Here is a 121,896-nt window from a genome sequence, read left to right as displayed (position 1 = left end):
AGGTCTCCTTGGAGGTCTTGGAGAAGGACGAAGAGGAGGAGGAGGAAGGAGAGGAGGCGGTGGCTTTGGATGCCTTGGACTTGGAAGATTTGGAGGGTTTGGAGGAAAGCTTGGCCGCAGCATTGATGACATCCAGGCTCAGGGCGATCTGCTTGCTGCAGAGCTAGAAGGTAAATGAGACCAGTAGGGTAAAGATCAATATTCATACATCTCTATTTATTACCATTATCAGCGTTTAAGACACCACAGGACGCTTTTAGGGTAGATGACATAATAGCAGAGGATTTTGCCACATCAGGACGAGCTTTTAACAACAGTCCTTCACAGTCGGGCCTGGGCTAATAATATCTATAATAATATCTATATGAACGTCAACATCCACTAAATAAGTTACATCAATTTCCCAAAGAGAGTATAAAGAGAGTATAAAGTATACCTAAGGCACACTTACACACATGAAGCCCCGGAGGGCGTTGACCAATTTGTACTCGGATCTACAGCGCTTGCACATCTTTGGCTTGGCGGGGGCTGGTGCAATCACTGCAAAATAAACACCAGTACTCTGGGTAAGAAAACTATTTAATGTGCCAAATCACAGTACACTATGGGGGGGCTTGGTCAGTAGTAAATTACCTTTGACTTCAATAGGATATTCTATTAGTATGGACAATTTCTTGTTTGGAGTGGTAAAACAACAGGCTACACAGTAGTAATATCTGAATGATGAATGCAGTACCAACCTATTTCTCTTAGCTATTACAGGAAAGCTGTGTGTTCCTGGAGACTACTAACCTCTGAGGGGTGCACTAGGAGAGGGAGCAGTGCTCAGACCACTGGTAGCAGGGGACCTGGTAGTGCTAGGAGCTGGTTGCAGGGTCGGATGCTGCTGTGTTCTGGGTGAGATGGTGAGGGGTGCAGTGCTCATAGCATAGCTTCCTGCTGCACCTGAAGAACTGGCTGACACAATCCCTACACACACACAACAAAGCGGGATTAGTGTTCCAAGACAATGATTCATAACAAATGACAAATCAGAAGGTGGGTTTTTTTTAACAATAAAGTTTACGCTATTAGATTAGACTTCAATTCATACTGACAATAATTGGTTTGCTAAGACTGCAATTTAATTTACAATCCCTGTATTCAACTTGTGGTGAGACTGATGGCCCACAAGGACTAGAGCCTTCCTTACCTGTGACAGATGGAGTGGTGGCGGGGGAAGATGAGAGGGTGACTCCGCCAGAGGCCACAGTGCTGATGGTCTGGACTCCATTGGTGGTGCGGATGGTGAGGGTGACGGGGATCCGCACTGTGGTGAAGCCGCTGGCGGATGGCCTACCCCTGGGCTGAGACAGGACCTGCTGGGGTGCTAGCTGCAGCTGGGTTCCCTGGCCTGCAGGAAAAGCAGTAGTGAGCCGCTCACAATAGGCAGGTTTCCATTGACACAGGTTTTTTTCGACAAAAGCAATGTCGCAAAAAAAAAAAACTTTGCGATGGAAGCTATAGGAGAAATGTTCTAAAGATCGGCAACATTTTTATCTGTTCGACAGGGGTGGATTTTTATTTTGTCAAACTGTCTTTATTGCGACAAATGAGTAAACTATTTTTCCTGAATAAATTATTATTGGCAAATCATTTTGACGGCATGCGGGGCATGTGATGTCATGTCATCACGTAGGCCTCTCCACATTTAATTTGAAATGCCTACTGCTTGCAGGACAAGGATTGTCCTGACTTTCAAGAATACCTGAAATTGCTATGCTTTGCTTTTCTGGTTGGCTGGATTCAAGTTTCACCTTGTTGGCATATGACAATTATTAGAATATGGCAAATAATAGTCAATTCTTGCATTCTATCAATGCTAGCTTTTGCGGGCTACCCGAGACATGAAACAGATATGTGGGAGGGCATGCAGGCTGTTGCCAATTTATTAATGTGCAACCACCTCGTTTTTGCGAGGTGTGACGTCATTACATCCGGCTGTTTTTATTGACACAAGACAGTTATTTGGAAACGCACAGTAGCAGGCAATTGTTGCATCTATTTTCTATGCAAACTTTCTAAATGTTGACAACTTCAACAACAAAAAAAAGAATCACTGGAATAATAATTATTATTATAATAATGGAAACATAGCTATTGGCCATTTGCATTTTACAAAACACTTCCCACTGGATAAAATAACTTTCCGTTCTTTTATTACCCAAAGTTTGCATGACACAATTACAGAACACAAACACTCCCCGTCACATTTCTCTTGATCCCACTAAAGGTGGTTACTTCTAGGTTTCAGGTGGGCAATGAAATACTTAGTTAGCTATCAGGACATTGATAAGATAACAAGAATAGACATTACTAATGTTAGCTACGTACCACCAGGCAGCACGGTGATGGGCTGGCCATTCAGGATATAGCCTACCGGTTTAGCACTTATGGTCTGTGTCGCCCCTTGAATGTTCTGCACCACAAAAAGAAAGATCATAGCAATGACTTAAACTCATTATTCCTATAGAAAAAAACAAGTCCATGAAGCGCTGCCTGGTCCACTGTTGTCAACCTAAACGTTCGCTGCTCAGCAGTAATCTAATGAGAACAATCACGACAGGGTTCAGATAGAAATCTGATGTAGAACAAACATGCCTCTCTGACATTCAGAATAAGGAATCATGTCTGCTCTATTCAGGATATACCCCACTGATTTGGCGCTTATGGTCTGTGTGGCCCCTTGAATGTTCTGCACCACAAAAAAGACAAAGAACATAGCAATCGGTACGTTTACATGCACACTAATAATTTAATATTAAACAGATTATGGAAGTAGGTTGAATATGGCATTAGTCATGTTAACACCTTACCCTGCTCATCTTAAATCGGCTTACGTCAAAGTAAGCATACGCTGATTAAAACACCAGGTTTTCTGAGCAATCTTTTGAATTATTAGGACATGTAAACGCCTTAATCAGCGTTATAGCTTTGTATTTGATTTGCGCATATGCTTGCACGAGCTTACTTCTTTTACACGAGTGAAGTTAGTTTGGAAAAACTGAAAGTATTTATCTTAGAAATACACTGATGTACAAAACATTAGGAACATGATAAACTGACCAGATGTATCCAGGTGAAAGCTATGATCCCTTATTGATGTCACCTGTTAAATTCACTTCAGTCAGTGTAGATGAAGGGGCGAAGACAGTTAAAGGATTTTTAGCCGTGAAAAAATTAAGAAATGGATTGTTAATCATTCAGAGGGTGAATGGGCATGACAAAAGATGTAAGCGCCTTTGAACAGGGTATGGTACTAGTGCCAGGCACACCGCTTTAAGTGTGCCAAGAACTTCAACGCTACTGGGTTTTTCATGCTCAACAGTTTCCCGTGTGTATCAACAATGGTCCAATACCCAAAGGACATCCAGCATCCCTGTGAAACAATTGGCACCTTGTAGAGTCCAAGCCCCGACGAATTGAGGCTGTTCTGAAGGCAAAAGGGGTGCAACTCAATATTAGGAAGGTGTTCCTAATGTTTTGTACAGTCAGTGTAGTTTTCACATACAAACTTTATAATTTATGTCTGAATTCAGAATCAAATAGGCTTCACAAAAATAACATTGTCGCTGTGGTAGAAGGTGTATTTTGATTGGCAATTTCCTGCATTTATCAGTCCCATCAGCTAGCCTGATTTCAGATGTGTCCATGTAAACAGGATTTTAGGGAAATCGTTCTTCTTGCAAAGCATGTAAACATTTAAATCAAACTATATTAATCTGACTATTCACAATCATTATTGTACTCAACTGTACTCACTGAAGCTCATTCTTCCTATAGAAAAACACAAGTCCATGAAGTGCTGAATGGTCCACTGTTGTCAACCTGAAACGCACTGCTGCTCAGCAGCAATCTGCTAAGAACAATCACCCCATCGCTAGTTCTTATAGAAATATATGATGTAGAACAAACATGCTTCTCTGACATTCAGAATAAGGAATCATGTCTGCATACCTGTGTGGTGAATATGATGTTCTTCCCAGTGGTGCTGCTGGTGCTAGGCAGCATAGTGGTTGGCATCTGCAGCACCTGAGGCATGGAGGTCTGAAGAGGCTGCAGCACTTGAGTCAGGACCATTGGTTTGGGTAGTAACGGTGCTGCAGAGATGGGCCAAAGTCAATATACTCCCTATGAGGCTTAAACAGGTTGGTTACGTGTGTCCATTGAACCATGTTTTATGCTACTGTGACTACACGTCACACGTCAGTAAGACAAAAAAGAAGTGAAGTCAAAACTGTTGCCAAGAGTATACGTGTAACTGCCAAAATAATGGGAACATTTGAGTAAATGAGGGATACAAAGTATACTGATAAAAAATATAAATGCAACATGTCAAAGATTTTACTGAGTTACAGTTCATATAAGGAAATCAGTTAATTGAAATAAATTCATTAGGCCCTAATCTATGGATTTCACATGACTTGGCAAGGGTGCAGCCATGGCCCAGCCAATCAGAATGAGTTTTCCCCACAAAAGGGCTTTATTACAGACAGAAATACTCCTCAGCACCCCCTCAGACGATCCCGCAGGTGAAGAAGCCGGATGTGGAGGTCCTGGGCTGGCGTGGTTCCACGTGGTCTGCGGTTTTGAGACTGGTTGGACGTACAGGCAAATTCTCTAAAACGACGGAGGCGGCTTATGGTATTTAACATTTATTTAACTAGGCAAGTCAGTTAAGAATGAATTCTTATTTACAATGACGGCCTAGAGAAATGAACATTCAGATCTCTGGCAACAGCTCTGGTGAACATTCCTGCAGTCAGCATGCCAATTGCAAAACTTGAGACATCTGTGGTATTGTGTTGTGACAAAACTGCACATTTTAGAGTGGCCTTTTATTGTCCCCAGCACAAGGTGCACCTGTGTAATGATCATGCTGTTAAATCAGCTTCTTGATATGCCACACCTGTCAGGTGGATGGATTATCTTGGCAAAGGAGAAATGCTCACTAACAGGGATGTAAACAAATGTGCACAAAATTCGAGAGAAATACGCTTTTTGTGTGTATGGAACATTTCTGGGATATTTTACTTCAGCTCATGAAACAACACTTTACAATTTTTATTTTGTTCAGTATATATTGATGGCAGGTGCTTCCACACAGGTGTGGTTCGTGAGCTAATTAAGCAATTAACATCCCACCATGCTTAGGGTCATGCATAAAAGGCAGGCCATTATTTAGGCCATGCCCCCATAGGATGACAATCATTTTATATTTTAGTCATTTAGCAGACGCTCTTATCCAGAGTGACTTACAGTTAGTGAGTTACATGTTTGTTTTTTTTCCCCCACTGTAATTTTTGTATTTTGTTTTTTTAAATGCTGGCCCCCCGTGGGAATCGAACCCACAACCCTGGTGTTGCAAACGCCATGCTCTACCAACTGAGCTACATCCCTGCCAGCCATTCCCTCCCCTACCCCGGACGACGCTGGGCCAATTGTGCGCCGCCCCGTGGGTCTCCTGGTCGCGGCCGGCTACGACAGACCCTGGATTCGAACCAGGATCTCTAGTGGCACAGCTAGCACTGCGATGCAGTGCCTTAGACCACTGCGCCACTCGGGAGATTAATGGACCCATCCACAGGGCACTGAATGGTTTGATGAGCATGAAAACGATGTAAACCATATGCCATGGCCGTCTCAGTCACCAGATCTCAACCCAGTTGAACACTTATGGGAGATTCTGGAGCGGCGCCCGAGACAGTATTTTCCACCACCATCACCAAATGATGGAATTTCTTGTGGAAGAATAGGGTCGCATCCCTCCAATAGAGTTCCAGACACTTGTAGAATCTATGCCAAGGTGCATTGAAGCCATTCTGGCTTGTGGTGGCCCAACACCCTATTAAGACAATGTTGTTTTCCTATTTGGCAGTTACCTGTATATCCCTATATATTTTTTAAACACCATGCCAGAGCACTCACCAAGGGCAGGCATGGGTTTGGTTGTGATGCTACTGCTGTCGCCGAGGTGCATCACTGAAGTGTCATCGGGAGGTACTGGGAAGGCAATTTAAAGAACCATGAACTGACGACGATAGAATATGGCAATGATACTGATAATAATACAGATTCACCATTCACATGTCTATTTTGAAACTGTTGCTATTGAGAATTCAGTCCCAAAACATACAGAATGACATGACCCAAGGAAGCAGGTTACATCGAGTCTGCACACAGCACACTCACCTTTACTGGGTCCCTTGCTTGTTTCTTCCATATCCTCATCTGGTTGCTGTTGCCACGGTGTCAGATCCTCCTCCACACACTCCATGTGGAGCTCTGAGTCTGTCGCGTTGATCTCAGAGTCTGTCATGTTGACGTCTGAGTCCGCCATGCTCATAACTGTAGATTAGTTGATATAATATGGACATATCTATGATCACGTTTTAAAATATTGGCACATGACCTGGACATGACAGTGGCAATCATGCAAAGTCAGAAAGTAGAGCATCAGCTCTTGCTCCTTGTGTATCTTATTCACTGCATATGTGTTGTCCAGTTTTAAAGGGAAAGCTGGTGTGGTTGTAGTTAAGGAGGAAGAGAAAATGAATTATTTTTATTGTCTTTACCAAATTTGGTGCATTAAAGATGCACTATGCAGAAATCACTCAGCCATTTCCTGGTTGCTAAAATTCTAATAGTTTTCTTTAATTTCAGTTTGTGACAAAACAAGTAAGTATAGTGTAGAGAATCATTGTACCATCTAAACTGCTGTGAAATATATTTTACAGAACCGAAAATATTGTATTTTAGCTGGTGTATTAAACTGAAAGTAAATGATGTCAGACACGAAACTTTACGGAAACATAGAAATAACACATAGAACAGATCTACCGCTTCTTAGACTTGCTTTCAACAAGAATGACAGATCTATAACAACATTTCTATGTGAATTTGGTCTGGTCGCCCAAAAAGGTGTGATGAGAAAATGCTGCTCATGAACGCTGGTCCAAGATCAGCTTCCTATCTTCTAATCTTCATTTTCCCTACAACAACCAGTGCAAACTAACTTGTCCTGGATCAGTAGTGACGTTCGATAGTGCAGTGCGCGTGTGCATGGATTCCTGCAGCCCACTCTGCAACATGACTCCATGCAAACAGCAAGGCGTGAGCCTGAGCTAGCACCACTGCTAGCTAACTTGCTAGCAAGCAAGCTAACTGAGTTCAACAACTGGCAACATCTAAATCTATTCACGAAGCATGCCAATGACTTACCTTGTTCACTCTTTTGCCGAAGTTAAATAAAAAGTAAGAAGTACAACAAACCGTGGAGAAGTGAAGTGAAAAACAAAGATCTGTAGAATGGTGACTGCTACCGTTTTTCCCTTTTCGGCTCGCGTAGGAAGGCGCAAGAAAATCGCACGTCATTTCCAGTTTTGATGTAGACTCTCTGATTGGCTACGATCTTAAAACAGGGGCGGGGTGCCCATCTCCATCATGAAAAGCACACGATTACAACTTTTATAATGTTGCCATCTTCCAAAAATCTACTTTGTTCAAATTGGATTTGCAACTCCTAATACAAGCGCAGATATATTTTTATAAATTGGTGGATGTTGTATGACTATCTCCACATCATGCATATTGAAATGCGATGCGTTTCTCCATAGTCATAGTACAAGTTGTCAGGCATTTTGTTAATGTTGCAGCCATGCATGTGTATGTCATAAACCAATATAAAATGCTTACCACTTTCGCTTTCAAATAGTCGTTTTATCTGTAGCTCTATTTACCTAACTGCGATTGCCAGAATAAATAGTAGTATGCTAATATACCATCTAGCTAACATTCATTTTGTCAATCTGCAATTTCTACATGTTTTGAAGAAGTATCTGTAAACGAGTAAGTTACTTGAACGAACATGTAAACACCGACACTGCTCTCAAACGCCAACCCGCTATATAAGGCCCACCGCCTAAATAGATAGCTAGCTGATATTTCTACATTTCTTTCTTAATTTGTGTGTATTGTTAGGTATTTCACTGTTGGAGCTAGAAACACAAGCATTTCGCTGCACCTGCGACAACATCTGCAAAATCTATATAACGTACGCAACCAATAACATTTGATTTGAGTGGAACCATTACACAAAAAGTAGCTAGCTTGTGCGTGGGAGCATAGGTGTTGGCTAGCTAGCTACTAGCTAACTGTCTATCATCCGACTGGCGATCGTTGCCCCTCCCGTTTCCGATCTGAATCTCTTGCTAGTTAGCTAACGTTAGGTAGCTGGTGTTAGCTAATTTAGCTAGCTAATAATCTGAATGTAGCCTCGCGCACCAGTCCAGCAACCGGAGGAGGCCAGGGTCGAGTGACAACTGGAGGTATTAGCAGTGGCTAACAACTAACGAAGCTAACAAACTGAACTGGCTGGGTAACTAACGTTAGCCAGTAGCTAGCTGAGCCAACTAATATGTTTCTGCCAGTGAACATGAACCGTAGTTAGCGATATGGCCAACAGCCTAAAACAAATATAACTTTACCAGCCTAGGCAAAGCGAAAGCTAGCTAGTAGCTAGGTACTGGTAAGCAGTCCTTCGCTATAGCCGGCAGCGCGGTATACGTACAGGAGCGCCCCCTCTGGTAGATGACAGGTTGAGCTCAGCTAGCTAAATTACAAAATTCACGGGACCATAAACATCAACCACAGGGATTCAATCAAACAATGCATGCGCATATTTTTTTCTATGTTGCATTTGATTCTTTCCAAATTCACTAGCTACTAACTCAATATTGATATGAGTGTAGCCTGCAGTGGTGACTCGTCATTCAGGGCATTAATACGTGTCACATATCAGTTTGCAAACAATGTAAAATAAATACATTATTGAGTTAATAAAGCCGCATACAAACATGGGCTCTTTTTTTGCTTTCTTGAGTAAGGCAGTTCCAAAATGCAGGTGTTTCAGCCTAGCTCAGTATTTTCTGTGGTGGTGGGGCAGCCAGCGGAAAATACGGAGCGCAGGGGTTGGTGATGTTCTCTAGTTGTGCTGTGATTGGCTCAGTGTTCTGCCACTCATGGGGATACTACGTTACCGCAAAATCTACGGGGAGAGCTCGAAAATTCAAGCCCCTTGGGTGCTGCCTTAGAGTTACATTAGAAGTGCCCATCCAAGAAGGCTCCAGGTCGTTGGCCACAGATAAAAGGACGTCAAATCACGTTATATCTACAGTAGCTTTGATTGGACTGATCATGTCAACATCATACTTTCAAAATCTTAGCTAGCAAGCTAGCAGTCATCATCATGAATCAAGTCGACAATCTACTGGCAAATCCTTTTCAATCCTTGTCATATGAAGAGAAATTATGAAGAGAAAGTATAGCTAAAATGTATCGGTGCTCATCGGCCATTGGACATAAACATTACAAAACAAGTTGGAAATCGCTAATTCAACAATGAGTGGTTTGGAAGGAATCAGTGGCTAACTGCAAGCATTGCAAAGTAATCACTAGCCTGCTATTCAGTGGAGTGCATGTGTGGTCCAAGTCTGGGTTTAAGGGTCTCTTTTCCAAGCTTAAAAGGATAAACGTTCAACATTGGCCATGCTGTCAATCCAGCATGATTTCTGCCGCTTTCAAAACAACTGGAAACTCGGAACTAGGTAATCTGACTTCAGTGAGTTCAAGACAACTGGGAACTCTGAAAAAAACGAGCTCTGACTGGGAAAATACGTTTTGAACGGTCATCCAACTCAGAATTCCAAGTCGGGAACTCAGGCCTCTTTCTAGAGCTCTGACCTGAAGATCACCAACGTCATGATTCAACCTTGTTTTTTTTCAGAGTTCCCAGTTCTCTTGAAAGCACCATAAATCCAGAGAATGCCAGACTTTGATTACAAAGTTTGATGACAAAATTTGCCCACGATGGACCGCCGCAACCCTTTCCTGTTCAAGTGAGCACAGCACAACAAGGTGAGTCCAAAAATGTATTGTATGCTGCTACATTAATTATATAATATGCCAGGGAGATATGTATACAGCAGCTAAGAAAGTAATACTAAGTGTATGTGTTGTGTAGTAAGCGGTTAGTAGCCCATGTGCCTCACCCTAATAATTTGGTCCTTTTTTCTTTTCCCTTCATGTAGCCTACAGCCTGTTTTAGAGAAATGTCATCATCGAATATTGTAAGAGCTTTCATTGTCTGCTTATATCAAATCAAATTTTATTTGTCACATGCGCCGAATACAACAAGTGTAGACCTTACAGTGAAATGCTTACTTACAAGCCCTTAACCAACAATGCAGTTTTAAGAAAGAATACCCCCCAAAAAATAAGAAATAAAAGTAACAAATAATTAAAGAGCAGCAGTAAAATAACAATAGTAAAATAACAATAGCGAGGCTATATACATGGGATACTGGCACAGAGTCAATGTGCGGGAGCACCGGTTAGTCGAGGTAATTGGGGGGGAGGGGCACTGCAAATAGTCTGGGTAGCCATTTGATTAGATGTTCAGGAGTCTTATGGCTTGTGGGTAGAAACTGTTTAGAAGCCTCTTGGACCTAGACTTGGTGATCCGGTACCGCTTGCCGTGTGGTAGCAGAGAGAACAGTCTATGAATAGAGTGGCTGGAGTCTTTGACAGTTTTTAGGGCCTTCCTCTGACACCGCCTGCTATAGAGGTCCTGGATGGCAGAAAGCTTGGGCCCAGTGATGTACTGGGCCGTACGCACTACCCTCTGTAGTGCCTTGCGGTCGGAGGCCGAGCAGTTGCCATACCAGGCAGTGATGCAACCAGTCAGGATGCTCTCGATGGTGCAGCTGTAAAACCTTTTGAGGATCTGAGGACCCATGCCAAATCTTTTCAGTCTCTTGAGGGGTAATAGGTTTTGTCGTGCCCTCTTCATGACTGTCTTGGTGTGCTTGCACCATGTTAGTTTGTTGGTGATGTGGACACCAAGGAACATGAAGCTCTCAACCTGCTCCACTACAGCCCCGTCAATGAGAATAGGGGCGTGATCTGTCCTCTTCTTTTTCCTGTAGACCACAATCATCTCCGTATATGCCCCTTTATTTATCCTACGGTTCTGACTTGGTGTACAGGGAGAAAACTGTAAGAACGGCCTATGCTCTGAATTCTGTCGCTGTACATTTTAAAAGTGCTGAACAAATAGTTGTATTGACTACGTCCGTCCTAGCTCGCTCATTAATGTCTTAATCTAAATTACGGATTGCCTCTTATCCGCTCGTCGTCCCCTTATGCCATAGTTTGTACATCTCAATTGTCAGTAGAAACCACATTTGTTTAAGCAAGTCAGCCATATCAGCTATGTTTTTTTGAAAGGCAATAAATGAGGCTGACTGAACTGTTTCGCTGCCAGGCAAGGCTCCGCTGATAGCCAGGTGTAACAGTGGTAAGGTGTTGGGACTGCTGTTGGGACTCTGCTGTTGGGACAGTTTTATGTAGGCCCTAACAGTTTCTGGTCACCGTTATAGTCCAATTAATGTATTGTTTAGTGTAGTGTTGTGTAGTGGCTTTGCTGGCATGCATCTAAAACATTTTTTTCAAGTTTGCCCCACCAAGATTTACATGCTAATATCGCCACTGGTAACCTGCCAATCAAAGTGTTTGACAACGTCAACAATATGATTACTAGAGTTTTTGTAATAGTGAAATAACTTACATAATTATGAATAATTAGCCAATGCAAAATCTAGCTATAGCTTTTTGTCCTATTTGCCTTGACTATCGCTCTTTTAAAATGGTGGCTTTTACAATAGGCCAGTAGGTGGCACTCTAGGTCCTACCCATACCTCAGTGGGTCATACCCATAGACTTGGTCCTACCATGTGTCATCATAACAATAGTTGAAGTAGTAGTACACTCAAATACAGGGAGAGCACGCCACTACTGCTACCAATGTCGAAATTGAGGTGGAAGCAGCTGGACCAGGGCTTGGACAATCTCACTGGACCAGAGCTAGACAAGCTCTGTCATTAAGTTGTTCTCTTGACAAATACACAGAGTATACAAAACATTAAGAACACCTGCTCTTTTCATGAAATAGACTGACCAGGTGAATCCAGGTGAAAGCTATGATCCCTTATTGCTGTTCCTTGTTAAATCCAATTCAATCAGTGTAGATGAAGGGGAGGAGACAGTTGGGCATCTCTGGCGCTGCTCACTCTTGGATCGCGTCCTACCTGACAGGTCGCTCCTACCAGGTGGCGTGGGGAGAATCTGTCTCCGCACCACGTGCTCTCACCACTGGTGTCCCCCAGGGCTCAGTTCTAGGCCATCTCCTATTCTCTCTATACACCAAGTCACTTGGCTCTGTCATATCCTCACGTGGTCTATCCTATCATTGCTACACAGACGACACACAATTAATTTTCTCCTTTCCCCCTTCTGATAACCAGGTGGCGAATCGCATCTCTGCATGTCTGGCAGACATATCAGTGTGGATGTCGGATCACCACCTCAAGCTGAACCTCGGCAAGACGGAGCTGCTCTTCCTCCCGGGGAAGGACTGCCCGCTCCATGATCTCGCCATCACGGTTGACAACTCCATTGTGTCCTCCTCCCAGAGTGCAAAGAACCTTGGCGTGACCCTGGACAACACCCTGTCGTTCTCCGCTAACATCAAAGCGGTGACCCGATCCTTCAGGTTCATGCTCTACAACATTTGCAGAGTACGACCCTACCTTACACAGAAAGCGGCACAGGTCCTTATCCAGGCACTTGTCATCTCCCGTCTGGATTACTGCAACTCGCTGTTGGCTGGGCTCCCTGCCTGTGCCATTAAACCCCTACAACTTATCCAGAACGCTGCAGCCCGTCTGGTGTTCAACCTTCCCAAGTTCTCTCATGTCACCCCGCTCCTCCGCACACTCCACTGGCTTCCAGTTGAAGCTCGCATCTACTACAAAACCATGGTGCTTGCCCACGGAGCTGTGAGGGGAATGGCACCTCCTTACCTTCAGGCTCTGATCCTACACCCAAACAAGGGCACTACGTTCATCCACCTCTGGCCTGCTAGCCCCCCTACCTCTACGGAAACACAGTTCCCGCTCAGCCCAGTCAAAGCTATTCGCTGCTCTGGCACCCCAATGGTGGAACAAGCTCCCCCACGACGCCAGGACAGCGGAGTCACTGACCACCCTCCGGAGACACTTGAAACCCTACCTCTTTAAAGAATACCTGGAATAGTATAACAGTAATCCTTCTACCCCCCCTCAAAGTGCCTTTGAATAGGATATGGTAGTAGGTGCCAGGCGCACCGGTTTGTGTCAAGAACTGCAACGCTGCTGGGTTTTTCACGCTCAACAGTTTCCTGTGTGTATCAAGAATGGTCCACCACTCAAAGGACATCCAGCCAACTTGACACAACTGTAGGAGGCATTGGAGTCAACATGGGCCAGCATCCCTGTGGAACGCTTTCGACACCTTGTAGAGTCCATGCCCAGGCGAATTGAGGCTGTTCTGAGGGCAAAAGGGGGGTGGGGGAGTGCAACTCAATATTAGGAATGTGTTCCTAATGTTTGGTGTAGTCAGTGTATAAAGACACCACACAATCCCACTGCAATGAATTTTCAAGGAGGAGAACCATAGTAGTGCCAGACTAGTGGTGCACCATTGACTGTTTATTAAGGGAGTAGTTCTGGTTTAATCTGGCTATAAGACTTTAAACCTCCTATGTAAGATACTTAGACCTATTCATAGCCACTCGATCTGTATCACTACTCGTGCTGTAACAACATTCAAAGCAACACAGTTCAAGAAGAAGAGCCAGACTCGCTAAGCTCAGGATTTACAAGGCTAAGTTGTCTGGTCTGGGGTAGTCAAACTGTTCTGGCAACAAGAGCTGATAAGATGTGGAAAGAGTTGACGAAAAACCAGCTAGTCAAGTACGGCGCTGTGACCACAGTGACAACCATATGTAAGTCACAGCTCTACTGCTTTGCAAGTTATCTTGATGTATTGTGTGTGGGTCTCAGACCTCGTTTCAATTACTTTTACAGTTTTCTATAATGGTAATATTGTTCTAACATTTCTACATGGGAATATATGCTAGGGGAATAGTAGCCTAATTTCAACAAAGGTTAACACTACTAAACCACCAACAGAGTATATTGTATTTCAAAACTGACTGCATGAAGTATGTTGTGCCATGTTGTGACATACAGGATGTAAAAGTCTTCAGATTGTACATGTTTCTTGACTTACATGAAAATCAACAGAATCACTGAAGCATGACTGACCGTGGTATGTGGTAATGCTTGATTGTAGTGTCTATTTAAGGTTTGTGATTTGTAACGTGTTCACTCCCTGTAGCTCCAAGATCCTGATGTATACTGTTATGTGTGTAAAGGCTTTACAATTGCACATACAGCATATGCTACCTTTTCAATGAAGTATGTTAACAATTCCTACTTCCAAAACAAAGGATATTTTACGCAGACTTGAAAAATGTTAAGCCAGGATTAAATCTTGTTTGGTTGAGAGATTTTAATTGTGGTAGATTAGGGCTTGTGAAATTCCTCCCATATGGAACCAGTCCAGTGTCTTTTGAACTGTTGTCTTAACAGCACTTCTCTATTGGACTGTAACTGTGTGTCGACCCCATACTTTTTTTTGCCCTCAGTTGCTCTATCTTTCCCTGTCCATGGATTGATCACATTGGTGCTCCAAAATAAGGATGTTTACTCTTCCACATGTTCCACATATAGTCCCAGGATTAAAAGTGACGAGTAGCAAAAGCATTGTGGGCCAATGTGACCAATGACCATGCTTTCTATTCCCATGAGAGAGGTGGCCGTCCTGTCAGTTCTTACACAATCAACAGGTAGGGTGCCTCTAGTGGAAGGTACATAGGTCAACATAAAAAGAAGTAAGAGTGATATTTTGGCTCAGTGGCGTTTGTCTCCAAACCAGGCTATGTTTTACTGCGAAAGTGGATCGCTGGTGGGGTATGCCGCAGCCATGCCAAACTGCATGGAAGGACTGTGGTGATCACTGGTGCCAACACTGGCATCGGCAAGGAGACGGCCTGGGATATGGCCATGAGAGGTACAGTAGGCATGTGGCACTTCTCTATTGGACTGTACTGTAACTGTTTTGTGATTTACATTACCTTTCATGGGATGTCCCTTTTGGACACGAACAAGTTCCAATGCAATCTGAGAAAAATTGGGATTTAAGGGCAACTGTGGGGGCTTTTCAATGGAAGTCCTGAGTATAGGAGGCTTAGCGATGGGGTGTGATAGATTGTTGATGTTGTTTAGCTGATGATAGGGCTGATCCTATATATTCTATTCGAGGGGAATGTGATGAGGGTGTTCTCAGACTGACGGTATTCTGTGTTCTCAGGAGCTCGGGTGATCATGGCTTGCCGAGACCTCACCAGGGGAGAAGCAGCTGCAGCAGAGATCCGCAGTTCCACAGGAAATACTAACGTGGTGGTGCAACAACTAGACCTGGCCTCCCTCGGGTCAGTACGTCAGTTTGCTCGGGAATTCATTGCCACAGAGACCCGTCTGGACATACTTATCAACAACGCAGGTGAGACTGATGCTTTTACCCAACATGCTTTGAGAGCCTGAAATGTGTTGATGTTGTCATTGAAGATCCTCCTTAATCTGGATATGCTTTGAACTATAGCATGTTTTTGGTTGGCAAAGTTGTGGGCTTGATCTTTTTAAAATCCTCTCCCTCTACTCCTCACAGGTATAATGCTGTGTCCCAAAAGCCTCACAGTGGACGGTTTTGAGAGTCAATTTGCCGTCAATCACCTAGGTCACTTCCTATTGACCAATCTGCTCCTGGACATGCTGAAAGCCTCAACCCCCAGCCGCGTCATCAATGTGTCTAGCATCGCTCATCAAGGCGGTAAGCCCATCCTGACCAGATATTATTATTATTATAATCAATTGAGTTATAGCTTTATCTGGCTCTACCTCGTCTTCTTTCAGGGAAAATCCACTTTGAAGACCTTAATTTTGATAAGAAGGGGTACAACTCAGTAATCGCCTATAAGCAGAGCAAACTGGCCAACCTCCTCTTCTCCAGGGAGCTGGCACGAAGGACCAAAGGTGACGGGTTGCCTTATTATAGCTCTATTACTCTATTACTACTCATATACATGTAGTTAGAAATTAGACAAATTCAAATGAATGAACCTAGTTATGTGTAGGAAATTAAGTAATGTAACTAGGGGATTTTTACATTTCCACTGCATATCCTGTTCAATGGCTAAATGTACTGTAATGGTAATGGACCCCAGCTCTTTAAATGGAAATACATTACCAATGGGCCATACCTTTGTTCGGGGTCAGAAAATAGATGCTTCAACACACAGGTCTACATTTATTGGTTAACAATCAAGTTGGATTTTACCATAGTTATGGATGGATTTTACCTTTTGAGGCCTTTGTCACAGAGTATTCATCAAGTATCATGGAGTTAACCATAAAGATAATCTGACCTTTGCAATTACAGTATTTCAGGATTCTTGACCTATTAATGATGTTGTGTCGTCCCCCCCCCCCCCCCCCACTCCCCCTCCCCATCAGTAGCAGTCTTAGTATGCACAACAAAAATTATACAAACAAATAATGTTGCTTCAAAATCAGGTTATAACTGGTGTACAGTACAGCGCTCCCTGCCACACGATGTCTCTGAATGTCCACATTCTAAGGTTAGTGGCCCCATCCCTACACTCACGCCATCAGGTACTGGAGTGACGTCGTATTCCCTGCACCCTGGGGTTATCCGGACAGAGCTGTGGCGCCACTCGCAGTCAAAGTACCCCACGCTGAGTGCCATGCTGTCAGCCCCCGCCTGGCTCCTGATGAAGAACCCCAAGGAGGGGGCCCAGACCACCATCTACTGCGCCGTCACTGAGGGGCTGGAGGAGAAGAGTGGCTGCTACTTCAGGTACCACTTTGAGTTTAGCATCCCTGTATGTAGAGTGAATTAACCTGAATCAGTCTCTCTGTGTGTGTGTGTGTGTATTTGTGTGTTAATTGGAGGGGGATGATTTACATTTACAGTGGGAGTGTATTTTGTGTGTGCATGGAATGGTTAAGTATCCCATCAAGAGCATGTTTGTACGATGTGGTGTTTATTCTGAGTGTAGACAAAATAAATAGCTAGGTGTTTAAGTGAGCTTTAAGTTAACATGTGCTTGTTTCTCAGTGACTGTCAGGAGAAGGAGCCAGCTCCTGAGGGGAGAGATGATCTTGCAGCACTGAGACTATGGGGCGTTAGCGCCGGGCTAGTAGGACTCAATAAGAACAACTGAGCAACTCGCCTTGCTACATGGTGACACTCCCAACCCCACCTGCCAGAGCCCCCCGGATACTGCCATATTTATTTTAACGTTGGCTCTTAACTTTCATATCAGAAGGGTTATTGTGAGATATCCTGTATTCTATATATATATATATATATATATATATATATATATATATTGTGGGAAAATACACATTTTCTATATTGTGGGAAAAGACAAATGCATCAATGCTAGTATGATGTTTTATTATAATACAGTATGTTTGATCACTTTTTTTCTGTATTGCATTGTAGTTTATTATTGTTACAATGGTCTTCATGCTGTTGAATAGACTGACGAATGTAATAAAGTTCTGTTTTTTCATGTCTTCATAATTTTTTAAAAACTTTTGTTGTTTTGCTTAAGATGTCTTTGCTTGAGTAAGTGTAGTTTTATGAGTAGTAATTTTACACCCTAGTTATTTTATGCTTAGCTAAGCTACCTTTAAAAATGGTTACTTATAGGCCCTTTTCACGTGACGTCAGACAACTTCCGTTCTGCCGCGATGCAGGTTATGTTTACATCCGGTGTCGCTTAGGAACGCTTAGCTAGTAGCACATCATTATGGCGTTCACCCAGTCCCTTTCACATCTGCCACCAATACGACTTAACGACGTAGAACGACTTGCTGACAAGTGGTCCCTTACTTCAAGATCGAAGCTTGATAAAGGCTACAAGTTCTTCGTTGAAGGTTACCTGTTTGATTATGAAGGTACGTGTTTATCTTTATTTAGCTTAAATTAGCCCTATGCTAGCGAAGGTTATGAGCTGACGAGTTTCTGTTTTGCAGCCTCTTTTTAATATTACTGCTGTTTGTATCGACCGTAAGATAAGAGTCAGTAATGTATTAATGGCTAATGCTGCGCCCTTTCTCCCAATCACTGTATTGAAACAGTCTCAAGTGTAGTTAACGGTGAGGTGACAGTGAGAGGGCGATGTTACAGGTCCATGAAGAAAAATGAGGAGGCTCATCGGCTTCAGGTTTCTCAGATAAACAGTTCTCTAACATTATGATAAGATAGGTTAAGATAGATAAGTTTTCTTTTTGTTGTGTTTTGCTGCGGTTGCAGATTTAATAAGAATGATTCCACAAAGTTCCACTGTGGATCAGTTTGTTTCTCAGTCTGAGCTCTGATTTTGTATCATTAAACTTAATACACAATAATACATGGTTACTCTTATTTGTAATACTAACCAGGAGAAGGACGGCAGGCATAGTCGTGATCGTTTGTCACTGCAGGCAAAGCACCCTCTGTGCTGTCAGGCATCTCATGATCAGAATCATCCAGGACAGCAACACCAAGACGCTTTCTTGCTCGCTGGTAAACTGACTCCCGAGCTTGTGAGCCGCCTCCTATATGTGTGAAATTAACCATATGCTTGTCATGATACATTTTGGTAATCACTTTTCAGTCCCTAAAATGACAAAATGTAGCAGCTATATTGCATCAGGATTAAATTATTAAACATTTTGTACAAGTAATATATTATTGGATTACAGTAGTATTACGTTTAACGCTGTCTACCTATCCTTACCCCAATCATTCCAGTGGAATCTAGACGGCACTGATCCCTGTTTAATACGGATCCGTCCACTGGCCGATGTGTATCTATCCTCAGGGGGAAAGTGCTGACTGCAAACAAAGGTGCTCCCACGAAGAATCTTAAAACTTGGTCCCTCATCTCTCCTGATCGCCCTCACCCAACGGGCACGTATTTCTCCATCAACAGGGAAATCGTGAAAACTCAGATACGGGAATTTCTGTTTGTTGTTTGAACAAAATGGTACACTGCAATAGCATCTTCTCGAAGATTGTGCCATGCTTCGGTGTTGGATGGGATACTGTTGCGATACAGACACCGGGAGAAAAGAAACAGCTAAATTAACATTCAGCTTTGACCAGGAATCAATATTTATCTAGCTATCATGCACAACAGTATTTGAATAGGTGAGTTACTATACATTCATGAATAAACTAACTGCCTAACAAAGGGTTAGATAGCTAGCTAAGTAAACTTGTTACATTACAGCCAGGCAGCAATGTAACGCTACCTTTTAACGTTATCGGTATCTGGTACTAAGTTGTTGTTAGCTAACGTTAGCCCACTTTTAAGTAACTAAGGCAGTGAACAATTATGAATTAACAATAACGTTAGCAAGTTACAAACCATTGCATATACGTAAACATTATTACTCTTAACTTTACTAATTTAACTTAAACGTACCTTTTGGAATTTCTTCAAGTAGCTAGCTTGCTAGTTAGTGGTCAACAGTTGTATTTTCGTTGAGAAGTCTCAGGTTACGGGCGAACGGAAGTGAAGTTAACCTGCTACGCGGAAAGGCGGAAGTTAGATGACGTCATCGTGAAAAGGGCCTATTTTAAAGACTGTAATAAATTATATGCCTATTTGTACATCTCAATATTTAGCAATGTTTTCAGAAGTTGCTAAATACCAAGATATCTCTTTCATTTGAATGGTTTGCCCTTACCAAAAACGCGTCCTCGTCGTGAAACAATTAGCGGTGCATTGTGGGATATAACAAACACATGCTGACTTCGGATCAGTGAAATGCATGCTCAGTTAATGCCTTTGCCTGTGCTTTTGTTCTACAAACTGGTCCTGGATCAGTTACACTCTTCAGTAGACCAATTCTTCACCCGGAAATGTATCTCGAGGTTCATTTCGAAGCAGACAGCTGTAGCTGTAACCAACCTCAGCTGAAAATTTGTCAACAATAGTTTAATTTGACCAAACGAATTGAAGCGTTACCTAGTGTAAGAGACCTTTACCGAATATAATTCGGCCTTTGGGTATTTTTCAAGCTGCCATCATTAGCATTTTAGAACATTGTCAAAATGAATGTGACACTTGCTGTCAAGCAGTATATCTCCAAAATGATAGAAAACAGCGGACCAGGAATGAAGGTTCTGCTCATGGATAAAGAGACGGTAAGTAATGTAGCTAGAATGGTTACAATGTAGTGGTTCTAACGATGTACAGTGGTTACAATGTATCAGGTTACTTTAGTTGATATGCATTTTCTATCAGAGACAGACACATTGAAGGAAAATAACCTTGAATTATTCAACAATTCCTGAGAAATGTTAATAATATAGATAGGAGAACCAAGTTTTTGATAATGTCATACTGTCAGCAGCTACTTCCATTGGAAGATGCATAGGAAAAACAGAGGTGGATACAAAAATGTGGATAGGCCTGCATAATCTGGACTCAAGACCATATTCAGGACTGTAACCTTTCAGCTGTCACAAACAGTCACTGAAGGAAAATAATGAATCTCATTCATCTCTCAGCAAAATCTCTGGCTCATGTAGAAGGGAATTTACTGCATCACATGCCTATTTTTTTCTGTTTGTCTCATCAGACCAGCATCGTCAGTATGGTCTACACTCAATCTGAGATCCTACAGAAGGAGGTCTACCTGTTCGAAAGAATCGACTCACAGAATCGAGAGAACATGAAGCACCTCAAAGCCATCTGCTTCCTCAGGCCAACCAAGGTGCCCCAGTCACTGTATACACATTGTAGTCAGCCTTTGCTCTGCAAGTATGAAAAAAATGTATGCACTCACTAACTGTAAGTCGCTCTGGATAAAATCGTCTGCTAAATTACTCAAATGTAAAATTAAAGGTCCAATGCATCTGTTTTTATCTCCATATCAAATAATATCTGGGTAACAATTAAGTAACTTACTGTGATTGTTTTCAATGAAAATGGAAAAAAAATAATTTAAAAAAATAGCTTCTTACCATATTCTCAAGCAGGGCAATTTATCAAGCATGAATTTTGCTTGGACTGTCTCAGTGGTCTGAGTGGGGAGGGGAAAACTGAAAATGAGCTGTTATTGGCAGAGAGGTTTGGAACTTTCTTATTGGTCTATTAACTAATTTACTGTATGATGATGTCACCATGGAAGGCCAAAACTCCATCCCACCAAAACAGACGGGTGGTCTTTTCAAACAGCTCTTACACTAAATGGGATCAACATCTTTTTCACAATTTCACAGTATTATTCCAACCTCATAGTGTGGAAACACAGGAAAATCATGTTTTTGACTGCACTGGGACTTTAAGACTTTGTATTCTACACACTCTGTATCTACTGGATTGTGTCCATCCACAACTGTATGAATGCATATTTCAACTGCTTCATTGTACCTATACCGAATGTACACTGTGCATATTGCATTGCATCCATACACTATGCACTATTTGGAGGCAAAGGACTTTAGTCGTGCTCAGTTTTGGATTTGTATGACACCCCTGACTTTCTCTCTGCCCTCTTTATAGGAGAATGTGGAAAATCTGATACAGGAGCTCCGGCGACCCAAGTACAGTGTCTACTTCATCTGTAAGGACTTCTGCACTCTTGTTCAAATCATATGGTTCACTGTTCTGATTCTTGTGCATGTTTTTAGATAGATCAAATACAGATAACAAGGACTAAGATGTTATGTCCCTGGATTGTTTATATGGTTTAGACCTATAGACTCAAAATTGATTGCCCATGCATCAACAGTGAATTTTGACAACTCAGCAATTTCATGGTGACGGCAGTTGCCCATACAGAAAAAGTATATATTGACACATATTTTAACTACATGTATGTAAATTACAGATATCTAAATATTTAAATATTATATTATATTATAAACCACAATTGAGTTGTGTTATAACAGGGGGTGGCAAACACTTTTTCACACAGGGCCATGTAGCTTTGGATTTTGTTTTCCCTTAATAATAACAACCTTCATTTCAAAACTGCATTTTGTGTTTACTTGTGTTATCTGTGACTAATATTTACATTTGTTTGATGATCTGAAACATTTAAGTGTGACAAACATGCAAACAAATAACAAATCAGAAATCAGGAAGGGGGCAAACACTTTTTCACACCACTGTACATTAGAGTGTCTAGTTTGAGAAACAGACGCCTCACAGGTCCTCAACTGGCAGCTTCATTAAATATTACCCGCAAAACACCAGTCTAAACATCAACAGTGAAGCGGCGACTCCAGGATGCTGACCTTTTAGGCAGAGTTGCAAAGAAAAAGCCAAATCTCAGACTGGCCAATAAAAAGAACAGATTAAGATGGGCAGCCTGAAAAATGGCTTTTTCTGTATGGGTGACATCCTCCTCATAATCCTTTCTAGACTTCAGCAACGTCATCAGTAAGAGTGAGATAAAAGCCCTGGCCGAGGCAGATGAACAGGAGGTGGTCGCAGAAGTGCAGGTAAGTTAACACTAAGGGCAGTACTATAGGACAGGATCCATCAGTTAGGTACCCGACATTTCTTTAGTTTTCTTTTGTACTATTCTGGGCTTTTCTTTTTATTGTTTTTTGGTAGAATTATGATCTATAGGTTTTTCCTACTAGTCCTAAATCAAAATGTATCATTTATATTTCTAGTTATAACTACTTTACAGTACATGTGGTATTGTAATAGACAGGTAATAGTATACATGAGTATGTGATATCCTTTGACATTTAAACTGGAAACTAATAACTCAATTTCTCTCTCATATGACTGCAGGAGTTCTATGGAGACTTCATTGCTGTGAACCCACACCTTTTCTCCCTAAACCTCAGTGGTGTGGCAAAGGTAAGACATGCAAATATGCCATGACGCTTTGGATATGTGACAATTTATAAAGTGGTTCATTATTCATCTGCATTGATTTTAGATTAACGTTTTATATTTGTCTCTGCATATGTCATACTCCCTCTGTATTTTGGATCTATTTATAGAGTGCATTCATATCTCATACTGTGTGTGTGTGTGGTGTGTGTATTGCAGGGTCGTAGCTGGGAGCCGACTCTCTTGCCACGTACCACCCAGGGTCTGACCTCGGTGCTGCTGGCCCTGAAGAAATGTCCCATGATCCGCTACCAGCTGTCCTCAGACATGGCCAAGCGACTGGGAGAGAGCGTGAAGGTATTAATATCACATGCACACCTATCACACGCACACACACGCGCAATCTCACTACCCATCTCCTCCCCCAGCAAATCATCACCAAGGAGTATGAGCTGTTTGACTTCAGGAAGACAGAGGTGCCTCCTCTCCTGCTCATCTTGGACCGCAGCGATGACGCCATCACCCCACTACTCAACCAGGTCAGAACTAAGAGTCAGGGTGATGACGCCATTATCCCACTACTCAACCAGGTCAGAACTAAGAGTCAGGGTGATGACGCCATCATCCCACTACTCAACCAGGTCAGAACTAAGAGTCAGGGTGATGACACCATCACCCCACTACTCAACCAGGTCAGAACTAAGAGTCAGGGTGATGCTCCAAAACTAAGTGAAACTAAGTGTTATCTGAATTTATTTTTGGGAACTATTAGTCAGAAAATGGGGTGGTGCACAATTGGCCCAGCTACGTCCAGGGTAGGGGAGGGAATGGCCGGCAGGGATGTAGCTCAGTTGGTAGTGCATGGCGTTTGTAACGCCAGGGTTGTGGGTTCGATTCCCACGGGGGCCAGTATGAAAAAAATAAAATACAAATAATGTATGCACTCACTAACTGTAAGTCGCTCTGGATAAGAGCGTCTGCTAAATGACTAAAATCTAAAAAACATTTCTAAGATAATCTACCTAGATAATATATGTTTGGTATACATGTTTTCTAGCCTGGGACCAGACTGAGCATTTTATCAGTCGGGAACCCAGGCTACATTTCTACAAAAAGATAGGCAATGACCAGGTCATTATAGTCATACTACATACAGTGGCTTGCGAAATAATTCACTCCCTTTGGCATTTTTCCTATTTTGTTGCCGTATAACCTGGAATTAAAATGGAGTTTTGTATCATTTGATTTACACAACATGCCTACCACTTTGAAGATGCAAAATATTATTTTCTGGTGAAACAAACAAGAAATAAGACAAAAGAACTGAAAACTTGAGTGTGCATAACTATTCACCCCCCCCGAAAGTCAATACTTTGGAGAGCCACTTTTTGCAGCAATTACAGCTGCAAGTCTCATGGGGTATGTCTATATAAACTTGGCACATCTAGCCACTGGGATTTTTGCCCATTCTTCAAGGCAAAACTGCTCCAGCTCCTTCAAGTTGGATGGGTTCCGCTGGTGTACAGCAATCCTTAAGTCATACCACAGATTCTCAATTGAATTGAGGTCTGGGCTTTGACTAGGCCATTCCAAGACATTTAAATGTTTCCCCTTAAACCACTCGAGTGATGCTTTAGCAGTATGCTTAGGGTCATTGTCCTGCTGGAAGGTGAACCACCGTCCCAGTCTCAAATCTCTGGAAGACTGAAACAGGTTTCCCTCAAGAATTTCCCTGTATTTAGCGCCATCCATCATGCCTTCAATTCTGACCAGTTTCCCAGTCCCTGCCGATGAAAAACATCCCACAGCATGATGCTGCCACCACCATGCTTCACTGTGGGGATGGTGTTCTCGGGGTGATGAGAGGTGTTGGGTTTGCGCCAGACATAGCGTTTTCCTTGATGGCCAAAAAGCTCAATTTTAGTCTCATCTGACCAGAGTACCTTCTTCCATATGTTTGGGGAGTCTCCCACATGCCTTTTGGCGAACACCAAACTTGTTTGCTTATTTTTTTCTTTTAGCAATGGCTTTTTTCTGGCCACTCTTCCGTAAAGCCCAGCTCTGTGGAGTGCACGGCTTAAAGTGGTCCTTTGGACAGATACTCCAATCTCCGCTGTGGAGCTTTGCAGATCCTTCAGGGTTATCTTTGGTCTCTTTGTTGGCTCTCTGATTAATGCCCTCCTTGCCTGGTCCGTGAGTTTTGGTGGGTGGCCCTCTCTTGGCAGGTTTGTTGTGGTGCCATATTCATTCAATTTTTTAATAATAGATTTATTGGTGCTCTGTGGAATGTTCAAAGTTTCTGATATTTTTTTATAACCCAACCCTGATCTGTACTTCTTCCACAGCTTTGGCCCTGACCTGTTTGGAGAGCTCCTTGGTCTTCATGGTGCCGCTTGCTTGGTGGTGCCCCTTGCTTAGTGGTGTTGCAAACTCTGGGGCCTTTCAGAACAGGTGTATATATATACTTAGATCATGTGACAGATCATGTGACACTTAGATTGCACACAGGTGGACTTTATTTAACTAATTGTGTGACTTTTGAAGGTAATTGGTTGCACCAGATCTTATTTAGGGGCTTCATAGCAAAGGGGGTGAATACATATGCACGCACCAGTTTTCCGTTATTTATTTTTTAGTATTTTTTGAAACAAGTTATTTTTTTCATTTCACTTCACCAATTTGGACTATTTTTTGTATGTTCATTACATGAAATCCAAATAAAAATCAATTTAAATTACAGGTTGTAATGCAACAAAATAGGAAAACCGCCAAGGGGGATGAATACAAGGCACATACAGTATATTCACATCATTCTGATGTGTACTGCAGCCTCTGATCACTTGGGGGCAGCAGAGTCTTATACTTACATTTACCAAGCCTGCAACTTGCACTGTAAACTAGGTCATGTACTCAAGGCCCTTTGTGTCACAGGTACATTTGACATTTTAGTCATTTAGCAGACGCTCTTATCCAGAACGACTTACAGGAGCAATTAGGGTTAAGTGCCTTGCTCAAGGGCACATCGACAGATTTTTCACCTAGTCGGCTCGGGGATTAGAACCAGCGACCTTTCGGTTACTGGCACAACGCTCTTAACCACTAAGCTACCTGCCGCCCTAATGCACCAATCTTTAGCGCACATTAGACAAGCTAATGAATTGGTAAAAACCACATACACTCTTCATCGCTGAATGAAATTAGAGATGACCTTACCTTTATTTTGTAGGTTTAATTGTTTTGGTTTAATTGTTTGTTGCCGTGCTCCCTCTAGTGGACGTACCAGGCCATGGTGCACGAGCTGCTTGGCCTCAACAACAACCGCATTGACCTGTCCCGAGTCCCAGGGATCAGCAAGGACCTGAAGGAGGTGGTGCTGTCTGCAGAGAACGATGAGTTCTATGCCAATGTGAGTCCCAGTCTCTAGGCCTGGTTCCAATTCTGCACAAAAGTGCCCTTTGGCTTTGAAACGGTCCAATTGGGCCGGCTGGCATGTAGCCTAGAGAAGGGTTCCCCAAATGGCGACCCACGGGCCAAATTTTTTTTCTTAATGTTGGACATAAAAAACACTAGTATTTTAGCGGAAAGTGATTTTAATTTTGGAAATCTGTTCCAAAGTATTCCCATGCATAATAGAGAGATATGTGATCGTATACAACTGTAAGCAAGGCTTGAAATTATTATGTTTTAGTCAAATGTTATATCTATTTGGGCTTCTTGTGGTCAATTTGCAGTACACACATTTTTTTGAAATTATGTTCCGGCCCCCTGACCATCCACTCAAGAAAAACTCGGTTTGCGGCTTAATCGAGCTGATGATCCCTGGCCTAGAGGTTAGGACGGCTGGCCAGCAACCCTCTGTAAGAAGACTCTGAAGGAAAAAATCTGATGGAGTGTGTAGCGGCCGGTCAATGAGGGAAGGTTAAAGAATTCCAACAAGGCCAGACGTTGGCTGACAACTTCCAATTCACTCTCACATTCTCTTATTCAGAATCTATACCTGAACTTTGGAGAGATCGGCACAAACATCAAGAACCTGATGGAGGACTTTCAGAAGAAGAAGCCCAAGGAGCAACAGAAGCTGGAGTCCATCTCTGATATGAAGGTGAGAGCTGGGCACTGTTGTCCCACAGGAACTCAATTTCCCAGCATGTCCTGTAGGAGTTGCTCATTTAGGACCACTAACACATCTCAGCCTCATTGGTTAATAACCACTCGCAATTAGAGAAATGATCTCTTAATTCCAATAATGATACAAACTATAAATAATTGCTGCAAGTTTAAGACACTCTTTCTGTTTTCTTTTTTCTGTTTTTCTCTGCAGGCGTTTGTGGACAACTACCCCCAGTTCAAAAAGATGTCGGGCACAGTGTCGAAGCACGTGACTGTGGTGGGCGAGCTGTCTCGCCTGGTGAGCGAGAGGCACCTGATGGAGGTGTCAGAGGTGGAGCAGGAGCTGGCCTGCCAGAATGACCACTCAAGTGCATCACAGGTAAGACTCTGCTCTGGGGTTAAAGGGATACTTCAGGATTTTGGCAATGAGGTCCTTTATTTACTTCCCCAGAGTTATTTCTCTGTGTCCAGTATGAAGGAAGTTAGAGTTAGGTTTGCCAACCAATGCTAACTAGCGTTAGCGCAATGACTGGAAGTCTATGGGTATCTGCTAGCATGCAGAGACATAAAAATGGCATCCACAAGTTCATCTGACTCTGGTGAAGTGGATAAAGGGCCTCATTGACAAAATCCTGAAGTATCCCTTTAAGGCCAATTTTCACAATTCATACAGTAAAATTCAATTTGATTCAGGTATTGACCTTAATCACCATTTAGGAATTGTGGATTCGCCTTTTATTTCAAATTACAGTGCATTTGGAAAGTATTCAGAACCCTTGACTTTTTCCACATTTTGTTGCGTTACAGCCTTATTCTAAAATTGATTAAATCGTTTTTCCCCTCATCAATCTACACACAATACCCCATAATGACAAAGCAAAAACTGGTTTTTAGAAATGTTTGCAAATGTATTAAAAATAAAACACTGACATGACATTTCCATAAGTATTGAGACCCTTTACTCAGTACTTTGTTGAAGCACCTTTGGCAGCGATTACAGCCTCGAGTCTTCTTGGGTATGATGCTACAAGCTTGGCACACCTGTTTTTGGGGAGTTTCTCACATTCTTCTTTGTAGATCCTCTCAAGCTCTTTCAGGTTGGATGGGGAGCGTCGCTGCTCAGCTATTTTCAGGTCTATCCAGAGATGTTTGATCAGGTTCAAGTTCGGGCTCTGGCTGCGCCACTCAAGGACATTCAGAGACTTGTCCCAAAGTCACTCCTGCGTTGTCTTGGCTGTGTGCTTAGGGTTGTTGTTCTGTTGAAAGGTGAACCTTCGCCTCAGTCTGAGGTCCGTTCATCTTTCCCTCGATCCTGACTAGTTTCCCTGCCGCTGAAAAACATCTCCACAGCATGATGCTGCCACCACCATGCTTCACCGTAGAGATGGTGCCAGGATTCCTCCAGACGTGACGCTTGACATTCAGGCCAAAGAGTTCAATCTTGGTTTCATCAGACCAGGGAATCTTGTTTCTCATGGTCTGAGAGTCCTTTAGGTGCCTTTTGGCAAACTCCAAGCGGGCTGTCATGTGCCTTTTACTGAGGAGTGGCTTCCATCTGGCCACTCTACCATAAAGGCCTGATTGGTGGAGTGCTGCAGAGATGGTTGTCCTTCTGGATGGTTCTCCCATCTCCACTGAGGAACTCGTGAGCTCTATCAGAGTGACCATTGGGTTCTTGGTCACCTCCCTGACCAAGGCCCTTCTCCCCCGATTGCTCAGTTTGGCCGGGCGGCCAGCTCTATGAAGAGTCTTGGTGGTTCCAAACTTCTTCCATTTAAGAACGATGGAGGCCACTGTGTTCTTCGGGACCTTCAATGCCGCAGAAATGTTTTGGTACCCTTCCCCAAATCTGTGCCTCAACACAATCCTGTCTCGGAGCTCTACGGACAATTCCTTCGACCTCATGGCTTGGTTTTTGCTCTGACATGCACTGTCAACTATGGGACATTATATAGACAGGTGTGTGCCTTTCCAAATAATGTCCAATCAATTGAATTTACCACAGGTGGACTCCAATCAAGTTGTAGAAATATCTCAAGGATGATCAATGGAAACAGGATGCACCTGAGCTCAATTTTGAGTCTCATAGCAAAGGGTCTGACTACTTATGTAAATAAGGTATTTCTGTTTTTAATTTTTTATATATTTGCAAACATTTCTGAAAACCTGTTTTCGCTTTGTCATTATGGGGTATTGTGTGTAGATTGATGAGGGGGAAAAATCATTTAATCCATTTTAGCTGTAACGTAACAAAATGTGGAAAATGTGAAGGGGTCTGGAGACTTTCCGAATGCACTGTATTTTATTTTTCAATTTACCGGTAGGAAACACATTTCTATTATTACCAATAGAATTTCCTGAATTACCAATAGAATTTCCTGAATTGGCTGTTGAAATTAATCAACACTCCAACCCAGCTCTGTAGTGACTTGGTGCCTGAGACTGACTAGAATCACACTACTAGATACTGTATGTAGATGAAACACAAGTCAAATATGAACCAGGCAGAGGCTAGACATTGACCAGACACAGGCCTGAAATAGACATGACATGTGGTAGTCAGGTAGACAAAGAGCAGGCACAAGACAGAACTGCCCAATATGTACAGTGAGGGAAAAAAGTATTTGATCCCCTGCTGATTTTGTACGTTTGTCCACTGACAAAGAAATGATCAGTCTATAATTTTAATGGTAGGTTTATTTTAACAGTGAGAGACAGAATAACAACAAAAACATCCAGAAAAACGCATGTCAAAAATTTTATAAATTGGTTTGCATTTTAATGAGGGAAATAAGTATTTGACCCCCTCTCAATCAGAAAGATTTCTGGGTCCCAGGTGTCTTTTATACAGGTAACGAGCTGAAATTAGGAGCACACTCTTAAAGGGCGTGCTCCTAATCTCAGCTTGTTACCTGTATAAAAGACACCTGTCCACAGAAGCAATCAATCAATCAGATTCCAAACTCTCCACCATGGCCAAGACCAAAGAGCTCTCCAAGGATGTCAGGGACAAGATTGTAGACCTACACAAGGCTGGAATGGGCTTCAAGACCATCGCCAAGCAGCTTGGTGAGAAGGTGACAACAGTTGGTGCGATTATTCGCAAACGGAAGAAACACAAAATAACTGTCAATCTCCCTCGGCCTGGGGCTCCATGCAAGATCTCACCTCGTGGAGTTGCAATGATCATGAGAACAGTGAGGAATCAGCCCAGAACTACACGGGAGGATCTTGTCAATGATCTCAAGGCAGCTGGGACCATAGTCACCAAGAAAACAATTGGTAACACACTACGCCGTGAAGGACTGAAATCCTGCAGCGCCCGCAAGGTCCCCCTGCTCAAGAAAGCACATATACAGGGCCGTCTGAAGTTTGCCAATGAACATCTGAATTATTCAGAGGAGAACTGGGTGAAAGTGTTGTGGACAGATGAGACCAAAATCGAGCTCTTTGGTATCAACTCAACTCGCCGTGTTTGGAGAAGGAGGAATGCTGCCTATGACCCCAAGAACACCATCCCCACCGTCAAACATGGAGGTGGAAACATTATGCTTTGGGGGTGTTTTTCTGCTAAGGGGACAGGACAACTTCACCGCATCAAAGGGACGATGGACGGGGCCATGTACCGTCAAATCTTGGGTGAGAACCTCCTTCCCTCAGCCAGGGCATTGAAAATGGGTCGTGGATGGGTATTCTAGCATGACAATGACCCAAAACACACGGCCAAGGCAACAAAGGAGTGGCTCAAGAAGAAGCACATTAAGTTCCTGGAGTGGCCTAGCCAGTCTCCAGACCTTAATCCCATAGAAAATCTGTGGAGGGAGCTGAAGGTTCGAGTTGCCAAACGTCAGGCTCGAAACCTTAATGACTTGGAGAAGATCTGCAAAAAGGAGTGGAACAAAATCCCTCCTGAGATGTGTGCAAACCTGGTGGCCAACTACAAGAAACTTCTGACCTCTGTGATTGCCAACAAGGGTTTTGCCACCAAGTACTAAGTCATGTTTTGCAGAGGGGTCAAATACTTATTTCCCTCATTAAAATGCAAATCAATTTATAACATTTTTGACATGCGTTTTTCTGGATTTTGTTGTTGTTATTCTGTCTCTCACTGTTCAAATAAACCTACCATTAAAATTATAGACTGATCATGTCTTTGTCAGTGGGCAAACGTACAAATACTTTTTTCCCTCACTGTAAATGTAGTATCACTGTCAACAATGCTTTATTATACCATAACATCAATAGTTCACATAAAAGCATAAAAGAATACACACATTTTCTCTGTACTTTGTGTTGGTTGAGGAAGAATACAGCCCACTGCTGTATTGTATATTGACTTGGCCACTTATAATAATAGTGACTTTCAGAATTCACTAAAACACTGCACATAGAAATAATAGTGAAGTAGCATTGAAAAAGAAATAATTTAAGTCTGTATTAAAGGCTATGTAAAATGTACTCCCTGTTTTTCCGCAGAACGTGCGTCGGCTGCTGCAGAACCCGCGGGTGAGCGAGCTGGACGCGGTGCGCCTGGTGATGCTGTACGCACTGCGCTACGAGAGACACAGCAGCAGCATCCTGCCGGGCCTCATGGAGGAGCTCAACAGGAAGGGCGTGTCAGAGAGGCATCGCAGGGTAAGGGAACATTCTATACTTTACCACTACCTGGCCCTTGGCAATATGAGGACTGTACCACTACCTGGCCCTTGGCAATATGAGGACTGTACCACTACCTGGCCCTTGGCAATATGAGGACTGTACCACCACCTGGCCCTTGGCAATATGAGGACTGTATACTACCTGGCCTTTGGCAATATGAGGACTGTACCACTACCTGGCCCATGGCAATATGAGGACTGTACCACTACCTGGCCTTTGGCAATATGAGGACTGTATACTGTTGTTGTACTTATATTATGTGGAGGATGTTATTATTTTGGGATTTGTCAATGCCTCTGTGAGGATAAATAAATATACGTTCAACTCAACAATGTACATACAGTATGCTTGATGTATCTGTCTCACCAATCTAGACCAGGTTTGAAGAATCAACGTATGCCTTTATCCTGTTTAACCGGCATATTTTACCTCAGATGGTAACGTCCATGGTGGAGTATGGAGGGAAGAGGGTGAGAGGAAGTGACCTCATCAACCCCCAAGATGCAGTCGCCATCACCAAACAGTTCTTCAAGGGGCTGAAGGTACACCATTCTCTCCACAATTTAGACAGATACTCGCTGGAGTGTCCATCTCAACCAGATTCTAATAAAACACCTTTGTTTTGTGTGCATGCGTGTCTCCAGGGAGTTGAGAATGTGTACACGCAGCATGCACCGTTACTGCAGGAGACCTTGGACCAGCTGATCAAGGGGCGGCTGAAGGACAGTCAGTTCCCCTACTTAGGACCCAGCTCCCTTAGAGATAGGTAGGGTGATGCACACACACACTTAAAGACACAACCTCAGACCCTACACCTGTATAGCCAAACACACACACTACTACACAATGTTACTGATACGTAAAAACACATATTCTGTGTGTATGAGTACACATAGGCCTACAGTTCATCACCATTATTGGATTACCCTAACCAGATGCTAGCCTATCAGTGATAACCATGTATTTCCTCTTCAGGCCGCAGGATATCATAGTCTTCGTCATCGGAGGGGCCACCTATGAGGAGGCGCTAGCAATCTACAACCTGAACCGCAGCATGCCTGGGGTTCGGATCGTACTGGGCGGCACCACCATCCACAACACCAAGAGGTCAGAATCATCAACCGCTCCTCGTGACCTATTCGCCTCAGTCAAATTACATCCAGACATAGCCATTAGACATCCATTATTTGATACCAGGTCAACACATATGATAAAAATGGCTTAACCCCCTAGAGTCAATGTTCCCGCCCGTGGAAATCTAATTAGCATAAACCCCTGTCAAAATCCGTATTTTTAAGATAGAGATATCTGTGTTTTGCATGGGCTGCGTCTCAATCCACTGCATCCGCCAATGGCGACCTTCCACATCTGCGGTGGAAGGTGGCCAAGCTACAGCTGTGTTTGTCAGACCATGAGACATCCCGAAAATCGGTCTTCTCACGAATACGTCTGTAGCGTCCGAACAGTTTGGCCTAACTAATATGACCACTCTATGGACAGATGAGACTCTCCCGAACATGATGGTGTTCTCCGTTTTCCTCTACGACCCCACAAGCGTCACGGGACTCGTCTGAAGTCGGTACAGCCAATCTGTTAACGTCTGTCTGTAGCATCCGAACAGTTTGGGCTACACACGAATATGACCCCTCTATGGAAAGGTGAAACTTTCATAAACAAGACTCATCTGATGGTAGCCCAGTACCAGTAAAACATTTTTATGGACGTATAAACTGAGTGTACAGAACATTAGGAACACCTTCCTAATATTGAGTTGCACCCCCTTTTGCCCTCAGAACAGCCTCAATTCGTCGGGGCATGGACTCTACAAGGTGTCAATTGTTCCACAGGGATGCTGGCCCATGTTGACTCTGCCAGTGCTTCCCACAGATGTGTCAAGTTGGCTGGATGTCCTTTGGGTGGTGGACCATTCTTGACACACACGGGAATCTGTCGAAAATGAAAAACCCAGTAGCGTTGCAGTTCTTGACACAAACCGGTGCGCCTGAAACCTAATGCCATACCCTGTTCAAAGGCACTTTAATCTTTTGTCTTGCCCATTCACCCTCTGAATGGCACACATACACAATCCATGTCTCTTAAAAATCCTTCTTTAACCTGTTTCCTCCCCTTCATCTACACTGATTGAAGTGGATTTAATAAGTGACATCAATAAGGGATCATAGCTTTCGCCTGGCTTCACCTGGTCAGTCTATCCTATTTGTAAGTCGCTCTGGATAAGAGCGTCTGCTAAATGACGTAAATGTAAATGTAAATATCATGGAAAGAGCAGGTGTTCATAATGTTTTTTACACTCAGTGTATATGGAAGTAGTTTAGTGCCAATTATTTTGTTAAATATGGGTAAAAAATATTTATAATAATTTCCTGATCTTTCTTATATGTCTCAGATATAGGACAGACAATTTAAAATAAACGTCCTTTTGATAAAACATTTTACTATATTTGTTCCGATGTATAAATCTGTTATTCAATGCGTTTCTATGGGCTAATAGCAGTAAGGCCAAAGTCAATGTTTCATCATATATATATATATATATATATATATATATATATATATATATATATATACCTAAAGGGGTCCTAAAATTCAAAATCAAATAGCTAAATTATCCTTGGTATGACCATCTTAAAACAATTCCATATTTTAGTTTAGTAGAATTGAGTCCGGATCTTTTAAGACTGAGGCCAAGATACAGTGTAGAGAGACAGTGACAGGACTAAGACCAGTTTACAGCAAATGTGATCTCCGCAAACATCAGGGAAATTGCCATTAAAGGTCAATTGTTGAGCGCAGGCTATTCATCTGTGTTTGATTAAATTCTAACCTTACTCTAGGTTGGGGAAACAACCGTGGCAAATTGTCAAGTGTTGTTTTGCAATCGGCTTAGACGGCCACAGGTGTTTGGAATCTTTGACTTGGTGGTCCTTATTTGTTTTTTGTTCAGCTTATCGCGCACACGCTCACTCACCAAAGCTCTCTCCCATTCTTTCCCATGCTTGCTATGATAAGGCCATTTCCGAGAGACAAATGTGAATGACATCATCGTTCATTAGTGGTCATTCTGTCAGTTTCATGCACATGTTAATATGACCGAGCTTCTCCAGGACATTTAGGCCTGGACACAGCCTACTGAAGCTCACAACATATCCATTTGTCTGGCATTACCAATGTTGCAACTGAGGACAGATGATTTTTACGCACTTCAGCACTCGGCAGTCCCGTTCTGTGAGCTTGTGTTGCCTACGACTTCGCGGCTGAGCCGTTGTTGCTCATAGACGTTTCCACTTCAAAATAACAGCATTTACAGTTGACCGGGGCAGCTCTAGCAGGGCAGAAATTTGACGAACTGACTTGTTGGAAAGGGGGCATCCTATGACAGTGCCACGTTTAAAGTCACTGAGCTCTTCAGTAAGGCCATTCTACTACCAATGTTTGTCTATGGAGATTGCATGGCTGTGTGCTCGATTTTATACACCTGTCAGCAACGGGTGTGGCTGAAATAGCCGAATCCACTAATTTGAAGGGGTGTCCACATACCTTTGTATGTACAGTGTAGGTTATAAGTAGGCCTTTTATAAAATAAATATTATTAGCCTATTGCTGTCATTTATTGGGTACTGTAGGCACTAGCCTTTCTTCGTAATTGCTGCAATATAGCCTGTTCAAAACTTTTTGTGAAGGTTTAAAACAGTTCATAAGTGTTTTGTTTCATTCTGTTGAGCCATTTTCTTTGGCCAAATTAAGTTCCAACTGTAATGTTGTGTTTGCCGTGATATAATATCCTGCTCATGCTTGACTTTTGATATTACCCTAATAAAGTTTAGAAACTTTTGTGAAGGTTTGGTGTGGTATGGCTATTAGCCTATTATACTGCAGGCCTATGATGTGAAGTCAGCGCTCCAACTGACTGACAGTTGAACTTGAGTTGAGGAAGAATGTTTTAGGCCTACCAGAGTTACTCCTATAATCTAACAATATAATGCTTATCTTTATTTAAAAATATTCTGATATAGCCTTTCTTGGTAATTAGGCCTGTGCATGCAAATAGGCCTGTGCATGCAATGCCCTGTTGCATTTCATTCTAAAATCTCTGACAGCTGAACTGTGAGGTGGACAATTATTGTTTTGGGAAAGTAAAATCCAAGAAAACAATAAGCTATAAAGTTTTGCATATGCTGTTTTTAATGACATGTAAATGTCGCTCATTTGGCCAATATCCCTGATTTATTGATAGCACTGGCTGCATGGGTGAACACACTAATGCAGGGATCATCAACTCGATTAAGACAAGGGCCAATTTTCTTGAGCGGATGGTCGGGAGGCCAGAACATAATTACAAATCATTTGTAGACTGCAAATTGACTGTTTTTACAGTCTATTATGTCCAACAATGAAAAAAAAAATATATATATATACAGTACCAGTCAAAAGTTTGGACACACCTACTCATTCAAGGGTTTTTCATCACCAGTGATGGCCGATGGGCTCGTGCCAATATCTCATGATAAGCTATTTTGAAAAACAGTGCTGTTCGCTCAAAAGTTGAGAGAAATTGTTTTAGCTTCTACAGACAGATTACTCTTCTATTTTCAGCAGTAGGCATTTGCTTTCCAAACGGTAGGCCTACGCTTTTCTCGCGCTTTACACTGGGCCCCGTGTAGCTCAGTTGGTAGAGCATGGCGTTTGCAACGCCAGGGTTGTGGGTTCGATTCCCACGGGGGGCCAGTATGAAAAAATAAAAACTAATTAATTCTAAATAAAAAGCTGAAATGTCTTGAGTCAATAAAGATTTAACCCCTTTGTTATGGCAAGCATAAAAAAGTTCAGGACAAAAAATTTGTTTAACAAGTCACATAAGTTGCATGGACTGATTTTTTTTTTTTGACTACCTCATCTCTATACCCCACACATACACTTATCTGCAAGGTCCCTCAGTCAGCAGTGAATTTCAAACACAGATTCAACCACAAAGACCAGGGAGGTTTTCCATTGGCTCGCAAAGAAGGGCACCTATTGGAAGATGGGTAAACATTTAAAAAAGCAGACATTGAATATCCCTTTGAGCATGTTGAAGTTACTAATTACACTTTGGATGGTGTATCAATATACCCAGTCACTACAAAGATACAGGTGTCCTTCCTAACTCAGTTGCCGGAGAGGCAGGAAACCACTCAGGGATTTCACCATGAAGCCAATGGTGACTTTAAAAAAGTTACAGAGTTTAATGGCTGTGATAGGAGAAAACTGAGGATGGATCAACAACATTTTAGTTACTCCACAATACTAACCTAATTGACGGAGTGAAAAGAAGGAAGCCTGTACAGAATAAAAAATATTCCAAAACATGCATCCTGTTTGCAACAAGGCACTAAAGTAAAACTGCAAAAAATGTGGCAAAGCAATTCACTTTTTGTCCTGAATACAAAGTTTTATATTTGGGGCAAATTCAATACAACACATTACTGAGTACCGCTCTCCATATTTTCAAGCATAGTGTTGGCTGCATCATGTTATGGGTATGCTTGTAATCGTCAAGGACCGGGGAATTTTTCAAGATAAAAAAACTAAACAGAATGGAGCTAATCACAGGCAAAATCCTAGAGTAAAACCTGGTTCAGTCTGCTTTCCACCAGACACTGGGAGATTAATTCACCTTTCAGCAGGACAATAACCTAAAACACAAGACCAAATCTACACTGGAGATGCATACCAAGACGACATTGATTGTCCCTGAGTGGCCGAGTTACAGTTTTGACTTAAATCATCTTGAAAGTCTATGGCAAGACCTGAAAATGGTTGTCTAGCAATGATCAACAACCAACTTGACAGAGCTTGAAGAATTTTGAAAAGAATAATGGGCAAATGTTTCACAATCCAGGTGTGGAAAGCTCTTAGAGACTTACCCAGAAAGACTCACATCTGTAATTGCTGCCAAAGGTGCTTCTACAAAGTATTGACTCAGGGGTGTGAATACTTATGTAAATGTAATATCTCTGTATTTCATTTTCAATACATTTGGAACATTAAGCTAGCCAAGACCAACAACACAAACAATCAGACTATACAGCTCCAAGTAGTGAGTGGAGTTACAAATGGACTATAACCTACTAAATAAGTTAAATGTCTTACCTGTGATTAAATGTTTTCCACACACATAGCTACGTGTAGCCTACTTAGACAACAGGTCCCCACATTTCTCACGCCGAATAGCCTGAAGCCACTGTGCGCTTCTCTCAGGCTCTATTTCCCTACGTGGGAGCTGGTGATGGGAAGTTCGGCTCTTTTCTGAGAGCCGGCTCTTTTGACTCGGCTCCCAAAGAAGAGCCGGCTCTTTCGACTCCCGAACGGCTCTTTATTTAGGATCTTTTGTAGCCTATATTTTACCTTAACTTTGAAAAAAAATCATGGTTTATGTGTTGAAAACCCTTTTGCTTTCAGTGTTTTTATGAGAGACCTTATAATGCCTAATTCTGTGCATTTATTCTGTGACAAAACCACTCTTACATTTGTTTATTTCAATTAAACTTTTTTATTGCACAAATTAACAATAAACTTCAAACAAATCCACAGAACAGAATCAAAACCAGAACCAAACTCCAGCAAACAGCATTAGTCCTCAGGGCAGGTTGGCATTCAGGAAGATCAGATGCCTCAGCTTGGATGGGCTGATACGATTTCGCCTCTCCGTGAGTATCTGCCCTGTTTTGGAGAAGATTCTCTCAGAAAAACTCCACAACAGCCTTCACCTTATCCACGGTTGTTTTGATCACCTTCAGAGCATCTCTAACCACCAGGTTTAGTGTATGCGCCAGACATGGGTGATGGGTCCACTTCAAAACTTTTATGGCTTTGGTGATGTTTGCAGCATTATCACTCACACAGCACACCACTTTGTCCTCTACTTGCCACTCTTTTGCCACTCTTAGTAGCTCCACTGCCAAGTTTTCTGCAGTGTGTCTGTCGGTGAACTCGAAGCAGTCCAGAAGGCAAGATGTCATCTTGTAATCTTCAATAAAGTGGCAAGTGACAGACATGAAAGAGCAGGTTGTTCTGGAGGTCCAGCAGTCAGTTGTCAGGCAAACTGATGGAGCTTTTGTCACCCTTTCTTGCCATAATGCACGTTCTGTGTCATATAGTTTTGGGATCATTGTTTGGGAAAGTGTTTTTCTACTGGGTAGAGTGTATGTGGGATTTAGGGCTTTGACAAAGTTTTTCATTCCTTTGTCCTCCACAATGGAAAAGGGTTGAAAATCAGAAGCTACCATTTTAGCCAACTCATCATCAATACTGTGCTGTTTGGCTGGGGTCATCAGTTTAGGTAAAAACTGACTTATTTTGCTTTGAGTTGCAGTAGGAGAGGTTATACTTGCACGCATGGGGATGGCAGTAGACGTTACAGCAGCTGTTGTTCTGGTATGAGACACACCAGGATCAGTAGATGGTGAGCTGGCTTGCCCTCTCTCCTCTAACTGCACTGTAGGATGGACAGTTCTTGTATGTCTATGCAGGTTTGTGGTGGAACCTGCTCTTATAGTGACCTTCGTTTTGCAGTGAAGGCACTCTGCTTTCTTGTTCCCAATATCTTTAAACTGCAGCCAGATGCTGCTTCGCTTTCTAGTGTCACTCATAGTTAAACGACACGACAATGCAAGACGCACACACGCTCCTCAGTCCGCTCTGTCTCTCTCTTCACTTGCAGTGGAGTCAAGTGGTGTGTCTGCCCCGCCCCCTCTCTGTTTACACATCCTTAATTCTCACGTGAATGCCGCATGCTGGTCGCCATGCTGGCCAATCATAACAGACCTCTGTGAAAGTGAAACCTAAGCAGCGAATGGGCAAAAAACTGGGAGCCGGCTCTCACTCGATGCGAGCCGGCTCTTCTGATTCACTACAAAGAGCCGGCTCTCAGAGCCGATGCTTGTGCGCATGACCCATCACTAGTGGGAGCATTGCGAACCGTAGGTCGGGATTTCTGAGCTGGTTACATGTACATTGAACAACACAGCAGCTTTTTTTAAAACATATTTTGTTATTTCTGTTTAACAAAAAATCGACAACGAGGTTGGAAAATAATGTTTGCTTTCCCTAATTTGTGGGCGTGGTCGAGGGGAATTCCTTCTTATGATGTGAATATCGACTCTCAGTGTTCTGTTCTGTACATACAGTGTAGGCCACATTTGTATTACATTTTTCTGAAATGACTTCACTAATGTTAGTGAAGTCGACTAAAGAGTAATTCAGCTTGCATACCTTCCTCTTTTGAACCTTAGTTGTTCTTTGTGTTGATTTGTGTTGTGTGAAGATGAAAAAGCAATTCTTGCTTGACTCCCTCTCTCTCCCTCTCTGTCTCTCTCTGTCTATTTCTCTCTTTCTGTCTGTTTGCTGAATGAAGATTCTCTCTCTCAGCCTCTCCCCCTCTCCCTTCACCTCTCCTGCAACATGATCTCTCTCTTTCCCTCTATCTCTCTTTCTTTCTTTATCTCTCTGTCTGACTGACTGTGTTGGCTGAATAAATAATTGTTTCTTTCTATCTATCTATCTTTCTCTCTCTCAGGCTGAGCTGAATAGAACATTGTGTGATTACATAACACAGGAGATGGTGCTCAGGAGATGCGTCAGCGCTCTTTTTGTGATGCCCCTTCTGACACTCCTGTGTGGGATCACCCCTCTTCTCTTTAATCACGGGGTCTGGACACACACACACCCACACACACACACACAGATGTCAAACCATACATTTCTCTCCCGGTTATATGACAACTTAGTGCTCCTCGTCAATGTTTTATGAAATTACAACCTGAGCAGGCTGAGATTGACCAGGTCTTACATGAGAAGTGATTTAGCCAAGAGAGACCAACGGTCCCTGTTTGCAGTGCTGTTACATCACCCGGGTTGCTAAGCAGCACCTACAGTGCACAAAGTATTCAGACCCCTGGACTTTTTCCACATTTTGTTACGTTACAGCCTTATTCTAAAATTGATTAAATAAACAAAAATCTTCATCAATCTACACACAATACCCCATAATGACAAAGTTAAAACAGGTTTTCAGAAATGTTTGCAAATATATAAAAAATTAAAAACAGAAATACCTTATTTACATAAGTATTCAGACCCTTTGCTATGAGATTCGAAATTGAGCTCAGGTGCATCCTGTTTCCATTGATCATCCTTGAGATGTTTCTACAACTTGATTGGAGTCCACCTGTGGTAAATTCAATTGTTTGGACATGATTTGGAAAGGCACACACCTGTCTATATAAAGTCCCACAGTTGACAGTGCATGTTAGAGCAAAAACCAAGGCTTGAGGTCGAAGGAATTGTCCATGGAGCTCTGAGACAGGATTGTGTCGAGGCACAGATCTGGGGAAGGGTACCAAAAAATGTCTGCAGCATTGAATGTCCCCAAGAACAGTGGCCTCCATCATTCTTAAATGGAAGACGTTTGGAACCACCAAGACTCTTCCTAGAGCTGGCCACCCGGCCAAACTGAGCAATCGGCGGAGAAGGGCCTTGGTCAGCGAGGTTACCAAGAACCTGATGGTCACTCTGACAGAGCTCCAGAGTTCCTTTGTGGAGATGGGAGAACCTTCCAGAAGGACAACCATCTCTGCAGCACTCCACCAATCAGGCCTTTATGGTAGAGTGGCCAGACGGAAGCCACTCCTCAGTAAAAGGCACATGACAGCCCACTTGGAGTTTGCCAAAAGGCACCTAAAGACTCTCAGACCATGAGAAACAAGATTCTCTGATCTGATGAAACCAAGATTGAACTCTTTGGCTTGAATGCCAAGCGTCACGTTTGGAGGAAACCTGGCATGTTTGGAGGAAACCTACGGTGAAGCATGGTTGTGGCAGCATCATGCTGTGGGGATGTTTTTCAGCGGCAGGGACTGGGAGACTAGTCATGATCGAGAGAAAGATGAACGGAGCAAAGTATAGAGAGTTCCTTGATGAAAACCTGCTCCAGAGCGCTCAGGACCTCAGACTGGGGCGAAGGTTCACCTCCAACAGGACAACGACCCTAAGCACACAGCCAAGACAACACAGGAGTGACTTCGGGACAAGTCTCTGAATGTCCTTGAGTGGCCCAGCCAGAGCCCAGACTTGAACCCGATCACTGCCAAAGGTGCTTCAACAAAGTACTGAGTAAAGGGTCAGAATACTTATGTAAATGTGATATTTCAGTCGTTTTTTTTTGTTGTGCAAAAATGTCTAAAAACCTGTTTTTGCTTTATCATTATGGGGTATTTTGTGTAGATTGCTGAGGGGAAAAATCAATTTAATCCATTTTAGAATAAGGCTGTAACGTTACAAAATGTGAAAAAGGTCAAGGGTTCTGAATACTTTCCGAATGCGCTGTATGTGCTGAGTGATGATGCTCCTTGGCCACGTCTTTGACATTTATAGTGGAGCGCTTGCTGATGCAACTCAGATGAAGTGTCTCTCGCACTGGGTTCTGTAACACCATCTTACACTTTCTACCTCTGGGAATTGAACTTGCAACCGTCTTCTCTGGTCCTGAGGCGTTTCATGTTGTACTGCAGCACTCACTGTTGTGCTGTTAAAGGTAATGGGTGCACCTGTGTTGTGAGGTTTATTTTTAAGCATGCCGTTGCTGTCCCATGCTAGTGAAATGCTGATTCTCGCTATATGTGAGTTGTTTACATTTTAGTGTCTTGATGTTGTGTCTGTCACAAGCAGGCTTGTTTATATAAGCTGATGTTGACATGCTCATTTTTCAGTTCTATGGTGCTAGCTGTATTTTCATTGTTAAGTTTTCCAAGATTCAAAATTCTGCCAGTTTATAGTTTAGCTCTTAGGGCAGATTCTAGGTATCCTAGATAGATGCCATCTAGATGCCATCTCCTGCCGATGTGACATTGAGTAAGGCACTTAACCCATAGGTTGAAGAGGGGGTCAGGGCAAGGTGTTGCCCTCCTGCCTGGCTGACCCTGGCTTCCAACTCTTCTGGGTGTTTGTCTGTTGCTTGGGAGGTTGGGTTAAAGCGAAAAAAGCTTGATCTGAAAATAACTATGCACATTGAAGTACTTTTCTTCTTCTAACATCTACTTGCACATGATTTAGCCACACAAAGACACAGTAAACCCCCTTGGGGGATTTGTCCAGGCCACCCTGTACTGCTGTGTGCTGCCTCAGTGGGCCAAAAGCTGGAGATATATGCCTACCAATGATGTACCACTACCATTGTCACCGCAGGGGTTGGTATCTCCCTTTGAAACCAGGATTGGTATTGAACTCTAATATGGCTGATTGAATGAGACCCTATCAGGGCAGCTTTGTTTCGCAAAGCAATTTATGACCTGAGGGTTGTAGGTTCAATACCATGTTGCTCTCTTGTGCCTTTTGAACTTTAACCTCAGGATTATTATAATACATTTTTTTTTTGTGTAGTTGGGTGGATAGTAGGCTATCTGACCTAGGACCTAGACCATGTGTTTAATCACTCATTGATATAGGCTAGTCACCCAGAGCAGGCTGCGTGAATGGAAACCCTCTAAAAACAGATGAGCATGAACATCGGCAAATGTCACACTGGTATCGCTGATATATCACTACAATACTTTGTAATTACTGCTCTATCAAAAGTCAAAATGACGTTCTTTCCTTGGCAGAGGACTGTAAGAGAGACAAGACGGCTGCTCTTTAGAACCTTGCCTTTCAGAGTGAAAGGAAGCCTAAATGTCTCTCATGTCGTTTGCAATGACACCTTGAAATGTCTTTGCTTGATCAACTAACAGAAATAGGTATTTTGACATTTCTCTAGTGGGTCTCTTTTATTTTTCTATGTCTCAGCCCTATCCTTGCTTTATAGACCGGAACCCTAGTGACATACACTGACACAATTATTGTGTAGGGGTGTGTGTATATCATAGAGCTGGGACTGAGGTAATCGTGTCTGTCACGTGGGCTTCTGTTTTCAGATGAAAATGTATTTTGTGAGTCACAGAGATGTTGATGTACCGGTAGTACTGCTCATGCTTCTCTCAGCTCGTGAGGAACTAACGGAATGATATGATGTCCCTTTTCTGCCCTCTCTCACAGCTTCCTGGAGGAAGTGACATTGACGGCGGGTGCAGGCCAGGCCGAGAGGGTGCAGAGGGCGGGTGGTCATCCCAACAGACGCTGAATGTTTGTTGTCACACACACACACCACAGACTCTCACTATACCTTGTGTCCGTTCCTTATTGGTATCAGTAGCACATGCTTTAATTCATGGATGCGTCCCTAAAAACATTCCGGTGCTCTCAGCTGTCACCACCACACAGCTGGACTCTTTATCGACCCCTTAAAAACTTGTTGTAACTGGGTCAATTGACTCCATACAAATGAATATGTAACCCAATTAGACAGCCAGGTTACCTAACCCTGGGCACCAAAGCAATCTGTTCCCCACTTAACTAGGTTACCCAGTGATTGATTTGTGACTGAACGGAGCACAACACTCTCAATGTTAGTGTCCAACATTTGAACCTATTGCAACGTCACATTTCCCCTTAAATTGAATTAAGTGGAAAACTCCAGTCTGCTCTTATATTAGACCCTTATTTAATTCCTGAAAACAGAGGTGGCACAAAGACTTTTGAGTCTTGTTTATCTTAAAAGTTAATATATGGTCCCAAAAATGCAAAACATTTCTCTCTAAGATTACATTATGTACAGTGTATGTTTTTCTTCCTTGCCTATGTACATTTCCCATTGCTATATACATGTCGTCCAAACCTACTGAATTTGAAATGACTGTGAATATTGTAAGGAAAATACCAATAAAGAGTGAAATGTTTTGTGTCCCTCGTTTATCTTTGGGATTGTATACATGTCCTGTTATGGGGTAATCGATTTTCTTTCCCATCACCCATTTCTTGTGGCAGTTGATTGTGGCACTGTTTTGATTTCATTCATGCGTAGTGTTATTGTGCACAACTTTCCCCCTTAGATCAATAATGATAACATAATCCTGTTCTCCCATCCAATTCCATTATGCTAAGTCACACTCTGAATATCTTTGACAAATGCCCCTCTGTTGTACTTTTCATTTGTACGGTATTTCCTGCACCATGTTTCCGCTATAACATGAAAGTACAGTTTGTAAACTTTATCTACTGTTGGCTGTGTTTGGTCTTTGATTGTGGGCTAGTGTGATTGCTCTGGTTCAACTCTGTGATTTCATGTTTGGTTAAGGAATTGAATGCAGAGGATATACATCCAAGGTGGAGTCTTTGGGTTTCCCCCCTCACACAACAAACAACCAAACAACCCAAATGTTTGGCAGCCCATGTTTGGCAGTTGATTCTTTGCCAAGTGCCTACCCCACTGCCAGCTACATGTGCCACAGATATTCAGCCTGCCTCCCTATAAAACCTCTCCATACCCCCCATCGCCACCCCCAAATCAGATCCTCTAATCATCCACAACAACAACCAGCATTGCTTGGGTTATGTTCATAAGGAATACAACAGAAAGTGTTTTCAACGGGGAACGGAAATTAGCGTTTCTTATTGTACTCTCCCGCTTTAAATTAATTTTCTTCATTTTGCTGCCTAATGAGCAAGACCCTGTTCACCATAACAAAGCAGTAACTCCACAGTCCGGGTGCATCCCCTGGAGATTCTGGCTGTGTGTTCTGAGAGATCTAGGGATCAGGAAAAGGCTCAGAGTTTGTGCTCTGAGCAGCTTAATGCAGAAGCTGAAAATAGTTAAGAAATAGATGACATAACTACAAGCCTACTGTCTGGGGTGCATGTAACAATAAGTTAAACATCTCCAACATGAGATAAAACTTTGTGGTCTTCTAGAAAGAGAATATAAAGAATAGATTATATTTATATTGTGGTCCCCAAATACTCACCTTCCCCTCTGTAATATGATTCAAATTGAAATATTGTTTTTATGGATAAATCTAGTAGGCCTAATCATTACAAGAATGTATAGGTTCTATTGAAAATCAATAATGGCATATAAAATCGTTCTCATAATGATATCAATTGTGGATTTTTGTTTATAGGCCCCTATATGGGCAGGTTATGGATTTTGAGTTGGCTTCCTCTCAACTGAACCTTGCTCTTCTATTTTCCAAACATAAGAGCAATTTGACATCAGCCGTCTTGGTGACATCACGCCGACAGAGCAATAAATGGAGCTGTCGAGCGCTAAAATAACGGGAATACCCTTTCAGCCCGCTTGTTCGAGATCAGTGTAGCCTACCTACAGAGGTGGAGGGACGATGCCACCGTCTCGTAATAACGGACAGTGCACGAACTGACCGCATCATCGGAATTAAGAATATAAACTGTTATTACGACAGGTTGGGCAGTAGAAGAGGGGAAAAAAGAAAGGGAAAGACAGTTTATGCAATAAAAAATATATATTAATAGAAAGAAAGGAAAATACTTGAAACTGGAGGAACTCCCTGGCTCACATCCACAAAAGTGATTGTCATCATGAAGAAGAGCAATTTAGCCAAACGGGTAAGATATTGCTTTTTTCTTCAAGTATTGGGTGCACGTTTTTTGACATGCCTCTTTGCATTAGGCTATACATTTTCATGGATATAACTGGCAATATGCCCAGAATCGGGCATTATGCGCGCTTTGACACCACAGCACACATTCTCGGCTATATCACACACATTGTCTATATCACAAGATTTGATAGCCTACAGTTCCTAAACAACGGTCGTTTGGCACCTCCTTACGCGTTACACATTCAATCATGTGTAGCTATCAGTGTGCTTGTGTGCCATTACACGAATTTCCTCAACATACGTCATCGATCTTCCAGTGAAGAGTACAATGTGTTTTCTTTTCACTAGTGTGCCAGATGCCGGTTGCGCTGTATCGGTTGGTAGCTTTCAGATATTTTATTTGCCACACCCTGGATGGTATAAGACCTGCAATTAAATTTTACGCACGGAAGAGCGCACCGTTATCATTTTTGGGAAAAGACGCTAGGAGACTCATAGTTGCCATGTCTTACTGAGGCTGAGATTGAAAAGGCATTTGCCTTTGAAAGAGCTCTTGTTATCTCAGTACTCTCAAGAACATCTTATTATGTAAGCTAAACTAGGTTTTAACGGATTTATTCCACTTTGAACATGCAGGGTCCTCAAGATGTCAACCAGCTGTCATCGCAGTCAGACAAAGTCGGCTGGATCCGCAAGTTCTGTGGCAAAGGGATTTTTAGGGAAATATGGAAAAACCGTTTCGTGATACTGAGAGGAGACCATCTGTACATCTCCGAAAAAGAGGTATGGACTTCTCTTTTACCTCCAATAGCATGTGTAGACTATAATTGTGTCTATGCCTACAGTGGGCGCACACACCTGTACTTTAAATTGTTAAACTGCCTGTGTGTGTGTGTGTGTGTTTGTGTGTGTGTGTGTGTGTGTGTGCGCGCGTGCGTGTACAGGACTGTGCTTGTGTGTGGGTACATATGAACATTTTATTTAGTTTGCCTGTACTGCCTTAGACAGTTCAGGTTTCCTTTGTTGCAGGCTCAGCTTGCCTCAGTAGAGATGCTTTTGTGTGTGTGTTTCTGCGTATGTGTCTGTCTGTCAATGTGCCACACAGTTGAAAGCCAATGAACTACAAATACCACATAGCCTGTTTAAGATGCACCATTAAGATGACAGCTTTGACAGCAAACATGGATTTAACTTTTTAGCCGTGGAAGGACATCTTGGGTTTCAGAGTTCTGAGGAACTTGTTTTGAGAAAATAGCCTTGCATGTAACCTACACACCTGGGCTTTCAGCTCTTGGTCTGTTGTTTCCAACAACAAATTTAACCAAGGGTCCTTTAGTTTTGAATAGCCAGATGTTAGAAGTCAGGAAAATCGAGGATAGGGTCGCCATGGAAAGGGAAAAAATCTAACTGAATTTCCTTGGCTGTTGAAAATAAATATGCTAAATTGTCAAATCTATTCACCATGCAAGCACAAAATAATGATGTGCTGAATTCGGATTACTTTCACTGGCTCAAACGTGCCCAACTTTTGAGGTCAACAAAATACCCACTGGGCACAGACGGTTCAACATCTATTCCACATCGGTTGAACATAATGTCATTTAAATGTTGTGGAAACAACGTTGATTCAACTAGGCAAATTTAGAATACTTTCCATTACAATAAAACAACAGGTGTTGGCCATGGCGTAGAAAGATAACTATTTTGTTTGGCTGAAAGTAGGCTTATGTCCAAGTGCTTTTATCACATGAAAGGTTCCAGTGGACAGCCTCATTATCAGTACAAGTTTCGAGATCAAATAAACTAGATGTTAAACCTTAAGCTGTAGCGAATTCACACCCTTCATCTACTGTATTCTGTCAAAAGGCACTGAACCATCACCATGGACAGGGCATAGAACGGGCATGGACAGAATCATACCCCCCATTTCTGCATTCTCTTTTTTTTGGGGGGGGGGGGGGGGGCTGTTTGAGATTCTGTTTGATATCGCTGTTTCAATACTCCTCCCACAAGCAGTAACCATGGAGATAAACGCTACTGACAGCTGAGGGGGCACAGATCTTTCTGAAAGCTGAATAATGCCCTTCAAATGATTCCTAGAAAGGATTCCCAGAACAGCGAATGAAAGTTCCACATTAGGGGCTGCATATCTCTATTGCTCTAATGAAAGTGTGAGTGGGACTCAGGGCTCCAGCAGCACGCAATGCCAGTTTCCCCGATAATTTTAGAACCAGAGTTTAAAGTATTTTTTATTCTGTGCCCTGCTCCCTTACAGCCTGCTTGATGAGCAACAAACATGTGTCAGAAACTCAAAAGACCATGGCTAACGCAGCTCCGCCTCTCGCTGTGCCTGAGGATCCCCAAGCACCCAATGCCTCCACCCCTCAACCCTACCTAATACACATACACACACACACGCTCAGCTGAGGTTCAGTTGCTTTGTAATGCCATTACCATCCTCACCTGTGGAACAGAACGCATCAATTCAGCGTAGTTAACGTTAGTTCTCTTTCTTTCTCTCTTTATCGTGTCTCTCACACATGCTCTGTAATTTGTTGGATGTTATAGTTATGTTATGTAATGCAATTGTTATGTTATGTAATGCGATTTTTGTTAAGGGGCCATTTTTATATGTATATTGGTAAGTGGCGTGCTAGCTATTTGTCAGGTGAAGGTAACTGCACCCCCAGTGAGAACTATTTGACCTGCGGGTACTTGTGCGTGTTATGTGCTCTGCTTCAACTTCTTAACCACTTGATTAATGGTGGTGCATTATTCAAATGGCACTTTGAAAAGACAAGCACGCTGTTCATGAAGTAGGCCAGAAGGCTAAGATGAACACTGAGGCTTTTGTATCTTCGACACTCAGCGTGACTACAGCCGAACGGCCTCTTGAAGCCCGGGATAATCTTTTCATTTTCCTGTAGAGTCCCGTATTTGAGTTTGATGTAATGGCTTATAGACGTTGAGTGCTATCATGTCGTTAGCGAGTTAGATGTGTTAAACACTTGCGTTAATACATGACCAACATTGCGGTTTAATTTTATCTGCAATTGATTGAATTGTGGCATGAGTGTGCAAGCTGGCATTGACAGTATCCAATTGTCTGCTGACTCATAAGATTAGCTACATAAACTCGGGGAAGGACAGTAAGCAGGTATACTGTTATATTACCTCTAAGCAGTTCGATGTGTGAGAGATTATCATATGAGGATTTGCAACCATGCAACTGGGACTCTGAGAAGTTAACTACTGGTGACATTACTCTGTACTACCCCAGATTATTCAAATTTACTTCATACTTTGACCACAAATAAGAGCGCAAATATGTATCTATCTGTTCTCCTGTCTTATCTGTTTGATGTTTTTATTGTGAAGGAGAAAAGGGTGGTGATATTTTAGAGGGAAATTCAGAGAGAGAACTTCTGCGGCTGGAGGGCATATAGTCTGGAGGTCGGCAGCGCTACCACGAGACCCCGGCGCAGAACATAAATATAATTTGAAGACTATTGAATTTCATTGCCTCGCGGTTACTTAGCAGTGTCAGGGGAAATGACTCAGGGAACAGCTACAGTATTTTTATGTTGAAAATGTCAAGATATCATTAAAGGTTTCATCATCTCAAAGAGCCCGGTAACTGCGGTGTATTTTTTGTAAAATGCGGACTCAGCTACTGCTCACAATGAAAATCTGTGGAAAACCAGGATTTTGAATTATTTTGATCATCGTCAGCTCAAGTTTACCATAATAGGCTACAGAGCCATTGGCCAGACAGTCATGATGCTACAAGAACATGCCGTACACAACACAGGAACTGCATAGATGTGTGTGTTACAGTGAGGTCTGTTCGTCCATAGAAGGCCATGTGTGAAAAGTGTACAGTATGTTGTCATAGTTGAGAATGAGATGCGTGTCCGTGTGCTGAGAGTGGATGTTATGGAGGTGTGTGTTCCTGTGCAGAGGAGTGTGTCCTGTCTCTGCTCCGATGATATCAACCATGTATATTGCTCTGCTCTCATCGTACAGCTGTGCTATTGGCTGCAGGTTACACACATTTACCTTACATTTTAGTCATTTAGCAGACGCTCTTATCCAGAGCGACTTACAGTTAGTGAATACATATTTTTTTTATACTGGCCCCCCGTGGGAATCGAACCCACAACCCTGGCATTGCAAACACCATGCTCTATCAACTGAGCTACATCCCTGCCGGCCATTCCCTCCCCTGGGCCAATTGTGCGCCGGCCATGAGTCTCCCGGTCGCAGCCGGCGGAGACAGAGCCTGGATTCGAACCAGGATCTCTAGTGGCACAGTTAGCTCTGCGATGCAGTGCCTTAGACCACTGCGCCACTCAGGAGTACAATCATACACACATCATACAACTTTTATATGAGCACTCTCTGTTCTCTTCTCTAGTCTTGTGATGATAGGAGGCTTTACACATGCAGACAGAGATGCTCCTGTAGAATGCTCCACGTGCTTCTACTCAAGCACTCAATCAATGATCTATGTGAATAATTGATGGGATTTCCACCTATGTTTATATATATAGAGAGAGAGGTCTTTATGGTTTTCAATGGTGATGTGCACGGCATATGAAATAGAACACTCAAACAAAACAGGATTTAGAGCAAGAGAGTGAAGCTTGTATTCATCAGATACTGTATGACCAAGGCCAGGTGGTACTTGAGGTAATATTTTAGGCCATCCATTAAAGAAATGTGGTGACGCAGTTGGACATGTGTTTTGTAGTTGGTCAAGATCTTTGTGATTGATGTAGCTTACAGATACTGTTGCAATGTGATTGGCATAACATCTGTGACCAAGTTTTGTGTTTGATAGAGAAACCCTGTGACTGGAGGAGCTTAGCATAAAATTGGACTAACACACCTCTAAAATTGGTCAAGGACCACACAAGTGTTCTTACTGGTCCAATCGATCAATGTGATCAGTGGAGAACTGGGTTGTTAGTGAAACCCGTAAGTAATTTGGAAATAGTGCAAGATGACTGGTCAAGCATATCACATGGTCAATGTAACAAAGCTATATGATTGGTGCAGGGAGGCCATGGTGGTTTAGATTTCCAAACGAGTTATTTCAGGAAAGCCTACTGGTCAGTTCTGGGGAATATTATATTTATAGTATTATATTATAAATAAACCAGCCTCTTTAAACTCCCCAGCTTTAAACTACATCACATTTTCCGCAGTGATTGAAAATATGCTTTTAATCCACTTCCCCTCTTAATTCCAACCTGGTTTATATAAACATAAAACCCTCTAGGACTTGATTACAGGGTATTAACAGCATGTCAACCAGATTTTGGAGTGTGACCAATCGGACATTGCCTTTCCATTCGCTCTAGGTTTTTCCCTCCCACAGTACTGTTTGATGGGCTGCCACCGGCTAGTATAGACTTTCTCGATCTTTGCGTTTCAGGGCTGTATGTTACTGGGTTATTCTTAGTGGTGGGTATTTTACCCCCACTACCACCCCCAACTCTGCTTTTCCATATACGTAGCAGGAGGGGATTGAAATATTGATGGGATGGTGGGAGTTCCAGAATGGATCCTCAGGGCTTCTTTTGCCCCATATTATAGTTGTGAGCCTCCCTCTCACACACACACACACACACGATGCAGACATGCACGCACACACATACAGCTCATGTTTATCTTTTACATTTTAAATGCAATTTGGGTGGTTAATGAAGATGTAGCAGCATGCGGTGGGACACAGTTTGGATCTGTGTTTTGTCAGGAAGAAATTGGACTACACTTTGATGTATGTATTGGCCCCATTTAGTGTATCGCCAAGCATAATAAAGTTCCTCAATGAAATTAAAAGACAAATGGTCAAATTTAGCACACAAATAATAAAGCCCTAAGAAGGGCATTTCAGGCTGCAAGTGGGTTAATGGTGGTTGATACTAGGCTGCGACACATTATTTAATTATACCGTATGTGGTTGTTTTTTTGATCACAGAAACTCTCTGAGTTGCTCCGTGTCTCTTTCTAACGTTGGAAGATTCCTCTGATGCACGGCTCTGTTGCTGTGGAAAAGCTCTATGCATCAAGATGAAAGTGGAACACCCCTCCACTTTCCCAACACACACTCACATCCAACCACACACACCATTGCTGTGTGTACCAATGGCGTTCAACCTTGTCTCTCTGCGTCTCCTTAGGTTCTCACAATAGACCTACACATAGGCTTGTATTCATGTCAATAACCAACTCCCAACACCTCCAAACACACACACACACCATGACCCCCAATGACCCCGTTGGTGTGTGGAAGCTAATGAGGCCCTCTGGGAGGTCCCACCACTCTTGAGGTTGTATGGCCTGTCAGGCTGAATGGAGGGGTCGATGTCTCTGCCCCAGTGCTGTTGATTAGAATTGATCTGCGTTTAAATTAGATACTTTGCTGCGGGGCCACGAGACCAATAATAGGAGGCAGGGGAGTAGCACAGGAACAATGGCGGCATTGGGAAGCTGGTTTTTGAAAATAAACACATCTTTCGATGCTCTGGGTAAAAGTATGATCATAACATGGTAACATTCTGATGTCAGGCCTGTAATGGATTTTTTTTTATAGACATTTGGACTTATCCTAAAAAGACCTTCATTACACCTACAGAATAGCTTCTGTATGGGCATTTAAGGCCTGATATACCAGATAATTTCATTTGAAACCTCATTAACATCCTAAAATAATGGATGATATGAATGCACCGTGGTTGTTGAAAGCTGCAGTATAACAGAGAGTGGTAATTAGTATTTTCCCTTGGGTTAAACTCAAGATGTCCTGCTGTAATGCACAGTAGGTTGCTCTCTCTCTCTGTGTGTGTGTGTGTGTGTGTGTATATGTGTGTGTGTGTGTGTGTGTGTGTGTGTGTGTATATGTGTGTGTGTGCATGTGTGTTTTTGTGGTAGACAGGTGGTTTAAGGTTAAAAACAAATTGACATTTGCCAGTGCCATCTTGCACATCTGTATAGACCTGAGTTGTAACTACTTACTGTTTTCTCTGTGTGTTTCTAGGTGAAGGATGAGAGGAAAGTCCAGGAGTTATTTGACCTGGCTGACTACGAACGCTCTGAGGAGCTGCGCAAGGCTAAGAGCCGCAGTAAGAAGAACCACAGCAGGTTCACCCTGCTCCGCTGCAAGCAGCCTGGGAATACGGTGAGTCCTTCTGCCCAGGGAGAGTGAAGGAGTCAGGCAAGGAGGCTCAGCAGGGCCTGGGGTGTGTAGGCTTCAGTGGAAAGCCCTTACTGCAGGTGTTGATTTTAGCTGAAAATGCACTGAGAAGTTTTCTTTTACTGAAAACTGAAACTTGAGGCAAGCCTATCATCAGACATAGTTTGTGGTTTTCTGTAAAGAGAGAGTATGAAACATTCAGTACAAGTTCAAATCAAATCAATCAAATTGTATTTGTCACGTTTCGTATACAACAGGTGTAAATAACAGTGAAATACTTACTTACGAGTCCTTTTCCAACAATGCAGTGGCTACGGTACTAAGTTTTTGTATCCCAATAGAGAGAAATAGTAATGCTTCTTTTCTAGGCACTAATTCACCATGCTTCATTTGACAAAGCCTATGAGAAAATCCTATGTTCAAGAATGTCCTTTTTCCCTTTATTCAGATTACAACCTCTCACTTTCAGTTATTTGAAAAGGAAATAATCTCCCAAATATCACTATTTCTAAAACAAGCCATAGAAAGTTGGTTGCAATTTCAATTTCATCCACCAGAAACAACAGAACAAATAATACAACAAATATTGTGGTTAAACTCAAATATACTAATTGATAAAAAAAAACATTATTTTTTGAAAAAATGTTTAATAAAGATATAATCTTCGTAAATGATATCATAGGTAGGACTGGTGGAGTTATGTCGCACATGCAGCTAACAACAATTACAACCAACTAATTGCAGCGTTACCGCAAAAATGGAAGAGGAATGTGGAAGGGGGGAAAAGTAAGGAACTTGTCTGTCGGCCCTGCATTAAAGACCATAATTGGTTAAAGAAAATTGTGATAAATAAAAAAGTATACCAGTTTCATTTAAGGACCAAAAAATTGACAGCCGTCCCATATAGATTACAAAATAGTTGGGAAGAGATTTTTGACGTACCAATTCCATGGCACATGATTTATGAACTGATGCGCAAAACGACGCCGGATTCTAAACTTAATTTAAATTATTATACAAAATTCTTGCAACCAATAGAATGTTATTTATATGGGGGATACAACCTTCCCATCTCTGCAGATTTTGCTGCGAAGAGACAGAATCATTAGATCATTTGTTTTGGTAATGTCCATATGTAGCTTGTTTTTGGTCACAGGTCCAGGAATGGCTGAAGAATTGCAATATTTACCTGGAGCTAACCCTGCAGATAGCACTACTGGGTGATCTGAAAAGTCATAGTCAATTGATAAATAATATAATAATACTTTTAACAAAAATGTTTATTTTCAATCTGTAGAAACAATGAGAATAGAAAGGTTCAGAACTTTGAAAAATAGTTGGAAAAAAAAAAAAGCACGGTTGAAAAATATATGGCAAATAGAATTCCAATATGGATGAGAGATAGATGGGAGGGGTTGAATGGAGCTGAAGGTTGGGACTAATAACAAATAATTACAACAACATAACTAATGTAAAACATACTGTGTCCGTAAAACGTATATAGGTTATAGGTTAAGAACTTTTGTGAAAGAGCACAGTTTGAAAGATATGGCAACTAAAAATCAAACCGGATGGACATCAGAAATAGATGGGAGAGGTTGGGTAGAGGAAGGACAGGAGTAAAAACAAACAAAATAATTGTCCATAAAATGTACAGTGGGGAAAAAAAGTATTTAGTCAGCCACCAATTGTGCAAGTTCTCCCACTTAAAAAGATGAGAGAGGCCTGTAATTTTCATCATAGGTACACGTCAACTATGACAGACAAAATGAGAAAAATAAATCCAGAAAATCACATTGTAGGATTTTTTATGAATTTATTTGCAAATTATGGTGGAAAATAAGTATTTGGTCAATAACAAAAGTTTCTCAATACTTTGTTATATACCCTTTGTTGGCAATGACACAGGTCAAACGTTTTCTGTAAGTCTTCACAAGGTTTTCACACACTGTTGCTGGTATTTTGGCCCATTCCTCCATGCAGATCTCCTCTAGAGCAGTGATGTTTTGGGGCTGTCGCTGGGCAACACGGACTTTCAACTCCCTCCAAAGATTTTCTATGGGGTTGAGATCTGGAGACTGGCTAGGCCACTCCAGGACCTTGAAATGCTTCTTACGAAGCCACTCCTTCGTTGCCCGGGCGGTGTGTTTGGGATCATTGTCATGCTGAAAGACCCAGCCATGTTTCATCTTCAATGCCCTTGCTGATGGAAGGAGGTTTTCACTCAAAATCTCATGATACATGGCCCCATTCATTCTTTCCTTTACACGGATCAGTCGTCCTGGTCCCTTTACAGAAAAACAGCCCCAAAGCATGATGTTTCCACCCCCATGCTTCACAGTAGGTATGGTGTTCTTTGGATGCAACTCAGCATTCTTTGTCCTCCAAGTTTTTACCAAAAAGTTCTATTTTGGTTTCATCTGACCATATGACATTCTCCCAATCCTCTTCTGGATCATCCAAATGCACTCTAGAAAACTTCAGACGGGCCTGGACATGTACTGGCTTAAGCAGGGGGACACGTCTGGCACTGCATGATTTGAGTCCCTGGCGGCGTAGTGTGTTACTGATGGTAGGCTTTGTTACTTTGGTCCCAGCTCTCTGCAGGTCATTCACTAGGTCCCCCCGTGTGGTTCTGGGATTTTTGCTCACCGTTCTTGTGATCATTTTGACCCCACGGGGTGAGATCTTGCGTGGAGCCCCAGATCGAGGGAGATTATCAGTGGTCTTGTATGTCTTCCATTTCCTAATAATTGCTCCCACAGTTGATTTCTTCAAACCAAGCTGCTTACCTATTGCAGATTCAGTCTTCCCAGCCTGGTGCAGGTCTACAATTTTGTTTCTGGTGTCCTTTGACAGCTCTTTGGTCTTGGCCATAGTGGAGTTTGGAGTGTGACTGTTTGAGGTTGTGGACAGGTGTCTTTTATACTGATAACAAGTTCAAACAGGTGCCATTAATACAGGTAACGAGTGGAGGACAGAGGAGCCTCTTAAAGAAGAAGTTACAGGTCTGTGAGAGCCAGAAATCTTGCTTGTTTGTAGGTGACCAAATACTTATTTTCCACCATAATTTGCAAATCAATTCATTAAAAATCCTACAATGTGATTGTCTGGATTTTATTTTCTCAATTTGTCTGTCATAGTTGACGTGTACCTATGATGAAAATTACAGGCCTCTCTCATCTTTTTAAGTGGGAGAACTTGCACAATTGATGGCTGACTAAATACTTTTTTTCCCCACTGTATATAGGATGTATAAGCTGGAAGTAGAGTCCTAAGCGATGTTGTTCACTAGTTTACTCCAATTAGGGTAGGGGTGGTAGGGTTAAAAAGTAATAAAGGAAACCTTTGACTGGTAGTGTATATATTTGCAAATAAATATATGGGGGATTGGAAGTGATGCAGACAATTACATTGATGGAAGCAACAATCTATCTGCAATATTAAAGGTGATCTACCCCCTAAAAATACAAATAAAATAAAAGCCAATGGGAAAATCAATGGTCGAAAATAAGGTATGTGGTAAACACAGGCTTAGGAGATCTTGAAGCATTTATGTAATAAAAAAAAGCACATTAAGGCTTCATAATTCATAAAGGTCATGTTAACTGACTGATATTATCTCATAAAACAAAACGTATAAGATCTCCTAAGCCTGTGTTAACCTCAGACCTTGTTTTCTGCTGTGCCCACTTCGCTTCCTATGTAGCTGCTGTGCTGAGTGATTCGCTGCCGGTCCCCATCTTTGATCGCCTTTGTCTGGTCAATAGTGTAGCCTACAAACTTCATGTTGTACACAAAACTGTTTGAACTATTGCATTCCATGCCTCAGTAAGCATAAGCGGGATTTCATGTTATTTTTTCAGGAGGGGAGTAGGCTACATGCAGCTATTTATATGTTTTACACAAAATACATTATCAACATGTGCAAACTTTGTTGTAGGTATTGCATACATAAGCACGACACAAACAGAAACCTTAAGAAAGAGGTTTCAGGAGGGGCGGGCGGGGGCAGGGCATTGGCGAAAACTCTGTATTCGTAGCCACAGCCTAAAGATAAAGACACAAAAATTAAAAATAGTGGCACGAGGAATAATTTGACAGTGAATAACAATAAAGAGTAAAAATAACATGGCTATATACAGGGAGTACCAGTACCGAGTCGATGTGCAGGGGTACGAGGTAATTGAGGTAGCTATTGGTAGGGGTAAAGTGACTAGGCAACAGGATAGATAATAGACAGTAGCAGTAGCGTACACTCGGTGGGCAGTTTATTAGGTACATCACCCAGTTCACAAAAATGGTTAGCTCCTACAGACAGTGCGTCACGTGCGCCGGTTCCACTATCTCAGAACTGGCTGGCCTCCTGGGCTTTTTATGCACGACAGTGTCTAGGGTTTACCGAGAATGGTGCGACAAACAAAAAACATCCAGTCAGTGGCAGTCCTGTGGGCGAAAACAGCTCATTGATGAGAGGTTGATGGAGAATGGCAAGAATCGTGCAAGCTAACAGGCTGGCCACAAACAGGCAAATAATGGTGCAGTACAACAGTGGGGTGCAGAACGGCATCTCGGAACGCACAACTCGTCTGTCCTTGTCACGGATGGGCTATTGCCGCAGACGACCACACCGGGTTCCACTCCTATCAGCTAAAAACAAGAAGAATCGGCTCCAGTGGGCACACGATTCTACCAGCTTTCATAGTCTCATGTCAGAATTAGACGTTCATCCATGTTTCTCAAACGTCAAATTTCGAAGTTGTTCCAAACGTCAAATTTCAAAGTGTTTAAGGTTAAGTTTAGGCATTAACTCCAAATTTGTACGGTTAGGGTTAAGTTCAGGCATTAACTCCAAATTCTTAAGGTTTGGCATTAACTCCAGATGGTTAAGGTTTGGGATAGGCTTAAAACAAGAATATCAAAAGCAACTTTCTATCGCTGGATTTGGGCTTGCAACCTTTGGAATCAGAGGTACGCCCATCTACCATCCTCATCCACAGCACCCTAGCAAAACCGAAACCTACTCGAAGGTAACAACGCTCACTGTTGCCCCTAGTGGCCAGTTTCCACGTAGTCTCCTGACATCCTCAGACATGAACAGACGTCGAATACTGACTTGTATCACAGGTGACCTGGCTGCGCGATCACCAACAATGGACGATTGAGGAGTGGAAAAACATCACCTGGTCCGACGAATCCCGGTTCCTGTTGCGTCATGCTGATGGCAGAGTCAGGATTTGGTGTAAGCTGCATCAGTCCATAGCCCCATCCTGCCTAGTGTCAATAGTACAGGCTGGTGGCGGTGGTGTAATGGTGTGGGGAATGTTTTCCTGGCACACGTTAGGTCCCTTGATACCAATTGAGCAACGTTTCCATGCTCCGAAGAATTCAGGCTGTTCTGAAGGCAAAGGGGGATCTGTCTGACCCGGTACTAGATGGGTGTACCTAATAAACTGGCCACTGAGTGTATGTGGTAAGTGTGTGTGTGTGTGGCGTCAGTATGCATGTGTGCGCATGTTATGTGTGTGTGTGTGTATGTGTGTGTTGGGGTATCAGTGTAAGTATGTCTGAGTGTGTGGGTAGAGTACAGTGTGTGTGCATAGAGTCAGTGCAAGAGAGTTAGTGCAAAAAATCTGTCTAGCTGATGGAATATATTCATTTTACTCCTTGGAAGATTATATGGTTGTGTTGCCACATTGGATCGGACATTAACACACCCCCACCACAGACCGGGATTGGTGGATTTTTCCAGAAATACATAATCCACAGAATCCCATTACCTCTGAAGAGGCAATCTCTATAACGCCCAAATCCTACAGAGATTTCACTCAACAGTTGTCACTTCTGACTAGGGCTGTTGCGGTGACCGTATTACCGCCACACCGGCTGTCATGAGTCATGAAGGCAGTCAAATTCCACCTGACCATTTAGTCACGGTAATTATGCTTCTCCAAGCTTTGATGATACTGATGGTCATTAGTAGCCTACCAAACTTGCTAACTGCCTGGTACTCAGCACTCTATTGTCCCTTTAATCACTCTAACATCAATGCAAATGTATTCGAAAATGAGAGCTCATGAGCTCATTTCTATAGGCGATGCAATTGCGCGAGAAAACAGAGTGATGGCCTCTACTAAAAATAAGAGGATCCCATCAGCTTTCTATAGATTAGGCCTACTATATTTATTTCTCAACTTTCCTAATATTAAGCACATTGTTTATCTTTACAACAGGAGTATAGCCTACCTGGCTGGCATGAAAATGAACCACAGGAAAGCGTCCTCCATTCGCTATTTAAGTGCATAGATTATGTGTTTTTTCCCGCTGCCCCTGTTTCGAGACAGGTGCATGATAGTGGTCCATTCTAAATCAAAACAAATTTCACACAGATATTATTTAGTATATGTAAAGACAAGATTTAATCAAGAAAAGTCTGATGGGTGACAATATTAGCCTATCACTTGTGAATGATGCCCAGCATAAGAAACTGCCTTTTTTTTGCTACTTTTTCTAATCATAGTCGCACACCTCATGTAGCCTAGCCCATAGGCCTATATGTTTTGATAAGGTTTGTATCACATCTAAAGTGGCCAAATAACTTCTTAAAATTAAGCACATTCATCCGCTTTACAAGGGGTTTAGAGCCTAACTGGCATACATAAGCAGCGCGTGAGTTTAAAGTTTGGGGAAGATAATTTTCACCATAAAAATGCACCTTTATAATAAAAGCATTACTGCCATGTGCGCATTGCTGCTCTTATAATGTGAAGAAATAGCCTAATAGTTTATCAACATTTTAAGCTAAACGTTCTGATCTGTTGCGTCAGCCACATTTTTTTTATGCTAGTGGTTGTATTAATTTGGGATCTATTGCACCCCACAACTGTCCCAGACTATGTTTGGAATATTTATTTCTCGCACAAAATAGAATAGGTCAACTTTTGTACTATGGGGGATAGTAGATTGACATAGGCTAGGGCTTTTGCTGTTTGTTAGGCCTACTCATCTTGTTGGCTGACAAAAAGTAAATGTGGACAGTTCTTCCAATATCTTCAATATGCACCTCGGAATTGGATAAGGACGCGCACAGTTGCGTCCCGATGTGTCTGTCTTCACTTGTAGCCTGTGAGCAAGACCCGATCACTGTGATGGAGAGCCATGTGTGTGAGAGGCGCTTCGGAATGCCACACACTCAGGGAGAAGGGCACAACACAGCACTCCGGGCCACAAAAGGCATGGCTTTTTTTAGGGTGCATTACAGCCACAAAGGGGATGTCGCCGTGAAATTCAAGGCATTATCAAGTGCTTGTCAAATTGTGAGTGAGAGACTATTGAAGTGTGTACAGCCTGCACAAAAAACAAAGCAGAGCTTATGCCTTTCAAGCGACTTTTTTCAAATCATCGTTAGTCTCATCATGCAGCCTTACAATGTATTAAAAAATCAAAACATATAGCCCAAAGTTTGTAGAACAACTACAGTTACATTAATAACTCTAAATTAAGCATATAGGAGTACCTATTTCTTTAACCGCTCAACACAGAATAGCCGCACTCCCTCAAATCGTTTGGAGAAAATATTGATATTTTATTCAGCTTTGTTCAATTGTATTCTTCATACTATAAAATAATATAAAATAGTGCCACGGAATTCCAAGCAAATCTTGTCTGCTAAATGAACTAGTGTAGCCCACAGCCATTTGGCACAGCCACATCAGGACGTAACATAAGGACAACTCAGAGTATACTATTATTTTCTTTTGAAATAGACTTCATATCATGCTTCTTTAGACCTGTCTAAGATACATCATGGATTTATTGTGAAGGTGTAGGCTATATTACATGGATTTATTAGACTTTTTAAAATGTAGATGTTCCAAAGGTCTGCATCAGTGGCTTGTAGGCTATGTGTGGAAGCCAGGAGATGCTGAATGTTTTTATGTTAATTAACGGTCAATTACCGTGAGACCGACAGTTATTTGCTTGACAATCACTGGCTGATGAAATTTCGTGACCATCACAGCCTTACTTCTGACCCACTGCAGTTCTTGTACGGCACCTGCTGGTGGTTCATTTTGCATCATTATTCACTGTCTTAGTGTGATATCCTAGGGGGAAGTGTGTGTTTGAGAGAAGATTGCATGTAATTGGAGGGCAGGTGCTCAATTTACCTGTTTCTGTCGAGCTTTGCAGAGATTTTTCCTCCTGTTTACAGCTTAGACCCTGCTCTAGATAAGAACCATCTTTAACATAATTCTTTGTTAATGCATTTAATGAGGCACAATCCCCTTTTCTTGGCGATTTAGGCAAAGCCGCCCCATTAAGCTTTCTGTCCTCCTCTCCATCTCTCACACATTGGCTACATTCCGACTCTCCCTCCAGCCAATGCTTACACCAATTTATTCCTTTAAATCCATGATGGGAGTGTGGAAGTGCACACTTAAGAAGAAGGGGTGGAGTAGCCTAAACTTTCTCCATCTTCTTTCAACCAATCAATTGATTCTTTCCTTTTTTTCTTCAGGTGCCCAATCTTGTGTTTTTGGCCGTTAGCCCCGAGGAGAAGGAATCGTGGGTCAATGCCCTCAATACAGCCATCATCAAAGCCAAGAACCGCATTTTTGATGAGGTAGGTCAGTCACTCTTCTCCTCTCTTTCCCTGTCCCTATTTCGCTAGCTCTCATTTCTCCCCAGCTTTCAAGAGCTTTTCTTATTTCTCTCTCTCGTTAGCGTGTCTCTCGTGCAACATTTATGATTTAAAATGAAACCACCACAACTCAAAACGCCTCCACAGCCAGCCCTAAAAGGTTTCCAGACAAATTTAACCTTGCAGTTACTAAGCACACTGTAAAATTGGTGAATTTGGACAAAAGCAGAGTCTACATCTTTCAATACGGGAAACACGTAAGTTGTATCTCCCCAGGCGTGGATGAGAGATTGAAGTGTTTCCTCTTTGACTCATCCATCTCTGTCGGGAGTCCTCGTTAATGCTCCGTCCCTGCCGACGCCCACCTGTTTTCCCAGTGGCTCTCGATCAAACAGTGGCTCACTCCCCATCACACACTATGGGGTGAAAATCCATCTTCCATAGCTAGAGATTATCAAGAAGTGAGAATGAACTCTGAAGCATGTCTGCTGCCCCGATTGTGAGAATCCTCTGTGTCAAGCAAATGGTGTGAAGTACTCTAATGTACTCGAATGTATATCATGTTCTGTACATTACATCTACAACCTCATACTCTCCCTCCACAAATATACATTTCTGTTATGCCGATTGTCAAAAAATCACTCTGTCTCTTTCTGATTGTCTCCATAGGTCACAATTGAAGAGGACAGTGTCCTGGTGCACCCTACACGTCATCGTGCCAAGATTCCCCATGCACGGCGCTTGCCCACCCGGGGACATCTCATGGCTGTGGTGGGTGTTGCTACCTTGGCTAACATTGATAATTCAGTTCCAAGTCAATATTATATTTTTGGAAGGCAAACAAGGAATTGTACTGTTTGTATTGTAAGGATTATCCTGGTCTGTTGCGTTGAATGCTAAACTCTCTTGTGCTCTCCCTAGGCATGCACCTCCTCAGACGGAATGTTGACACTTGACCTTGTCCACGAGGAAGATGACTCCACCCCAGAAGATGTGGAAGAAGGCTTCTGGGAAAATAACTTCAGGGTTGACCTAGACAAACGGACCACAGGTCGTCAGCGTTCTGGCACAGACGTCTCCAAACTCCGTGTCACCACAAAGGACCAAAGGGTACCCAAGACGGGCAGCCTGCCTCGTGGGAGTGAGCTCTCCTGGGACCGGACGCACCATCTTGAGGCTCAGTCCCGCACTCCTCCACCAGGGAAGAGGTTCAGTGCCCAGGGTAGGAGCCGCTGCGCCTCCATGGACGAGGTCCTTTCCTCACGGCCAGTCAGGGGTGTCCTTCACCCTCGCCCCACAGATGAACCTGTCCAGCCTGTCGGACCACTGCAGAGTCTTATCGCCCAGAAAATGCAGAGGGCTCAGGAACTGCTGGAAGAAATGCGATTGGAGGAACTGCAACGTGCAAAGGGCTTAGACTCGCCCTATCTAAAGGGCATTGACTCACCCCGCTTGCATCATCTAAGAGGCTCTGAGTCTCCTCACTCCAGGGCCTCAGGTTCACCTTGCAGTAAGAGTAGTGACTCCCCTCGTTTCAGGGGGAAAGACTCACTTCGTACGAAGGGCAAGAAGTCCCGCTCAAAAGGTACAGACTCACCCCATTCAAAGAGGGCTGACTCTCCTAATTTGAGGAGTAATGACTCTCCGCGACTTAGGGTTACTGACTTGCCCTTTAGGAAGGTTTCTGATTCTTCCAGTTTCAAGGAAACAGACTCGCCAAGTCTGAAGGGTTCTGACTCCCCACGTCTCAAGAAAATTGGCTCACCCTTTTCAAAAAGTTTTGACTCATCAAGTCTGAAGGGTTCTGACTCACCTCGTATCAAGGATACTATTCTGAGGGGTAAGGACTCGCCAAATATAATTGGTAAGAATTCTCCAAGTCTGAAGAGTATCGGCTCACCTCTGAAAAGTGCTGACTCGCCTCGTCTGAAGGGTAATGACTCGCTCCATAGTAAGAGTGCATACTCACTTCTCAGCGACTGTGATTTGGAGAGTAGACGGGCGGAGGCGGAGCGACTTCTGCAGGAGGCCGTCTCCTCCTGGCGTCAGGCTAAGGAGGTGCTGGAGGAGGTGAAGGAGCTGCAGACGCAGTCACTAAACCGCCGCTCCGAAAAGAAGACAATAGACAGGACCCCAACACCGCCACAGGACTATAGGCTGGAGGACCCATTCCTCTTGTCGCCACCACAGCTGAAAAGCACGCTGGCTTGTCTCCAAACAAAGATAAAATGAAAGAGCACTAGGGGCATGGAGTAAATACATATTTTTGTCACGTTTTTGTTGTCATTACATGCCAGTGTTGAAGCACAAAGCTTTTTGGCTTTATTGCTCCCTTTGCACTTTCCTATCTTAATCCTTGTTTATATACAGTGCATTCAGACCCCTTCACTTTTTCCACATTTTGTTACGTTACAGCCTTATTCTAAAATGGATTAAATACATTTTCCCCCTCATCAATCTACACATAATACCCCATAATGATAATTTTTGCAAATGTATTACAAATAAAAACAGAAATACCTTATTTACATAAGTATTCAGACACTTTACTATGAAACTCGAAATTGAGCTCAGGTGCATCCTGTTTCCATTGATCATCCTTGTTTCTACAACTTGATTGGAGTCCACCTGTGGTAAATTCAATTGATTGGACATGATTTGAAAAGGCACACACCTGTCTATATAAGGTCCCACAGTTGACAGTGCATGTCAGAGCAAAAACCAAGCCATGAGGTCGAAGGAATTGTCCGAGGATTGTGTTGAGGCACAGATCTGGGGAAGGGTACCAAAACATTTCTGCAGCATTGAAGGTCCCCAAGAACACAGTGGCCACCATCATTCTTAAATAGAAGAAGTTTGGAACCACCAAGACTCTTCCTAGAGCTGGCTGCCCGGCCATACTGAGCAATCGGGGGAGAAGGGCCTTGGTCAGGGAGGTGACCAAGAACCCAATGGTCACTCTGACAGAGCTCCAGAGTTCCTCTGTGGAGATGGGAGAACCTTCCAGAAGAACAACCATCTCTCCAGCACTCCACCAATCAGGCCTTTATGGTAGAGTGGCCAGACGGAAGCCACTCCTCAGTAAAAGGCACATGACAGCCCGTTTTACCAGTTTACCAAAAGGCACCTGAAGGACTCTCAGACCATGAGAAACACAATTCTCTGGTCTGATGAAACCAAGATTGAACTCTTTGGCCTGAATGCCAAGCATCACGCCTGGAGGAAACAAGGCACCGCTCATCACCTGTCCAATACCATCCATACGGTGAAGCATGGTGGTGGCAGCATCATGCTGTGGGGATGTTTTTTAGCGGCAGGGACTGGGAGAGTAGTCAGGATCGAGGTAAAGATGAACGGAGCAAAGTACAGAGAGATCCTTGATGAAAACCTGCTCCAGAGCACTTAGGACCTCAGACTGGGGCGAAGGTTCACATTCCAACAGGACAACGACCCTAAGCACACAGCCAAGACAATGCAGGAGTGGCTTCGGGACAAGTCTCTGAATGTCCTTGAGTGGCCCAGCCAGAACCCGGACTTGAACCCGATCAAACATCTCTGGAGAGACCTGAAAATAGCTGTGCAGCGACCCTCCCCATCCAACCTGACAGAGCTTGAGAGGATCTGCAGAGAAGAATGGGAGAAACTCCCCAAATACAGGTGTGCCAAGCTTGTAGTGTCATACCCAAGAAGACTCGAGGCTGTAATCGCCGCCAAAGGTGCTTCAACAAAGTACTGAATAAAGGGTCTGAATACTAAATGTGATATTTCCATATTTTTTGCATGTTTTTTTTTTTGCAAAAAAATCTAAAAACCTGTTTTTTCTTTGTCATTATGGCGTATTGTGATGAGGAAAAGAACAATTGAATCAATTTTAGAATAAGGTTGTAACGTAACAAAATGTGGAAAAAGTTAAAGGGTCTGAATACTTTCTGAATGCACTGTACTGTATACTAGTCAAATCAGGCTGAGCAAGTAATTACATAATTATTTTATTAACACTGCCGTTTGCTTTCTGATTTGAATAGGTTGGATGGACCTTAAACCCATAATATATTTTCTGTGCACTCATTTCTGTTCCCTTTGTCAATGGCTCTGTGGTCCACTGTGAATGGAGGGATGGGCTTCTGGGCTGTAGGAGAAGACCATGCCTCAGTCCTGGTTCGTGGATGAGTGGGTGACTCAGACTGAGAGGCATAAACAGGGCTAGAGCGGAGTTGCCGTGCCTCGGTGACACTGACACCCCCAGGGAAAGTCATGCTGCTCGTGTAGTTACATTTATTATCCGCCAGAGGTGGATTAGGTTTCATTAGAAAATGCTTTGTACTGTAAACATAAACATGAAATACTTTTTTCTAATGGACGAATGGAATGAGAATGTGTTTGCGTGGAAACAGTGTCTAAGGAGCATTATTTCTGTGTGAAATTCATTTGTGGAGAAGCTGCCTGAGATTGCTCTCTTTCGGTTAGCTTCAGTTATTGACAACTTGCAGTCAAGTCCAATGACCTTCAAACATCAAGAATTTCCCCAGTCTCTTGGTGTCAGAAACCTAGTATTGTAGTTGTTGGTCTTCTCAGAGAACGACTACAAAGGCAATATTTATCTTACTGTGAGCATGTCAGATAATGAGCTATTTCCTCACCCCCTCTCTGTCCTAAACTGAGCAATAGTATTCCAGGGACAGACTCAAGATGTCTGTTTACATTATGCAATCAAACTGATTGTCACCAATTGGATTCCCGACACTTATAGCTGAAACTCACAGACCACAAGGCCACTTTGATTGCAAGGATATTAAGTAACTAACTACTTCACTCTATTAAATTTACTTTTATTATTCGGATCATGGAACATGGTCTCCTGCTTGTACTCAGAATGCCTCTATTGTTTTGGTTAATTGAGGTTCTATGATCTACAAATGCCTCCATGTGAGTGATTCAGTGGCAGCGAGCAAGAGGGAGTACTCATTATCTCTGATCAGCTTCTGAGGAGAAATGCTATTATGGGATTATAATTGCAGGCGTCATGTTGAGTCTCTGTAGTGTTCGTTGCAATTCGAATCAGGTGGACAGATGATTTCAACAGTTCTTCCGTCTCTCTTCCAAAAGGTGCACAGGGTAATCTCACAACAAGAGGATCAATTATTTCATGCGAGAGATGATGAAAATTTATGAAATGTTTTCAGAGCACAAAGATGCTAAACTTGGAGATTTTAAGATGGGTTGGTCGCACTGCACTATTTCATACCAAAACAGGGTGGAAATCAATGTTCTCAGTATCATGTCCTGGTTTAGTCACGTGGTTAGTATTTTCCGCCATGTCATTGGCTGATTGCCAAAACATGATTCATAGGTCAGTGAGCTGAAATTAAAATGTACAGTGCATCACTCCATTACACCTGGCTCACCTCACATACGGTTAAAATAACTCATGTATGATTGCGGTTTATCGGTTTATTTGATTACGGGTATGTGTGTGTCCCTTCAGCAGCAATTATATGCCTTTGGTGCACATGACAACATGCAATATAGTAGGCCTAATGTTGATAACGAAAGAGATATCAAGTCACTCTGGATAAGAGAGTCTGCTAAATGACTTAAATGTTAAATATCCACCACCGCTTTGTAATCTGAGCTCAGGTCATAGACCAGCGTATAGCAACTCTGCCAGAAAGAAGTGAAAAGTGGTTAACATGTCTCAAGCAATCTGCATAAATAGATTTTATTAACAGCAATTGTGATATGACTAATGTATGCATAAGTGAAATAAATAATTTACACTGAATTCCCTTTGATCTTTCATCACTTTTAACTCCAGATTTGAGTCCCTTAGGGGCAGAATTGTTTAAAAAAAATCATATTACCCAATAGGACTGAATTAAGAATTCAAATTTACTTATACATGATTACGAATGTGAAGCACGGCTCCATCTTTACTGCTGTGCATTCGCAAAGGGGGTTCAATTCCTTTTCTACCCCATCTATTTTGTATTAGAGGAGTGTTACTGTATGTTCTTGCCAGTAGCCCTGTTTAAGCAGAGGGATTAACAGTTTAAAGGTTGTATGGTTGAGCACATGTGACTGTGTGGAAGATTCCTATCACCTGATTCCTCTGTTGGGGGGGGGGGGGGGGGGCTGTTTTCATTGGTTTCTTTTATAGGAGAGTACTTCATAATAATAGCTAAATATGACCCGAATGGATGATGACAGCTAGAGTACAGTAAGATTAACATAACAACATCAGACAGGTAGTTACTGTACACTACTGGAGCCAACAAGAGGGTGAATACTGAAGGACAACATCAGGTCCCAGCATGTATAAAATAACCCAACAACAACATTGGTATGCAGAAGAGAGAAACTTAATTTTCCGAAGGAGGAGAACTTGTTCGTTTGGAGTAGGGAGGTTACAACTTGCTCCTTGTCATGGCTCAGCGAGGGACGTTAGCAACAGCACTAAAAATACATCCTGCTTATTACAACCACAACATGACAAACCAACGGCACGTTCAGAAGCTGTACAGGAGGAACCAAAGCTCTGAAGCTAATGTGTCGTTCCTTTGCAGATGAACACACAGCGCACATGGTTGCTTATAAAAATAACACGACAACGAAAGGCTTTTAGGGACACGAGGGACTGAATATTTCTGAGGCAGTAACTTGGGACTGCGGCGATAGGATAGCATGCTATCCTTGGTGTTATAAACCCCCGTGATGTGGCTCAGCTGTGGGTCTGCTCAGCAGGCCGGTCCACTCACTTCAGAATGGCTCAAATCAAATCAAATCAAATATTATTGGTCACATACACGTGTTTAGCAGATATTATTGCAGCGAAATGCTTGTGTTTCTAGCTCTGACAGTGCAGTAATATCTAGCAAGTAATATCTAACAATTTCACAGCTTATACCCAATACACACAAATGTAAGTAAAGCAATGGAATTAAACATATATAAATATATGGACGAGCAATGTCAGAGCGGCATAGACTAAGATACAGTAGAATAGTATAGAAAACAGAATATACATATGAGATGAGTAATGCAAGATATGTAAACATTATTAAAGTGACTATTGTTCCATTTATTAAAGTGGCCAGTGATTTCTAATCTATGTATATAGGCAGCATCCTCTAATGTGCTAGTGAAGGCTATTTAACAGTCTGATGGCCTTGAGATAGAAGCTGTTTTTCAGTCTCTCTGTCCCAGCTTTGATGCACCTGTACTGACCTCGCCTTCTGGATGATAGCGGGGTGAACAGGCAGTGGCTCGGGTGGTTGTTGTCCTTGATGATCTTTTTGGCCTTCGGGTGCTGTAGGTGTCCTGGAGAGCTGGTAGTTTACCCCCGGTGATGCGTTGGGCAGACCACACCACCCTCTGGAGAGCCCTGCGGTTGCGGGCGGTGCAGTTGCCGTACCAGGTGGTCATACAGCCCGACAGGATGCTCTCAATTATGCACCTGTAAAGGTTTGTGAGGGTTTTAGGTGCAAAGCTACATTTCTTCAGCCTCCTGAGATTGAAGAGGCGCTGTTGCGCCTTGTTTTGTTTTGTTTGTTTTAGTCACTTAGCAGAAGCTCTTATCCAGAGCGATTTACATGAGCAATTAGGGTTAAGTGCCTTGCTCAAGGGCACATCGACAGATTTTTCACCTAGTCGGCTCGGGGATTAGAACCAGCGACCTTTCGGTTACTGGCACAACGCTCTTAATCACTAAGCTACCTGCCGCCCCGGCCTTCTTCACCACACTGTCTGTGTGGGTGGACCATTTCAGTTTGTCAGTGATATGTACGCCAAGGAACTTGAAGCTTTCCACCTTCTCCACTGCGGTCCCGTCGATGTGGATAGGGAGGTGCTCCCTCTGCTGTTTCCTGAAGTCCACGATCATCTCACCTCCTCCCTGTCTCATCATTGTTGGTAATCAAGTGCAGTGTATTATCCTCAAAGTGGGCGAAGAAGGTGTTTAGCTTCTCCGGAAGCAAGACGTCAGTGGTTTGCGCTTTCAGTTTTGCGCGAATGCTGCCATCTATTCACGGTTTCTGGTTAGGGTAGGTTTTAATAGTCACAGTGGGTACAACATCTCCTATACACTTCCTGATAAACTCAGTAACCGTATCAGTATATACGTCGATATTATTCTCTGAAGCTACCCGGAACATATCCCAGTCTGTGTGATCAAAACAATCTTGAAGCGTGGATTCCGATTGGTCAGACCAGTGTTGAATAGTCCTTAGCACGGGTACTTCCTGTTTGAGTTTCTGCCTATAGGAAGGGAGGAGCAAAATGGAGTCGTGGTTAGATTTGCCGAAAGGAGGGCGGGGGAGGGCCTTGTAGGCATGGGCGGTGTCCCGGACCTGTCCGGCCCTGTGGAACCACTCGTCGACAGCTTGCGCATCGGTCTGGCTGGGTGTCCAAGGGGCCAGGGCCGGCTGGTACCCCAGGACGCACTGGAAGGGAGTGAGCCCCATGTAGGAGTGAATGAGGGAGTTCTGGACATATTCTGCCCAGGGAAGAAACCTCGCCCACTCACCCTGCCGGTCCTGACAGTGGCAATGAAGAAACCTCCCCAGCTCCTGGTTCATGTGCTCCACCTGCCCATTCGACTGAGGCCTATACCCGGAAGTGAGGCTGGCCGTAGCCTCGATCTTCTCCAGGAAAGCCTTCCACACTCGGGAAGTGAATTGGGGGCCACGGTCCAAGATGATGTCCTCCGGAAGTCCATAATGCCGGAAGACCTGTTGGAACAGGACCTCAGCGACCTGGAGAGCAGAAGGAAGACCAGTTAGTGGCAAAAAACGGCATGATTTGGAGAACCGATCTACGACCACCATGACTGTGGTGAAGCCATCAGAACGTGGGAGGTCGGTGACAAAGTCTATGGACAAGTCTGACCAAGGTCGCTGAGGCACTGGGAGAGGAACTAGTTTGCCTGCCGGGGCGTTCCGAGGTGTCTTCGTTTGGGCACATACGGAACAGGAGTTGACATAGCCGGAGACATCAGAAGCCAAGGTGGGCCACCAGTATTTTTGGGCTTAAGAATGCAGGGTGCGCATAATACCAGAGTGCCCTGCCGTAAGGGTAGTGTGCGCCCAGATCAGCAGGCGGTCACGGACACTGGTGGGTACATACACGCGCCCTGGAGGGGCGTTGGCAGGCACTGGGTCCTCCTGAGCCGACAGGTGGATGTCTTCATCCACATCCCAAACGACAGGTGCAACGATGAGAGACGAGGGCAGGATAGGACCCCCCAGATCCTTCCTTTCTCCGGTATGGTGCATCCTGGTGAGTGTATCGGCCTTCACATTCTGGGATCCTGGTCGGTAGGACAGAATTTATTGGAAGCGAGTGAGAAATTGGGCCCACCTGGCTTGACAAGAGTTAATCCGTTTCGCTGCCCTCCAGCCAGTGTCTCCATTCCTCCAGAGCGAGGACCACCGCCAACAGCTCCCTGTCTCCAACTCCATAGTTCCTCTCAGCGGGGGTAAGCTTTTTAGAGAAAAAGGCACAGGGATACATTTTCTCTGGCTTACCGTGCGGCTGGGAGAGGACCGCACCCACACCCTCCTCCGATGCGTCCACCTCCAGGATGAAAGGACGAGATGGATCTGGGTGTTTTAGGATGGGTGCTGTGGTGAACCTCTTCTTCAGCCTCTTGAAGGCAGCGTCAGCCTCAGGGTTCCAGGCCAGCTTCTGAGGCCCACCCTTAAGGAGAGAGGTGAGTGTGGCGGCTATGGAGCTGAAGGACCTGATGAAACGCAGGTAGAAATTAGCGAAGCCCAGAAAGCTCTGTAGGCCCTTGATGGTGGTGGGAACTGGCCATGACCTGACGGCGTCCGACTTCACTCCTTCCATGAACACCCCCTGAGGACTGATCCGGTATCCCAGGAAGAAGATTGCCTGTTGGTGGAATTTGCATTTCTCCCCCTTCACCAACAGGCTGTGTTCCTGGAGGTGGAGTAGGACAGCTCGGACGTCCCTGACGTGCTCCTCGAACGTAGCCGAGTAGATGAGGATATCGTCGATATACACCACCACCTGTCTACTCAGCATGTCCCGGAACACGTCATTGACGAAGGACTGGGACACAGAAGGTGCGTTGGCGAGGCTGTAGGGCATAACGCAGTATTCATAGTGGCCTGAGGTAGTGCTGAATGCAGTCTTCCACTCGTCTCCTTCCCGGATTCGGATCAGGTTGTAGGCACTCCTCAGGTCCAACTTGGTAAAGTACCGGGCCCCTCGTAGCTGCTCGATGGCCGACGGAACCAGAGGGAGGGGGTACCGGTACTTGGTGGTGACTGCGTTCAGCCCCCTGTAGTCAATGCATGGTCTCAGTCCTCCGTCCTTTTTGACCACGAAGAAGAAGCTGGCGGAGGCAGGAGAGGTAGAGAGTCTGATGAACCCCTGTTTCAGGGTCTCCGCCACATACTTCTCCATGGCCTCAGTCTCTGCCATGGAAAGGGGGTAAATGTGACTCTTCGGGGGGTGTTGTCCCTCCAGCAGGTCAATGGCGCAGTCCCAGGGCCTGTGAGGAAGGAGAGACGAAGCCTTTACTGAAGAGAGGACATCGGAGAGATCTGCATACTCACGTGGAATGTTGGGCTGGAGGGCGGACTCCGGACTCTCCACTGACGTGGAACAACAAACCACCGGCAGGCAGGTCTTCCGGCATGAGGTAGACCAGGCTGTGATTCTCTTGGTGCTCCAATTGATGGTGGGGTTGCGTAGTCTGAGCCAGGGCAATCCCAAGACGATCCGGTGAAGGGGTGACGTGACGATGTGGAATGATAGCTCCATTCAGAGACCAGCTCCCTATCTATAAGGTTCCCCGCTGATCCGGAATCTATCATAGCAGTAAAATGGAAGGGAAGGAATAACCAGATACCTTTATGGGAACTAAAAACAATGGTTTTGTGATAGGAGCTGACGTAACACTCATGGAGCGGCGACGGGAGTCATACCGCCTAGATAGGGAGCCGCCAGGAGATCTGTGGTCCGTGGTGGTGTAGGGGGTGCTGCCCACCTCCATGGGTGAGGACTCGGAAGCAGGGCGGCTTCCATAGCTCAGATGGGATGAGCATAGAGACTCCGGGAGGTGTTGGGAACACCGTCTCTCTCTCAACATGTCGTCAAGACAGATGGACGTGGTGATGAGGGTATCAAGGTCCATCTCGTCGTCCCAACATGCGAGTTCCGTCTTGATGTCCTCCCGTAAGCCTTTCCTGAAGGCCGTGCGAAGAGCACGCTCATTCCAGCCGGAAGATTCCGCCACTGTGCAAAAGCTCCGAGCGTACTCGTTGTAGATGGAGGAGATGCTCACCCCCGTCCTTTCCCTCCGTGGGATGATCAAACACCGCCCTGAACCGAGCGAGGAAGGTGGGGTAGGGTAGTGCCACTGCCTCCTCTCCTTCCCAGACTGCCATGGCCCAATCCAGCGCCTTTCCTTTAAGTAGCAAAATCACCAGCGCTATCCTGGCTTGGTCAGATGGATATGCCCCAGGCTGACGCGCCAGATAAAGTGAAACCTGTAGCAGGAAGCCGCTACATTTAGTAGTTTTACCGTCATAGCACTCCGGTAGGGCGAGGGTTCCCGCAGAAGTGGGTGATAGCCCGGGAACAGGTGGATTGGGGGCACTCGCCGCTCCCTGAGGTGGAACCGGAGCGTTGGGCAGATTATGCAGAGTTTGGAGCACTTCCTGCATGGCGGCGTTCAACTGGGCAAGCTGCTGCTGGTCAAGGCACTGGGAAACTCCTGCTGCATCCATTTTCGTTTGGTGTGTGATTCTGTGACAAGTACTGAGTATAAGAAGAGGCAGGACGCAGACGCAGGAATTAACAAGGTCAAGGTTTACTTAAACAACAACAAAGAGAAATAACAAAGATAGAGTACACGGCACGAAGCTAAACAATCACACACAACATCATACAGAACAGTCCAGGGCTAAATAGGGGTGGTGATGAGATGATGAGGTGCAGGTGCGCTGGAGGTGATTAGGGTGCGTTGGGTTTCCATTCCGGTGTTGCTGAGGTGGTGCGCTCAGACCGGTGGCTCAGTAGACTGGCGAATCAGAGCGCCGAAGGGGAGCAACGGGAGGAGACGTGACAGCATCCTGGAAGTTGGAGTAGCAGTGGTCGAGTGTACAGCCTTATTTTGAATATTTCTTAATGTGTCACATTATGGTGATTTGCAATGTGATATCCAATCTGTCGGAAGCCAATTTACAGGAAGATATCCAGCACTCAAAACTTGCATTTAGAGTAGGGACGAATGCCTGTCAGAGTAGGGAAGACTAAACTGGAAAAACTATAAATCCAACCACTTATAGTGCCTTCAGAAAGTATTCACACCCGTGACTTTTTTCACAATTTGTTGTGTTACAAAATGGGATTAAAATGGATTTAATTGTTTTTAAAAATGTCAATGATCTGCAGAAAATACTCTGTAATGTCAAAGTGGAAGAAAGATTATTGATATTTTTCATTATTAATGGAAAATAAAACAGGACTATATCTTGATTAGATAAGTAGTCAACCCCCTGAGTCAATACATTTTAGAATCACCTTTGTCAATTACCGCTGTGAGTCTTTCTGGGTAATTCTCTTAGAGCTTTGCAAACCTGGATTGTACAATATTTGCCCATTATTATTTTTAAAAGATTGTCAAGCTCTGTCAAGTTGGTTGTTGATCATTACTAGACAGCCATTCTCAAGCATACCCATAACATGATGCAGGCAACACCATTATATGAAGAGCGGTACTCAATGTCTGCTTTTTTTTTACCCATCTACCAATAGGTGCCCTTCTTGACGAACCATAGGAAAACCTCCCTGTCTTTGTGGTTGAATCTGTGCTTGAAATTCACTGCTCGACTTAGGACCTTACATATATTTGTATGTGTGTGGGTACAAAGATGGGGTAGTCATTTAAAAATCATGATAAACACTATTATTGCACACAGAGTGAGTCCATGCAACTTATTATGTGACTGGTTAAGCATATTTTTAGTCCTGAAGTTATTTAGGCTTGCCATAACAAAAGGCTTATTGACTCAAGACATTTCAGCTTTTCATTTTATTATTAATTTGTAAACATTTCTAAAAACACAATTTCACTTTGACATTATGGGATATTGTGTTTAGATCAGTGACACACAATATCCCATAATGACAAAGTGAAAACAGGTTTTTAGAAAATTTAGCAAATGTATTAAAAATAAAAAACAGAAATACTGTATTTACATATGTATTCAGACCCTTTGCTGTGAGACTTGAAATTGAGCTCAGGTGCATCCTGTTTCCATTGATCATCCTTGAGATGTTTCTACAACTTGATTGGAGTCCACCTGTGGTAAATTCAATTGATTGGACATGATTTGGAAAGGCACACACCTGTCTATATAAAGTCCCACAGTTCACAGTGCATGTCAGAGCAAACGACCCTAAGCACACAGCCAAGACAACGCAGGAGTGACTTTGGGACAAATCTCTGAATGTCCTTGAGTGGCCCAGCCAGAACCCGGACTTGAACCCGATCTAACATCTCTGGAGAGACCTGAAAATAGCTGTGCAGCGATGCTCCCCATCCAACCTGACAGAGCTTGAGAGGATCTGCAGAGATGAATGGGAGGTACTCCCCAAATACAGGTGTGCCAAGCTTGTAGCGTCATACCCAAGAAGACTCGAGGCTGTAATCGCTGCCAAAGGTGTGTCACGGTTTCGGCCGAGGCTGCTCCTCCTCCTTGCTCGGGCAAGCTTCGGCGGTCGTCGTCCCTGGAGTACTAGCTGCCACCGTTGTATGTTATCGTTGTTCGTTTGGTTTTGTCTTTATTGTACACCTGTTTTCCATTTGGGTTAATTATGTCCCCTATAAGTTTCTCGTTTTGTTAGTCGTGTATTGTGTGTTATTGTTCCGCCTGTCACTGGTGCGGCTCGTTTTTCGTGCCTTTGTGTTTTCCAGTCATCGCACTGTATTTGTTTTCGTGCGTATTGGATGATTATGTTTTGCGCATTGTTGCGCATCGTCCGCCTCCTGCTTGATCGAGGCCAGTATCTGTTTATTTGTTTGTATTCAGTAAAGTCGGTTGGACTTAGCTTCTGTGTCCTGCGTGTGACTCCTCCACCACATCCACATCAGCCAGTTCTCCTGACAGAATAACACACCATTATGGAGTCAGCAGGAGCAGCATCAGCTCCCGAATCGTTGGAGGAGCGCGTCCGCGGGCAGGACGATCGGATCCTTCAACTCGGGACCGCCCTGCAGGACGTTATTAACACTCTGCACCGATGGGAGACCAGAGGGGTACCCACGCCTCCGCCTACCCTACCATCACCATCGGTCAGTCCTCCCATCGGTGTTCTGGAACCCAGTGGCATTCGGCTCTCGCTCCCGAGGGCTTATGATGGCACCGCTGCCGGGTGTCAGGGGTTCCTCCTGCAGGTGGAACTCTACCTGGCCACCGTACACCCGGCGCCCTCGGGACACGAGAGCGTCTCCGCCCTCATCTCCTGTCTCACCGGCAAGGCGTTGGAGTGGGCCAACGCCGAATGGAGGAGGATAGACGCTGCTACGATCACCTACGCAGAGTTCTCTCGCCGCTTCAGGGCCGTGTTCAACCATCCACCTGAGGGGAAAGCGGCGGGGGAGCGTCTATTCTACCTCCGACAGGGGAAGAGGAGCGCACAGGAGTTCGCCCTGAAGTTCCGGACTCTAGCGGCGGATGCAGGGTGGAATGAGCGGGCCCTCATCGACCACTACCAATGTAGTCTACAGGAGGACGTCCGTCGAGAGCTGGCCTGCAGGGATGCCCACCTCACCTTCGACCAGCTGGTGGACATGTCCATCCGGCTTGACACCCTGCTGGCTACCCGCGGACGTTCCGAGTGGGGGTCGTCCATTCCACCCTCCAGCACCTCCGAGCCGAGCCCTATGGAGCTCGGAGGTGCTGGCGCTAGAGAGAGAAGGAGGAGGAGCCTGAGGGGGGCTGTCCCCTGCACCAACTGTGGCCGTGGAGGGCACACTGCGGCTAGGTGCTGGGGAGGGTCTCCTAGGGGAGAGGACAACAGGCCACGCACTGGGGAGTCATTCCAGGTGAGTAGGCGTCCCACTTACCCAGAGCTCTCTGTTGTGCACGTCTGTTTACCTGTACATTTTCCTCAGGTTGCACCTCATTCCCAGCATAAGGCGCTAGTAGATTCAGGCGCATTTGGGAATTTTGTTGATCAAAATTTTTGTTTAAAACTAGGAATTCCCCTTCTTCCTGTTGACGCCCCATTTCCTGTCCATGCTTTAGACAGCCGTCCATTGGGATCGGGGTTGATTAGGGAGGTCACAGCGCCACTTAGGATGAGGACGCAGGGGGGTCATGAGGAAACTATTCAGCTATATCTGATTGACTCTCCTGCATATCCGGTGGTGTTGGGGCTTCCCTGGTTGATTACCCATAATCCTTCTATTTCGTGGCAACAGAGGGCTCTTAAGGAGTGGTCTGCCCAGTGTGTGGGGCGATGTCTAGGTGTTTCCGTGGGGGTGACCTCGGTGGAGAGTCCAAACCAGGTGCCCGCACTGCACATTCCCCCTGAGTATGAGGATTTGGCAATCGTGTTCAGTAAATCGAGGGCAACGCAGTTGCCTCCTCATAGGCAGGGAGATTGTGCGATAGACCTCCAGGCAGGAGCAGCGCTTCCACGGAGCCATGTGTATCCTCTGTCTCAAGAGGAGAAGAGAGCTATGGAGACTTACATAGCCGAATCTGTGAGACAAGGATACATACGGCCATCCACTTCCCCTGCGTCCTCGAGCTTCTTTTTTGTGAAGAAGAAGGATGGAGGTTTGCGCCCGTGCATTGATTACCGTAATCTCAATCAGATCACTGTGAAATACAGTTATCCACTCCCTCTGATTGCGACTATGACGGAGTCATTGCACGGGGCACGTTTCTTCACAAAACTGGATCTCAGGAGCGCATACAACTTGGTGCGCATTAGAGAGGGCGATGAATGGAAGACAGCATTTAGTACCACCTCAGGTCATTACGAGTATCTCGTCATGCCATACGGGTTGATGAACGCTTCTTCAGTCTTCCAATCATTTGTGGATGAGATCTTCAGGGACATGCAGGGGCAGGGTGTGGTCGTGTACATTGATGACATTCTTGTGTACTCTTCTACCCGAGCCGAGCATGTAGCCCTGGTGCGCCGAGTGTTGAGGAGGCTGTTGGAGCACGACCTGTATGTCAAGGCAGAGAAATTTCTGTTTTTCCAGGAGTCAATCTCCTTTTTGGGTTATCAGTTGTCTGCGTCAGGGGTGAAGATGGAGGTTGACCGGGTGTCAGCCGTGCGTAATTGGCAAACTCCAACCACTGTTAAAGAGGTGCAGCAGTTTTTGGGGTTTGCAAATTACTACCGGAGGTTTATCCGGGGTTTTGGACAGGTGGCAGCTCCCATAACGTCTCTGTTGAAGGGTGGTCCGGTGCGTTTGCAGTGGTCAGCCGAGGCGGACAGGGCTTTTGGGAGACTGAAGGACCTGTTTACTTCGGCTCCGGTGCTGGCGCATCCGGATCCCGCTTTACCATTTCAGGTAGAGGTTGACGCGTCAGAGGCCGGTATTGGGGCCGTACTTTCGCAACGGTCCGGCACGCCACCTAAACTCCGCCCCTGTGCTTTTTACTCCAAAAAGCTCAGCCCGGCGGAGCGAAATTATGACGTAGGGGACAGGGAGCTGTTAGCCGTGGTACAGGCCCTAAAGGTGTGGAGGCATTGGCTTGAGGGGGCTCAACACCCTTTTCTCATTTTGACTGACCACCGTAACCTGGAGTACATCCGGGCAGCTAGGAGATTGAACCCTCGCCAGGCGCGGTGGACATGTTTTTAGCCCGGTTCGTATTTAAGATCACGTACATCCCTGGGTCCCAGAACGGTAAGGCAGACACACTGTCTCGGCGGTATGACACGGAGGAGAGGTCCGTTGAGCCCACTCCCATACTGCCGGAGTCTTGTCTGGTGGCACCGGTAGTGTGGGAGGTCGATGCTGAAATCGAGCGGGCGTTGCGTACCGACCCTAGTCCTCCACAGTGCCCGGTGGGTCGGACGTACGTTCCGCTCGAGGTTCGGGATCGACTGATATCTTGGGCTCACACGTCACCCTCCTCTGGACATCCTGGTATTGGCCGGACTGTGCACTGCCTTAGCGCTAAGTACTGGTGGCCAACGTTAGCCAGGGATGTGAGGGTTTATGTCTCCTCCTGCTCGGTGTGCGCCCAGTGTAAGGCGCCTAGACACCTGCCCAGGGGAAAGTTACAACCCCTGCCCGTTCCACAACGACCATGGTCTCACCTCTCGGTGGATTTCGTCACAGACCTTCCCCCCTCGCAGGGGAATACTACTATACTGGTCGTTGTGGATCGGTTCTGTAAGGCCTGTCGTCTGCTCCCAATGCCGGGTCTTCCTACTGCCCTACAGACCGCCGAAGCACTATTCACCCACGTTTTTCGGCACTACGGGGTACCCGAGGATATAGTGTCTGATCGAGGTCCCCAGTTCACCTCCAGAGTCTGGAGAGCGTTTATGGAGCGTTTGGGGGTCTCGGTGAGCCTGACCTCGGGTTACCACCCGGAGAGTAATGGGCAGGTGGAACGTGTGAACCAGGATGTGGGTAGGTTTCTTAGATCGTATTGCCAGGGCCGGCCAGAGGAGTGGGCGAGGTATGTCCCCTGGGCAGAGATGGCCCAGAACTCTCTCCGCCACTCCTCAACCAATCTAACCCCTTTCCAATGTGTGTTAGGTTACCAGCCGGTTCTGGCACCGTGGCAGCAGAGCCAGATCGAGGCTCCTGCGGTGGATGAGTGGGTGCGGCGCTCGGAGGAGACGTGGAACGCTGCACACGTCCACCTGCAGCGGGCCATCCGTCGTCAGAAAGCGAGCGCCGATCTCCACCGCAGTGAGGGGCCGGTGTACGCACCTGGTGATCGAGTCTGGCTCTCTACCAGAAACCTACCCCTCCGCCTGCCCTGCCGGAAACCGGGTCGGTGGTTTGTGGGGCCTTTTAAAGTCCTGAGAAGATTGAACGAGGTGTGTTACAGGTTACAACTGCCTAGTGATTATCGTATTAACCCCTCGTTCCATGTGTCTCTTCTCAGGCCGGTGGTAGCTGGTCCACTCCAGGACGATGAGATCAGAGAGACTCCTCCGCCCCCACTGGACATCGAGGGGGCTCCGGCGTACACAGTTCGGTCCATCTTGGATTCGAGACGTCGGATGGGGGGTCTCCAATATCTCGTGGAGTGGGAGGGGTACGGCCCGGAGGAACGGTGCTGGGTGCCGAGGAGGGACATCCTAGACCCGTCTCTCCTGACAGAGTTCCACCGTGGTCAACCCACGCGCCCTGCTCCGCGTCCTCCTGGTCGTCCCCGGAGTACTAGCTGCCACCGTTGTATGTTATCGTTGTTCGTTTGGTTTTGTCTTTATTGTACACCTGTTTTCCATTTGGGTTAATTATGTCCCCTATAAGTTTCTCGTTTTGTTAGTCGTGTATTGTGTGTTATTGTTCCGCCTGTCACTGGTGCGGCTCGTTTTTCGTGCCTTTGTATTTTCCAGTCATCGCACTGTATTTGTTTTCGTGCGTATTGGATGATTGTGTTTTGCGCATTGTTGCGCATCGTCCGCCTCCTGCTTGGTCGAGGCCAGTATCTGTTTATTTGTTTGTATTCAGTAAAGTCGGTTGGACTTAGCTTCTGTGTCCTGCGTGTGACTCCTCCACCACATCCACATCAGCCAGTTCTCCTGACAAGGTGCTTCAACAAAGTACTGAGTAAAGGGTCTGAATACTTATGTAAATGTGATATTTCCGTTTTTACTGTTAATACATTTGCTAAAATTTCTAAAAACCTGGTTTTTGCTTTGTCATTATGGGGTATTGTGTGTAGATTGATGAGGAAAAAAATCTATTTAATCCATTTTAGAATAAGGCTGTAACGTAACAAAATGTGGAAAAAGTCAATGGGTCTGAATACTTTCTGAATGCACTGTACATGTGAAAACTCTTAATGGAGTTAAGGTACTCCGTCCCAATGAACTCCAGTTATCAACATTAACTCCAGGGAGCGTATCACTCTCTTGAGGGTTAAAATAACTCCAAGTAGAGTAAACTTAACCCAAAAAAATGTAACACTTTGATTTCAACTATCCTTTATTTACTTTGTGTTTAAAGTCATTTCTGACACAACTGGAGTTCTCAACTCCCTATCCACAATGCTCTATTGTGCAAATAGATTGATGTACATGAATGGGCATTTAGTCACAGGTGCATTTATGGTGCACCTTTTAGAGCATGAACAAATATCAAGTCCCTGTTTGCGATAACAGGCGGGCACCTTCTAATTTGTACTTCACATATTATGCTACTGTACATTACCCTCACATGCAACGCACCACATTATCTATTTCACACCACTGTATAATGGGTCATTTCGCCATCCCCGCTCTTCTCCCAATCGTCATAATCATCATATCATGTTCTCTCAGGGATTTCACAGAGGTTATTATGCTTCATAGGCTGATTTTCCCATCCATCACACCTGAATTGGAGCACGTCCTCTACACACTGAAGTCTGTCAGGCATGCACTCCAGAATCCACACTGAGTCACAGAGAAATCAAATGTGTGTCTGGAGCATGGCGATGGATCGACTGATAATGAGAGACTGGCTGCAAGATAGACAAACTAGTCCCGAGGTTCTTTGGCCTCTTTAGGCTCTTCTCAAATGGTGTCTCTTATCATTCAAACAACATAAAGCTATTTCATAGCACACAAGTAGGCACCCTCCTGCAATGGCTCCAGTGGCAAAAACCCTTGAGTTTTGACTTTCATATTACACCTTTGATACATAGGTTGAACTATGAGAGGACTTCTGGTGCTAGCCATGACGTTTGTGGCACAGCTTTTGTCACTTAAATGTACAGGCTTTAAATTGAATCCTTTACAGTCAGCTGAGGTCCTGTCTCCTGATGTAGAATTCATGAGCTACATATTGCCTTGTCTGTAATTATAGGTTTACCATTGAAAAGACAGAATTTAGCATCCCTTACTATTGGTAGTTGTTGATTGTCGGGACAGTTGCTATCACTTTTTAATCAGAAGTCATCACCTCACCCGACTGACCTTTGTCAGTACGTTAATCTCTGATTGATGTTTTGTTAATCCCTTTTCGAAGGGATACCAGGTGGGGTCCAGTGTGGTGATTGGGTGTGGGAGGGAAAAGAGTGTAGTGATTACACCAGGGGGTTCCCAGGGTAATGGTGGCAGGGGACTCTTGGGGTTAGTAATGGAAGGGGGGTGGGGTGTCACAGCTGTTAGGCTTTGTCCCTTAGTGCCCCGTTAGATCATTTTCTGGGGCAATTTTGAAATTTTGGCTGTGATTAACATACCCCTAAGTGGTATCTCTAATCACATGCTGCTTTTTTACATTGCTATAAGCATTATGTATTACAAGTCTTTAGATTTAATTAACCATTATCTGCTTGAGTGCAGCATGCATTAGGGTACACTTACATGTATGTGTGTCCATATGAACAGTAGTCTTCAGGATTAGTAAAAAAGTTGTATCCACTGTTAAACAGGAAAACAGTCTTGTCTTAAACTTGCTATGCTGTGCACATCATGATACAAAATCATCTCTAATTTTCAACTGTAGGTCTATTGTGTGTGTATCTCTTGGTACTGAAATAGGGATTATGTGATGTCCTCATGGGAAGAGTTGTGTCACACAAAAGAAGCCAAACAGCGCTCTTTACCGCTTGAGCAACACATGCCCATTACAACCTAGACTTTCCATATAAGGCGTAAAGAGGCCCTTGCTCTTTGATTGGTTAGTTTAGTGTCATCGGGAGGGTTGTGGGGGTAGATTGTAACATATGTGTGTATGTGTTTGTCGTGTCAGACATGCATAGAGCAAACTATCACTCAATATTTCAGAGGTATTGAAATAATTGAACAAAAATTGTTTTGAGGTGGAAGAATAGTTAATTGCAAAGGGATTGGCTTTAATGTTAAATACACAGTGCCTTCGGAAAGTATTCAGACTGCTTGACTTTTTCCACATTTTGTTACGTTACAGCCTTACTCTAAAATTGATTAAATAAAAACAAATCTTCAGCAATCTACACACAATACCCCATAATGACGAAGCGAAAACAGGTTTTATTGATTTTTTTGCAAATTTATAAAAGATAAACAACAGAAATACCTTATTTACATAAGTATTCAGACCCTTCGCTATGAGACTCGAAATTGAGCTCAGGTGCATCCTGTTTCCATTGATCATCCTTGAGATGTTTCTACAACCTGATTGGAGTCCACCTGTGGTAGATTAAATGTATTGGACATGATTTGGAAAGGCACACACCCGTCTATATAAGGTCCCACTGTTGACAGTGCATGTCAGAGCAAAAACCAAGCCATGAGGTCGGAGGAATTGTCCGTAGGGGTCCGAGACAGGCACAGATCTGGGGAAGGGTACCAAAAAATGTCTGCTGCATTGAAGGTCCCAAAGAACACAGTGGCCTCCATCATTCTTAAATGGAAGAAGTTTGGAACCACCAAGACTCTTCCTAGAGCTGGCCGCCCGGCCAAACTGAGCAATCGGGGAGATGGGCCTTAATCAGGGAGGTGACCAAGAACCCGATGGTCACTCTGACAGAGCTCTAGAGTTCCTCTGTGGAGATGGGAGAACCATCCAGAAGGACAACCCTCTCTGCAGCACTCCACCAATCAGGCCTTTATGGTAGAGTGGCCAGACGGAAGCCACTCCGTCACGTCTGGAGGAAACCTGGTACCATCCCTACGGTGAAGCATGGTGGTGGCAGCATCATGCTGTGGGGATGTTTTTCAGCGGCAGGGACTAGGAGACTAGTCAGGATCGAGGGAAAGATAAACGGAGCAAAGTACAGAGAGATCCTTGATGAAAACCTGCTCCAGAGCGCTCAGGACCTCAGACTGGGGCTTGAAAGGATGTGCCAAGCTTGTAGCACCATACCCAAGAAGACTCAATGCTGTAATCTCTGCCAAAGGTGCTTCAACAAAGTACTGAGTAAAGGGTCTGAATACTTATGTAAATGTAATATTTCATTTCTTTTTTTTTAAATATAAATGATCAAAAGATTATAAAAACCTGTTTTTGCTTTGGGATTATGGGCTATTGTTTGTAGATTGATGAGGGAATAAAAAACAAATTGATTTTAGAATAAAGCTGTAATTTAACAAAATCGGAAAAAAGTCAAGGGGTCTGAATACTTTCCGAAGGCACTGTACTTGCATTCTGAAGTAGGCTACTTAGACAGGCATCCAAATTCGGATATTTGTTTGACTAATTGGTATTTTGACCAATCACATCAGATCTATTTCAGAGCTGATCTGATTGGTCAAAAGTATGTTATATTATTTTTCACATCAGCAGTTGTTACACAGGGCTTTACAGATACCCAGCCTAAAACTCCAAAGAGCAAGCCATGCAGAAGCACATTGGCTAGGAAAAACTCCCTAGAAAGGCAGGAACCTAGGAAGAAACCTAGAGAGGAACCAGACTCCTACGTTCAATCGTTCATCGATGACCAGCAGGGTCAAATAATAACCACAGTGGTTTTATAGGGTGCAGCAGTTCAACACAGGAGTAAATATCAGTTGGCTTTTCAGAGAGAGCAAGAGCGAGAGAGAGAAGTGAGTCGCAATTTGGTAAATGCCTGGTAGCTACAGCAGGTCGAAAAAGCAGGTCTGGGACAAAGTAGCACATCCGGTGAAACAGGTCAGGGTTTCATAGCCGCAGGCAGAACTGGATCGGCAGCACGACCAGGTGGACTGGGGACTGTTGATGTATTTGGATGTAGGTTTATTTAATATCACGTCATTTTAAAATAGTCTTATTGTTGGAATATGGTTCAGTTATTGTCTGGACATACAGTACCAGTCAAAAGTTTGGACACACCTACTCATTCAAGGGTATTTCTTTATTTATACTATTTTCTACATTGTAGAATAATAGTGAAGACATCAAAACTATAAAATAACACATATGGAATCATGTAGTAACCAAAAAAGTGTTAAACAAATCAAAATATATTTTAGATTTGAGATTCTTCAAATAGCCACCCTTTGCCTTGATGACAGCTTTGCACACTCTTGGCATTCTCTCAACCAGCTTCGCCTGGAATGCTTTTCCAACAGTCTTGAAGGAGTTTCCACATTTGGTTAGCACTTGTTAGCTGCTTTTCCTTCACTCTGCGGTCCAACTCATCCCAAACCATCTCAATTGGGTTGAGGTTGGGGGATTGTGGAGGCCAGGTCATCTGATGCAGCACTCCATCACTCTCCTTCTTGGTCAAATAGCCCTTACACAGCCTGGAGGTGTGTTGGGTCATTGTCCTGTTGAAAAACAAATGACAGTCCCACTAAGCCCAAACCAGATGGGATGGCATATCGCTGCAGAATGCTGTGGTATCCATGCTGGTTAAGTGTGCCTTGAATTCTAAATAAATCACAGACAGTGTCACCAGCAAAGCACCCCCACACCATAACACCTCCTCCTCCATGCTTTACGGTGGTTGGAACTAAAAATCTCCAATTTGGACTCCAGACCAAAGGACAATTTTCCACCGGTCTAATGTCAATTTCTCGTGTTTTTCGGCCCAAGCAGGTCTCTTCTTATTATTGGTGTCCTTTAGTAGTGGTTTCATTGCAGCAATTCGACCATGAAGGCCTGAATCACACAGTCCCCTCTGAACAGTTGATGTTGAGATGTGTCTGTGACTTGCACTCTGTGAAGCATTTATTTGGGCTGCAATTTCTGAGTCTGGTAACTCTAATGAAATGATCCTCTGCAGCAGAGGTAAATCTGGGTCTTCCATTCCTGTGATGGTCCTCATGAGAGCCCGTTTCATCATAGCGCTTAATGGTTTTTGCGACTGCACTTTCAAAGTTCTTGAAATTTTCCGTATTGACTAACCTTCATGTCTTAAAGTAATGATGGACTGTCGTTTCTCTTTGTTTATTTGAGCTGTTCTTGCCATAATATGGACTTGGTCTTTTACCAAATAGGGCTATCTTCTGTATACCCCCCTACCTTGTCACAACAAAACTGATTGGCTCAAACGCATTAAGAAGGAAAGAAATTCCACAAATTAAGAAGGCACACCTGTTAATTGAAATAAATTCCAGGTGACTACCTCGTGAAGCTGGTTGAGAGAATGCCAAGAGTGTGAAAAGCTGTCATCAAAGCAAAGGGTGGCTATTTGAAGAATTTGGGGCGGCAGGTAGCTTAGTGGTTAAGAGCGTTGTGCCAGTAACCGAAAGGTCGCTGGTTCTGAGCCAACTAGGTGAAAAATCTGTCGATGTGCCCTTGAGCAAGGCACTTAACCCTAATTGCTCCTGTAAGTCGCTCTGGATAAGAGCGTCTGCTAAATTACTAAAATGTAAGAATATAAAATATATTTTGATTTGGTTACTCATAATTCCATATGTGTTATTCAATAGTTTTGATGTCTTCACTATTATTCTACAATAAATAAAAACCCTTTAATGAGTAGGTGTGTCCAAACTTTTGACTGGTAATGTATATTGTGTTGGCAAGTACAAGGTCTCTAGTTTGATCCCAGCTGCTATCCCCCAAATTTGCTACAGTTTGAAGGAAGAATATCAAACCATGATAAACCATCTATACCTAAAAAACAAAAAAAACTAAAAACCTGAATACCTGAACCTCAGGTGTTGAGCCTCTATCTCTCCCTCATCCAACAAACCCCAGGGTAAGAGAGGCGGCAACGGAATGGTTACAGTGCCCCCCATGGGTTAAGACAAGCAGAAACATGCCAGTGAGCTCAGGCCTCAATACACATCATTAAACATAAATTTCACACAAACAAATTTAGGCAATGACTATATAAGTATACAGCAACCCAACCCAACCCAAAAAAGTTTACTTGTGAAAGTAATTAGCCCAGAAACCAACCTTCACTATAACAATCAAAACTGGAGCCAGAGAACTGTATTAACAGATTTTTCTGTATAATTGTACATGCACACAGATGTAGAATCTTAATTTGAAGAATCTTAATTTGATCACCCTGTTGCAGGAGAACCTTCCTGCAATGCAGGTTTAAAGGTTTAAAAAGGCTTCTGAAGTTTGTAATTTCCACTTTGATATTTCAGACTTGATTTCCCTTTCGAAAAATGTATCAAGCCTTACAAAAATGTCCATTAAATATAATCCACATAATATTTCACATTTCTTGTTGCTGCAGGATTATTTTCCTGCTGTAGCAGACTGTCTCAAATTAAGATCCTTCTGTACACAGAGAGGGTATCGTTTCACTGGATGCTTACGTTCGTTGGTAGACATAAAGTAAAGGGGTCTGACCTGTCAACACAGCAGTGTATTCAACTTTTATCTGGTTGTCTGATGCAGCAGCTGTGCCTTGCAGCTGCCCACATATTATTGTCTGGATATCATTGCAGAGAATATCAGGTTTAGCCAGTGTTCCTACGATGCAGGAGGCTGTTATGTAAGCCCATTCCATCATCAGCTTCATAATGTAGCAAAACTGGCTGAATGTGGTGCTTTTTGTGTATGTGTATTTGAGTGCATTGGTGTGATTGAGTGTGTGTGTGACGGGCATGCGTGCATTAGTGTGTGTGTACAGTAGTGTCCAGGCGTGTGTGAGTGTAATGTGTGTCAAAGCATCAACTAAGTAGATGTTTTTCTTCCTCTGGACAGGCGTTTTGTGTGTCTATGGATTGTATTCAGAAAGAGGGATGATTACTCCTGATCCTTTAAGACCCACTTCACTGAAGAGGTCTGGTGTGGTCAAAGGGTCAAGCTGTTGTTCCCCTGTTTTAGAAACAACAATCAGCCTACTGTGCTTAGGTTTATGTAGTAATTCATGTGGGCATTTACAGTATGTGTGCATGTATGAATGTAATACAAACTGTCTGCAAATGTTTTTGTGTGTGTGTGTGTGTGTGTGTGTGTGTGTGTGTGTGTGTGTGTGTGTGTGTGTGTGTGTGTGTGTGTGTGTGTGTGTGTGTGTGTGTGTGTGTGTGTGTGTGTGTGCGCTAAAGCCTCTGTTACTCAACCAGATGTGGCTGATCTGAATATGGACTCCAATTTTGGAATGTTGCTCTGGCCCATTTTTTCACTTCTTTAGCTGGGTCAAATCAGGCCTTAGATAACACAGGAAAAGCAAAGCAATCATCTTTTACCAGCACAGTTTCCAATGAGCCAGTGCTGACTGATGCAGTCATACCAACATAAAGATTTAAACTGAAGATAATATGTCATATAATAGGCTTTAAAAAAGTATTGGTAGCTGTAAACTTAAAATATCTTTAATGTGTAGTGCCAAAATAAAATCTAAGATCATTGATTAATAAATGAATCTACTTTTAATAAATGTATCTGAAATATGGGAAGAATATTTTAAGTGAAATACAGAAAACCTTACATGATTTTGTTCATCTCTACTGGTGAGATGCTATTAGTGCACTGACAGGCAGAAATTGTAACAGAATCACAGGCAACAACAGAACAAAATACATCAAACAAACTAATTTGGACTGAATAAATGAGAACCTGGGATGACCCACATAACCTTTCATGTCAATATTGTTTATCAAGCCTGAGCAGCAAAACCCAAACACCTTTGCACTTGTTTGTGGTCAGAAGTTCACAACCGACAAAATTACAAAAGTGCAAACAGAACAGATGCTATTTGAGTTCAATTTACCCCAAACATCAAAGCAAGGCTTATAACCAGCTGCTTTGACATCAGAAGTGGTAGCCATCAGTTACAGTATCAATCATATTGCCATCTAGTGGGACAGTAAAGACAGTGCTACATGCGCTTCATTCTGGATTTAGTTTAATTTAGTTTTTAACATGGAACTCACTCCACAGTTTTCAACATGGTTTAACAGTACTGTATTTCACTTGCTGTTATGGGGTTTAGGAGAAATGAATTTATTAAATTAAATATACTGTTACTGAAATGTATGAAATTAATAGAAGAACTGTAGGACTATATCAATTAACTTCAGTTTTAGTCTGGGCTATGTCTCACTGAGACTGATGATTTACAGATACAGTGCAGACTGTTCCTAGGAAGTGCTGATAGGGATATACAAAAAAAGACGTTTGAATCACAGAAATGATCGGAATGCCATGAAGAGGAAAGGCATAACTGAAACGTATGCAGAACTTCACGTCAAATGATTTGGTGTTTATGAAGTCAAAATGGAGGCAAGTCTAAAGAAGAGTCTGCACTGAACATGTGACTGATAGGAATACAAATTCCACACAAATCTGGGGATTATCAACTAGTTCATGTTTAGATGTCTACATGTGCAATTATTATCAGTGAGGAACATTGTTGTTCTAATACTGGGTGGCTATCCAAGGACATAGAATCAATGTTAAAGGGGGGGCTGAACTTCCTGATTTGGACTTGTTTTTCAACTTGGTCATTAAGAAATGCAGCGGCCATGACTGAAGCCAGTCATGTATCTTGTGTGTGTGTTCACAAGTGGCAAGCATTGGTATATTCACTCTGCCAAAACAGTTCACAATTACAATCACCCACCCTTCTAGATAACTTGAAACAGTCTAACCAGGTCTTGTGTCTTGATGTCGCCTAGGGTAGCTAGTGCTAGCCAACTTATTTCGCCAATAAGCTTTAGCAGGCCAGTGGTCATCATAGCAAAGATGGTTTGACATTGGATAGCCTCTGGGGCTAGTTACGGACCGTCAATTAATTACACAATGTAAATGGGACAATATTTTCATGCTGCACATCTTTTAACGCTTTCAATATTTGTATATGAATTTCTACAATTTATAGTTGGTTTGAGGTTTTTAAATTGAAATTTGGAGCTATTGATATTTTAAAATATTGTCCCATGTACATTGTGTAATTTACTGATGGTCCCTAACTAGACCCATAGGGATATCGAATATCAAACCAAATTGACCATGGGCATTACAATCAGGTATCTTGCAGCTTCGCTCAGAATTGATGATTACTTGGGTGCTGCCAGCTGTGGGCATGTGGGTAGGATTGAAATAAACCCAACCGAAGGAAAATGTGTTACAGTACCCTTCATTCCGTGACATACACTACAGTGAGGGAAAAAAGTATTTGATCCCCTGCTGATTTTGTACATTTGCCCACTGACAAAGAAATGATCAGTCTATAATTTTAATGGTAGGTTTATTTGAACAGTGAGAGACAGAATAACAACAAAAAAATCCAGAAAAACGCATGTAAAAAATGTTAGAAATTGATTAGCATTTTAATGAGGGAAACCCCAAGAACACCATCCCCACCGTCAAACATGGAGGTGGAAACATTATGCTTTGGGGGTGTTTTTCTGCTAAGGGGACAGGACAACTTCACCGCATCAAAGGGACGATGGACGGGGCCATGTACCGTCAAATCTTGGGTGAGAACCTCCTTCCCTCAGCCAGGGCATTGAAAATGGGTCGTGGATGAGTATTCCAGCATGACAATGACCCAAAACACACGGCCAAGGCAACAAAGGAGTGGCTCAAAAAGAAGCACATTAAGGTCCTGGAGTGGCCTAGCCAGTCTCCAGACCTTAATCCCATAGAAAATCTGTGGAGGGAGCTGAAGGTTCGAGTTGCCAAACATCAGCCTCGAAACCTTAATGACTTGGAGAAGATCTGCAAAGAGGAGTGGGACAAAATCCCTCCTGAGATGTGTGCAAACCTGGTGGCCAACTACAAGAAACGTCTGACCTCTGTGATTGCCAACAAGGGTTTTGCCACCAAGTCATGTTTTGCAGAGGGGTCAAATACTTATTTCCCTCATTAAAATGCAAATCAATTTATAACATTTTTGACATGCGTTTTTCTGGATTTTGTTATTCTGTATCTCACTGTTCAAATAAACCTACCATTAAAATTATAGACTGATCATGTCTTTGTCAGTGGGCAAACGTACAAAATCAGCAGGGGATCAAATACTTTTTTCCCCTCACTGTACATGACCAAAGGTTTGTGGACAAATACTCATCGAACATCTCATTCCAAAATCATGGGCATTAATATGGTGCTATAACAGCCTCCACTCTTCTGGGAAGGCTTTCCACTACATGTTGGAACATTGCTGTGGGGACATGCTTCCATTCAGTCACAAGAGCATTAGTGAGGTCGGGCACTGATGTTGGGCGATTAGGCCTGGCTCGCAGTCTGCGTTCCAATTCATCCCAAAGGTGTTCGATGGGGTTGAGGTCAGGGCTCCGTGCAGGCCAGTCAAGTTCTTCCACACCGATCTCGACAAACCATTTCTGTATGGACCTCGCTTTGTGCACGGAGGCATTGTCATGCTGAAACAGGAAAGTGCCTTCCCCAAACTGTTGCCACAAAGTTGGAAGCATGCAATCATCTAGAATGTCATTGTATGCTGTAGCGTTAAGATTTCCCTTCACTGGAACTACGGGGCCTAGCCCGAACCATGAAAAACAGCCCAAGACCATTATTCCTCCTCACCAAACTTTACAGTTGCCACTATACATTGGGGCAGGTAGTGTTCTCCTGCATCCGCCAAACCCAGATTCGTCCGTCGGACTACAAGATGGTGAAGCGTGATTCTTCACTCCAGAGAACGCGTTTCCACTGCTCCAGAGTCCAATGGCGGCGAGCTTTACATCACTCCAGCTGACGCTTGGCATTGTGCAATGGTGATCTTAGGCTTGTGTCCGGCTGTTCGGCCATGGAAACCCATTTCATGAAGCTCCCCACGAACAGATATTGTGCTGACGTTATTTCCAGAAGCAGTTTGGAACTCGGCAGTGAGTGTAACAACGAAGGACAGACAATTTTTACGAGCTACACGCTTCAGCACTCGGCGGTCACGTTCTGTGAGCTTGTGTGGCCTATCACTTCGAGGCTGAGCTGTTTCTACTTCACAATAATAGCACTTACAGTTGACCGGGGAAGCTCTAGCAGGATAGAAATTTGACGAACGGACTTGTTGGAAAGGTGGCATCCTATGATGGTGCCACGTTGAAAGTCATTGAGCTCTTCAGTAAGGCCATTCTACTGCCAATGGTTGTCTATGGAGATTGCATGGCTGTGTGCTCAATTTTATACACCTGTCAGCAACAGGTGTGGCTGAAATAGCTGAATCCACTAATTTCAAGGGGTGTCCACATACTTTTGTATGAATAGTGTAAAAAAATGTTATTTTGTGTTTTTTCCATTTGCGAATAATCGCACCAACTGTTGTCACCTTCTCACCAAGCTGCTTGGCGATGGTCTTGTAGCCCATTTCAGCCTTGTGTAGGTCTCGCAAATCTCAGTTTTGGACTAGACTGACTTTATGACCAAAATTAAATGAACTGGAAAGGTGAAAGCAATATAGCTTCATCCCCATCACTAGCCATGCCACAATAAGGCTTGGAAGGGATAATAGCAGTACTAATCCCCCTCCCCCTCCATCTGCACAGCACTGAGCAACCTAAAACCAGTATAATAAATTGTTAATGGCATGTTTCAGTGGCCCCGCCCCTCCATCACTGACATAACCCTGTAAACCCCACCCCCTTCATGTCCAGTGTGCTCTACCTACCAACACCTCTCTCGTGAATTCTTAATGCCTGGGATGCCCTGCAGATGGCAGCTGTGTGTGATATTAGACAAAGCCAGCAGACTGTGTTCGTGAGTAACTGTAACTCATACGCCACAGTGTGGCCAAGGGCCTTATGGGTCGCATTACACTCCCACTCCTCACATCTCACTGAATACCTTTTGGACAGTTTTGTGAGTTTGAAGTTTGTCCAGCCAATGTAATATGCTGAAATTCTCACTCCTTTGGTCACTTGTTGGTAAATTGTACATCATTGATACATGCGGTATAATATTCCTACTACTGTCTAGCAGTGAATAACATTTGTGTAATTAGATAATTTCTGAAGACAAAAAAATATCAATACATTTCAAATCATTTAAATATTTTTAATTCAAAACCCCTCTTTTAAGATGTTTACAGCACACAAAAAACCAAACACACAACTTGTCACAACAGCCAAGGATGGAAAATAATCTATATTGAGTGTGTTGGGTCAGACTTTGGCCCCTTGACCTGTGCTTTATATTAAAACAAAATGACAAAAACTTTTATTTAAAAAAAAAAACACATGAAACACCAAACGGTTGGAACTGAAACTATTTACATATTGCCTTACAAATAATAGATTAAAGTTCCTGCTATGTAAAATACCAGTACAATTATAAACTAACTTGCATCAACAGCAAGACAAAGGTAAGAATGTACTTCGGGATGCGATTAATTCCTACAACAAAGCAGTTTGACCTTAACTTTACAATGAAAACATTACGGCCATGCCACTCTGTCACTTTTACCGCAACAACAGCATTAATAGCCGGTTACAGTATTTCAAGCTAAAAACAGATATGGCCTGTTGAACCATCTGTTATGGATGGATAAGGTTAAGGCCAAACCACTGGTCCTAGAAAGCAACATCTCTATGGCCCTCACAAATGTTTTGGGATCGGTTTGCACATCAGTTGGCAGTGCGACTCCCCAGGACTAACGCTGGTATTGAAACTGCTAGACTACTTTTTTTGAACTCCGCATCTCACACTATTTTAAAAATTCCTAAAACAAGTCACATACTATGTGAGGGATGTAACAGTCTTTGCTATGCTATCTTACGGGAGACAGGACTTTCATTGATGGGTGGAAACTATCTGGTACAAAATGCATTGAGGGGAAAGAGGAGACCGCTTGTGGCAGACAACGATGACAGTAGAGGTTCCTGAACTTCCTGGTGCCTCTTTTCTAGCCTGGTATCCCTGGCCACCTGAGTAATGAGCGTGGTGCTGTGTAGAGTGCTGTCCTGTAGGGGGCATTCTTTCCTCACAGTGGCCCAGAGAGGTAGATGAGACTTGGCTGGACCATAGATAAGAGGCCTCTAGTGGCCAATAGGCCATATTAGCATGGGCAGAGCCATTGAGGGCTTGCAACATTTAAATTTAGTCAACTGGGTGGAACTTCCAACTTCATTGGCTGATCCCTCCTGGTGACCCTGTTGGAGTAATGTCTAACTGGGTCATCAGGCGGGATCAGCCAATCGTGAAGAAGAAAATGGACTACTTCAAAATGGAGACTGCCTCAATGGCGCTGCTCATGCTGTCCTCTATCTATCTCTATGGGCTGGACTGGACTCTGGGCTGCATGGCCTGTCATGGGTCTTGGAACGCCACTGGAGGTTTGTTGAACACTGACGTCAACGAGGGACAGTATGGGCCACTCCTGTTGAGCGGTGGGCTGGTCATTGTTGCTACAGCCCTTCTTAAATGAGTCCATAACACACCTCTAGTTGCAACTGATCATATCATTGGCAAGCAATTTGAGATAAATCCACCCCCCCCCTCACCCATTTATTTTAGACCCCTTGCACATTGAAGAGATTTGGGGTGGTCATTTACTTTGAAGGATTAACAAATTAATCGTCAATAAAATTTCATTTTCGTATAGTATCTCATATATATATATAAAAAAGAAAAAAACACCCTCTACAGTGATATCTATGGTTTACAAAGAGAAACAATCTGCAAGATCACACCTTTTTGTTGTCATTGTTCTACAGCTTGGATCTGGATCCAGAGGTTCGCAGGGGAAAGACAAGCCTAGTCATCATCGTCGTCATCATCATCATCATCATCATCCTCCCCTTCATCCTCAACATCCCTCTTCCTCTTCTCCCCTTTGACTCCTGCCTTCTCCTCTGCACAGGACACAAGACAATCAAAATGTCAGAATTTGTCTAATAAAAAAAAAAGTGGTGACCATCATTTCTAATCGGGACCAAGTAAAAATTAACAATGGCAATCAAATCCAATTGGCATTTCCCTTAATTCAGAATTCAACATCCTTCTGATGAAATCATATCCACAGGCTATGTGGGAGTTGATACACGACCCACTGCATATTCCGCACCCACCTACCCATCTCAAAAACACCAGAGGGAAAACAAACACAGTACCACCAGTATACATCTGTTCAGTCACATAACAAAGGCCACTCTGTAGACTGAATTACCATTAGCGAAACACTGCAAGAGAGGCTAAGGAGTCCATTTTGGTTTCATGTTAATGCAGTTCTCTTGCATCCAAGTCTACTTTCAAAGGCTCCCCAAGACCTCAAATCTACTGCGTATGTATGAGATAGTAGCTAAGTATTTTTGCTGGTAATTTATATAGGAGAGGGCTGATTTATACTCCTTGCACACACAGGCGAGTGTGCTGCTTACTGAGGTCATCTCACAGTAGGCACAGCTTTCGAATCAGTGTGCAGAAGGAGTAGTTAACTTTCACATGAGGCCTTTGGCTGCATTCACAAGGTAACAACTAAATGGCCTGAACCATCTCTGGATTACATGTCCACAACCTGCAATAACTGTTAAGTCGAAAGGAATGATCTTCCTACGGTGCAGGGAGGTATTCTAACCTTGTTTTAAATGTAGCGGGTAGACCTTGCTTGGCTTCAGAGGTCAATGCTAGCAACTGCTCTCAATGGGGATCACTCACAGATCAGTGACAAAACAATACAAGTCACATAGGGCTGAGGAACTGATCAATAGAAGTCAAACCCTCCTGTGTCAAAGAGCCAATGCCCCTTTGCTCTGAGTCATTGTCACAAATTGAGTAACAGCCAACCTGTGATCAATGTTAATAGATATGTTAATATACACAGAGAATACAAAACATTAAGAACACCTGCTCTTTCCATGACAGACTGACCAGGTGAAAGATATGATCCCTTATTGATGTCACTTGTCAAATCCACTTCAATCAGTGTAGATGAAAGGGAGGAGACAGGTTTAAAGAAGGATTTTTAAGCCTTAAAACAATTCAGACATGGTTTGTGTATGTGTGCCATTCAGAGGGTGAATGGGCAAGACAGAATATTTAAGTGCCTTTGAACAGGGTATGGTAGTAGGTGCCAGGTGCACTGATTTGTGTCAAGAACTGCAACGCTGCTGGGTTTTTCACACTCAACAGTTTCCCGTGTGCATCAAGAATGGTCCACCACCCAAAGGACATCCAGCCAACTTGACAACTATAGGAAGCATTGGAGTAAACATGGACCAGCATCCCTGTGGAACGCTTTCGACACCTTGTAGAGTCCATGCCCCGACGAATTGAGGCTGTTCTGAGTGCAAAATGGGAGAGTGCCGTGCAACTCAACATTAGGAAGGTGTTCCAAATGTTTGGTATACCTGGTGTATGGTTGATTACATCAATAGATCTGTGTCAGAAAAACATAACTGACCCTTTCCAGGCTAGAGTCCATGTACTTAGGTTTGATTACAAATGACAGGTCAACAACAATTCTTGTCCTCACCTTTTTCCTTCTCCTCCTCTGCGTAGTCATCATCATCCTCTTCATCCTTAGGGGTGGGGGGAGTTAACATTCTTTAATTAAGCGTTGACTCAAGTCTTTGGAAATAAACCATTAAGATGTTTCCGAAAAAACATGACAAATATTCCAGTTGTCTCACCTGGATCCTTTCCTTCATTAGGTAGGAGAGCCCAACCTCTCCTCCTTCCGAGCCCTCCTCATCCTCATCCTCATAGTCCCCTGTCGGTCCGGCTCCGTCCTCCCCCTCATCATCATCTATGAATGAAGAAGCATTTTGTTCAAGAAAGTTCCGCTGAAATATCACTAACAGCACCATGTTGTTGTATTCTGGTAGCCATGCTCACCGTCGTCGTCTGCCTCTGAGTCAGGGGCCTCGTTGTCCTCCTGGTCGAAGCCGTCCAGGTAGGTGACCTGAGGCAGCAGCTCGAAGATGCTCTCACGGTACTCCTCCAGTGTGGTGATCTCACAGTTAAACAGGTCCAGGCTCTTCAGGTTCTTCAGATTTTGCTGTGGTTTTAGAGAGAAGAGGTTAGAGCACAACATCCTATTAAACAATCCTTATTAACATAATCTATCCATGCACAAGTCCTAGTCTCCTTGTGAATGGGATAATTAGTTTGTGATATAATATAATACCCGACGCTAACAGTAGTTTTCTCAGATAATATAAAACCAGTAGCCTCAGGGCCGACTCTAGCCTTTTGGGGGCACTAAGCGAGATTTTTAACTTGCACCTTGTGTATTCCACTATTCTAACTCTCAACAGTAAGTTATCGTTAGTCATTGTGTATTTATTCCTTTGTTATAATTTTTATATTTATTCCTAGTGTTATTATTTTTCTATTTTTTCTCTTCGCATTGTTGGGAAGGGCCCGTAAGTAAGCATTTCACTGTTAGTCTACACCGGTTGTTTACGAAGCATATGACAAATAAAATTTGATTTGATTTAAGACTGACTGAGTTATGCCTGGAGTCGCCCCTAATTGTAGCCTTAACGACTACTAACCAGGGCCTCAACGTTGCTCAGCTCCTTGATCTTGTTGCCACTCAGGTTTAGATACGTCAGGTTGGGGGATTTCTCTGAAAGTGTCTCCAAATGACCCGAGATGTTGTTGTCACTCAGCTCCAACTGTGAGGAAAGAACATAATCATTTCTTGATTAATCATTTAGGAACAAATATGTAATCCTGGTCATTGGGAGTAAAACCAGAGTGGCTTATAATTCTGCAAACAAATTATTTTGAGTGAGATAATCGATTGCTCAAAAGGATCCGGCTTCCCTACTCACCTTGCGCAGTTTGGGCAGCGAGGGTAGCTTTGCCAGGGAGGTGAGCCCAACGTTGACCATGCTGAGGAATTCCAGCTCCTTAAAGTCATCCGTCAGGCCCTCTACTTCACCATCACTGGTGCGGCAGTTATCCACCACCAGTTCTGCCACCTGTAGGAATAGTCATCACGATAAATTGGACACTCTTGAAAATTAGGTGGTGCATCAAGAGATTTCAGCCTGCAAAATGTTAAATAAATAAATGAATTAAACTAAAACGTTAAAAGCAAACATTTTTAATTTGTTTGGTTTAATTCACCAGTTATTTAGTAAATCTTATTACATGTTAATTGGAAAAGCTGACCCTTGACCTAAAGTCAGCTGTTTCCTGTGAGAGCACATGCCTTTTCAATAATTTTCTGCTTGAATGCCTTGTAGTGTGGACACAAGACTGAGGCCCTGTCTGGAAAAACGCCACAGCGGGACTAGCTAACTAGCTACAAGGCTTCAAAAGAGGTAACAGTATAAATGTGCTAACCAATGATGTGTATAAACCCTGGATGACTGACAGGGGGCGCTGTATTGAAGCCACCGCACAGCCATCTTGGCACTCCTCCATTGTAAATAATATTTTGGAAGCTATAGAAATGCATTTAATAATGTCTACATTCTTTGACATGTATTCTATTACAGACACATTCTATTACAGACACATTCATGCATACTTAATATAATTTCAACAAAAATAAAAAAAATACATAACATTTTCCATAAAATACTTAAATACATGTAATTCTGTCCTTGAAACATTTAATTGAAATACTGTAGAATTACATTCATTACTATGGGGGATTGGGTAGTGCCAATATGGCTGACTGGTGGCTTCAAAGCCTCTCAATGGCCAAAACATACACTACATGACCAAAAGTATGTGGACACCAGCTCGTCCAACATCTCATTCCAAAATCATGGGCATTAATATGGAGTTGGTCCCCCCTTTGCTGCTATAACAGTCTCCACTCTTCTGGGAAGGCTTTCCACTAGATGTTGGAACATTGCTGCGGTGACTTCAGCCACAAGAGCATTAGTGAGGTCGGGCACTGATGTTGGGCGATTAGGCCTGGCTCACAGTCGGCATTCCAATTAATCCCAAAGGTGTTTGATGGGGTTGAGGTCAGGGCTCTGTGCAGGCCAGTCAAGTTCTTCCACACCGATCTCGACAAACCATTTCTGTATGGACCTCACTTTGTGCATGGGGGCATTGTCATAATGAAACAGGAAAGGGCCTTCCCCAAACTTTTACCACAAAGTTGGAAGCACAGAATTGCCTAAAATGACATTGTATGCTGTAGCATTAAGATTTCGCTTCACTGGAACTAAGGGGCCTAGCCCGAACCATGAAAAACAGCCCAAGACTATTATTCCTCCTTCACCAAACTTTATAGTTGGCACTATGCATTGGGGCAGGTAGCATTCTCTTGGCATCCGCCAAACCCAGATTTGTTCGTCGGACTGCCAGATGGCGAAGCATGATTCATCACTCCAGAGAACGCATTTCCACTGCTCCAGAGTCCAATGTCGGCGAGCTTTACACCACTCCAGCCGACGCTTGGCATTGTGCATGGTAATCTTAGGCTTGTGTGCGGCTACTCGGCCATGGAAACCCATTTCATGAAGCTCCCGACGAACAGTTCTTGTGCTGACGTTGCTTCCAGAGGCAGTTTGGAACTCGGTAGTGAGTGTTGCAACAGAGGATAGACGATTTTTAAGCGCTTCTGTACTCGGCGGTCCCGTTCTGTGAGCTTGTGTGGCATACCACTTCGCGGCTGAGCTGTTGTTGCTCCTAGATGTTTCCACTTCACAATAACAGCACTTACAGTTGACCGGGGCAGCTCTAGCAGGGCAGAAATTTGACAACTGACTTGTTGGAAAGGTGGCATCCAATGACGGTGCCACGTTGAAAGTCACTGAGCTCTTCAGTATGGGCCATTCTACTGCCAATGTTTGTCTATGGAAATTGCATGGCTGTGTGCTCGATTTTATACACCGGTCAGCAACGGGTGTGGCTAAAATAGCCGAATCCACTCATTTTAAGGGGTGTCCACATACTTTTACAGTGCATTCGGAAAGTATTCAGACCCCTTGACTTATTCCACTTTGTTACATTACAGCCTTATTCTAAAATGGATTAAATCAAATGTTCCCTCAATCTACACACAATACCCCATAATGACAAAGCGAAAACAGGATTTTAGAAATTGTTGCACTTTATAAAAAAACAAAAACAGAAATACCTTATTTACATAAGTATTCAGACCCTATGCTATGAGACTCGAAATTGAGCTCAGGTGAATCCTGTTTCCATTGATCATCCTTGAGATGTTTCTACAACTTGATTGTGGAGTCCACCTGTGGTAAATTAAATTGATTGGACATGATTTGGAAAGGCACACACCTGTCTATTTAAGGTCCCACAGTTGACAGTGCATGTCAGAGCAAAAACCAAGCCATGAGGTCGAAGGAATTGTCCGTGGAGCTCTGTGACAGGATTGTGTCGAGGCACAGATCTGGGGAAGCGTACCAAAACATTTCTGCAGCATTGAAGGTTCCCAAGAACACAGTGGCCTCCATCATTCTTAAATGGAAGAAGTTTGGAAACACCAAGACTCTTCCTAGAGCTGGCTGCCCGGCCAAACTGAGCAATCGGGGGAGAAGGGCCTTGGTCAGGGAGGTGACCAAGAATCCGATGGTCACTCTGACAGAGCTCCAGAGTTCTTCTGTGGAGATGGGAGAACCATCCAGAAGGACAACCATCTCTACAGTACTCCACCAATCAGGCCTTTATGGTAGAGTGGCCAGACGGAAGCCACTCCTCAGTAAAAAGGCACAAGACAGCCCGCTTGGAGTTTGCCAAAAGGCACCTAAAGGACTCTCAGACCATGAGAAATCAAGATTCTCTGGTCTGATGAAACCAAGATTGAACTCTTTGGCCTGAATGCCAAGCGTCACGTCTGGAAGAAACCTGGCACCATCCCTACGGTGAAGCATGGTGGTGGCAGCATCATGCTGTGGGGATGTTTTTCAGTGGCAGGGACTGGGATAGTAGTCAGGATCAAGGGAAAGATTAATGGAGCAAAGTACAGAGAGATCCTTGATGAAAACCTGCTCCAGAGCGCTCAGGACCTCAGTCTGGGGCGAAGGTTCACCTTCCAACAGGACAACGACCCTAAGCACACAGCCAAGACAACGCAGGAGTGGCTTCGGGACAAGTCTCTGAATGTCCTTGAGTGGCCCAGCCAGAGCCCGGACTTGAACCCGATCGAACATCTCTGGAGAGACCTGAAAATAGCTGTGCAGCGACGCTCCTCATCCAACCTGACAGAGCTTGAGAGGATCTGCAGAGAAGAATGGGAGAAACTCCCCAAATGCAGGTGTGTCAAGCTTGTAGCATCATACCCAAGAAGACTCGAGGCTGTAATCGCTGCCAAAGGTGCTTCAACAAAGTACTGATTAAAGGGTCTGAATAGTTATGTAAATGTGATATCTGTTGTTTTGTTTTTTTTTGCAAAAAAAATCTAAAAACATGTATTCAGTTTGTCATTATGTGGTATTGTGTGTAGATTGATGAGGGGGGGGGGGACTATTGAATCAAATTTAGAATAAGGCTGTAACGTCACAAAATGTGGAAAAAGTCAAGGGGTCTGAATACTTTCCGAATGCACTGTATAAATCGTACCTTTAAGATTTAAATAATATGCTCCACAAAACAAGAGATGGTAAAGGAGGCTGGTATTGTCACAGCCTTAGTCTGGTTTTATCTTCACTTAATGCCTCTCGATTGTAAAGGACCAGTTCTGTGCACATCTCGATATTGTCGTTGAGTGAAAAACAGTGGAGATGTAGCCTACATCCTATACAGTAGCACCTGCAAAATGGACATCACTGCCGAATGCACAGCATTGTTATGTAACTACAGAAATGGTAAGCGAAATAGGTTTGCCGAAGTCTAGAGTCAGTGGCATGAATGAATGGGGACCTGGCTTGTCAACCCTCAGACAAGCGCCATCTCTGAGGTTTGGGGGGTTTACTGTAGCCTGATCTACTAAATTGGGGGTAGGTCTGAGCCCCGCACGCCATCTGCCATTTTACTTAAATTCATAAAACGCAGAACAGGACCACAAACTCTGCTACACTTTAATGTGTACATATACCTTTTACAAAGACATCGTCGTCGTTAATCATAACGAGGAAAAGCCTGTTGTTACATAATCACTACATCATGGAGGCGAAAGACAACTTGCTTTCCGATGGGAGTACAAGTAGACTATTTAAATGGCCGGCGGAGTGAATCGTATAGGTGTATGAAATTAGTTTGGGAAGTAAACTTTCTACATTTAGATTTAGGCCTACATGTAGGCGCATAATACGCACAATTTATCCATTTACGTGTGTCTAAATCGAGTTAAACTGGTTATCACCGTCAAAATGGGTTCCTGTATAGATGTAACAAAATGACTTCCACTCCCCGCCCGTCAGAAACAGGGCTCAACAGCATGCACTGTACAAAAAAATCCTCTACACTGGCGCCACCGTAGCCAGTGCGTCTCGCTCCGACAACCGTCAGCTCGCGTGCAGGCTGGTTTTAAATTGCTTATAAGTTATTGCAGGCGCTGTTCATTCGAAGTATTGATGTTTAAATCCCGTGGACTTTTAAAAATGCTACGGTAAAATAAATGAGTCTTAGCTAAACCCATTCGATGAGTAAAATGTCTGCTCAGAGAAACCAACCAGCTTGTTGTGACATTTGGTTAACCTGGTAAGATCTGTCAAAAGCCTCCTTACGCATGGAAAGCTTGAGTTTTTAGATTCGACAGAAATAGTTATTTGCATCGGAATTCATATGGAATAACATCAGGCAACTTCCAAGACAAACCAATTAATCGCATCCCGAAGGCAATCAAAAGTTATTTCACATTTCCATGTCAGTGGTGAATTCTCTATTTGGATTAGCCTGCTATATTACAGGAGTCAACACGACGTCAGATGAGCCCTATTAAAGATGTTATTGGCTTTTCACAATGTCACTATTCTCACAACAATAGCATAGTCAGAGGGGAATGTGTTCTTCATAATTATGCCCGCTCCGCCACCTTGAACGTTCAATGGATCTCTCGCCGGGCGCAAGACAAGGAGGAGGATGATGGCAAAGACAGTGTTGCAGATCTATAAAATGCTATTAGAATCACAAAGCGATCTAAATTGCAGTTCGTTTTTGTACAGCAACCAACATATGTTGTGATCGGACGAATAATCAGAATCCCAAACAAAAAAACTTGAAAACCTAATTGGACTCGCATCCTCTCTTGTTGTCAATGTGCAGAGCGGAGCCTCGTAAGAAATCCTGCTCTTCTCTGGGTTATCGGCTCGCATAGTTATCACCTCATGTTTAAGATAAATAATGGCAAGATCACTTACCTCTGCTGGTGTCCTATTCCTCAATTCTAAACTGATCCTCTTCTTCATATCCATTATTAGTAAAATATAAAACACTAGTTTAACGTTAAAAAAAAAAAAAAAAATCCTATCAAATTTCTGAAACTCCAGAGTTTGGACCCACAGCCCGGTTTTCTTGGATGGCCACAGTTCTACTGATCCTCCATGATACTTCGCACCCAGCCCCTCTATCAAATCCCGCCCTGTGGAGCTCTTGATAGGCCAGTTCTCTCTTCCTTCATCTTAATCGGATGATCGAAACGCCAATCAACCAGATCATGCCGTTCAACATAATCCGCCTCTTACGACCAAGGTGATTGGTTGTGATTGCGCGCGCAGTAGATTTAGATGGGTCAATGCGAACGTCAATATCATCCTTTTAAACCACGGGGTCTTCCTTTTAAACCGTCGGGGGCGTCACTAGTTAACACAGCGACAAAGTCATGATTATGTCTAAACCCCGCTCATTTAAAAAAATGTATAGTCTTAAAATCTGATTTTAAACCTAACCTTAACTGTAATTTAAACCTAATCACACTGCTAACCTTACGACTAAGCCTAATCTTAAATTAAGACCAAAAAGCTGCCGATCCGATTTTCCTCTGACCTTTTTTTCTCTGGACTACGTGCGGATCACGTTTTGCGCATGTGTTTAAGCTCCACTTTAAGCACAGACCATGTTCGAGAGGATCGAAACATTAATATATCATTGGTAAATTGTGACTGACTGACCGATCTACAAATAATAATGAGTAGGCTACTAGTTATTTATGATGCAAGGTTTGTAGATCAGTCAGTCGCCTGCACTGTCAAATAACCCAATAGTCTCTGCTCTACCAGAGATCTGTACATAATGAGGAGATGCTCATGTCTCCACCCTAACAATAGGAGTCGTTTTTTCCCCGTTTTTCCCCCCAGGTAAATTGACTGAGAACACGTTCTCATTTACAGCAACAACCTGGCGAATAGTTACAGGTTGGAGGAATTATGGCTGGGGATGATTAGGTGGCCATGATTGTATGAGGGCCAGATTGAGAATTTAGCCAGGACACTGGGGTTAACACCCCTACTCTTACAATAAGTGCCATGGAATCTTTAGTGACCACAAAGAGTCAGGACACCCGTTTAACATCCCATCTGAAAGACAGCACCCTGCAATGTCCCAGTCACTGCCCTGGGATCTTTTTTTTTTTGACCGGAGGATGCCTCCTACTGGCCCTCCAACACCAATTCCAGCAGAATCTGGTCTCCCATCCAGAAACCAACCGTGCTTAGCTTCAGTGCAGTGGGATGCAGGGTGGTATGCTGCTTGTCTCAAAGGCAGGAAGGCAGGTGACAAGCATAGGTCCAAAAAAAGCCCATAGAAACGCATTGGTCTTATTTTGGACAGATTTTGGCAAGAGAAACCTCTCGCTTCGGCTCTTCCTCTCTGGCTCTACTCATAGAGAACAGGCTACTCTGGCGAATGGTGTTCAAAGTTTAATAAAGTTAGATCAAAGCTGAATCAATGGGCGCGTTCGAGCAGATCACTTTTGTCAAGTCGGTGACCATCGCGCCTTCCAAAGTGTGTTTTATTATGGGGATAAAAATGATCCGACTTGCAACTACATGACCACTGCTTGAACTTTACAAAAACCATGTGATCAAAGGTCATGAAGTTTAGACTGCAGTCCACTGCAAATCTCTGCAGTTGCTCTTCACCAACTTCCTCCTGCAGCCATCACCTGCATTGTGGGAGGCTCTATTGTCAACCAATCATTAGGGTGGTTTTGTTTGACCCACGTGAATGTGACCAAAGACATGACTAACTTTGCAGTGATACATGTATACAGTCTATATGTACAATTGAATGTGATATTTGATGCTCTCTCTCACCAATTGATAGTACAATGTACACACATATATTTCAACATTACAAAGAAAAACTTTTTATAAACAATGGCAACACTGCCATGTTGCTCTCAGCCCTGCTGTTGGAAAACCACATCAGTGTCCGACTTTCGGCTGTCGCAGATGCATCTCCCCCTACTTCACTCTTCGACTTTCGTCTACAGTCGGTTGCTTTTGCCTTACCACTCAAACGATCCCAATGTCTGTACATAACTATAGTATTCTACATAATAGAACCAAAATAATAGTATAGTATTACTTTACTGTACGAAAAAAACACCACCGCATTTTTCTCTCACATGGCCAAAACTCAACAGCATGTGTCACTATGCAAAATACAGAGGTAAACTAATCTACAGTTTAATTAACACCATCTGCTCTAAAATTCGCTCACAATACATAATTCAAAACAACACTATAGTCTACTTAGAAACAACACTGTATAACTCAAGAAGATCTACATGCATATCCCCATGAAACTGGATGGGATCAAATGGTTGGTATGCAAATGCTGCATGGACGTTTCACCGGTAAAACGTGGATAATTATAATTCACGATTGACAGTGGGAAATGTGTATAGAAGGAGACCACAACAAATGTGTGAGTAAAGTAGAGGTAAAGAAGCAAATGTGCAGAACCTGAAAAGTCTGATCCGCAGCCACAGCTTTAAACCATAAATCCACCCACTCTTTGTTCTCATTGGCGCCTTTATTCAAGAGCTACAGCCCTTGTCACCCCACCACCCCGTTTGATATACAAGGCAGAATATCCAGTTGAAACTGTAACAAAATGGCTGACCATGTACCACACCAAGCATGGGGGCTTAAAGAGGAGAGGCAGTAAGCCACACCATCTGTGCGATGTAAATGACCGCTCAGCTGCTTTGCTCTCATAGACCAAAGTCCTTTGCACTCAGTCTTACATCATATCAAGCGTGTGGTGTTTAAAAGCTATTCTTGCAGTCTAATCTTTCTTTGTGGATCCAATGGGGATGGAGACTCATAATGGCATGTCTGTTCGAAGGTATTACTATAAATCTGTATAGGCCTATTTGTGTATTTGTCTTGGACGAGCAGTGTGGTCTTATGATGCAACATTGCAGGTAGCGTAATTTTAAAGGGTTAATTTCATATGTATTCCAAAATATGCACATTAGGCCAAGCTTTATTGATTTAGTATTTCACATTATGATAAGATATCCGTTAACCCATTGTAAAAAAAACAACACGTTTACAGAATGTTAACGGATGAATGCAATGTTTCAAGGTGACCACAAGAGGGACAACCTACACTGACCTCTGAGAAGAGTGAATATCCTGACACTCACTCACTAAACTGATTTGCTCATTAAGTTACCAGAATGGAGGTTTATATCCACCATTGCTGTGCATGTCTGTTTCCACTGGCGACTTTTTTTTGTCACTTATGGATCGATTCACAGATATTGCACACCCAGTCGTGAGAAACAAAATTGTTTAACTCATTATTACTACATCCACAAACTCTGTTATAACACCTTTTACTACACAGAAGTTTAAAGCATATTTTTCCCTTATAGAGATGTAGACAAGTCTAGCAAATTACCACCTCCATTGGTTTTGGTGAGGCCTAAAACATGCCAGACTACAAACTGTGGAGCAGTAAACATTTTAGGGAAAAGTTAGGAGAGATAGTTAAAGCTGGTTCGGCACATTTTTTAAATTACGTTTTTTACATGATTCTTTCAGAGAAAGACAGAGTTTGAAAAGCAACAGGTTAATGAACCATATATTACGTTTTATATTGTAAACCATAACTTTGGTGACTGTACAGCAAGTTATCCCCCCAAAAACAGAGTGCTGTACTATCAGTGTCCACAAGATGGCAGACGAAGCAAGGATGAAGTCAAAACCGGATAAAACTGGATATGCGTAATCACCCATGCACAGACATTGCTATGCCTTGTATCCTGGTATATTTATTTTCAATGGCAAGTCGCTAGAGGGTGCAATAATGCTTAAGCCAACAACCTTATCGGTCTTTTCTTCTTTGACTTTGAATAGAGGCGTACAAATGCTGTTATAACATTCGCAAAATGTTTACCACAACTTAGCAGTTATTGTAGCTACTAAAACAGTGTTTTTTTCTCAACCATTGCACTTCTCATTGAGTCCTTGTCGATAATCTTCATTTGTTAGTATTCCAGCACTGATTAGGCTATACATGCTTTGGAACCCTAAAAGATTCAGAAGTACTAAAACTTTCAAGGTAGTAAGATGTCATAGACCTATTGATTTGTGTTCTGAAATAATAATTTCAGAAACAGCAGGTCAGGGGTCAAATTCAAGGACTCATTGCTGGGGAATTCCATTCATGGTGGAACCCCAGTGATTCTCCTCCTTGACCCTGGTAGTGGATTGTTGTCGCATCGTTGCAGCGTTTCCTACAGTCCTTTGTCTGCCGGCAACATTGTGACCTACTGCTGTTCATATACAGTGGGGGTTAGGGTGTGATCAAACTAGAACAATGATAGACACACACTGGTGGAAAACCTCAGCAAGGAGCAGCTGCAGCAATGACCCTGTCTGGACTCTCTTGGGTCCTCAATGGGTTGAAAATGGGAATAAAATGCATGTAGATCTTGGTGGGGCAAACGCAAAAATGTTTTGTTTTGATGCATGCCAGCAAAGCCACTACACTACACAACACTAAACAATACATTAATTGCACTATAATGGTGACAAACGGTGCCCACAAACAGTTAGGGCCTACATAAAGCTGTCTTTTTAGCACCATGGAGTGAATCCTTACCACCACTACACCAGCTATCAGCGGAACCTTGGCTGGCAGCGAAGCAGTTCATTCAGCCTCATTTACTGCCTTAAAAAAACAACATAGCTGATATGGCTGACTTGCTTAAACAAATGTGGTTTCTACTGACAATTGAGATGTAAAAACTATGGCATAAGGGAACGACGAGTGGATAAGAGGCAATCCGTAATTTTGATTAAGACATTAATGAGCGAGCTAGGACGAACGTAGTCAATATAACAATTTGTTCAGCACTTTTGAAATGTACAGCGACCGAATTCAGAACATGGGCCGTTCTTACAGTATTCTCCCTGTACACCAAGTCAGAACCGTACGATAAATAAAGGGGGCACATAAGCAGACAATGAAAGCTCTTACAATATTCTATGATTACATTTCTGTAAAACAGGCTATAGGGTACATGTGCACCACCAAGTCAGAACAGTAGGCTAAGTTATGAGGGAGAAGGGACCAAATTATTAGGGTGAGGCACATGGGGTACTAACAGCTTACTACACAATACATACACTACCGGTCCAAAGTTTTAGAACACCTACTCATTCAAGGGTTTTTCTTTATTTTTACTATTTTCTACATTGTACGATAATAGTGAAGACATCAAAACTATGAAATAACACGAGCATGTAGTAACCAAAAAAGTGTTAAACAAATCAAAATATATTTGAGATTTGAGATTCTTCAAATAGCCACCCTTTGCCTTGATGACAGCTTTGCACACTCTTGACATTCTCTCAAGCAGCTTCATGAGGTAGTCACCTGGAATGCATTTCAATTAACAGGTGTGCCTTCTTAAAAGTCTGTGGAATTTCTTTCCTTCTTAATGCGTTTGAGCCAATCAGTTGTGTTGTGACAAGGTAAGGGGGGTATACAGAAGACAGCCCTATTTGGTAAAAGACCAGCTAGATTATGTCAAGAACAGCTCAAATAAGCAAAGAGAAATGACAGTCCATCATTATTTTAAGACATGAAGGTCAGTCAATCCAGAAAATTTCAAGAACTTTGAAAGTTTCTTCAAGTGCAGTCGCAAAAACCATCAAGCGCTATGATGAAACTGGCTCTCATAAAGACCGCCACAGGAATGGAAGACCCAGAGTTACCTCTGCTGCAGAGGATAATTTCATTAGAGTTAACTGCACCTCAGATTTCAGCCCAAATAAATGCTTCACAGAGTTCAAGTAACAGACACATCTCAACATCAACTGTTCAGAGGAGACTGCATGAATCAGGCCTTCATGGTCGAATTGCTGTAAAGAAACCAATAGTAAAGGACACCAATAAGAATAAGAGACTTGCTTGGGCCAAGAAACACGAGCAATGGACATTAGACCGGTGGAAATCTGTCCTTTGGTCTGATGAGTTCAAATTTGTGATTTTTGGTTCCAACCGCCGTGTCTTTGTGAGACACAGAGTAGGTGAACGGATGATCTCCACATGTGTGGTTCCCACCGTGAAGCATGGAGGAGGAGGTGTGATGGTGTAGGGGTGCTTTGCTGGTGACACTGTCTGTGATTTATTTAGAATTCAAGGCACACTTAACCAGCATGGCTACCACAGCATTCTGCAGCGATACGCCATCCCATCTGGTTAGCACTTAGTGGGACTATCATTTGTTTTTCAACAGGACAATGACCCAAAACACACCTCCAGGCTGTGTAAGGACTATTTGACCAAGAAGGAGAGTGATGGAGTGCTGCATCAGATGACCTGGCCTCCACAATCACCCAACCTCAACCCAATTGAAATGGTTTGGGATGAGTTGGACCGCAGAATGAAGGAAAAGCAGCCAACAAGTGCTCAGCATATGTGGGAACTCCTTTAAGACTGTTGGAAAAGCATTTCTCATGAAGCTGGTTGAGAGAATGCCAAGAGTGTGCAAAGCTGTCATCAAGGCAATGGGTGGTTACTTTGAAGAATATAAAATCTAAAATATATTTTGATTTGTTTAACACTTTTTTCATTACTACATGATTCCATATGTGTTATTTAATAGTTTTGATGTCTTCACTATTATTCTACAATGTAGAAAATAGTACAAATAAAGAAAAACCCTTGAATGAGTAGGGGTGTCCAAACTTTTGACTGGTACTGTATATTTTCCACATAAGTATATGTTGGGAGAAAGGGATTTATTGTGCCGAATGAACTTGTCTTCAAGATAACCCACAAATAGACATGCATAGTCAGGAGAGAAAATGGAGCCCATAGTCGCTCCCTGTTTTTGTAAATAGTAACAGTCTTCATACAAAAATTATTGTACAGGAGGATAGTATATAAAGAAACAACATATAGGGTAATGAGAGAGAGATCTAAATAGTCATCACCAATTTCAAGTTCAGATAGCTGTTTAATGAAATTGCCAGTGTCTCTCAAGTATGAGGGCAGTTGCACCACAATAGGACGTAGGATCCGGTCAACATAATGGGAAATAAGTTCAGTTAAACTGTCATTACACGCTACAATAGGCCATCCAGGGGACTTCTCTAATGATTTGTGAACCTTAGGAAGGCAGTACATAAAAGGGACTGAAGGAAATCTTTTGCAAAAAACTTAAGTTCAGATTGGGAGATGTGGCCCTCTGCCAATGCGTTTAGGAGAAAATAGTCAATTTCTTCCTTTAAAATTGTGGTAGGGTTGTTTTCCAACTTGGTGTAACAAGTCTCATTAGAGAGTTGGGACATGATCTCTAAGTCATAATTGTCTTTATTTAACAATACTAAACTGCCTCCTTTGTCAGCGGGTTTCCAAACCACATTCCTGTTGCTGCTCAGCAGTGATGTAAAGTACTTAAATAAAAATACTTGAAAGTACGACTTAAGTAGTTTGTTTGGGTATCTGTACTTTACTTTACTATTTATATTTTTGACAACTTTATACCTTTACTTCACTACATTCCTAAAGAAAATTATGTACTTCTTATTGCATACCTTTTCTCTGACACCTAAAAGTACTCATTACATTTTGAATGCTTAGCAGGACAGGAAAATTGTCTAATTCACATACTTATCAAGAGAACATACCTGGTCATCCCTACGTTTGTAAATTATGTCTGAGGGTTGGAGCGTGCCCCTGGCTATCCATACATTTAAAAAACTAGAAAATGGTGCCGTCTGGTTTGCTTAAAATAAAGGAATATGAAATTATTTCTACTTTTACTTTTACTTTTGATACTTAAGTATATTTTAGCAATTACATTTACTTTTGATACTTAAGTATAATTAAAACCAAATACTTTTAGAGTTTTACTCAAGTAGGATTTTACTGGGTGACTTTTACTTGAGTCATTTTCTATTAAGGTATCTTTACTTTTACTCAAGTATGAAAATTTGATACTTTTTCCACCACTGCTGCTCAAGGACGATAATGTATCACGTTCAACTTTCGCAATGTCTCTGTGTTTAGACGACTGCAGGATTAAGTCAACATCTACCAGATTACAAAAAATTGCATTTTATTTTACAGATGGACAAAAGTTACTTTTGACTCTTTGAGTGGTTTGTCGTGAGTATTCAGTAGGGGGATTGTACACCTGCACATTGTCTTTGTTGTAGAAATATTTCAGCTTGATGGATCTACAGAATTTGAACTTATTGGTTGAAGGGGGTCATAGGACAAACATTTGTTAAGAAGGCGTTGTTCGGCCGGTGTCAAGTTGTTGTCGGACAGGTTGATTAGATTCTGGTCCTGCTGTACGGGCAGTGTTGAAATCTTTCTCTCCATTCCGCGTTGACCCCTCCTCGTTGTCTTTGTCTGGTGTTGTAGCGGTACTGTTGGGGTCTTGATCGCGCTCCGGGGCTGTGTCGTGCTACGGGGCTGTGTCGCGCTACGGGGCTTAATTGTTTTCCTCATCAATCTACACACAATACCCCATAATGACAAAGCAAAAACAGGTTTTTAGACATTTTTGCAAATGTATTACAAATAAAAAACAGAAATGTCTTATTTACATAAGTATTCAGACCCTTTGCTATGAGACTCAAATTGAGCTCAGGTGCATCCTGTTTCCATTGATCATCCTTAAGATGTTTCTACAACTTTGATTGGAGTCCACCTGTGGTAAATTAAATTGATTGGACATGATTTGGAAAGGCACACACCTGTCTATATAAAGGTCCCACAGTTGACAGTGCATGTCAGAGCAAAAACCAAGTCATGAGGTCAAAGGAATTGTCCGTAGAGCTCCGAGACAGGACTGTGTTGAGGCACAGATCTGGGGAAGGGTACCAAAATATTTCTGCAGCATTGAAGGTCCCCAAGAACACAGTGGCCTCCATCATTCTTAAATAGAAGAAGTTTGGAATCACCAAGACTCTTCCTAGAGCTGGCTGCCTGGCCAAACTGAGCAATCGGGGGAGAAGGACCTTGGTCAGGGAGGTGACCAAGAACCCGATGGTCACTCTGACAGAGCTTCAGAGTTCCTCTGTGGAGATGGGAGAACCATCCAGAAGGACAACCATCTCTGCAGCACTCCACCAATCAGGCCTTTATGGTAGAGTGGCCAGACGGAAGCCACTCCTCAGTAAAAAGGCACATGACAGCCTGGTTGGAGTTTGCCAAAAGGCACCTAAAGGACTCTCAGACCATGAGAAACAAGATTCTCTGGTCTGATGAGACCAAGATTGAACTCTTTGGCCTGAATGCCAAGCATCACGTCTGGAGGAAACCTGGCACCATCCCTACGGTGAAGCATGGTGGTGGCAGCATCATGTTGTGGGGATGTTTTTCAGCAGCAGGGACTGGGAGACTAGTCAGGATCGTGGGAAAGATGAACGGAGCAAAGTACAGAGAGATCCTTGATGAAAACCTGCTCCAGAGCACTCAGGACCTCAGACTGGGGGCGAAGGTTCACCTTCCAACAGGACAACAACCCTAAGCACACAGCCAAGACAACACAGGAGAGGCTTCGGGACAAGTCTCTGAATGTCCTTGAGTGGCCCAGCCAGAGCCCGGACTTGAACCCGATCGAACATCTCTGGAGAGACCTGAAAATAGCTGTGCAGAGACGCACCCCATCCAACCTGACAGAGCTTGAGAGGATCTGCAGAGAAGAATGGGAGAGACTCCCCAAATACAGGTGTGCCAAGCTTGTAGTGTCATACCGAAGAACACTCAAGGCTGTAATCTTTGCCAAAGGTGCTTCAACAAAGTACTGAGTAAAGGGTCTGAATACTTATGTAAATGTGATATTTCCGGGGGGGGGGGGGGTTTCTAATACTTTTGCTTCAATTTCTAAAAAACTGTTTTTGATTTGTCATTATGGGGTATAGTGTGTAGATTGAGGGGGAAAAAACAACATAACGTAACAAAATGTGGAAAAAGTCAAGGGGTCTGAATATTTTCCGAATGCACTGAGGGCTACATGACAACCTGAAATAATTATCCTAAGAAGTAGTTACATTTTGACAAGTACTTAGTATAACTGTTTTAAACGGTTCCAGATGTGGTTTCAAGTCTTGTAGCCCATGTGAAGAGACCTGTGTGTTTGGGATCTTAAATCCCATCAGTAATTACCAGGTATCACGGAGATGTATCATTCTGTAAAATGTACTACCATTACCATAATTCATTAAGAGAGGGATTTCTGTACTGTACATCTTAAAATCAGTATAGCCAAATGATGTACAGTATACAGTATGGCGAGCATAGAGGTGTTCTATATCTATGATGGTGACTCAGTCCTTTCAGACTGTCTGTGTGTCCCTTAACTTTTTACCAGTCACATTTGTGGTGATGATGGATGTTGATGGGCTGAAATGACTGCTGGGCTCTTCCAAGTCCCATCAGCATTTAGACTGGCCAGGACTACTGCAAGCTTATAAGCATTTTCTAGCCTAAATCAAGAGTTTGGCCTAACTTCTTACATGTTGAACTCTAACTAACACACAACAGTGAGTCAACATGACTTTAATTGAATTTGTCTCAGTACAGCTCATGATCTGGCAATGGCCATTTACCACCCGTGTACGCCGGTCAAGGGCAACGTGCCAACGACATGCATTCACCATTACACAGATGGCATACTCCAAAGAGGAACACATCTTACCAGCCAAGTGATGCAGGCGCTCTTGCTGTGAATGAACACTGCCATTCATTATATCATAGATAGAGAGGAAGGGGCGTAATGTCATTCATAAACACAGTCTGCAGTGGGAGCCGTCCATCAAATTCTCTTCCACATGTCTTTGCACAGACTTGTAGCCTATGTCATATACTGTATATCTATGTTTGTGTGTGGATTACAGTGCTTGTATTTATTGCAGTTATGCAGGTGGATGCCCAAGTTGGATTGTCTGTTGATTCCTATAGTGTGTTATGGGTTTGTGTGTTTGCCAGGCATGTGTGTGTTATGTAGGAAGGTGAGCTATAAAAAGGACAACCTGAAACCTTTTAGGTTTTTCATTTTCTCACCGAAAACAACACAGAATTGTGGAAAAAGCTGTATAGCACAATGTATGGTGTAACTTTATTTCATGATGTTCGTGGTGGTGCTTTTTGTGAACAATACATTGCACGTCATGCCATCACTACAGATGTATGATCTTAATTTGATCACCCTTTTGCAGGAGAACTTTGAGGTTTAATAAGGCTTCTGAAGTTTGTCATTTCCAATTTCAGACTTGATTTTTTCCCTTACGAAAAATGTATCAACCCCTACAAAAATGTCAATTAATTATAATTAACATAATAATCCACATTTCCTGTTGCTGCACAATCATTTCCTGCTGTAGCAAACTGGCTCAAATTAAGATCCTACGTCTGTAGCTGCAGTATTTGAAACTCAACTTGGATTATGTGCCTTCTCCATTTCTGAAACTAATTGGTTTGCAGCTTGATTCCTTCATAACACTGGAATTTAACAGTTGTGAGTCTCACCCTTCATCGTTCCCCCTCTTCAGTTTTTGATGTAATAATTGTATAATCTCCCTAAATTACCCCCCATCCACTAGTCCTACAGATATGGAGGGCAAGAATGTGCCCAGTTTTCATCCCATGATTCTTGTAGTGGTCACCAAAGGGAGCAACCAATGATACATAGCCCAGTCTTGCCAGTGGGGAATATGGAGCTTGAAGGTCTGCCTTGTGGGTTATTGGGAATGTTCTTAATAAGGTAAAATATAGCCTATGATGGGGATAGCCAACTGTTATGTAGGTCTATGTGCAAATGGTGGGAAATGCATACTGTAGTTCGTGGTCCGGTGATTACTGTCTCGCTGACTACCTCCTGAACTCTGCTTGACTTGGGCTGGCATTCAATCAAATCAGTACTGAAACTTTGTTAAAACTGCACTACAAATACAATTTTTTCTGTAAACACTGTCCAAGTCATTATAACAAAATCAGAGTTACAATGTCGTTACCTATCCAACTATCATGTAAACTAACTAGGTTTGTGGACAGTGGTACCTTTGCAGAATATATTTGCACGTCTTTACTTTCACTGATCTAACTGGGGAAAATACCAAACAAATGCCCTAAAAGTAAGGGTACAAAATGAAACAGACTTAAAAATGAAGGCGTGTATAATTGTCTCAGCAGCAGCTATAGACTGGAGTTTGTGGATTCTTACCGTTGTCCTTAGGGGGCTATTCAATGGAATTACACTAATCTGTAAGTCGCTCTGGATAAGAGCGTCTGCTAAATGACTAAAATGTAAATGTAATATACACCATGCAGCTGGGCCGGCAGACCATTGGAGTGCTGCACTGCTCACCACAGAGAGGTCTCGTCTGAAGTCCCAGTTCCAATTCCATTGATGTGGGATCTGTATGCCTGTTAGTTCTCTGAACCATGTCGGCCGGGGGACCCTGTGACTATATTTAGGCAGCTCAATGTCAAGTGCACCTCTGTCGTAAAACCATCCGCTAGTGGTTCAACCAGGAAACCCTTCACAGTATATGCACATTCCCCTCTTCTGAGCAACATAATGTGTGTGTGTTAAAAGTTGTAAATGATTGCTTTGTAATGAGAGCAGCTAATGTATTAATTCATAACAATAAGTAGCTGGTTTGAAATCACAATAAGCCTAGAGGGACTATTGAGTCATTTTCACAGCTGGGGGATTTTATACACATCCTCAACACGTCAGACCAAGGACTTAAAAGTCTCATTCTTAAACTCTTGGTCAGAAAAACATCTGGTAAATTAGTTTCACACTTCCTTTGGTTTATTGTAATACAGTTGTACATTCATCATTCAAAGTAGTCCTCTGTTTATTTATTGTAATGGGGGCTGCACATTGCAACTTGCAATGTACAGGATACTCCTTTCTTCCTAGAGAAGCCATCAATAATATCTTTATGTATCTCCTACCATTATACTGTATTTTCCAACAGGGATTTTCATGACATCCTACTTAGTGTTTGGGGAGTAGTGAACTTCATGTAGGTCAACTAGTAATTTAACTACATTTTGCAGTAGCTTGGTGGTAGTTTACCTAAATTCATATCTAGGTAGTGTTTTCAGTAGTTAAAATTGTTTTTTGACATGTAGTAGTGTAGCTAACTACTGGAACTACACACTAATCCTTTGGCAAAAATAAAATGAAATATGGGTAAAATAGGCAATAATTTACTTTATTTTTCGGCATCGGACCTGCCTAATTCTCACTTGAAATTCGTTTTTGTGTTTAATAGGCTAAATTACACATTCTGTTAACATATGATCCCAAAGTGATCTGTTCTTGGAATTTGTCGTCTATGACATTTGAACAGTAGTTCAAAGTAACTTTAGTTAAGTAAACTATATATTTTATAAAGGGTAGCTTTAGTGTATCTTAACTTCTTCCAGTGTGAAATAATTGGTAGCTTGATAAACTATATTTTCAGAGTAGCTTCCCCCACACTCTCCTACTCAAGGGAGCGTCACTTTCTTCTCAGTCAAGCCCATTTATGATTAATTAAATGTTTTCTTTACCATAACAATGTTTTAACTTCTTTTGAAAAAACGCTATAGCCTACATATCAGAGAATTGATCACAAGTGTGGTGTCTCCTTGTGCTTGAGAGTTTACACCATGTGACACAGGCCTTGCAGGTGCCTGAGTCTGGGCCCTTTTCTTCCACTTCATAGCCTCAGTCCTTTGCCTCTGTGGGCATCTTTGATTAATAATGCGAACAGACATTTCAGAGCCTAACATACCCACTGGCAAAACCCTCTATCAAATTCCATTTGAATCAGATTTGTATCTCACCTAGCTCTTCTATAGAAATACTGTAGCAATTGATCTTTATCTACAAAATGTTTAGAGATTTGTTGAAGCAGACCGCCTGCAAATGTAAGCCTGCCATGGTAATGACTGAAATATATTGCCTCAACATTTGGAAATAGTTTCCAAGTTTTAGCTTCCACCCACATCATATGTCGGGGATAGGCTTGGATCGGGATGGGCTGAACAATAGTTCTCCAGTGAAGGGAATGAGTTGCATTCCCCTTATACATATAGTTGTTTAAAATGAACCCATCTGTATAGATCACAAAAAAATGTGAGGATTCAAGTGAAGGGAAATTCCAGTTTACCTCCATTGAATCCTATCATTGTCTTACCTCCTTTGTGTTTATGCTTCCCTGTGTATCCTAGATCATGAGTCTGATGGCTGTTATTATCACTGGTGGAAAATCCTCATCCATCAGCTTTAGTTTTAGAGGATGTCTTGGGGATGGCAAACATGCCCTATTATCTGTGGCTCATTTGTATTCATGGCTCTAAGAAAAGAGGCGCATATTTGTGACTTCTTCTTTATGGTAGTAGCCATAGTCCGTCCCTAATTTAGATTTTTTTTTTGCAAATCTGCACTGTTTAACCCTGCAGTACAGACTTTCTAATTCATGTTTACTTGAAAATGTGGGCCTAGGGCCTCCCGAGTGGCACAGTGGTCTAAGGCACTACACTGCAGTGCTAGAGGCGTCACTACAGACCCGGGTTCGATCCCGGGCTGTATCACAACTGGCCGTGATCGGGGGTCCCCATAGAGCGATGCACAATTGGCCCAGCGTTGTCTGGGTTATGGGAGGGTTTTGCCGGGGGGGCTTTACTTGGCTCATCGCGCTCTAGCGACTCCTTGTGGCGGGCTGGGCGCCTGCAGGCTTACCTCAGTCATCAGGTGAACAGTGTTTCATAATAATATAATATGCCATTTAGCAGACGCTTTTATCCAAAGCGACTTACAGTCATGTGTGCATACATTTTTACATATGGGTGATCCCAGGGATCGAACCCACTACCCTGGCGTTACAAGCGCCATGCTCTACCAATTGAGCTACAGAGGACAACATTGGTGCGGCTGGCTTCCGGGGTAAGCGGGCGGGTGTTAAGAAGTGCGGTTTGGCGGGTCATGTTTCGGAGGACTCGTGACTCGACCTTTGCATCCCGAGCCCGTTGGGGAATTGCAGCGATGAGACAAGATCGAAAAAGGGGGTAAAATACCAAAAAAATTATCTGGGCCTAGTGCTCCGTATAGGTTTACTCTCAGATATCAACAGTTCAATATTGTTTACTATGTTCCCAAGTATCAAGAAACCTTTTAGTCTCATTTGAAAGAGCCCTGGCTATTAGTTGGGCTGCTGTGGGTATATTATAGGTTCAGTGCTCTTTCATGTAGATAATGGAGCGGTGGTTCACATATGGAAAACAGTTGCTGGAACCGTGCCCAGATTCCATTCAAATGTCCAATGGTAAACATTCACAAATGTGTTCTCCCGCCGGGTTGGACCCTCTGCAAGCACAACGGATCCATCACAGCCCTGGAGCCCAGATAATTTTCTTCTGGATGCTACCACGGACAAATCCTGTATGATTCCTTCGCACCCACAAACGCACCCATTAAACGCTGACTCGGTCTTCAGGGAGCGCTCTGATATTTATAGTTACACAGGGTGTTTGGAGTTTATTGTAGTAGTGAATTTTGATAATGAATGGGGGGTTGAGTGTTGTGTATAATTAATTTAAGAGTGCATATGATCCAAGTCTCTAAGAACTTGGATCATGTTGTCGAACTTTCAATGCCCTCTAAAATTCCATTCATAGAGCAATGCCCTAGAGCAATGCCCTGTCCTGACCTTGACTGTTTTCAAAACCCCTCCACCCTTACCCCACTCCTGTCACATATCTATCCGTCAGGGTGTCAAGCAGCGTGAATTGTGTTCATGCCCATACCCGCCCCTTAGGTCAGGGATGTCACTCTCACTCTCGGGGCTGGTTTCCCAAACGTCCCTCAGCCACTCTGCAGTACTGAAACTGGAGACTTGGCACATTTGTGCATGCTCCGTTCATACCATTTGCCCCTGGCAGCAGGCCATTCACATCCCTTAAAAGGATTAGCAAAGAAATAACAAATGGGACGAGAAAGGATAGGACACTTCTGGAAAGCTTTGCCAGGCTGCTGGACTTGCCCTTGCCAACTCGGTGGGAAACAGACGAGACACTCAGGGTTTGGCCATTCGTTCACAGGAAGAATAAAGGCCACAAGCGTTGAGAGAGGGAGCAAGAAAAGAGTGAGAGTTTAAGGAACTGAGAGACCAAACCAAACTCTGATCAAGAGATGTTCTTTGGAACAGCTCTATGACTCAGTGAGAGTTGGCCTGGTTTCTCTTGTTACTGTAAGCACCACTGGCTGTGAACAGGACCGTGGGACCATGTAGGTGACTGGCTTCGGGAGTGTATACGTGAACCCTCGCATTTGCCTCCTACGAGCAGCTCTTGTTTCTCACTGTCATTAGTATCAGGGTCTGACTGGATGACTGGAGTCCGAGTCCAACCCATCTGCTTGCATCACATCACAGTGAAATAAGAAACCCCACAAACTGCAGGGGATAAAAATCTGGATTAATGCATACCACCCCTCCTACGCTTACTCAACCCCCCTCTCTTCCACATGGGGCACACTTAAATATACCTTACTCCGCGACCCCCTGCTGACTGGGGAGGATGGGGGCGGTCGAAACCCCCCCCCCCCCCCTTTTTTTTTTGTAAACCTCAAAAACATCTGGCATTTGGCAAAGAGCATTTCCTCTGCAACAGATACAATAGGGAAAGAGTAGTTGCCTGTGTCTTTACTGGCCGGTTCACAGCAAGATGAGCTGTCCAAACAACAATGGCTTTTCAGAGGCACAATGTTATCTAATCATCATGTTCGATTGGAATGTATATGAATTTATTGTGTAATTTATAAGAAAGACAGAATACTATTTGTCGCCACCCGGTAACCTTTCCGCTAATTGTGAAATGCATTTTCTCATGCCAAAGTTTCCATTTCAGTGCCTTGTGTACTGGAGTCTGTTCAAATGAGCACTGTTAATTTAGTGGAATCACTGTTTTAACAATTGACCACCAATCCATGTCCTTTATAACCCAGACTTTTATAACCCCGAATCAGGTCATCCAAGTATAATCCCTAACCCCAACTACAGTTTGTAAAAAGTGGTCACTAGTCACTGACTCCAAATCAGATTAATCTACTGTAATTACGTTTACATTTTAGTCATTTAGCAGACGCTCTTATCCAGAGCGACTTACAGTTAGTGAGTGCATACATTATTTTATTTTTCATATTGGCCCCCCGTGGGAATTGAACCCACAACCTTGGCGTTGCAAACGCCTTGCTCTACCAACTCTACATTCCCTCCCCTACCCTGGACGACGCAGGGCCAATTATGCGCCGCCCCATAGGTCTCCCGGTCGCTGCCTCCCGACTTCAACCCATCAGTGTTAAAAGGCCATGATGGATCCAGAATCAGTTTACCTCACCTTAATCCAGACCACAGCCACTTTGTGTGCCACTGTCATTTTTGGGGTATGTTTGGTTTACGCTCCTTGGCACATGGAGAGACACATTGAGGCAAAGGAGAACTCCCCGCTACTGCCGCCTCCCTCTTTTCCCTCTTCCCCCACCCCTCACTCCCTCCCCTCTCACACACTCACACACCACATTCATTCAGAGCCCAGTTTGGAGTCTAATCACTTCCTCACACACTCACATTATCTCTTTCTGGAGCAACATGCACATGCTAACCCACTACTGCCTTCTCTCTGTCTGCTTGACTGGAGTGCTACTGTTGCTACCTCTCTGCTGGGGTGAGTACTGCAATAGGCAGGGTGTTTATTTGTGGGTGCGTAGTATAGAGTTGTCTGTGGGGAGATTGAGTACCATGAAAAAACGGAACGTAAGAATTGAGAACCTGTGGCGTGTGTATCTGTTTGGATTGACCTCTGAAAGGGACAGTCAGGTGTGTGATAGTATTATTGGGTGATCTAGAACATAGCTTGAGTGAGTACTGAGGTGGGCAGGTGTCAGAGCTTTCCCACTGGGCACACACGGGTTGAATCAACATTGTTTCCACATCATTTCAATTAAATTACATTGAACCAACGTGGAATAGACGTGGAATAGACGTTGAATTGACGTCTGTGCCCAGTGGGTTGTGTATTTAGGTGAATTTTAAGACTGGGAACTTTTTGCAAGATCATTTTCGAAAGATAACACAAAGATGAACGTTTCTCCCCTGAAAGTTTTGCCAGACTTGCAAAATTGTTTCACAATTGTAGTTACAAGATAATAGTGGGATGAGCCATTGCCGACTATCAGATTTACGAATCCAGTTAATTGGTCTGACTTTCCATACAAATATTTTATCGGAGGCTAATCAGCTAAAACGCGTCAAAGTATGGGAAAAGTCTGAAAACACACAAGCCAGTGAACCAAGCCGTACGTAACCACGTTCCTCTCTCAAGCCCTGGGGGCAGAACAATCACCCGGCGATGTAATTCCACCGCAGTTCCCAGCCAGCATCCTTCACTCACCCCCTGTCCCACGTGGGCCGCGCTGGCTTTAAGACAGTGAGTGGGAAGCTTGATTGTTCTCAGGATATGTTTGCAAAGTGCCTGTCAAACAATCGGCCCATCGGGTAGCAGTGGTGGATGCGTTTCAGATGTTACTCTTCTTAATGATGATGAATGGCCTTGATGGTTGCCTTT

The 121,896-nt window shown here is 43.4% G+C and overlaps 4 protein-coding genes and 1 pseudogene across 5 annotated transcripts in view; 4 read left to right on the top strand and 1 right to left on the bottom strand.

Annotated features, from left to right (window-relative positions):
• Nucleotides 1-13,854: 13,854 nt before the first annotated feature.
• LOC311132168 (retinol dehydrogenase 12-like) lies at nt 13,855-17,284 on the top strand (the record flags this gene model as incomplete). The annotated part of the gene is made up of 7 exons (XM_084165388.1): nt 13,855-13,921; nt 14,896-15,051; nt 15,352-15,543; nt 15,709-15,870; nt 15,954-16,073; nt 16,713-16,917; nt 17,179-17,284. The coding sequence occupies 7 exons, from the start codon at nt 13,855-13,857 to the stop codon at nt 17,282-17,284; spliced, it is 1,008 nt and encodes a 335-aa protein (XP_084021514.1).
• Nucleotides 17,285-19,996: 2,712 nt separating this feature from the next.
• LOC311132784 (vacuolar protein sorting-associated protein 45-like) lies at nt 19,997-44,519 on the top strand. The gene is made up of 15 exons (XM_084166107.1): nt 19,997-20,265; nt 20,703-20,837; nt 21,629-21,689; nt 22,493-22,572; nt 22,874-22,942; nt 23,138-23,275; nt 23,347-23,457; nt 26,190-26,324; nt 26,907-27,020; nt 27,240-27,407; nt 31,505-31,663; nt 32,122-32,229; nt 32,332-32,453; nt 32,663-32,794; nt 43,775-44,519. The coding sequence occupies exons 1-15, from the start codon at nt 20,173-20,175 to the stop codon at nt 43,857-43,859; spliced, it is 1,710 nt and encodes a 569-aa protein (XP_084022233.1). The 5' UTR covers nt 19,997-20,172; the 3' UTR covers nt 43,860-44,519.
• Nucleotides 44,520-46,140: 1,621 nt separating this feature from the next.
• LOC311131750 (pleckstrin homology domain-containing family O member 1-like) lies at nt 46,141-64,230 on the top strand (annotated as a pseudogene). Its single transcript has 6 exons — nt 46,141-46,198; nt 46,831-46,977; nt 53,240-53,380; nt 61,914-62,018; nt 62,706-62,807; nt 62,958-64,230. The product of its transcript is annotated as a pleckstrin homology domain-containing family O member 1-like (transcript).
• A 28,788-nt stretch (nt 64,231-93,018) lies between these two features.
• On the bottom strand, nt 93,019-103,413 carry LOC311132201 (acidic leucine-rich nuclear phosphoprotein 32 family member E-like). Its single transcript, XM_084165426.1, has 7 exons — nt 103,212-103,413; nt 97,758-97,907; nt 97,476-97,598; nt 96,814-96,976; nt 96,609-96,724; nt 96,452-96,497; nt 93,019-94,832 (listed from the first exon to the last, which is right to left on the bottom strand). Exons 1-7 carry the CDS (start codon nt 103,263-103,265, stop codon nt 94,735-94,737), a joined length of 750 nt encoding a protein of 249 aa, XP_084021552.1. The 5' UTR covers nt 103,266-103,413; the 3' UTR covers nt 93,019-94,734.
• A 17,462-nt stretch (nt 103,414-120,875) lies between these two features.
• LOC311132077 (uncharacterized protein) overlaps nt 120,876-121,896 on the top strand; it is a 17,870-nt gene continuing 16,849 nt past the window's right edge. The window contains exon 1 of the mRNA XM_084165250.1: nt 120,876-120,996. Within this exon, the coding sequence (XP_084021376.1) occupies nt 120,921-120,996 (76 nt within the window). The 5' untranslated portion in view covers nt 120,876-120,920. The remainder of the gene's footprint in view (nt 120,997-121,896) is intronic.

Source organism: Coregonus lavaretus, assembly GCF_964263955.1.
Source record: "Coregonus lavaretus genome assembly, chromosome: 7".
NCBI classification, from domain to species: domain Eukaryota; kingdom Metazoa; phylum Chordata; class Actinopteri; order Salmoniformes; family Salmonidae; genus Coregonus; species Coregonus lavaretus.
This window is presented reverse-complemented; position numbering and strand designations above follow the sequence as displayed.

What these genes read in the sequence shown, in the direction of transcription:
- LOC311132784 (XM_084166107.1), top strand. Translation starts at nt 20,173, where the DNA reads ATGAATGTGACACTTGCTGTCAAGCAGTATATCTCCAAAATGATAGAA. An exon ending in GTACAGTGTCTACTTCATCT is followed by an intron (nt 21,690 to 22,492) that starts GTAAGGACTTCT and finishes AATCCTTTCTAG; the next exon opens with ACTTCAGCAACGTCATCAGT. An exon ending in ACCACTCAAGTGCATCACAG is followed by an intron (nt 27,408 to 31,504) that starts GTAAGACTCTGC and finishes GTTTTTCCGCAG; the next exon opens with AACGTGCGTCGGCTGCTGCA.
- LOC311132201 (XM_084165426.1), bottom strand. Translation starts at nt 103,265, where the DNA reads ATGGATATGAAGAAGAGGATCAGTTTAGAATTGAGGAATAGGACACCA. An exon ending in CGCTGCCCAAACTGCGCAAG is followed by an intron (nt 97,599 to 97,757) that starts GTGAGTAGGGAA and finishes CTTTCCTCACAG; the next exon opens with TTGGAGCTGAGTGACAACAA. An exon ending in TAATGAAGGAAAGGATCCAG is followed by an intron (nt 96,498 to 96,608) that starts GTGAGACAACTG and finishes CCCACCCCTAAG; the next exon opens with GATGAAGAGGATGATGATGA.